This window comes from Adelges cooleyi, unplaced genomic scaffold, assembly GCF_023614345.1.
Source record: "Adelges cooleyi isolate 19-005CV unplaced genomic scaffold, UGA_ACOO_1.1 ACOO_flye_CR_arks_rails_tigmint_CR_PRNA_601, whole genome shotgun sequence".
NCBI lineage: Eukaryota > Metazoa > Arthropoda > Insecta > Hemiptera > Adelgidae > Adelges > Adelges cooleyi.
This window is the reverse complement of record NW_026096299.1, coordinates 1-106,324: the sequence shown is the minus strand read 5'-3', so window position 1 is coordinate 106,324 and position 106,324 is coordinate 1. Positions and strand designations below refer to the sequence as shown.

General features: G+C 29.3%; 5 protein-coding genes and 1 long non-coding RNA gene across 7 annotated transcripts; 3 read left to right on the top strand and 3 right to left on the bottom strand.

The window, feature by feature from the left end:
* The first annotated feature begins 22,603 nt into the window (after positions 1-22,603).
* On the top strand, positions 22,604-28,712 carry LOC126844048 (cytochrome P450 4C1-like). Its single transcript, XM_050581898.1, has 12 exons — positions 22,604-22,629; positions 22,740-23,029; positions 24,401-24,507; positions 24,576-24,666; positions 24,750-24,941; positions 25,488-25,557; positions 26,234-26,360; positions 26,440-26,500; positions 26,576-26,757; positions 27,912-28,080; positions 28,143-28,322; positions 28,415-28,712. The coding sequence occupies exons 2-12, from the start codon at positions 22,807-22,809 to the stop codon at positions 28,585-28,587; spliced, it is 1,575 nt and encodes a 524-aa protein (XP_050437855.1). The 5' UTR covers positions 22,604-22,629; positions 22,740-22,806; the 3' UTR covers positions 28,588-28,712.
* Positions 28,713-30,138: 1,426 nt separating this feature from the next.
* On the bottom strand, positions 30,139-36,253 carry LOC126844054 (major facilitator superfamily domain-containing protein 6-like). Its single transcript, XM_050581903.1, has 6 exons — positions 36,101-36,253; positions 33,152-33,514; positions 32,821-33,008; positions 32,523-32,659; positions 30,398-30,519; positions 30,139-30,320 (listed from the first exon to the last, which is right to left on the bottom strand). Exons 1-6 carry the CDS (start codon positions 36,168-36,170, stop codon positions 30,139-30,141), a joined length of 1,062 nt encoding a protein of 353 aa, XP_050437860.1. The 5' UTR covers positions 36,171-36,253.
* A 7,353-nt stretch (positions 36,254-43,606) lies between these two features.
* On the bottom strand, positions 43,607-52,888 carry LOC126844052 (piwi-like protein Siwi). Its single transcript, XM_050581901.1, has 17 exons — positions 52,697-52,888; positions 52,569-52,611; positions 52,381-52,494; positions 49,023-49,252; positions 48,767-48,952; positions 48,488-48,667; positions 47,392-47,547; positions 47,163-47,311; positions 46,177-46,285; positions 45,813-46,102; positions 45,594-45,745; positions 45,388-45,512; positions 45,158-45,329; positions 44,965-45,086; positions 44,731-44,882; positions 43,865-44,012; positions 43,607-43,787 (listed from the first exon to the last, which is right to left on the bottom strand). Exons 1-17 carry the CDS (start codon positions 52,886-52,888, stop codon positions 43,671-43,673), a joined length of 2,637 nt encoding a protein of 878 aa, XP_050437858.1. The 3' UTR covers positions 43,607-43,670.
* A 3,725-nt stretch (positions 52,889-56,613) lies between these two features.
* LOC126844051 (tenascin-like) lies at positions 56,614-66,141 on the top strand. Its single transcript, XM_050581900.1, has 23 exons — positions 56,614-56,783; positions 57,020-57,082; positions 57,262-57,318; positions 57,418-57,690; positions 58,007-58,017; positions 58,083-58,211; positions 59,241-59,373; positions 60,527-60,595; positions 60,834-60,962; positions 61,028-61,168; positions 61,230-61,367; positions 61,446-61,582; positions 62,416-62,605; positions 62,982-63,055; positions 63,196-63,418; positions 63,643-63,764; positions 64,055-64,241; positions 64,319-64,458; positions 64,541-64,706; positions 64,853-65,100; positions 65,162-65,234; positions 65,330-65,541; positions 65,736-66,141. Exons 1-23 carry the CDS (start codon positions 56,681-56,683, stop codon positions 65,871-65,873), a joined length of 3,156 nt encoding a protein of 1,051 aa, XP_050437857.1. The 5' UTR covers positions 56,614-56,680; the 3' UTR covers positions 65,874-66,141.
* A 6,007-nt stretch (positions 66,142-72,148) lies between these two features.
* On the top strand, positions 72,149-98,235 carry LOC126844049 (zinc finger protein 271-like). Its single transcript, XM_050581899.1, has 4 exons — positions 72,149-72,242; positions 72,320-72,897; positions 96,623-97,388; positions 98,225-98,235. The coding sequence occupies exons 1-4, from the start codon at positions 72,149-72,151 to the stop codon at positions 98,233-98,235; spliced, it is 1,449 nt and encodes a 482-aa protein (XP_050437856.1).
* A 2,174-nt stretch (positions 98,236-100,409) lies between these two features.
* On the bottom strand, positions 100,410-104,695 carry LOC126844050 (uncharacterized). 2 transcript variants are annotated; one of them, XR_007686527.1, is made up of 3 exons: positions 104,545-104,695; positions 102,351-102,472; positions 100,410-100,670 (listed from the first exon to the last, which is right to left on the bottom strand). It is a non-coding gene; the product is annotated as an uncharacterized LOC126844050 (long non-coding RNA). The 2 variants fall into 2 exon arrangements; XR_007686528.1 differs by having other exon boundaries at positions 100,410-100,561.
* Positions 104,696-106,324: the final 1,629 nt, after the last annotated feature.

The following is a 106,324-nucleotide window of genomic DNA, read 5'->3' as shown; positions in this document are numbered from 1 at the left end:
AAACGAATTTTTAGACATTTTAGTAAGCTTTCGATTGGTATAATCGAATTGAGGGAACCTCTTCCGGAACATTGTCAAAAAATGACATAACTGCCGCCGGTATCGGTCGGCGGTCGGCCGTTTTTTTATTGCTGGGTTGGGTTCGGTGGCTTCTGGTGGCCGCAAGACCCCCGGTGCCAACTTTTTTCATATAAACGAATTTTTAGACATTTTAGTAAGCTTTCGATTGGTATAATCAAATTGAGGGGACCTCTTCCGGAACATTGTAAAAAATTGACATAACTGCCGTCGGTTTAGGTCGGCAATCGGTCGGCGGTCGGCCGCTTTTTTATTGCTGGGTTGGGTTCGGCGGCCGCAAAACCCCAAGTGCCATTTTTTTAAGTTAAATAATATAGTCTTACTGTTTTGTCGATAATTATAATATATTTTAATTAATTAAGTCGATATCGTATAATAATAATCGTCGGTGTATGGGGTATATATGGACTGCCCCTTAGAATAATAAGTGTATTGGCAACACAACATACACCAACGCCATGACACTTTCTGTTATCAAATATTGCTGGCTCGTTTATGGCTAACTTCACACTCGTAAAATATCGTGAAATAATAATTAAAACTTTTTTCAGCGCACGAACAACTATTTAATATAAACAAATTGTTATTAAGACAATTTAATTTTATGGCAAGAAATAGGTTAGATTCGGTTGAACTAATTAACCAAATAACATGGAAATAATTTAACTGTACAACCGCAATAATCTTAGCTTAAACTTTGTGTACGATTATAATTTTTTTTCCGGCTTTACGAGCTGTCCAGACTCTTAGTCGCCAAAACTGTATTTTTCCTTCCCCCGCTTTCTATCATACGTCTGCTTACAGTCTGCTCCAATTTCTTCTATTTCTCCCTGACACCGTCCATCCATCTTCTTTGCGGTCTTCTTCTTGGTACCTTTCTCCAATATACTTCCATCGGCCAGCCATCCATGGTCTTCCTATAATAGAACAGGATTCTACCTTTGTCTCTCGATGAATTGGACAATACCTTTTCTTGTGTATAGCTGGTATAGTTGGGCGTTAGTTATTATTTCCCATTTCTGTTCCGTCTTGTTAATTACGATTATTATTTATAAATTAATTAAAATTACATTTACTCGACGGTTTCCGTAGACTCTCATAATTTTTTTGATATCAAGTTCAAGTTCAGGGTTATAATATCTAGTCACGTGGTCGTTGGTAACATAGTTTCTGCTCACTCATTTGGGGATAATTTCATTAAATATATTTTTCATTGCCTAAAAATGTTTATTGTTACAATATTTGCTATCTAGTGCACATTATAATATTGTAAGAAATTGTCCTATAACATCACCTCTTTGGACATCAATAAAAGAGTTTCTATAGCTAATTTTTTTTTATCAACCGTATAACATAATATCGTTCATTATACATAATTTACTTTACTTGTTTTAGATTTATTCGTTAATAAATGATATTAATATGTTTGCATATTGTGTGACTTTTTGGTTTATTTAGTAATAAAATATTATTGAAACCATTACCCAGCGTGTAGTTGTGACCGTATGTCTTCATTATTGTTTGGAGTTCTTTTCGGTCTTCGTAAAAATAATGTTTACAATGCTCTATTCCACGAGGGTTTGATTTTTGTAATACAAAAGTATTAGGGAATTATTATTTTTTAAATCCTGTTCTTTTCTAAAAGTGGCCATTTTGATGTGTAGCTTTTTTTAAATATTTTAACTGATCGATATTTAAGTTTTGGGTTATTGCAGTTTTAATAAATAGATGTAATAAGCAAAGCGGTGTGTTGCAGCCGAAAATATTTTTTATTGGTGCGTTTTTCTACACCCCGGCTTACCTTATGTGCAAATTAAACTTAAACATTACCCTAAAATAATTTATTACAAAATCGTTGTTGCCAACCAAAATGTTAAATATACTTCAAAAGTTATTAGCATGATATAAATTTCCAAAAGAAATTTCACAATGGTGTATATTTTTTAAATGTTTAGTTTACAAAATACAATAGTAGATTAGGGCACATATGGCTAACCCACAGTTATCTCATGAAAAAAAGAAGAAGCACCAATATGCGATACATGCAACACCACTGTATCAGTAAAGCACATCCTCACCGAATGCATGAAATATGAAAACATCCGAAAGGAATCCAACATCCCAGATCACCTCCATGCAGCACTTCACCCCAACCTTCAGGCTGAACGCAACATCATCCAATTTCTAAAAAAATCAAATCTACTCTCTCTTATCTAAACAATTGTATACTTAATTTATTTGTAATTCTCCCTATTATACTATAACATATGTATACCAAAATTGTACTCCAATGACCCTGCAGTCGAGACTTTTGAATAATTAAAAAAATAGTAGATTAATTTTTAATAATTACAAAATAACATCACTTTAATATTTATAATGATAATAATAAAAAAATGATTTGTAAAATATATAAAAGTTATAGTTAAAACAATTATAATTACCTTTTCATAAATAGAATTTAATATTGGAATATAGTATAATTTAAAGCATAGTAAAATCATTTTCTTTTTAACACGCTTATACTAGCTTCACTTGTATGTTTGTATGTAACTATGTAACTAATAAAAGAGATAGGCAACCGAACGTACATGCGTGTATTCATTGTTGTTTACCTGAAGTTTTCAAGTAATAGAGACACGTATGTACTAGAATTTAAAAAAAAACACGATTTTAAAGCACATCGAACTAAAAAGTGGAAAATAAAAAAAATATATATATTAAAAAAAACTAAAAAACACGCTTAAATAGTAAAATAAACTAAAAAGTAGAAAATAATTTTCAATATAGAAATCAATTAATAAAAAATAAATAGTATTATTGTGAAAAAAGTGTGGGGCGCTTTTCAAGAACTGATATATGTAGCACCCCACGCTTTTTTCAGAATAATACTATTTATTCACAATAATACTATTTATTTTTTATTAATTGATTTCTATATTGAAAATTATTTTCTACTTTTTAGTTTATTTTACTATTTAAGCGTGTTTTTTAAACTATAATTTTTATATTTATAGTACAATCGAATCCGATGAGCGAAACTCCTCTTCCCCTTCGACGAACTTAATAGTAGTTAAAAATAAGTTAAAGACCACGAGGGCCGACACTTATTGCAAGATAATAAGTGGGCTCGCCTGGTTTATGGAGTCAGCAAAGGCGAAAATGGTGTGGCCAAAATACAAAAACATTTTACTTAATTTTTTCAGTATAAATATAATTGTACCTCATAAAAAAAATCATGGTGGTACATACATATCCATGATTTCATATTTTTCCAGGGAGCGAAGAAAATATCACTACATTTTTTTAGTTATAAATTTAGCAGAATGGCGTCCTCTCAAGCACCAGTATGTGTCTTATAAAAAATACAAAAAATTATAACAAAACAAAAATTTGGTGAATTTGTATTTTTATTAAATAGGATGCAGTGTATAATTGACAATTAGAAGACTTATTACAACTATTTTAATTGTTTTATAATATAATGGCGAATAAACTATATTAGAACGGCTGGCCCGATTTGGCTTATTTTTGATAAATGTTCGTAATAAACCGAATAAGGTTTTAATGGAAAGAAAAATTAGAAATATACCCCGAAATGTAGAAAATTAAAAACGTTAGTGAATATTTATTACAGTAGATACGTGCACAAATATCACAGCTGACAAATGGACAGTTTGACAGCTGGCCATATTTATTCATAGCACAGAACAACCGTATAGCCCTCCCAACCTTGGGCCAAGCGGGGGCAGCAAAACTTCTTTTGAATAAAATTTGAATGGAAGATGACCTTCGAGTATGGCTTTTTTATATTGAAAACAATGTAATGTGAATACTTTCGCTGAAAAATACCAACGTAACATAAAAAAAATATAGAAATAATATACATAACATATCTCAATGATTAATAATAAATATCAAAGTGTTCAAAATAATATTTACCTTCTTCACTCCATTGCCCGTATCGATGTAAGGCACTTATGATTTTAGGTTGATAATACTTAAGTAAGTCTTTGTGCGTTATAAAAGGGTGTGCAGCATTTTCTGGGAGCATGTTATTAAATATTTCATGCAACTGCTAAACATTTTTTTTATTTATACAAAACTGATGTAAAAATGAACAGAAAAATGTATTACCGCTGAAAATGAACTATTATCCTCCCAAAATGAAACTAAAAGATGACCATTGTCTATGGCATTTTGAAAGTCATGGTAGTCTAGTACGTTTATTCCATCTGAAAATCACCAACATAATTTGTGTATAAGAATTTAGAATCAATGTTATATTTTTATACTTAAAATTTGTTTTTTAGGCAAATGGGAATTCTCGACTGGCATAGTTAACAGGCATGAAATATACTATTATATAATACTTGCTCACAATGATATAACACAATAATAAGCGTAATTACAGATGAACAAGTGATAGTCAGTACAATTATTTACATATTAAAACTTTGATGACCAGTATATTTTTTATGTTTTTTAGGGGTTTTTTGGCGTTAATACGAGACCAACAACAAAACAAAAAAAACAAACAAAAAGGCATTTTTAGTTTAGGCGTGACAAGTGGTGTAGCGTGGCCAAAGACATTGGATAAACGTATTGGCGCGAACAACTAGATTACTTACAAAGTATCCGATTTTTTTAAAAGTTAAATAAACAATGACTATTTTACTAATTTCAATTCTTTTATCACCCTCTACCGACAGTATAATATCGCGCAGCATATTATTATCTATAACAGTGAACTGTCTATAGTATGTATAATCAATGGTAATAATTAATACAACCACAATAAAAGCAAGCGTTTTCGTGGGCGTGATTTAAAGATATGTGTGATCAACTATTGTATCAAAACACCCATTGAATCAAATGATTTCGTTTCAAAGTAGTGATCAGAGTGTCGATGATGCCAACCAAAAATAATAATAATGTTTTCGTTTCTCACTTCTGGTACACCGTAAATGTAGTGAAACAAAACAAAAAACGAAATCAATTAAAACCCAAATCTCGTACTTAAGTACTCAAAACTTGTGTATGTAAAAGTTACAGTGTATATAGACACAAAAAAAGCTCACAACATTGTAAAACCAATAGCCTCTCAGCTCCGCATTAGAGCTATAAACGTATACATGTTGAGAGAGGTATTAATAAAGTATTCAACTACTTAAGGGGAACGAAAAGCGTCATTTTTTTTTTTTTACAAATAAAGACTAAAACGCGGAGTCGTTTTCCGCAGTGTCTACCGAACCGATTTTAATCATTTTTTTGTTTGTTTTATAGTTTAACATCTTATCAATGGGGTCTAAAAGGCCGATTTTTTATTTTTGTTTTCGAAAAATATTTCTAAACATTTTTATTTTTACTTTTTAATAGTTTTTCACATCTGTACATCTGTTTACTTTTTTAATCGCGTACACCGCAATAGTCGCGTCATTTGGTGTAACACCGGTTGTCGCGCACAGTATCTGTGAGATGCACGATTAATTTCACCGGCACACAAAAAAATAAGGTTGTTTGTGCATTTGACCAGACCCACCTACGGACATGTTTTTCGATCCGCTGAATCCGAACTTGAGGTCTGTTTGGCCCGGTCGCCCTCCAGATTTGAGTAAAATGCAAAAAACCCCAAAAATGCAAAAAATTGCGAAAAACTGCAATTACAGCGAAGAAAAATGTTTTGTGGACCCGGATCAAGTATGATTTATTATGTATTTCAATCCGCCAAATCTGAATCTGAAGGTTAATTAGCCGTCAAAATTTAAAAAATTTGCGAAAAACCGAAAAAATTGCAAAAAATCATGAAAAACCAAAGTTATGGAAGATGAAAAAAATTTGTGGATCCAGATCGAGTATAATTTTTATGTATCTTGTTCCACTGAATCTGAATTTAAAGTTTATTTGGTCCATTAAAATTTCAAAATTAAAAAAAAATCTCAACAAAATTGGGAAAATTGCAGTTATAAATATGAAAAAAAGACAATTATCGGAAAGACCATTTCGGATCCCTTTCCAATGTTAATCTGTTACGCTGTTACGCTTTTTTCGGTTATGTGCCAGATCGAAGACATGAAAATGTAAAAATCGGCCTTTTAGCACCCATTGAAAAAATAGTAGGCTTCGCGTAAAAATAGAAAAAAAAACTTTCGCCATAACTCGGAGAAAAATAACTTTAAAGTATTATAACTAGGAAATTGTAATATGAGTTCACCTTTAAATTAGTAAGTGTATGAAAAATGAGTATTAAATCAATTTTTGTCAAATATTGCTAATTTTACGATAATTAATAATTGTAGTTATTAAAAATCATATTTACTGTAATTTCTTCCGTAGTCAATCGTAATTTGTTTGAGTTGAGGTGCATAATACTTCATCAAGTCCCAGTGGTCGATCGTGTCATGCATTGGTCCCTTGTTTTTTATTTTTTCAAATGCAGTAAATATCGCCTAAAAATTTTAAGTAACTTATGCATAGTTTATTTATAATAAATTTTTATATAGAACATTTATTACCGCAAAAGATTCCTTTTCTTCCAACAGCGGTTTTGGAAGGACACCCATGTTTGTTACATATCTGAAGTGATAAAAGTAAAATACGTACTCGTTATCTGAAAACCAACATCATAAAATAAAAAAGGTTTTTTAAATTATTAAAAATTAATACATTAAAGTTTTGTTTACGTTATTGCCTAAACATCGAAGTATGTATTTAATTACAAACTATTTAATATAAATAATGTTAATAAGACAATTTTCCTTGTATTGCAAGGAATAGGTTAGATTAAGTGTTACTAATTCACCAAATTACATAGGAATACCTTAAACTACGTGTAAACCTAAGACGATTGTACGATTACTAAATGCAATTATTAGGAAATATTAGATTTACTCGAATTACTCCCGTGCTCTCTCATAATTTGTTCGATATCAAGTTCAAGTTCAGGATATCTGCTTTTATAGTATCTAGTCATGTCGTCATTGGTAACATAGTCTCTGCTTACTCCTTCGGGGATAATTTCATTAAATATCTTTTTCATTGCCTAAAAATGTTTTTAAAATATATTTGAAACATAGTTAAAGACTAACATTTATTAAGTATAAAACGTTTTAACCTAGTGTTTCTCATTAGTAGCTAGTTAATTTGTAATGACTTATGGTAAACTGGTTGTTAATTAATAAAGAATTAATAAATTAAAGACATTTTCACCCATTATTGTAATATTGTTACAATATTTGCTATCGAGTGCACATATAATATTGTAAAAAATTGTCCCATAACATCACCTTTTTGGACCATCTTTGTATGTGGCCATCTAATGCGGCCTTTCTAAAACTAGCAAATCTGTATTTGTAATACACCTTTCCTAGAAACAACCACACCATAACATAAATATTAAATAACATTTTTTTTATAAATTACTCATTGTTTTGTACTCATTTGTCTTATAATTATTTTAAATATCCATATTATTTCAAAATTTTTAGAATTTCTATGTCCATTGTTTTTTTTAACTATAATGAATATTCTTATTGTTCAATATATATAAATTACATAATTTTTTTTTTAGTTTTCTTCTCGTTTTTATGTGTTCCACTCTTAGTGAGTAGACGTATAATGCAACAACGACCTGCCTTATCTATACCATTAAGCTAATCGCCTACTGCACCGATCAAAGTAGGTAATAAACATAAAAAAAAATTGCCCGAACCATGAGTTCAGCCAGCTGGTCATCATTATCTCCCCGTACACAATCGATTAATTCAACGAACACAAAATATAACTCCAGCAAGACAGTAACTCCAATTAAAGTTATTGAAAATTCAACCAACGACGACTATAACTGGAAAACCGTTCCAATCAGTTCACCTAGTCATTCCCCAAAAGCAAAAATCTAAAAAACAAATTCCTTTTCAAGCCAAAACCATTATGCAGCTCTTACCATGACTACCAATTAGATGGAAATTTACAATTTATAAAGCTCAGTAACTGATTCTTTATCCCCCTATAAATACCCTAGTAAATCTAACAATATCCCAATAGTTCTAAAAGAAATGTTAGTAAAAAAAAAAAAATAGAGCTTGAGCTAGATGACAATCAACTCGACATCCTGATGACAAAATTGCACTAAACATAATTTTAAATAAATTAAAAAATAATTTTACAAAATAAACACGAAATGTTTCGAAAATAATATCTCCAAACTTCAAACAAATAACTGCTCCCTTTGGAGTAAAACAAAAAGTATATTAAAACATAAAAAATTAATTCCTTTTATAAAACTAAACAATAACCAACTAGCAATATCCGACATTGACAAGTCCAACTCATGAACTATGCAACTATCTAACTTATGAAAACTATATGTGGTGCAGTCGACCGTGATCGGTTCCCAGGAGTGAGTGGGACACTTTTTGCATTTTTTTACAACTTTTTTTTCAACTTTAGTGGTAATTTATATTGCAATAAGTCTAAAAACTCATAAAATATTTATATTTTATTACTACAGAACACATGTTTACCCTTGAAAGTACTTGATAACTGGCTGATAACTTGCATTGGCTCTTTATCTCTCTTCCTTTTACTCACTATCTACTGAGATGCTTGAAACAGTGACTCTCTGATAAATAAATTTATGAATATAGTTATTTATTGCATCAGTAATCAAAATTAAAGAGACTGGTGGATAGAGAGAATGAGAGCCTGGCACGTTAATGATTTTTTCTTATTTCTCACTTCAAATTCATTCTCACGTGTTACTGCTTACAAATGTCTTATTCTTTAATTAAAATTCTTTCACCCGTTTTACTTCAAGACGTTCGGAACTTAATAAGGAATATTATAATATATTTATATTTTTTTATAAAGAATAACATTTTCTTTTCGAAAAGTTTAATTTGTCTCTTAACAGTGATCCTATACAATCTACGACAAAATATGGTACAACCATTGATGCTGTTTTTCCAGATATTTGAACAAAATTGAGTCAAAAATATACGTATCGTATTTAAGTCATCATAAGTCAATAATTTCTATGATAGAATGCGAGATTTAGTAATATATAATAATATACATATGATAAAAAGATGTTATATCAATTACTTTTTATAAAATAATCGAAGCAACCATATGATATCTGAACTTCGGTTCTACCGAGGGTCCCGTGACCCACTCAGTTTTCTCCAAATAAAGGCAAAAATGCAATTAGCAAATTAAATAGCGGTAAAGCTCCTCGTTACGACCTCATAACTAATAATATATTAAAACAACTAACCAACAAATGTACTCTTAACATAGTCCATATCTTCACTTCAATGCAATGCTCAGGCTTTCCCACTTCCCCTCACTTTGGAAACTATCGACAATTAAAATAGTGCCAAAACCAGGCAAACTCAAAAATTCCTCAAAAAATCGCCCAAGCTTTTGATAAGGAATGGCACGAAGGGCTACTCCACAAACTAAAAAAAACTTCCCAACACCATATTACTTAATATTGAAATCCTACCTAGACCAACGTACTTTCCAAGTAAATATACACAATTTACTCTCTAACCATTTCAAGATTAACACCGGAGTTCCCCAAGGCAGTGACCTATCCCCTTTTTCTTTACCTAATCTACACAACAGATATACCTACATCTTCCTTCACTATTCTAAATACTTTTGCTGACGATACAAGTATACTAGTGTCTGACGCTTATCCCTTAATTACAAATTTTAAACTCCAACACAACCTTAATCTTTTAGAAAAATGGTTTACTAAATGGAAAATTCAAGTTAATACAAGCAAATCTAACCACATCGCCTTTTCTCTTCGGCCAAACTGCCCACTAATCGAATTCTACAACACTCTACTCCCCAAAACTAGGTGAAGTCAAATAATAAATCAAATACTTAGGTTTCATTTTTGACAAACGTTTAACTTAGAAATATTATATAACCGAAAAAAGAAAGCAATAAAGACCAGACTTTACCTACTTCGCACACTTTTACGCTCCATCCAACACCCAAAAAATCCAGTCATTTCAATCCATTTGCCAACGCACACTAACAAAATGCCCCTTAGTATATTCTGATCTTCAAATTAATTATGTAAACAAGATCGCCAAAGCTGCCTACCAAAAACTTCGTAAAAAAATCAATTCCCACCTTGACCCTAATATAACTGCCTCTCTTCTAATAAATTCGCAGATAATCTGCCAAGAATATTAAAAAGGAAATGGTGCAGAGACCTCCTATAAATAAAAAAAAGAATAAATAAATAAACTAACGCTCAAAAATCAAAGTAGGTAGTTCCATTGGGTGCCCCCTTACTTCATGTTGTACTCATGTTATGTTATTCACTTGTTACTGTTTACTAATTTGCTGTTCTGCATACTTGTATAGATGTAAATATTCAATATAATAAAGATGATACATTTAAGAAAATGAGATTTATTCTTTAATAGTTTACATATTATGTGACCTTTTCAGTTTATTTAGTTTCAGTTTACCTTCAAAAGTTTCTCTGTGACCGTAGTTCGATATTATTGCCATGAGTTCCTTTGGGTCTTCTTCACTATACATTTGAATGAGCCAATAATCATAAACATGTATTTGACGTTCTCCACCGTCTAACGACTTCCATAGTATATTTATTTCCTAAAAATATATATAAAGCGTTATAATAAATGTTTCACGCGTTTACACTAATGTAGTAATCATGTTATTACTTTTGTGTTAATGTTATAAACGAAGTGAATAGTGTGTCAATTTTACTTCGGTAAAATACAAAAGTAATATTAAAAAAAAAAGCGAAAATATTTTACGAGGCCCGCGAACATTTAATCTTGTGTATAATGTAATATAAAGAATTTGATATCTTTAAAATCTGTTTTCCCTAAAGCATTCAGGCTAATAATATGTTTTTTTGTTTTTTACAATAATTGGGCACTCGTTAGTTTTAAGAACTATTGGTGTTTTGTTATGTGGATAAAATATAACGGGAAGGTGTGGTGTAACTAAGTATATTGACAAAAAAAATCGTATATACTAGTATACAAAATTTGGGGTTGAAGGGGTGGAGGAATTTGACTTTAAATATGTGTATCCGAAACGTATTAGATGCACCTATATGATAAATAAAATCAATATGGCTGTCGACGACCAGGTCGTTCGGCTATTGCAGTTTATGGTCGAAAAGTCACCTAGATATGTGTGTGTGCCTTTCCTTGAATGCATATTATGTGGAGATAAGTGTGACATTAAAATTCTTAAAAATTTAAAGAATACCAAACTTCGACTTCATGGAAAATGTTCAATTTAGTGTAATAATTATAAATACTTGGAGTATGTACAATAAACTTAATTATAAGTTATTTTTTCAGGTGAACGTGTTGATTAAGAACAAAACTTATTGTAACAGTATCTTTTAACTCTTCTATATCATTAAATATTCACATCTCAATTCTCGGTCGAATACATCTTAATATTTAGCTAATTAATAAAATTATTATTAAATATATATACTTTTTATTAGTGTCTAAATTAGAAGTTTACAAAACGAGTATACCATTGTGTCCATATTATATTCATGTGTTCTTTATATCATTTATTAATTTTAAATTAAAAATGTACAGGCACGTGCCAACAATAAATCTAACTATGAGTAATAAAATAATTTACATTATTTACAACTGCTGTATATATATATATATATATATATATATATATATATATATATATATATATATATATAATTACAATAATCTCTCTGTATATTTTATTTATAGAGAATGGATAAACTATGACTCACTCAATATCTTTATTGAGTGAGTCATTGAGGTACCCATTAGGCTTTTTAAAATAATTTTTGTTGTACTATGTAGCATGTTGTTATGCTCCAGCATGCATGCTGGATACATATTATAATTAAAATGTCCAAGACAGAGAAATGAGATATTCATAGTCTAAAAAATTATATTGAATAATGTAAATACTTGTATAGGTATTTTGGGTTGAAAATAATAACATCAATTATTCATCAGTGTCAAAGACTTCATTTAAATCTAAAAGATAACTAGTGGGTTTATAGCAGGTATAAATAAATTACACGTTTTAAAAAGAAGATTATGTGAATATCTACAAAATACTACGTTAATAGTTTTTAACCAACTGTTTGTTTCGCATGTTGTTATGCTACAATTTCCCAAAACGCCCAATTGTGCTACATTCACTATACATTTCAAAAGTTGTTTTTATGATATAAATTGCTCTAGGATATTGTACAACGGTAAGATACCGCGTAAAAGTTTAATGTCAAGTTTAATAAATACTATGGTATATTATTAAGAAATAATAAAACAATTAATTTTCTATAATAATAGTAATAGGTAATTTGTTACTACACAATATACATAAGTGATTGTTGAAAAAATTATAATTACTTCTTCGTCGATTGAAGTGGCCGTGGGAATATAATACGTTAAACATAATAAAATTATATATTTTATATACATTATTGAATTTATGTTATATCGTACAGTTTAAGGCTTTTAATAACACACAATGCAAGACACGTATAGCAAAATGTGGAACAAGTCTTAAAAGTGTATACAATTTTGTTACTTTTGTCGATGCCAAAAAAATACTGATTTTAAATTACTGACGTGTGCATTTGCTCCCATGGGCAAATACATTGTTTACTGCAAAACCCACATTTCCATTTTAAAAAAAATACACTGTTTGTTTAACGTTACGTTAATGCGATATTCATTTTAAAAGAAAACCTCTTAGATGCGTTAAGTGACGTAGTTTGATTTACTTACAGGAGTCGTATTATGCGCCGATACAAAATTACCGTCTTATATAATGAAAAATAAAACCGTGATCGTATTTTTTTTTTTACATTAAAAATACAAATTGTAGGTACTGTTAAAAATCCGAATTTCGATAAATATATTATAATATTCAGGAACAGATTGTTGTCCGGTGAATATGCTTAGCAAGGTACAATCATAATCATTTTTTGAATACTTGTCATTAAAGCCATGATGCATTACGTTGTTTACAACCTTTTGAAAAAATGAAGATTTAAAAACAGCGTTTCTAATAAAATATATACAGCTTTAAAAGGACATCATTTTGGCATTTTATAATAGCCCCACGACACAATAATAATTTAAATCCTCAATATTCTTCATTACACCTACTCTGGAGATTTACTCAAAATCGACATGATTTCATTCGAACAAGGGAACGGCTCGCTTTTCGTTCGCAATCAGTTGAGCCCAACTTTTGTCTACATTTAAACCATAAAATGGGTACTCAATCAATTTGTTTGTTATGTTTTGACTTAGATAACTACTCGAAATTGTGAAATATTTTATTTGCTTACCAAATACAGTTCAAATCAAACCGCCTAATATGGAATTTCAAAAAATTATTTAGTATTTACAGTCAACTTATGACAGTGATCTGTGCAACGTACTAATTCTGTATTAATGTATTTATGTTTTATTATTTGAAAGACATCTAAACAGAACCCATACACAATAGTAAATCATTTAATTCATTTTACTCTCGCGGCATGATTACCGTTCCCTTTTTGTACTTTAATATGACTTAAAGATTGAAAATATCACCAAAAAAAGCAACCTATTTTGTAACCAATTAGTTATAATGTATTGATCAGTCATCAGTACATACCTAGTTATTAACTATTTTTGTAAGCGTTGCATAGGTATTTTAAGTTGTGTTGAAAATTTTGATTTTAAATTATAACTACCAATTCACAAATATTTGTACCTAACATTTCAAATTTTTCTTTTTCTTCAATAATCTATTTTTAAATAATTTATGATTTATGTTATTCACCATAATAATCTTACTACAACTGTATAATATATAATAATTACTAACTCTGTTCACAGTTTAATATATCAGTTTGAGGTTACCTATGTTGAACAGTTTGTACAGTTGATTGATTGAATAAGTTGTTAGTATTACAATAATAAATTTCTAATAACTTACTTTAAGTTTGACAATTTTTAGCTTTTTCTTGATTGTTTTAAGAGGTAATATTTAATTTAGTTTAACATGAATTGACCTTACCCGATATTATGATTTTATCATTAATGGCATATTTGGTCATGCAGTTTTAAATAAGTTAGATATTGTCTTTTAAACAGTTTAAGACAGTGTTTAAATTGTTTTAAACTATTAATATGTAATTTAAGTAAATAGGTACTTAATGTTCGACAAGGAAATCTCGAACAAAAACTTAGTCTCTATAATTATTATTGTACCTATTCTTGATTTTGATTAATGAAATCATGCTTTATGAGTTATTATGTTTGTGTTATTATTGTTTTTGTATTATATAGGATATACTAGTTTTATAAATGTTTAGGTAATATTTATACGACCTTTTTTACCTATAAATATTATTTTATTTTCAACATGTTTACATTATAAAAAAACTATTTATTAACCGAACTTAAGGCGTTGAACTTTATGCGTATCTACTAGAGTAAGTTTACTAATTCATTGTATATTTGCCATTAGACCTGTTTCATTGTAATATAACTTTTTTCGTTATTGCGACTACCGCACGTATAAACTATAAATTACACTTCAAATAGCTATACGTAGGAATTGGATACAATTTAGCCAGCATTAAGGAACAAGCTTGTTATTTTTGTCAGCGTTATTAAACAACATTTTTTTTTTTTTTTTATATTTAAGAGGCTTCAACATCTGAGGTTATTAGCCATTGTGTACATGTTTTGTGTAAGTTACATTAATAATTAAATATCAAAGGTTACAATATTTTTTAAATAAGAATAATGAAATACAAAAGTGTTGATTAGATATTGTTTACAATGTTAATTTTTGTAAGGAAATTTAAAATTTTTATGGTGTTGTCTTCATGGAGAGCTTCTTCTAAGTTGTTGGGTATTGATAAAGTACTTCGGATGTTTTGTAGGTCTGGGCAGTCTAGGATGATGTGTTGGATGGTTAGGTCTTCTTGGCATTTATTACATATGGGTAAACAACTCATAATTTATGTACTGCAACATATTATTAATGTCTACCTAATTATGTAACTTATTAATTAGTATATTGTAAAAACAAGATTATGTTGAAACAATTAGGAGCCCTTCACTTCAAAATTGGGAAAAGAACCAAAAACCGCCGACTAAAAGCCACGTCTCCCACAAGATATCTTACTACCTCCAGAATCGTCTTCGTCATCTTTATCATCGGTATCATCAGATTAATGACCTAATTAAAACAACTCATAATTTATGTACAATTTGCTAAATTAAAATAATTATAAATTATTTTATTACTCTATTATGCCTACCTACATATGGGTGGTGGATCTTTGCTGATTAAGAAAGTATGTGTCAAAGAGGAATGTCCGATTCTCACTCGGGTTAGAGTGACTTCTTGTCGTCTGTTTAAATTGTGAAGATAATGCCACTTTTTAGTGCATCTTTTGATTTTTTTTAATTTGTTGGAAGGCGGAACGGAATCCCAGTAACTTTGCCATGTCATATTAATTTTATTCCTAATAGATTTATTTATGTCTTTAGCCGGTATGTCAGTGATTGTTGGATGCAGGATGGTTTTAGTCGCTATGTCTGCTGACTTATCGGCCATCTCGTTGCCGGAAATTCCAATATGAGATGTTATCCACATAAATTCTACATTTTTTTTTGTAGAATATAGTTCTGTTTGTATATTCTGGGTTATTTCGTTTGTCGAGAAGGGGTTTTGGAGTGCTTGGAGAGCGCTAAATGAGTCGCTTACTATTAAAATATTATTATTTGAACTGGTCAGATTAGTAGATCTGATTGCTTCTAATATGGCGTAGTTTTCTGCAGTGAAAATACTGCTCTCCGGAGGAAGTTTGTGAAGGATTTTAGTTTCGTCTCTAATGATCGCAAAGCCAGTTCCATGTTGAAATTTAGATGCGTCGGTATAAATTTGTAAAAAAATTGAGTATTTATTTTGGATGATTTCTTTGAAGTGGCAAATGATAATTGTGGGATTTGTTTCATGCTTATTATACTGGGTTAATTCGGTATTGAGTTGGATTTTCCAAAGCCAATGTGAAAAACAACATTTTATAAACCTTTTTTGGTAGTTTTTTAGTTTTTTTCAAAAACTTAATTTTACACCAGCACTGATGTGCCACTAAAAACTCTATTAGCCATAGCTTTGATTAATTCTTTAAAATCTTTATTTCTAAAAATACTATTATCAATATTTTACCTATAACGTTGTGGTTTTCATTATTCATTTTTTTTTCAGTTTATTTTGCTAATTAATTTTCAAAAGATTGGTGAGGGGATTCTATTACTCGACGCTAATTTATTTCATAACTAGCGGAGATGGACTGATCAACTTAAAAGTAATTTAAATGATCAACCCAAAATGAAATATTTGAAACAGTCACTTAAAAATGAATTTAAAACACAGACAAACTTACAACAATTTATTTATAGAATCTTCGAAGCGAGAGTTTTCCGTTTAGGTTGACAGCCAAACGGTGAGTCTTAACTGCTCGGTGAAACTTGTTGTTAGTCCCTTCAACAAGGATCTTGCCGGAAATAACACAAATATATTCAACAAAATTTTACAAGTTCAAAATGAATTCATGGAACAGAGAAACGCAGACTGTGTGTACTGTAAGCTGATGGAATCATAATATCTGTCTAAAAGGTTGTCCAAATCCTGTATTTATGCCATTTTTACTTTGGCAAGGTGTGTTAACATAAATATTAAATTGAAATATTAAATTAAGAGTGATTTTTCTGAAAACCTCCACTGGCCGGTAACCAGTTTTGAATAATTATTGTTTAAGTTGTTTAAGTTTTAAAATTTAAGGCGGGAGGAGGAGCCCGGTTGAGAAATTCATGCAGATAAAAATAACTCCACACGTGATTCTTCGTCTCGTCATACATTTTTAACTCGAACAATTTTAATACTATTTATTTGGAACTGGTTATCGCAAGTCAACAATTTTTAAATATCATATTTTAGTTCATACAAACACATTAAAAAACGTTTGTGCTAAGTACGTATATTAAGTAAACAACATAATCATAAATGTGGGTTTAACGAATATAGGTTAAGTACTTATTAAGTACTTATGGTAACACAACCATAGACATACAGATCAAAGTAAATATTACAATATACTGATTCAAAGATTATAAATGACAATTACATTGTCAAAAATTTAAAAGTCTCTTTAAGATTTGACCGCATTAAATACATTAAATCATTAAAGGGCCACTTGGATAACAAAAAAAAAAAAAACATAGCCAATCTTTGTGCTGGTTTTATGCGATGATCGCTTAACGAAATCGGCAGTCTATACCAATACAATTTGAAAAAGAGAATTGCTACAATAATTAAGATATGTATTTCTATTAATTTAACAATTTTGGAAATATTTGGTTAGGTTTTGTTAAAAATCGTGTACAACTATAAAACAACGGATTATAAAAAAAGTTTTTTTTCGATACTCCGACGACACTAACACTGGTTGTTTAAATAAATACTAAAAGGTGCAAAACTATTATTGTTTATCCACAAAAACGTTATCTCGAAAACAACAGCACCACATAAATGATTCAAAGTTGTTGTTCAATCGCCGTGTTCACAAATCGCGAACGATACAAAGCTTACACAACCCGTGTTTCTGTTTTTATTATATTTTTTTTTTTACACAAAGTTACCTATGAAATGCATAATTTTACATTATTAATACTAATCGTTTTGTGTTTGGCGGTACCGATATGTCCGTCTGAACTGTCCGAGGAAACCGACTTAATCTCCGAAAACTCTTACACTGAGAAGGAGGATGTTGCCCGGCATAGGGTTTTGAAATGCCAATGTTTGCTTTACGGACTGAACCATATGCGGTTGTCGTCGTTGGCGTTTCCCATCCCATTTGTCCAACCGTATTTACTTGTGGCCGTAAGTATTTGGAACAACGGCAGGGAAACTATATCTTTGTTGTACAATTTGCCCGGTGTGAAAATTGGCTCGTTGTGGCCGTTACACTTGTACACAGGACTGTTGAGGGGTTACTTTATCTCAGATTTAATGCAGGAACACGAGTGTTTCAGGGTATACGACACTGGGAAAACACTTTTGACAACGCATAATTATATAACCGAAAAACTGCAGTTCGACTGGGACGCTACCGGTTGTCGCCGTTGTGAACTGAACGATTGGTACTCCCAGTGGCACGAACGAAATCCAAATCCCCGCTTGTCTATCATACAAGACGCGATAAGGAAGAATAACCACGAATTTCAAAGTTTTTCAAATGAAATAAAGAAATCGACGAACGAAAACCAGGACCAGATGTACCGGGCATTGATCGAGTCGTTGAAAATGAAAAATCTGTTCATGAAAGAATTCGGGCACAGTTCAAACGTCACCTATGTATTGGTAACTTGGTACAACACGGGCACGCCGATGAGTTGTACTAACGTGGAAAACATACTTAGAATGGCGTGGAAACGTGCGGCTAAAGTGACTTGGAACACCGATAACCTTGAAAATGTCAAATCGTTCTACACAACGCATTTTAATTTTTTGAAAATCATCTTTTTCCGTCTGACGTGGACACACCTTTTGTACGTTAAACTAATAGAATACGTTTCGCTCAAGTATTTGCATTACGCACGCCAATGGCATAAGTTGTTGGAAAAATTCGGACACATGTTACGCATCGAAAACGATCGGCACATTAAGCATTTGTTGGAAGCTTTCGACATGCTCGCCAATCGAAAGACAAGTGTAGCATATGTAATAAATTACTTAAAAATAATTCTGCAAAGTATCGCCCAGTCATTAGAGTGCAACGCGACTGAACCAGTCTTGAGCCAGGAAACAGTTGACAGTTATTTGCGAAACGTATTGAACACCAAGGATGAACTGGTGGAAATCAGTTCCGAGACTTCCGCAAATGCTTTCATAAGTCATCTGGAAGTTATATTCACTGGGGTCGACTTTGGCGTCATTCGGTCACTCATAGAATACATTGACGAAACCAACCCTGAGTAAAACTTGGTTTTGAAAATACATGCTAGTCGTCTTGGTATAACCGTTTTCTTTATATAATAATTTATCGCCACTGTTAAATTCCAAATAAACACTTTTTAAACCAGTTATTTTTCTGTTTATTATTCCTGTACCTTCTGGTGTCCCTAAAGTGGGTCATCTTTCCCTTCTTTTGTTTTAAAAATCTCTTATGAACATCTTGCATCTTGTTTAAAAAACAGCTCTGTAACATTAAAAATGTTATAAGTTATACATATATATTATTGTTCAGAACAAGTTAACAACCTCTCAACATTTTTAGTAGTAGTAGTAAATAGTTGTACTAATTAATAGTCGTAGTAAAAGTAGTAAGTGAGTATGTTATGGGGGTAGGTCCAGTGTTCACTTATAAAAATACAAAATATTAACGATAGAAGCTATGTACCTAATGATAATTATGTCCTTAAAAATTCATTTTTAGTATTGGAGTGTATACCATTAGGGTTGATCGTGTGTCAATACAAATGTATTGTCTACTTGACTACTGTCCAAGTGAAATTTTTTCCTGTTGTTTGGGTTTTATGTTATATGTTATACCCTTATTCTAAATCAACCTTAGGTCTAATTTTCAGACCTAAACACATAAATCTTCACCTATATTAGCGAAATAAAGTTTCTCGTTTAATAAAATAAAAAACCGTTATTTATTTACTTCAAAATTTGAAGTGTTTTAATATTATTATACTGTTACATATATATACATATATATATATATATATATATATATATATATATATATATATATATATACATATATGTACAGGGTGTTTCAGCATGAACACCATAGAACAACTGGAAGACTCCCAAATAAGCCCCCCGTTTTCATTTTTTCGATAAGTCAAATATTGAAGATTTCGACAGTTAAGTAAAAACATAATGACTTAAAAAAAAAAAAATTATGATCTGTTATTCAGTGCAAAAAGCTCACCTTAAAAGAGGAGTCACATAATTTTCAGTCACTTTCGGCCTCTAAATAAAAAAATGATAAGAGACCAGAAATAAATAATAAGTGATAAAAGATAAATGCTAAGACATAATTGATAAGAAATAAAAGAAAAGAGATAGTTGGTAAGAGATAAATTATAAGAGATTAGAGATAAATGATAAGAGATAAGTTAGGGACTGAAAATGATGTGACCCCTCTTTTAAGGTGAGCTTATTGCACTGAATAACAGGGCATAATTTTTTTTTTTAAGTCATTATTTTTTTACTTAACTGTCGAAACCTTCAATTTTTGACTTATCGAAAAAATGAAAACGGGGGGCTTATTCGGGGGTCCCCCAGATGTCCAATCACCTATTATTTACTTTTCATTCTGGAACACCCTGTATATATTTTAGTTTAATTTGTTTGTTAATTATGTCATACCAGTGCTGCGGAGAAGCCCTTTGTTTAACCAGGGCTCCAGTCCGGTCTTATGGTAAGTTGTTGAGTACTGGGCAATAATAGCTATAAGGCAATAAAATAATTATTCTAACATTAATAATAATTAGGAACGTTGAATTAAACCGCACACCTTTCACCAGTCACGTATTATAACATTGAAATATAACAATGGTAAACACAGCTTCAATAACAATCATTAGCTTGTTTACGACATAATATAGCAATAAACAACTAATCAGTGCATTGCACATGTTTTATTTTTAATTTTTGATAACGAAAACCAAAGTCAAACGGCATGGCTATTACTAATATTCTACGCAAAAAAGTATTTCTGGTAATTGATATGAACTTTAGTATGTTTTGTATTTATTATCATAATATTATGTACATTGTATAACAACATACGATTAGAATTTACATTTACAAATAAAAATATTAAAAAAACTATTTCAATAGGTAAGCATAACACGCTGTATCTATCTATCTATCTGTCTGTTATGATAATTCATTATTGATACTTGTAAAAACCTGTGGAAATTACTTATAAACAGTTATTTTTTGTAAAAGTATGAAACAGAATAATTTTTTGACCCAGAGAAAGTATTTTTTAGTCGACTTTAATGATTATATTGTCGTATTGTATTTATATCGTGGTTTGTTTTAAATGGCATAATGATTTGACAAAACAAAGAGTTAATCGAAATGTTTTTAATTAAATCCATTCATAGACTGCCAGTCTGAAATCTTAATAATTATCTTGGTTATTTATTTACTTGTTTGAAAAATATTGTTACGTTTCAGTAAAAGAATAGCGTACGTTTTTTTTTTACAAGTTATCTTTTTCGTCTCCTTGCCCAAGCTTAATTTAGATTCGAGGGTCACCCATCCGTCTTCCCTATTCTTTATGGCAATAATATTAACTGATTTGATTAGATAATAGTTAATACCAAGAAATCATTTTGATGTACCCGGACCCTTAGTATTTAAAATACAAACTTCTCCAAAACTCCCTTCCTAGTTTATGTCACCCTTAAGCATTTCGAACTTGAAGAATACTCAAAACTACACACATAACCCACAAGCGTTTGTGTTAAAGATGGGAAAAATTACCTCACGGTAACTGCTATTTATTGCCCGACCCAAAGAGGTGTAGATTAAATTAACTTTACTGATTTTTCCTGTACGCTAGGAGACGGGTGCTTTGCAGTCAGAATTCTTGATCACTAGGGATCAAAAATGATCGCTCCGAAATCATTTCTACCAAAGAACCAATTCGCTAGCTAACCAATTCGGAGAAAACCGCCGAACGACTTGACTTTTTCGTAATTAAAGGTATCTCCTCTTGTCACGTTGAAGTTAAAGGACTAATAGAGCTAACGGCTGACCACATTCTTGTGATATTATCGTTAAGAGCGGTGACAATCATGTTGCTCACACAAGGAAACCCAGCCTGAACAATCCACGAGTTAACAGAAATTATTGTATGGATTTACTAAAAAAAAAATAGGCAACCAACGATGGGGAATGAGTGTAATGACTGTGTGTATAGTTTAAAGTAAAATTGAAAATCTGACACGTCTTTTGGTTATGTAAAACATACTATGTAGGATACGTTTGTAGGTGTATTTTAAAAACAATGTAAATATATGTAACCTCAAGGGAAATAAAATCATAATTGAGCAACTCATAAAACCGTTTAAGATAATTGTTACAAAATATTTTAACAGTGCAAATATGTTTTAAATCATAAATTGTCAGGAAATTAAATACAAAGTACACAAAAGTTTTTAATAATAATTTCTACATTTTTAAATTGTATTACAATGTAAGAAAATTAATCTAAACATTTCAAAGGACCAGCGTTATAAATAATTCACTTCCCATATTTTTTTATTTAACAGATACGGTGTTGATTACAAAGGTTAATGAGTGTTTTAGTGAACACAACAGGTGCAGTTTTTTTTATAGATATTAGTGTGTTTCAGATGTTTTCCGATCCATTCCGTCGAGACATTATATCGTATACTTATAATTTATATATTATTGAATACTTAATCGGTAAAAAATAATTATTATTTTTATGACTTTTAACTTGATACTATTATATTTAAGCTAATGTGTTAACTATGCGTGTCTAATAAGTTATTTTTATTCCACAACAAATACAGTTGTAAATGCAGCAGTGCTTGATTGCATATCAGCGCCAACAGTTCTCTGGTCCAGAGTCATCTCACAATGAACTGGCTGGAAAAATTCTCTGAAGCTTTGGCTTTAAGTTTGAACATCTCTATATTATGGTTACCGCTTATCATGCTGCTAACTTTCCGGCTCTACAAATTGTTTCGGGATAAACGTGCGATCGAACGGCAAAAACAAATGTCACTACTACCGAGCTTAACAAAAACCTACTGGGAAGTTCTCAAGAACGCGTTTAGCGCCGCTAGATTGAGCCCTCAAGGTAATATTTTTGTGAAGTATTAAGCAATTTTCCATTATTAGTGGAAGCCTAAAAATTATCCAAAACTATTTTACGCTAATTATTTTAGCTTATGTTTGAAAATTAATTTACCGTAAAGGGGGAATAGCTGATCGAGTTAGGTAAGGTCTATATAGTTTTACACCTTAAAGTAATTGAAAAAAAATTGTTTTAGTTAGAAAAAGTATACTGTTAACAGTAAAATAAAAATTGAGAAGATTATTTCATTACTATAGTTATACAAAAATAACCAATCGAGTAGACAATTTGGATTTACTTAACATTTTAACCATTACTTCAACTTATTAATGAGTTAGTGTCTAGAAAACAAATAATGTAGGTATTAAATATGGCTTTTATGGAATTTAGTAATTTTTTAAATATTTCTTTCGAGAATTATATAACAAACACAGAAAGTGCTTCTAAACTAAAACTTTTTAACTTATAATTTATTCAATATATAATAATTAATTTAATAAGAGTATTTTTTTTTTGAATTTACTGTTTTTATACAATGTGATCTCAATTTTTCACACTACCTATTTGTGAGTTTAAAACTTATAATTATTTTAAAAATAGTTATCCAAAACTGATTATCGACTAGTCACAATATTTTCAGTACTGAATTATTCTTAATTGAAAAAGTTGATGAAATGTATGCGTTACGATTTACAATTCAAAAGTTGCTATCAAAAGAAGTAAGTTAGGAGTCAGTTAAAACTCTTTTCATATAGCCATTAAAAGTTTCTGTTTTTTTTTAACTTGTTCAACCTGAAATTATACATTCAGTGTACTTTATTAACTCTATACCAAAATTAAATAACCTTACAATAAAAACAGATAGCATAAATTATCTATCATAATTTATATGGTTTTGGAAATCGCCATATAAGTTTGTTTGATAAAAAGTTTCAAATTTTGGGCAGGAGAAAAGGTTGAATGTAGTATTGTTTTTATCTGTGTGCACTTAGTTTCCCTCCCATGTTAATTTTTAAACTATAACAACTCTAATAATAGTTGTTTAAAACTGGTTGTCATAATTATTAGTATATTATTCTCAATTTAAAAAGTTAATAAATTGTACGCGTTACGATTTAATTGTCAAAAGGGGCTATAAAAAAAAAGTCAGTTAATTGGGGGGTTGTGGAAACTAATGAAATTGTAAAAAAATTGAGGTGAAATTGTATAAAAAGAATATAATTAATTAATATAATTGAGTTTCGGTAAAATGCTCATCGAGTATAGTTGTCTTCATTGACGTACCGATTGTGAATCATTTAGTATAATTTAACAAAAAAAAAAAAATTATTGCGTTGCCGAAAATGTAATTACATGACCATCCGAAATTTTCAGCTGTGTTACCCTATTACTCCAGCATGCTTAAAATACTTGGACCATTAGTACGCATAAATGCTATAATACGTGACTACGTCATTATAAACGATCCCGACGACATAAAGGTATGCAAGTTAATAGTTACATTGTTTCTAATACTTAACATTAGAATAGATGTGTATTTGCCATAAAGATATTGTTGTCCAGTACTGAACACATCACCAAAGGACCGGATTACAGGATGCTCGAGCCCTGGTTGAACAAAGGGCTTCTGACCAGCACCGGTATGATCTGTCGCCCACTCGTGGCCTGTATCGAATATTAAACGGTCGTTTTATATTATTAAACACCTACTGTAATGTTTTAGATGAAAAATGGCAAGCGCGAAGAAAGTTACTGACCAACACGTTTCACTTTAAAATTTTAGAAACGTATCTACCATCTTTTAACAAGCATGCACACACTTTAGTGCAAAACCTTGGCAAAGCATCGAAAAACGATGAACTTATCGCGAACATAAGTTCTCACGTGACTCTATGCGCTTTAGATATTGTATGCGGTGAGCTGCTTTTTTTTTTTAATTTATAGATTAATAATAAATAATGTTACCCCTGTCTGGTGGGCAGTGCTTGAATTTGGAGCATAAATGGGGAGGGACGCTGGTATTAGTTTAAATTTCAGCGTTCCTCAGAACACAAATTAGTAGTCACCGTAGAAAAGGTTTTGATTTGAGGTGCATTTCTCACAATAACCAATAACGTTTTTTCAAAATATTATCTCCAAAAATTGTAGCTATTTTTTTTTTTTGTAATGTCGGGTTCAGTAAGTTTTATTTTTTTTTATATCTTACATAAATTTAACTATACAACTAAATTAAATATCGAATAAAAATGCACTGCCAATTTAGTTAGTCGGTATTGTGTAACACAAAAACCTTATATTTTGTCAAACATATTATATTAAATGCTTAGAGTTTGTCATCGACTACAGCCTTGAAGGAGAAAGATGGTTGAAGTAGTTAAAAAAAAAAATGCTATCATTATTAAAAATCGTATATTTGATGTTTGTTAAATTATATACACCGCATTTAATATTGATGTTATAGAAACAATACTGGGCGTGAGCTTAAGATCTCAAGAAGGACAATCCACAGATTACGTTAATGCAATAAAAACGTAAGTGTAATCAATTATAACAATAAATTAAACTTAAAAATTATTTAAAATAGAACTCGTACTTCATTAAAAAAATTGTCTTACGAAAAAAATTATTTTAGATTTGAAATCGGGAGAAAAAATGTTGTTGAATTGATATGTAACATGATTTTTTGCTATATGACCACACATACGTCCACAGGGTGGCCACCGAGTGAGTAGCCGGCATGTGACTAAAATCAACATAATATGGCATGCGACACAAAATTTAATGTAAAATAATTCTAAGGAATTAAAAATAAAATTCTAACTGATAATGATGTGTCTCTTGCCATATGTTGGTTTCGGTCACATGCCGGCCACTCAGTGGCCACTCGGTGGACGCAAATGTGGCCAGATTTAAAAAAAAACATGTTACATATCAATTCAACAAGATTTTTTCTTCCGATTTCAAATCTGAATATATTTTTTTAGTAAGACAATTTTATAATGAGATACGAGTTATATTTTAAATAATTTTATAATAAAAAAAAAATGAATACCATTTATTGCACCCATAGAGCATTCTGAATGTCTCATTTGAAGCTCGGTAGAACTTTACATTACACCCTGTATATATATATATATATTATAATTAAAACTGTTTAAGCTTTCCCAAGTGTAAACATAAGAATAATTGGATATATTGTTTTACTAGCGTGTGTCGTATAGCCGTCAAAAGAATATTAACAATTTGGCTTTGGAGCGACACGATTTTCAACGTCAGCACTGGCGGTAGAGACTTTTATAAATCGTTAAAAGTACTGCATACGTTTACTGAAAATGTAATTATAGCACTATATAATCGACAGTTGTACACAAATGAATATATTTGTACTATGTTTAACGAAAATCTAATTTAAGATTATTCAAGAAAGAAAACAAAAACTTATTTATTCCGAAAATTTAATTGCCGGCACCGAGGGTTTGAAATTCTGTTTGTTTGTAATCGATATTTATTTTTTACGCACTAAATTTGAAATGCCGATAATATTTACAGAAAGAAAAAGAGTACATTCATTCCTGGACCTATTAATCGGCATTTCCAAAGAACATCCTAACTCGATGACAGATGCTGACGTCCGAGAAGAAGTAGACACTTTTCTTTTCGAAGGACACGATACCAGTTCAATAGCTATGACAATGGCATTGATTCACATTGGCATGAATCAAAACATCCAGGTGCTTAGTTTATTACTATAAATTTTACTTATCTACAACGAAACGGTAATTTTTATCGCCGTTTTACAAACTATTTGTTAATAACTGATATTTTTATTTATTGATCAAAACGTTTCAGTTTAAAACCTTTTGAGACGGACTTTTAGGTGGTAAAGTAAATCAAACAGCAAAGTTAATAAAATTTGTTTAATACAATTTGATATTTAACTAAAAATGTTCAAGTCATATATAAACATAGAAAAAAAACATTCCTGATTGATATCAACAAATGTGTGTTTCAATTTTTACAACGCAATAATTGTTAAGCCAATTTTGTACAGATACACGTCTATGGCGTTAAGCTAAAAGGAAGATTCTTTTTTCTGGTATCTAAGCGGTTTTAATCTGAAAGTACGTTTGTACAAAAATTAGATATCGAGACACTATCGAGATTTTAACATAAGCGGTTTTTGATAGTTGTTAGAAACTGAGTATCGAACATTAAATTTTACATGTTTTTAAAGTTTTATAATTGGCCAAATCAGTTGAATAAAAAATTATCAGAGTGAAAATCTATATATGGTCTCGAGCTTTAGTTTTGTATAGACTTGATTTTACTCTAAATTTTCTCAGAAAAATACATCTCAAGTGGTATTTTTTAAATGAAAATCGAATGTGGTGTGGTGCCCTTTTAAGATGAATCGAATGTGGCGTGGGCCCTTTTAAATGTTTACGAAACACCCTAAAAAAGAATGTGAAGGTCGGACCTTCCATCATTATATTTACATCTTAACCTTTAATCATGTACCTAGGGATGATTTAACCAATCCCCCTCGATATAATATTGAAAAATTAATCTATTAAATTATTCATTTGTTGATATTGAAAAAACTTGTAGCAATGTTAGGACGGTGTTAAGAAATTTTCATATTTTCATAAAACAACTTAAACTACTACCGAGAGTTTAAAATAATGAAAACTCCCCACATTCCTGGCTGTGTAGATTTTTATCACATCCCATAAATCCATTTCAGATTGTATTGTTAAATCATAGCGTAGTTAGTGATATTATATGTGTGTCTATAATAAAGTCACACGGTTCTTTTGCAAAATATGTTGTCCAACAAAATACAACTATTATCACCTATTTTATTTTACTCCTTAATACTTCACAGGATGACATCCGAGAAGAGCTTCATGGAATATTTGGTGACAGTCGTCGAGATGCTACAGTGGAAGACCTTAAAGCAATGCCGATATTAGAAAGAGTAATAAAAGAAACCATGAGACTTTACCCTAGTGTTTCGGGTATTATGAGAAAAATAAATCAACCATTACGTCTTAGTATGATTAAAAACTGAATTCTTATACTCGGCTATACAATTATCAAAATATTAATATTTTAGAAAATCATATAATACCTGCAGAATCTATTGTAGTCATCATAATTCATTTATTACATCGTGATGAGTCGATGTATCCGGACCCAGAAATGTTTAATCCCGATCGATTTTTACCAGACCAGTGTATCGATCGACACCCATTTGGATACATACCGTTTAGCGCAGGACCAAGGAACTGTATCGGTATGACATAATTAATAAACAAACTTGTCTAACAAAATCTATTTTGATTGTCATTTTATAAGATAAAATAAATTTACTGTTTGATATTTTAGGTCAGAAATTTGCAATGTATCAAATGAAGACTGTAATATCAACGGTTGTTAGATACATGAAATTGGAAACACTAGGAACGCAAAAAGATATTGTTGTTATTCCACAGTTGGTATTAAAAGCTGAGTCTTTGCCTAGTTTAAAAATAACATCACTTTTCACAAATCATAAATAATGAGAATTAGGGTTGCTGTTGAGCACAAAAACATGCAAAAATAAAACTTCAGAACACAAGGTCCACTTAGATCCTACAAAGAATGTTATATTTGTAGATCATAGTAATAAGCAGTAGATAATAATAAAAGCAAATAATTTACTTAAATTAGTTAATATTATTTATTTAATATTTTTATTTTATTCATCTTATACTAAAATTTTGCCTGGTCGATTTCCAGTTGTGGATAACAAATTACTTTCAAAGTTGTTTATATTTCAAATTTAGGACGGTAGGTGGATTGCGGTAGAGTAATGTGCAAGGAAAAAATAAAACCACACACCACCCTTCCTCCCTTTCTGAATTTTAAACTCTTAAAGTAATCACGAAAACTTGTAATATATTTTCTGAAATCTTAAAATTGCGCCTAATAAATTTAAAAAAACTTTCAACCCAACCCTGAAGATGTAGCGTTCCAGTGATTTAAGATCTCAATTAATAGGGCACGGTGCAGATAGCTATTATCCAGTGTGTGCCTGCTGACCCTATCTATTGTATGGTATAATTAATGCTGACTAGGCTGGTTTATGGCGAGAAGCAACGTTCAAGTGAAACATGACCATTACACTTGTTAAGTTTTTTGATTTTTATTGTTGTTAAAAAAGTTTTATCACCAAAATTCGAAGTTCCAAATAAAAGAAAAAAGTTTTTCAGCTGTGTCTGTAACCACGAAAGAGCATTTTCATGTCTCGTTGAAGTACCGAATAAATTTAGATTAGTTTTCGATTATAATTTAAAAAAAAAAATTACATGGAGCTTCCAGTTATTGCATAAGCCAAGGAGATTAAAAAATTATGTACAATCAAGTTTCTGGCTAAAATTAACTATAACAAACCTATTACTTTTTTATATGGCTTATAACAATATCACTTTATCTGCCTTGAAAAACTTATAATATTATTTAAAATAAATTTACTAGAATGTAGTGAGAAGTGATATATTCGTTCTAATTCTCAGTTCTAAACACTTAAAATTAAACGTTACTATTATTATTAAGTTAGATTTTTATCGACCACATCGTTGGTAGTACAGTTGCATTTTTAAGTAAAATATATAAGGACGTTGACATTGAGGAACGCCTATATTTTACAATATTTACAAAACAAAGAGATATTACCAGTATATTCATTGTGATTTAATTATGACCATATAACAATAGGTACGTATCGAATGATCTTAACTAGTCTGGACAACATTATTTTCGGATTTGTACATCCGGTTTACAATGAGATTCGTTATTGATACAACGATACAAACCGTAAGCGAACCTATACTGAATATTCTAAAAGCATCGATGATTCCTAAATTCTTGATTATATAACCTCCAACAAAATTTCCCATCGGAATACCTAAAAGAATACAAAATAACTGTAAATTAAATCAATATAATAATCATACGCAAATCAACAAAGCGTTCATAAAGATGAATATAAGCTTAAAACACTTCAAACCTATGCCCTTCATTGCCATTCCATAAAATCCTTGCATCATCCCTTCTGCACCAACTGGAGCCTATTTAGCGGTATACGCGACTCCGGCAGAATACGGTAATGCAAAAGTGATTCCATGAAGTAATTCAACGCTCAAAGCAACCACCGGATTTTTAATAATCGAATAAAGACCAAATCTGATTGCAAAAAACACGAACCCCAATGAAAACACGTTCATATGACCCAACTTTTTGATTATATAACCTAGTAAATACAAGAAAACATTTATGCAATTCGCAATTATTATTTTGCCACGTCTACAAACAGGAATTATTACTTACTTGAAATAAAAAAGAACGGCACTTCCCCTAAAAAACATTGTATAGTCTGAGAAAACCCTTGAATAGTTTTTATATAGGGTTCATATTCAGGATGATATAAATCGGTTATGTCTTCAAAATACCTAAATGCAGAATAAAACAAATTATCCATTGTTAATTGAAATTTTACAAGTTTAAAAAAATTGTTAACGGTTATTATTTTTTCCAAAATTATGATTTGGAATCTATAACTATATCGATGACACGGTGTACAGATATATACAGGGTGGTCATTTTATCGTCAACCACGCAATATCTCATACGGTTGATAAGAAATTGATTTTTATTTTATATTGTTTTTATTATACAATGTGATTCCAATTTTTTTTTTGTTTTTACCTTCCTTCTAACTTAGTTTTTTTATGGCAAATTTTGAAACTTGAATGGTAACGCTTACATTTTATTAACATTATAAATTGAGAATAGTGGACTAAAATCAGTGCGCACTAACCATCCTAACCTCAAAACTTATAATTTTAAAAATAACTATCCAAAAATTGTTATCAACCAGTCAAAATGTTAAGTTAACTATTCTAAAAAAAAGTTAAGTTAAGTTTAAGTTTAAAAAACAAGTAAAAAATAATATGGAAAATTGAGATAACATTTTATAAAAAATAAAAACAATGATACATTGTTTTTTAATTGTACGATATTATATTGAGTGGTTCGCGATAAAATGATTACCCTGCAAAAGCGCAATTTTAATTTTGTTTTGTTATTAGGTGAGGTATAAGAAATAATACTTAAAAGTCCTCTATACAATTTTTGTACGAATATTGGAACACAAAGATTGATATTTTCACTGTTAGAGGACTTGAAATTATTTTTATACGGAGTGATTCATTTTGGGTAAGACACTCATTTTCTCAGAATATATTAGTATTTTGAATAATTTTTTTTTCAATATTTTTAGGTATACAATTTAATGGCATAACTCATTATCTTATATTTTTTTAAATATACACTTAAAAATATCAATTGATAACATTTTCTGTCGACTTTATTTTTGACGTTTGTATTAGGGCACAGCATTCATTTAATCGGTAAGTGTGTTGAAGTTTGACTAAATGTAATTTAATACAATACGAATTCAACTAGCGTTTTTAATTTAAGTTGAATAATTTTTCCGAAAACATTTCATCATTTTAAAATAAATGTTATCATGTCAGAATTATCTTAATGGTTTTGAGAATGAACAATAATATCAATTACTATGAAAATGATTTTTTAAATTGGATCCAAGACCTTACAATGATATAACAAGGTGTAACTTATAAAGTATTAAAGTATGTGTAAATATAAGGCATTCATTTCTAATGTGACATTATTCATGTGAATGTGTAATATCAATATTAATTAATTTTAATGAAAAGTGTGTTGTGTTATGATTAATTTCGAATAATAAATGATACCTGAATTTGTGTATGTGAGTTGGTAGTACCCAACACATATGTTTAAATTAATTTTGAAAATATGAGTAATTATAGTATGCATTAATTAGTAATCACTTCTTAATAATACCAATATTGTTATTAATTTTACTTAAAACCTATGTAAGCATATTATTTTTATTTGATTAATTTTATCTAGGGTAATATATAGTATCTTACCCAAAAGTTGTGTGTCTAACATACAGTACGGAAATTTGACCATAAAGTTTTAGCTATACTGACGGTGAGACTAGTCATTTATTAATATACAATTGTTATCTCTTTAAAACGCTGTAGGTAATGCTATTAATTTGTAGTTATTAAATTCAGTAAATCAAGTAAATAGTTTTTTTCAACTGTTTAAAAAAAAATTAATTAAAATCAGTATTGTAGAGGTTGAAACATTTTAAATTTATTATAATTATTATGGTTTTCGTTTCATTTTAATTATTTTCAAAATAGTAATGTATTTTGACCTAATGTGTACCTAAAAATATTTTGAGAAATAAATATTGTTCAAAATATTAATATATTCCGAGAAAATCTTACCCAAAATTAATCACCCTGTATATATTATACGACATCGTCCCTGTAAATAAAAAAATCAAACTTATGATACCTGTGCACTATACTATCGATGTGATATTGTATCTTACCAGAAGAGAAAATACTGAATAAAGGTATAAAAGAAACCGAACGAGATGGTTGCAATTATAAATACGATTACTCTAAAATCAGTTAAAACTCTTTTCATATCGCCATTAAAGTTTTCTGTTTTTTCAACTTGTTTAACCTAAAAATATACAGATTCATTAGCGTACTTTATTAAAAAGTATCCCTCTACCAAAATGATATCACCATACAACCATAACAGATGGTTTCGGAAATCGCCGTATTAATTTGTTCGATTGAACAAATTGAGCGAAACCAAAATTTATTCTTAGTACAGATTACCTTGATTTTAGCCGAAACGTAAATATCGAAGGCTACGCATATTATTGTTATCACGAATCCGGGTCTAAAGTCGTTATGAGCTCGTCCTTTGCTAAACCAGTCGACGACCACGCCAGAAACCATAGAACTTATACCAAAACCAATTGCTCCCCAAACTACTTGGTGTCCGTATTCGTGTACATTGTCTCCTGGAGAAGAAATGATGATAGTCTTAATAACGATTAATGTCATAACAAAAAAAAAATGGATTAAAATTTATTACATGCTGTCTGAGCGCGAAAACATTTATGGTTAGTGAAGAAATACTTATCGACTAGGTGCATTCATATACCGAGTAGACTGACGCAGATCGTGTCCTCCATCAGCGACCGCATTGTAGATCCGAGGTAAAAGAAAAACAGTAAAAAAAAGAACACCCAGTACAGCGAAGTCTCAAATACGATCTCATCAGCGATACTCTCTGGCGCCGTTGCACCAGGTATGAATATCAATCCGAGAACTGCTATTGCTAAAAGCACCTCTCCAATGAGAAATATTGATTTTCGGCATTGGTAGCGGTCCGTGACGATCCCTATCACAGGCCGTACAACAACACTGGGTATCTGCATACCAGTCAAAGTGATTCCCATCGCAAATGCGGAATAACCTCGTTGTTTTCCAATTGTGGTAAAAAACGGTACAACAGGTGCGTAGGCTAATGTTAAAAATATAGAAATAAAACGTTGATAATTAATAAAAAAATCGCTACTACTTTTCAATGCAACAAAAAAAAAAAAATAAAGAACTCAATCTTTCTAAGATGTTTCGAATTTTTTTTTATTCGAATAACTATTTTTTCGCAAATTAGTTTTTTTTTTAATTATCTCGACAATAAATTAATTAGCCTGAGAAAAATGAAATATTCGAAAAAAACTCGAAATTATTTGATCTCATTTTTTTTGTTTTTAGATTAAATTATAATTATTCGAATAAAAACATCATTCGTCGGTCATTTCAATAAATTTTCTTCTGCGGGTTTTCAAAGGCCATTAAGTCTCATTACCGCAACACAAACCTACCATACCTATCTATCACTATCCTGTGCTACTGTATCTCCTTCCTGAATTCCAATTTCCACTAGACTCTCTGCGACTTTGTCTGTCCACCTTTGTTTAAGTAAGGTCAGCTGGCATAATCTACTTTCTAATTTATCTACGAGTTTTAAAGTTTTAACTTTTACTGGCTATAACATTGAGAAAAAGGGTCGAATCGAGTTGAAATATATATGAAATATTTATTTGGTATGCCACTATACGCCAAAAGTCTCAAATTAAAAATTATACCCATTTCCCATCATCCCCTCTCTAAATAAGGATAAAAGTTTCTTGTATTTTTTAGCAGTAATTTTTGAACCCTTTGTTGAAAATTTGTCAGGATTTTATTTGTCGCCCGCTGTTTACTATTTTAAAATAAAATCATTGGATACAATAGGTTACCCAGACAAGATAGGTAACCCGTTTGGTCAAAGGCACAGTGGTAATTCCGTTTATAAGTGGATTGACCGAACGCATAGAACTAGTAGCAAGAAAATACAGTATAAGGACAGTTTTCTCAACAGTGAAGAAATTGGAAGAATTTTTCCGGAGTCCAAAAGATGAACTACCGAAACTACAAACACCGGGAGTCTACAAACTTCAGTGTACCTGTGGTCATTCATACATCGGTCAACCTATTGAAGTGCGTGCAAGAGAACACGAAACAAATTTGGACTACAAAACAACTGGAAAATGGACCGTAGCATAACACGTGGGTCAAGAAGGTCATAGCGTAAACTTCGAAGAAATCAAGGTCCTGTCTCGAGAATCCCATTACTCGAAAGCATGGTGAGGGAAGCCATAGAAATCGAAAAATGCACAACAAACTTCAACCGAGAAGATGGTTGGAAATTGAGCAACACGTGGAAACTTGTGATATATCAATTAAAAAGAGGACCAAAGGAAACCAGAGACCAAACGGGACGAAGAGAGCCGGAAATACAGCAAAAAACTATTGATAACAAAAACGAAAATCAGTAATGCGGTAGCCGGCCAAGGCGAAGGGGCGTGGCCGTAGAAAACAGCTGTCAGCGGCAAGAGGAAGCGGAGAATGCTGTGGGGGGTATGGTATATAACCTACGCCCACGGAAGCGAATCGGTCAGTCTGCAGCAGAGCGCGGTACGAGCAACATCGAACCACAGCCCTGGAGATGGGACGTGCAAGTGTTCCGAAACGTTGGCGACCTAGTCAAGACATCCAAGTGGGAGTAACTTCAAGTCATGTAAATAGTGTAAATATAATACCCCACTCTAGTTTCAATCATTTTTTAAAAGTTATTTTATTTGTCGAATCATTGCGGTTAGGTTAGGTAGGTTAGGTTGCAGATAACTCACTGCTATAGCAAAAATGCCATGCGATATTTTACTATCGGTAAAGAGCGATAAGGGAATTGAAATTTATAAAAATGTATTTTATTACTACGACGACGACGGGCGATAACAGATCGGGACGGGAGTTGTGCGAAAGAAACCAGTTTTCCATCACGATAAAAAATAGACCAATATTTAGTTGAATTATAACAAATTAAAAAAAACAGTATGCTCATTATTTTAACGTTTTGCTTTTTGAACAGAACCTTTCAACTTTCATCGTAAATTTTAATACAATTTTTACTAACAAATTATATAATTAATATAGTTAGTATAGTTCTATTGTATTATGTTTATTATTATTAAGATCATTCTTTTAATAAGTAAATTATATGGAATTAAATTTATACATTTAAGTGTAGTAAAATTATTAATTTTGATTAGGTTTCTGTGAAGTTATTTTTTTTGAGCTCAGAATTTATACAAGATCATTTACATTCTATACACATTTTAACAATAAAAAAGCCAGTAGAATGGGGTTGGAGCATAGTGGAGACTAGGACGTCACAGGTGTACAGGCATATTTTAAATAAAAACGATAAAATTACTTTTAATGAAACGCTTTGACGCTTATTTTTAAACACTACACATCACTTTAATAATTTCTTACTGTGCTTGGTTTTGACTGTACTGATTTGAACATAATAACCAATGATTCGCATCAAAGCGTTTATTTGTAAATGATTTTATTACTTTCAATTATAATAACTTTTGTAAGCCTGTGACCTCCTTGTCCCCAATATGATCTGTTCCCCACTATGCCCAACCCCACTGTATTAGCTTTTTCTATTGGTATCCATATTGGATAAATGGTAGTTATAATTTTTATATCTTACCGCCCCATGCGAAGAAATAGTTCATTTTCATAAAAAGTAAATCCATGTTGATTTTGCTGCCACATAGCATGATTAATTTTTCTCTACTTTCATAAAAATTTAATGGAAAACAATTTTAAATTAACAAATCGTGTTGTCAACTGAAATACTAAATACCTTATGATGTATTAACTAACTTGAGAGATAGCTTTCAATGATATGTGAATAATATGACATTTAATTGTTTGCTAAAATTGGCCTTCACGTGATTTATAAAAAATGTTTATCTTATGATCTAGTATATAACTTGAGAGATAGTTTTCGATGGTATGTCCATAATATAACATTAAATTATTTGACAATATAATCTGCATTAAAAACACTTATGAGACTCAAGTGTAGTTTACAGAAAAACAGTTGGAAATTGTCAGAAGAGTACAACTGCTGATAATATTGGTCATAATACTCATAAAGTAGCTTTAAATTATGGTTCTGAATGAATAAGACACAACGATCAGATATGGCAATACAGTCAAAAAGAACACGGGTTATCTCCCGCTTCTAACTATTCAGATACGCCCAGATACGTTTTACTGTGATGTGAGCTTTTTTTGTGTCTTTTGTCGTACACTTGAATGACGCTTGTATTTTATGTCTAACCTGAGTAATATTTATTTACTGACTTCAGAGTATAAATGGCCAGTGTTTCTAAACTCGTAGGGATTATACCATCGGTACACTTTGATCTAGAGCTAAGTATGAGAACTTAGTTGAGCCAGTGACTGCTCCGTATTTACTTTATTGAGTTAAGAGACCAATTTACAACAAAGAAACCTATCATAAATAAACTCAGTGACTATTGTTATATTTTACGCTTTCGTAATAATTAAGTTATTAAGGAAAAGGTAGTAGAAATAAATATAATTTTCGCTGTATAAACATATTAACTGTTTGCCATTTGGCCTAGATATATTGCTTAGTTTCATAATAACACTATTTTTCCTTGCTCCTACTACACTTTATACACTGTAACTTTTTTAATACTGGACCAATTTTTTTCAAGTGTTAACTCTGTAGATAACAAATTTCATGTACTACGAAAATAATAGGCCTGGATTATCGATGGCCGGATTACCGAGAGTCTACTGTATTTGGATTACATCATTACTAAAATATCGTACCTAGTTAATGTGATTAACCAGTTTTTTTTTTGTCTTAGCACACATAGATATTTAAATAGAGAGAGAGAACAACATTTATTAAAATATAAAGCGGAGTGCCTGTCTACCAGGTTGTTTATAGTGACACGGTATACCTAGTATACCATTATAACCACAAAAACATCATAAATATGGTCCAAGGTTAGAATTTCGTAGCGGCGCTGTAGGTTGATGACAGATCTACGGAGATTGTTTATATTCGTCAATTCTTCTTGAACGTCTTCGAGCAAGGGGTTTTGACTACCTCTAGGGGTCTGATTATTTTCCGTCGGTTTGTTTTCGTCTGTTTGATCTTCAGTGCTTCGTTCCATATTCAAAAAAATGGCTTGGCTTGAAGTTATTTTTCTAAGAAAGGTATTACATATTATATTTTAACAGCATACTACACTCCATCTTTCCTGGCTGTCAGTGTAAAGAAACGCAAAACATACAGAAAACACTATATGATGTGAACTACACTGGGCAGAGTATTCGTGGGTTTTATAATTCCCTGGAACACATATGTATTGCTCAACAAATGAATCTCTATTCGTATGTCGATGACGTGAAAACATAAAACACGAATTTTTCATGCATATTTTGGAATGACCCCAAGCCCAATAATATATCCATGTTAATATGCCATAACAATATAAAGAATTATTGACATTTTTATGTCTGCTTTGGCTCACAAACGGAAAAATCGACAGTTAATCATACACGGGGATGGAGATGTTAAATATTTTTAATTATGTTTTGTTTTCACAACGAACAAACTTGAATGAACGGATTGATTCAATATAATTAACCAAGTGAATGTTTCGCCTATTAATCGATTAATGCCAATTATTAAAAACTACTTAAAAACTTTTGGCCACAATAAAAAATTAATCATCACCTACCTTTCGAGTACCGTGGTTACCATTGTTACAAACCGAGTGTTTATTTTGGGTTAGCGACGAAAAATATTTCAAGTGGTATCAAGGCGTACGCAAGCCGGTAAAAATTAAAATATAATATGTAGTACCTATGTGAAAACATTTAATAGAGCCTTGCTAAAATTTCAAAAAAATACAAAGCATGTAAAGTAGGGTTGGTTGGATTTTTTTAAATCATTTAAGTTACATAGGTACTAGTACATAGCCGATCAATAAAAAAACCAGCTGTAAAAACGTGTATTGAATACATAGTTTTTTTTCAAGCAGTTTATTTGATTGAATATTCGTGAATTTTTTTTACATATGTAAAATTATTCTAATATTAAAAATATGGACAAAACTCTTAGAAGCTGGGTATTAAGATTTGTAGTTAAAACCAAAATAATTTATTTTATTGTGGAGGATCTACTGTATAAATAGGTAGTAGATATAGGAAGTTGAAATATGGATTATCGATAGCATAATTAAAAAATGTTGTCAGTACAAAATGTCGAGAGAAATTTTACAAGAGAGTATTCTAAAGTTTTTTGGTTCGCACTTCACAGTACTTAATACGAATATTACGGCTTCACTATATGTTTGTATAAAGAGATTGCTGTGTCAATGGTTTTATAACTGATATGGATTATTTTACGTCGTCAAATGGTTAATTGTGTTGTACATGTTTGAACAATTAATTTACTACAATGTGACTTATCTCTCAGTGGAGTATCTTTTCAGTATTACCGCCAGTTGAACGATTTTCTAAATATATTGAAATGTCTTTAATCTGTACAACAAAACTAGTTATAAAATATAACACACATGGTATAGTCAATTTTTTTTGTCAAATTAAATCGTATAATCTGAAATGGTCATACATTTTTTAGTCGAAAATCAAATGCCTACAAAAGTGTGTTCAGATAACTTCACTCTTATTTGCATAAACTAACGTTGCTTTATTAAATGAAATAAGTTGATACAAAACATTGTATATGGTTTCATATATTATTTCTAAATCTCTTTTTTTTAAATTCCATCTACAAAAACGCTTGTTTTTATTCTGGTTGTAACTTGTATTGCAGAGTAAAACGTTTGTGACGTAGTTTGATGATTACATTATCAATTTTTATTATTTAATAAAAACCAATTTGTCAACATAACATAATTAACTGAATATGGATTTTATTATGCCACAGTTGATATAAAGACGATTTGAACAGAACTCTACTTTTTGCGGATTGACCGAATTTAATTTATGTAACTATAAATTGGCAGCCATTTCGTGAGAAATGACAACATGAGTTGATTATAATATAGTTGTTCTAATTATCGATTTGTCAGACCGAATAATCTTAGATGATAACCATATTGTAAATTAGGTATGTAGATAATATTTTTTATGCGTATCTCTTTCCATATTAAAACTACACCTAACAAGACCTTTAACGTATAACAACTACCTAAATGTATTACAAGGTGATTGTTTTATCATGAACCTGTCAATATCTAACTGGGTTATAATTGGTAATTGAATTTTTTTTTATACGTTTTTATAAAACGTGATCTCAATTTTTCACAATTTGTTTTTGTTTTTACCCCCCTCCATAAACTAGTTTTTTTGATAGCAACTTTTGAAACTATGATAACGTCTATATGTACGAGTATTTTATTAAATTTTTAAATTGAGAATAATCTACTAAACATTTTGATTGGTCGATAACCAGTTTCGGACAAATATTTTTAAAACTATAAGAATTTAGAAGTTAGGATGGGAGAGGAGCTGCGGTTGGAAAATGCGCGCAGATAAAAATTAAAATATACTCCTTCTTTCTCCATGCCCTTAACTTGAAACTGCAAACATTTCAAAAACAGTTATCCGAAACTGGTTATCGACCAGTCAACATTTTTAGTACATTATTCTAAATTAAAAAGTTAATGAAATATATGCGTTACCATTTAAGTTTTAAAAGTTGCTATCAAAAAAAACTAAGTTGGGAAGGGGTAAAAACAAATGAAAATTGTGAAAAATTGAGATCACGTTTTATAAAACCGTTATAAAATAGTAAAATGCAATTATTAATAAAACCCAGTGAGATATTGACTGGATCATGATAAAAGAATCACCCTGTATGTAGAGCACAGCGTTAAACATTAATGCGTATGTAGGAATATGAACAGTACTGTCGCTTTTGTACTATTTCAATAGACTTGTTGTGCGTAAAAGTACAGTGTACTTATAACTACACTAGCGGGACATTTTGGACACCACTAATTTTTATTGTATATTATTTTATTAGCCTCAAAAATGGTTTTTATTTGAAAAATTTTCGCATGTCAACTAGGTATTACAATTGTCTATACCATCAATAGAATATATCTAAACAATTCGATTTTATCATCTTATAAAAATATTATCGATCATTTTTTCAGCGAGTGCCGAATTTTTCGGGCGTCGTTATACCTGTTTCGGTGACAGTGTGAGAAGAGGAAGAGGGAAGTGCATGCACGCACATGCACATGTGCATCACACTGGCCAAACCAATTATCCGATAAGTAAACTGAAAACATGTTTGAATTTGTCATGAAATTACATGAGATCGGCCCAGTGTACTTTTTTTATATTTTATTCCTACTACGTATAAAAACAAGTTTGAAGATTTTGTAAACTTTCAAATTTTAAAATCAAATTTGGAAAGGGTTAAAATTAAAAATTAAAAAAGTGCCCCAACCGAACTCAAGTAAACTTCGTGAAAAATTCAAATATGTTTTTGGATTGCTTATCTGATCACTAGTTCAGTCTGTGCGATGGACAAAAAATGTTGTGTTTTGACTGAAAAACGGTCAGTATCGTGAATTCTCATAGGTAAAGAATATTGGAAAATACACAATATTATAGCACAGGATCCTCTCGTATATGTTTATGGTCATGTGTAGTTTTCTTGCACAAAAAAAAAAATAGAAAAAAATTTCTTAAGAAAACTAACTTAAGCTGTACAAAACAATACATATATATTATTTTACTTTATTACACTTTTAGTAATATATCTGTCGTATGCTATATATTTTTCATGAGTGCGATTATATTACTCTCAAAATATAGTTCTGCTAAAATTATAGATAATGTTACTTTTGAACATATTATTATGGTTAACGATTACAAGTGTGATTTCGGCGATGCCGCCGAAAGATGTGGGGAAAAAAAGAATAAAGGACGACATGAACAAAGTCAAACGTCTTCATTTGGGTTCATATCTTATAAAAGAAAATACGAATCATGAAAAGATGGAAATTATGACAAAAAGAAGAATCGAGTATACTTACAAACAACTTCAGTGCAGCTATGCGTTATTCGCTATTCGATACGTGCAATTGATCGAAGAACTTTTGGCGGATCCGGCGAATTGTCTGAAGCAAGATGACTTTAAAAAATTGTTGTTCGATGAAGAAGCTGCGGTGATATTAGCCACCGCTATAAATATGCCCGATTTAAGAGGTCTTGAGCACACCGCATGGTCATTCTGGTTGTACGCGGATAGAGTGCACAGGTTTTTGGACTCGAGCACACTTTTAGATGAAATCGACAACCAGCAGCATTCAGCCATTCTGAATTTTGCTGAACTCAAGAACCTCGTTCAGCTGCTCGTGAACGTCATTAGGGAACGGACTGATGACACCATACACTTCATAATCGGTCGTATCGAATCGTGCACAATTTATAGTGATGCGGTATCAAGAAACGCTGGTGTCGAGGAGATAGAGAATAAAATAACATATTTCTTGCCAGAATTAAAAATTACAGCCCTAGCTTTATCCGAGTTTTTAATAAAAAACTACCACAAGAATACAGAAGACACTGAAGTGTTTCACGCATCGGTAGTTGAACAATTTCATTCGTTTGTCAAAATCGCTATACAAGCGTTGTCCGACGTTGACTTCACTATCGTCAACTCGTTTATTGCATACACATCTTCCGAAGTGTACCAACACATCGCCTCATCAGAAAATTGCAGTAATGCCTGAATAATTATAAATTAAAATTTGCTCTCGTATTTGTGTTGTTTTAATAAAAATTATGTTCTGAAAAAGTATATGTATAATATTTAATAACAGCTTTAAGCAAAGGGGTTTTCCGTTTAACAAAAATTGGATTCCATCACTGGGAGTGTACTTTAATAATTGAAGATCTTTTTGACTTGACGTTAATAGTCATACATAAAAAAGACTAGCACCTTCACGTAGAGGTAGTGTAGAATGTCTCCAATATACCGGTCTAATGTATCATTATTAATTTATTGACAATACAATACTTAACGGTTTGCAGTCATTTAGTCATATGTTGGCGGTTGAAAAAATACCTGGATTTTTCTTATCATTTATTTTGAAACCGAAACAAAAATAACAAATTTTCATTGCGTGATTCAAATAATGTAACACATTAACATTGATTGATTTCGCGATGCTACTTTGGAAAAATTTGTTCGGAAAATAAATAAATTATAATATCGTCTGGTCAATACACACTTAAATTATCAGCGATCGTGGCAGTTTTCTGTTTAGATTCTTCAGCTACAAAAGAGTATCGCAATTATTATTTTTTATATAGATTACAATTCATTAGTTTAACATACCATAATATATTACATATATATTATTATCATTTAACGTATTAAGATTCTCGTAAAGGCGCGAAATAGCGTGTATCACTAAAATATATATTAAACCATGTCGTCATTGTGATGTCAACCATATTTAATTCTGTCAACGATATTAATTAACTGTCTTTCATTATCTACTTACTTCACAAAATTCAGAAATAATTTTGTGGTTTTTTCAATCACAGTTTAATAAAAACAAATTTATAATAACATAATGAAATGTATTTTCAAAATCTTTTTTTTAGTTACTTGTCAAAAATAAAATATAATTTTTGTCGTCTTATTATATAATTTGTATTCCTAAACACAACATACCTACTATTTTTTATATATTTTTTTTATTTATTTCAATGTTGCTTAACATCATCATTCTTAATTTAAATTTGTACTTTCAGATATTTGTCCAGAATGTAGATCAATTTTTTTTTTCAAATTACGCATATATTTGAATAATATATATATACTATATTATATATTATGATAGCATTTATGTAATATTACAGATTATAATAATCCGGAATTAAAAAAAATAAACAGAAACTAAAATCATTGATATATATATGAGGTAGAGACAGTTTAATGTTTAATTTATTATTACAATAGAAAAACAAATTATAAAAAAAAGGAACTAAGTGTAATACAAATTTACATTTTATACATTCAATCATTAATATTTCAACTAAAAACAAATTTCAAAAAACTACAAAAGATACAATTTAGTACAAGCAAAATATATAGGTTTTATGGTCAAAAAACAACGAAAAAGAAAATTATATACCTATAGGGTACAATACAGGTAGTATAAAAATATGTAAGATTACAAAAAGTACGGGAGTCGATCCAAACCAGTGTTAGGTGGTCCTCCTAAAGTTTGACCAGCAAAATATGCCAATTTATGGGCTAATAAACACGGGGCTGGTACACGAATGGTGCCCTGAAATAAAAACAAACATGCTATAGCGTTTTAATAATTAAATATTTTTTAGTTCAAGTAAAACAATAGTTACTCACCGACCAATTAAAGTACATATGACACAACTTGAATGTAAGTTTTTGCATATGATCAGGTGGAAGATTTAAGGTATCTTCAATAATCTGGTAGTGTGTTGGCGACACTGTACCTTGTCTTGAATGTTGTGACACTAAGTAGAAATCGTATCTAAAATATGGTACAGATATTAAGAACATTACAATTCACAACATAATAATTATAAAACTAGTTAAGTTTATAACGTCTGCACTACACGTCTGTCATTTGATAATATATAATATTTTTAATTCGCTTTGTCAGTTAATTAATTACACAAACTAGGATTTGAAAATAAAATTAACTCATTATAAACTCTAAATACTACTTGTATGTATGTGGTACCATTTAAGTTACATTGTCCCCCCTAAATCAGGCTTCTGGCTAAAAAATGTTTAAATGATTATTATCATAAATATAAATTTTTATATACAAATTTTTTCTGTCCGTGTGTGAGTATGCAAACTCCTTCTATACTTATGAAATTTTGTGTGCACGATTAAGTTGATTCGAGAAAGGTTTAGATTCAAAATTTGATAATTTTTAATTAATTAAAATAACTAATAATGATTATCAATAGTATCGATAGTTATCAATACATCTCTATGGTTTTTCATACCAAAGGGATACAGTGATCCGATCAGCTAATTGTGTGTCTATTCTAATACACGGGCAACGCCGGGTCGGGACAGCTTGTATAATATATAATGTAATATAATTGTAAATCAAAAAGGTTTTACAGATATATTATGCAATGTATCATACCGCCAAAAAGCCTGTATGACCTGTATTTGCTTCTACACTAAGTTAGTACAATAAGATAAACAAAAAAATAATTATATCAGCTTACTTTGTGGGGTCGGTAACAACAGTATCCACAACTGTACCAGCTGGTGGATTACGTATGTTATGTTTGGTGAAAAACCTGGCGCTAATTCGTTTGGTAACTATGACAAACGTCATTGGAACTCCGGCGTCGCCGTAGAATTCTTTAATAGCGGCCTATAGTTAAAGGATATACATGTAAATTTTTTAAAATTATTCCAAGTCCATTTGAACAACAGCATAAAAAAACAGCTATTACTTTAAACAGTCTAATTTCGATTTTTTGAACATATTGAATCTGCCCTTCGCCCACCCCGTCTCTGAATACAACTATACATGATGGCAAACATCCATTTATTGACTTATACGTTAATAAGGCCTCTGGAAAAAATTGTAAAATTAAAAAACCTTGTTATTGACAAAATACAACGTAAATAAAATGATCTCCTAACTGCTTATAGTAGCTGCAAAATGATTGGACAACTCTTCGCCCACTTCGTGGGGCTCGACACAGCTAAATATATTAGTGTGGGTATCGCCCATTGTGGCAATCAAAGCTCCAAATGATATCTTTTTCTTTCCCTTTTGAGTATGGTAAACATCATACCCAACTATCATCATACCCTATATATTTCAACAGAATAAATTTTAATATTGTTTAAAATATTTCACTAATTGTTACTTTTTTGGGAATTTTGACGAGCCACGGAGCACCTCCTAATTTGCAGTTTAGTTGTATAGCAATTTTCGTAGCAACAGACAAATTATTTTTTTGTACATTTTTTAGAAGTACCACTTGAGATGGCACTAGACAAAAGTTTATACAACATATTAATCATCATTGTTTTAAATTTCATCCGATATCAGTATTATTCAACGACGATTTACCTGCCCGGTCAACACACAATTTTCGTTTAATGACAGCGTACAGCTGTCCTCTGGGTGGAATAACGCAAAGTATGATAAGTGGATTTCTTTGATTTATTACTTGTTCCAAACTACATATAATGGTATCTGGTCGAACATCTTGCAGAGGTACCCTGTAAAACAAAATTAATTGTTTCGTGTAACAGGACTTTAGTGTTGAATCAAATACTAGATACTCACATAACGGGCTGCGGTAAGGTAAAGTACATCTGCTTAGCCGCCCTTTCTAGACTTTTGACGAAATTGTTCACTTCTTGTATGTTTTGTACAGGAGCCACAACGACCCAACACTTAACCACTGCACACATGTACATGGGTAACATGCGTAAATGTTTCGTCCAATCGGCCTCCTCTCCGCCACTATAGTTCTTTGAATTACTATAAATCGGTTCGAAATTCAAAACGCGCCCGGTGACTTCAACAAGATTATTACTTAATTTCAAGTTCCATTTCTTGAACTCTTCAACAGACTGCGATCAAATAACACAATCATTCACTAAATTTTGGAAATTCACGTTTTACCGGCACAAATTTTTTCACTTACGTTATTTGATGACAAAACACGTTTAACGAAATTTTGAAGCCGCCTAACCCTTTCATCTGGGTTTATACGCGTGTATGAGGCCATTTCCTTCATAAGATTGAAATTATTTCTGTAACATAAATTAATTAATGTATAATGAAAAATTACTAATTGTCTATTGGAAATACATGTACACGATGATATGTACACGTTTTATAAATAGTAATGAAAAACAATAAAGTTGCTTTGATATAATATATTATTTATTCCATAGTATGGTGACAAGAAAATCACAGAATATATTCTATAGTCATAGAAAATATCCTGATTTTATGTATTATAATTTAAAGGTTTATCAGTTAATTAAGATTTGTTTTTTTTTTATCGAGTTTAAATCCCACATTTATTGTTATATATTAACAAAACGTTACGAACGTAAGTATTGAACGATTTGAAAAACTATATTCACTATTAACTTGGATTAAAAAGAAAGTCATTTTAAAAATAATTGTCCTTGTAAAACCGTATTTATTTATGTTTCCTAAACGGACTGTGTTAAACGTTTGCAAAGAATTTTGCAATTAACTGAAAAAAAATGTTTTATATAAATGTGAGTTAAACACACATTGAAATATCAAAACATATCACAATGCCTTCTCAACGAAGAGTTTTAAGGTCACAAATAATGTCTAAGCTAAAAAAACATTAGGTACCTATTTTATTTTTGGTTAAGTGCGTATTTGTAAAGCGACCTAGTGTCTAAGTACATCGAGTTTTACATGTAGATAATAATGGCCGTAAAACTAATAAAGTAAATAAAAAATCTTAGTAAAATCAGATTTACAAGTATACTATGTTATAAATTATCCGTTTAGCTTATAAATAGCGCAAGGGTCATATAGTAGATATTGTTCCACCCCTCTTGACAAATGTTCTCAGTGTAAAAAGGTACTGCTTTTTCTCACTCAAAACATACCAAATTAGATTATATAGTACATAAAAGTTACCTCATCTGAGTGGTTAATCCAGTCATGACACATAGTTCAGGAACCAAATACACCAAACATTCTTCTTCTCCAAATAGTCGTACAGATTTTTTTTTGTTTTTTGATACAAGCATGGGTTGCTTGCCACCGCGTATTTGTACATTCCATTTCTAATTTACATAATAGATTAACATGGGTAACTATTATAACTTACAAACGTTACAACAATCAGTGAAAATGTCGATGTAACCTCTTTGTAGTATTGGTAATATGACATTATTGTGCCATCTTTTCTGGGAAACGTCGATGATGGATCCGAAGTTTCATCAATATCATCAATAATATAACTCTCGTTGTTGTAAGCTGTCATGACAGTTGTTCCAATAACTCCGTTTTTAAAAGTGTTCTGTACAAAAGTAAATATTAAAAAAATGTAAAGCGTTAATAAAACCGTCTAACTGGCAGCGCAATAACAAAACAAATCCAATAACTAATGTAGTATTGTCTTTGAAATTGGATTAGTTGGTATTAGTAGTTTCGTTAGAACGTAAGAAAATGATAAAAAGAATGGGAAAACCCTGTAGGCTGTCTAATAGTTTTTTACAAAAATAATTAAACAGTATTGATATTAGAATATCTCAAATTTTTATAAAATAATATTATGTAGGTACCTAAATTGAAATTATTCTACTATTATTGATAACACTTATACAAACAAATTATATGAAGATATATTATAAAATTATATAGACATGTATCATATAACAATACCATATAACGATATAACATATATTATATAGTTACTTAGCATTACTTATGTTTTTCTTCAGTGTTTTGAACTGTAGAAATAACACTATAAAAAATTAATTATAAAATAATATTACCTTAAACTAGCAATATTTATTTGTAATGTGAAATATGAATTAAATTGTATGTCCATAAGTTATAAATATGTTGTGTTGTGGGAAACCTAGGAAGAAAATGAAACGGTATTGAAGAAAATATTTATGAACATTTGTTTTGTTCTTTCTGTACAAACATGTCTCGAGAGCTGCAAGATTCTAAAAAGTGTATACAATATTTTACTAACGAACAAAATAAAAGATAAATAGTTTGCTTACATCCTTATGTTTTTATCATTTTTATACTTTAGGGATCTAGACAGTGGGACTAGCAACAAAAACTCTAAAAAAGTTGTAATGTCAGGAAGGTGATGAAGAAGAAGAAGGGACCAAGTTAAAATTCTTGAGATAGGTAGGATAATATTATTTTCAAAATCCATCTGTCATCTTTAATTTTGTTCATATATAAGCGCTATAACCGCTCAGTTTTGTAGAATAGTTTACCATCCAATCTGGATCCTTATATCGTTCCGCGGCACAATGAAGAAAAAAGTCCAAGACTGTCTCTTGACGCATTACTTTGGTTGATATCTCCGCACACATTAATATGCTATCGTTCTCATACTTGGCAATGGATGTTTGATATCCAGGCCAAAGTTGGAGCTTATGTGCTGGAATGTCAATCTAGAATAGATCAAAAAAATTACAATTATAAATTTTAAATGTAATATAAGTACGCTCGTCAGTAATTATGTACATACATAATATATAATTAATACTGACCTTGGCTTCCGGGTCGTAAAAGTTTCTGGAGATAAGTTTTAAGCCAAGATGCCGGATGCAATTACGCAAAAGTAAGTTGAATATTTGCATGTAAGCATAATCACCAGATTTCAAGAGATTAGTGAATTTTACTTTTATTGTGACCATTTTATTGTCATTTCGGGTTTGCGATGTTAGTTCAAAGGACTGAAATAATAAAACAAGACATTATTCTGTGCACCTCATAAAACAAACCGTACTAATCATTTGTTCTTACTTCGGGGTTCAGCCTAGAGCTTGTAAACAACATAGTCCCATCGAACAAATAACCGCCAAAAATTTGTCGGTGTTGAGCCAATAAACTTCTTTTGACTGCAATGCGGTCTTCCTCAGGATCGAAATCGACTCGATATTGATATACTTCCCATTGCGTTAATCCTTTATTGGTTGCAATAGCCGTTAACGGGAAATAATTTGCTAACAACTTTAATTCAGTTCCGGAGAAACCTATAAATTATATTTAAGTCAAGCTCTTATAAACTGTTTTTGATACAACTTGACTACAAGGTAGTGCCGATACCCTAGATATTGTGATTGGATTATATTATTAAAATTTGTGGATTTTAAATGGCTATATCCGTGTACTTCATTTACCCAGTGTGAAAGTATTTTAAACGAGGCCCTGGACAACTTAAGAATTTACTTTTCGAGAAGAAGGCTCAAACCAACAACTCAAAAACTGTTTCTTCTCTATTTCATTTGAATAACAGAGAAGCTAACGTTGAAACGAAAACGAAGTCGGAATATCAAAGTATTAAGCATGAATTTATCCCTAAATACCTTGGAGTTACTCTAGATAGAACATTGACCTATAAGGGACATCTCGAAAACACAGCGAACAAAATTAGAACAAGAAATACCATAATCGCCAAGCTGCCGGGTATTAAATGGGGAACAAATACTCAGACTTTGCGAACCTTTGCTTTGGCATTGGTATATTCAGCGGCAGAGTGTTGTGCGCCTGTTTGGTTAAATTGTAAGAAACAAAATTGACAATCAGCTGAATCAATCAATGCGAATGATCTCTGGGTCCGTAAAATCAACTCCTTCAACCTGGGTCCCTGTTATGGCAATTATTCCCCCCCCCAGGCTTAAGACGAGAAGAGGCACTCAGTAAAGAATGGAAAAAATATCTAGAAAATCTCAGACTCACAACCCGTTCAACTATTGACTCCCTTCCATATATGCACAACTTAGCAGGCGGAGCTACAGAATGGTTGGTTAAGCTACCATTGGACTTATAACTCCATACAATATAAAAAAAGAAATTGCCGTAATTAATTATTTATTATTACCTATTATCAATGTTATCATTATTATTATTATTATTTATTACTATTACTTTATTCTATCTGTTTTGTCTTACATATATTTATTGTGTGATAATGATATAAATCTGTTTCAAGCCATACGCTAAATAAAAAATTTACCCAGAAGTAAACTAGGCAGTTATCGGCTTAGTGGTAGAGTTAAACATAAGGATTACGTAAGCACATAGCCAGCTATTTTGTTAGTGAACAAGTATTCCTTTATGGGACGGTTTTTTTTAATTTCTTGCAACTATATAGTCTGTAGAAGAATCCAAAAAGAAACCCATCAAACGTTTATCCGATCCAACAAATTTGATATAACTGAAAACACTAATTTATAGCAACGTGCTAAAAAGACTTGGAGCTTTTTCAGAAAGATCCATTTGGACGGTTACTTATTAAAGCTTTGAGTACAATCATATAAGAAATCTTATTTAAAATTAAAAAATATGTAAGTTCTGTTTAAAAAAAACTTGTTTTTATTAACACAATTTTATAAAAAATTATGCAGGATTATTAAAAATTCTTAATTTGCTCGTACTAAGATTTACAAATAAATACCTACGATCAACCTTTTTAATTAATATGTTGTATAACTTCCTCTTGAATTCAATTCCTGGTTTTAAGCCGTTAATCGAATACTATATATGTATTCAGTGTACGAACTAAAATAACCTTTTCTCAAAATCCTGTAATAGTATCCGAGTTTGTAGATTTCTTAATTCCGATATAAATTATTAAGTTACCAGAAATGAACGTATAAATATTTTGGCTGAATAAAACCCGTACCTAATTATTATTTAAACTGAAGAACACCTAAATTTAAAACTTGTTTTTTTATCACAATAAACCAAAACCAACAGTCCAAAAAGTAATAGCGGTGAAAAACTTTTTTATTGTGTTTTTTGACGGAATTACAATATAGCGGTGAGATTTAGTTTTTAAGCTATAGGTAAAAATCTAATTTTACTTTGTGTTTTTTATAAAAAAATATTAATAATAATTGAAAAAACAATTTATTGGCACGTTCGTTTGTTTTTAATCGTGGTTTAGTCATTGAACTCGATGATGTAGGTAGATTGAATAATATTAAGGCCTAAATGTTAACTTATATATTATATATATTAAGGCAGATTGGATATAATCTTACATAATGTTATAAGGAAATATTTAGTTTTTGTAAAGAAATTTGCTTATGTACGACTTAAAACTTGAAATTTATCAAAATTTTTTAATATCGAGTGTTTTGATTAAAATTAGAATTAGATGTTTGATTTTTAGCTTTGCAGGGTCACTACGGCTTTTACCAGTTACTTTTTTCCAATTTTAAGAATTAAATTATAATACAAATAAGGCTTTAAGATTAAGATTGTTAGTGGGGCGAGTGCGTTCCGTTTCAATTGTTTACTTTATTAAAAACCGGTATTGTACTAAAATGTTTACAATTATTTACAAAACACCGCTAGTATTTTTTTTAATAATATAATAGGAATGTTATTATAAAATGTAGAAGATGTCGATAAACACTTTGTTGAAGTCTTTTATGTCAACAATGCTAGAACATGCAACACTTAAGTCATTATTGGATTATTTAACTGAAAATTATATTAATTCTGAAAAAAAAAATTTTCTGTGTGTTCTTTATATTTGAGCAAAAAATAAAAGTAGTTCTTATTATAAGTTCAATAAATATAATATACACACCATAAAGATATTTTTAAAAATGTTAAAAAAGATTTATTTCGACACTAAAATAGCAATCCGAAAAGCCTTGTAGACACATGAAAACAAAAAGTAACTACAAGTCGAACAGTTGCATTCATTGAAAAAAAACACCAACAAATTTAAAGCTATGCAAATTAGCCTATTGAAAAAAAATTGTATTGTTTTTAAACACACAATAGTAAAAAATAAGTACATTACACTCATCTTAACTTGTTGGGTGTTTGCAAAAAAAAAGAAAACTTTTTGTGGCGTTCAACACTATACACCATGAGTAAGTGAACCAAAACGCATTCTGGCTATTTAAGAAAAACCATTAGTCCTTTTTGGGATGCTGTAAAAACGTTACCACCGTCATTTTGCGACACTCGAGATATCATCTTAAGATCAATGTATCTCGGCAACAAACATTGGCAGCAAATGTTAATTAATTTTCATTAAATATACAGTTGTGCACCAAGACACAACAGTACGACCGACGGCCCATGTTCAAAATACAACACACAGCCCTGCATACTTATACATAATCTAATTATTATTTACCTTTTTTTCCTGTCGGAGCCAAAGAAGATTCGGGGCGAGGTGCTTCGAAATTGTCCATTTCAGGAACTCTACGACCGCGTATACTTCCCCGACCAACAGGAATTGTAGTATCGTCTATACAAAAAAAAACCCAGTAAAATCGATTTTACTTTTACACATTATTCAAAAAAGTTATAATTAAAGTTTACCCGACGTGACCAAATTTTTCACATCTCGTGTAACCGGCTTGGCCTAAAAGAAAAACGTTTTGAATAATAATTGTCATTCTTAAATCATAATTTCTTAAGTCAGTTATTAATATTCGATTTTAGTTTACTTGTGGAGCAACAGATTCACAGACAGGTGGTCTGATTAGAACCGGTCTAGGAGTTTGGAACGACGTGGGACGCGGTGGATGCGGTGGACGGACACCGCATGGCTGTGGGTATCTCGGTGCAGAAATGATTGCAGAACGCATTCCGGTATCTAAGCGACGAGACTTTCCTCTTGTCGGTGCAGTACCGCTCATTTTAGTTTTAAACTAATAAAAAAACTGTGAAAACACGAAAAATAAATAAATATGTTTTCTATAAAAACATAAGAATAAGTATATTTTCTGTTATTAATGTAGTTGAAAGTTTGTTTTTATCATACACCGTCAAATGATAATATTTATATTTACTACTACCCCACCTATCTAAAATGTTTCTTATTCTTATAATAAAACACAGAAGGCACTAACAGAAAGCTGGGTAGATAGGAGCTACTTATTTTTTATACTCGATTAGTGAAAACAAAAAAGTAAATTTACAATAAATAATATTAAAAAATACATTATAGTCTTACTAAAAAATTTAATTTTTGTATAGTAACCGTACAGTAATACACTTGCGGTGAAATAATATGGTTTATCGTTAAATAACTTTTATTAGTAAAACGTCTCTTATATTTATTAGCAATTTAAGTTAAAATAGATATTCGATCGTTGATAAGTTGATATGTTAGTGGTACAGCATAGAAATATCTAGTTACCTGTCAAAAGAAATGCAATGACACGCTGAGATCCGAAAAATGTTCTTAATGTAATGACACTAAATATTTGACTTCGGACAATCGACAATGAAATAAAAATGAACACTCAAACAAAATGGTTGATGATCGCGAGACGTTGCCATGGATTGTTTAAAATACACTTTGGAAATTACCACCTCCATATTATTTCAAAGACATCCGATATTTGCTTTTTATGTTTGTACAAGCAAAGAGATTAGTAGTAGATTGGTTTGTCTCTCTACCAGGGACTACTGTTTCCCAATTAATATGATTAAAATTGTATAAAACATTTATAGGACATATTTTTAGTTCCCCCTATCCTTGTTTGCCATCAGTTTTAGTTGAACATGATAAAATAAGTTTTATTATTTTCAAAATGAATTTTAAAATTTGCCTATTCAACTGTTAAATGGCAAAATACTTTTTCAACGCTATGTATAAACGACCATGGTGGAAAAGCTTTCATATTCATAATGAACAACATATTCATATATCTTACATTTATATTTATAATGAAAAAATTCGTGCCAAATCAATTACACGTGACTACATCAAAACCGACTTGATTACGTTTAACTAATTTCCCAGAGTAACGTGGCAAAAGTTTCCATAGAAATTAAAATCCAAAATTTAATAACCTAATCTAGGCAACTAAGCAAACTAGTAGCAATTTAGGGGAAAATACAAATCCGCATAGACACTATCGATAGACAAATGAGTTGTACAGGCGAAAGAAAACACCAATATGCCCCGACTCCGTATTAGCTTTTGTTACTGTATTTCTAGCTATAAAATAAATATGTATAAATTCACATTATGTCATACTACTCACTCACTATCCAAAATGTCAACACCAAGCACTTCGGGTGTATGGGCTAACTGTTGGTTAAGTGATAGTTCGAATAATGCCGTTATATTTACCATGTAAAAGCACCAGTAACTCATTGACTCATAAGTTAAATCAAAAACAATGTTATAAACATGCGTTTTGTGTGTACAATTACTTATCACGAATATATAGACTCGGACGGTGCTAAAAGTTAGATCATAGATCTACAAGCCCAACCAAATTTGAGGTATACATTTGAAATTTAAATTCTTCCATTTTAATAGAAATATACTCACGCCATTGTTTTCATTGAACGGTTAAAAATTAAAGGTAATGTGAAGTGAATGTAAGAGCATTATTCAAAGTAATTTTTAACTATGTTTTTGTAGTTATCTACTAAACTATTGTGCAATGTTTTTAGCACCTATAAAGATAAAATATTATGGACTATCGCGAATTAACTTTTATTACTAAAACATGATTTATTAGTAAATTAAGTTTAAGACTAGCTATTTTATCGTTGATATGTCAGTGGCACAGCATTATAAGTGTTTATCTTCTTACCTGTTAATAGAAATACGATAACACGCAGAGATTCGAGAAAACGTATTTAATGTAATGACACTTGGCTATACAAATATTTGACTTCGGAAAATGAAATAAAAATGAATAGTCAAACAAAATGGTTGATGATCACGGTGAGGCGTTGCCACAGATTGTTTGAAATATGCTTTGATATTACAACGACCATACTTCAAAGACATCCGATATTTTTTTTTGGGGTTTAAACCAACAAAGATAGTATTATTGGATTGGCTAGTCCATCTTTCAATGTTTTCAAATACTCCAAATAATAGGTTTAATATGGTATAAGACATTTTAGTTCCCCCTATACTCCTTTACTGTGAAATGTAGTTGAGCAATATAAAATAATTTTTCTTTTCCGTTTAATAATGTTTTTAAAAGATAAATTATTTTTATTAAATAATTTAGTGACAACATTATTTAGGGAATAATACAAATCCGCACTGAACAATAATATCGTTTTTTTCAATAAAAAAAAATTGGTATTTTCGGATTAGGCTAAAAAAAACTGTTAATGCTACGAATTAAACAATTATGACAATGTTATTTATAAAAGCTACTAAAAAAATATAATACGAGTGAATTTTGATAGTGAAGTTATAAGATGTATTTTAAAATTTTTAAATATTTTTTTTATATAATGTGTTAAAAACATTAGAAATTAAAACCCATTATTACATGTGTCTCATTATTATGTTTTATTATCTATACATTTTAAACTTAAAATACTTATTTTATGTACAATTTTTCAATTTTTTTTTTCTGTTCTCATTTCTTTTTCGGTTGCTTTAGATATTCTATCATTTTCTGTATTTAAAGGGCTTGTCCCGTAAAATGTTAATAAATTTAATTAAATTCAAATAAAATACATATTTTTTTCAATTATTCTGAAAAAATATTTCTGTGAAGCTGCATATTATTGAGTTTAATAATCATTTCTTTTCTGTCGTAGATTACAATGAGTCTTTTGAACAATTTAGAAACCTTAAGTAATACAAAAATATAAAAAGAACATCATTTTACTATGCTTTACATTATATTCCAACGACAAATTCTATTGATAATAAGGTGATTATAATTTTTTTAGCTGTGACTTAGCTTGTATAATTACAAATAATTTAATTATTATTACAATAAATATTAAAGTGAAGTTATTTTTTAATTATTAATAAATAATACACCACTGTGTTTAGTATACTAAATATTGAACATATACACACCATTGTGAAATTTCTTTGAGATATTGGTATCGGTACAATAACATTTTAAGTGATATTTTAAAATTTTGATTGGCGATAACATTTTTAATAAATACTTTTAGGGTAATATTAAAGTGTGATTTTCATATAAGGTAGGACAGGGTGTAGAAGAACCCGAAAATATTTTCGGTTGCATCACACCCGCTTGCTTACTTCATCTATTTATTAAAACTGCAATAACCCGAAACCTGATTATAGGTATTGAGTTGCTACTCGATGGAATTGGCCCAGTATTAAAAAAGTTATAGTTTATACAGACACAAAAAAAAACTCACATCATTGTAAAACCGTGATGCTCCGCGTCGAAGCTAAAAGTCATAGTTTAAAATAATTATCAGGAAACGATCAAAGAACGAAAACATCACGTTATGCTTACTATTATTTCACCGAAGCAAAATCATCATTAAAAAATAACCTTATAACTATGACCTATGTAATCAAATATGATTGTGTTAATCACTATTTAGTGTACAATATTGAAATCAACGAAAACTCCGCGTACAATGGCTTGTTATTATTGTATTATTATTCTAGACAACATTCTAACCACACCAGTGGTTAACAAGTTTTGTACTAGTTCAAATACTGTAGTAAAATGGAAATAAAATTTAATGAAATTTTCGTATATGCCGTCATCACAACTTTCGGTTTTTCTTCTGCGGATATTTTGAGTAGCGAACTAAAATCCCATACCACAGGTATCTTTTAAATCATAAAAATGTATTGTGTTTTATCGTACTTGAATTGTATTTTAATTATTAATATATAAATAAAATGTCGTTAATTAAGTGGTTCAGATTTTTAAATTTTATTCCACATTTATTCGAAGCTTATAAACATTTAGTATACAATAATAATTAAAAATAGTTGACAATTTTTTAAAAACGTTATTTTAGTAAAAAATATTATAACAACGTACATGCTGTGTTTTTAGATAATAATTATGATATTACTGCAATTTACAAGTCAACGAAAAACGCTAAACCGGAAAATTGCTGTAAGTAATTAATTGTTGATTAATGAACTATTATAACAGTATTAATTTTTTTAAATTGCAGCTTAATATATTATACTAAAAATGCTTGAATTTATTGCTACTGTAAAGTTACATACATGCCCTTGTAGAAAGGCAATAAAATTAATTTCTTATAATATAATAATATATTATTTGTTTAGATGGTCCAAGTATTAGAAATCAATTGGACGTTAACTTTTGGCCCAATGAAAATAGAAGTATGATTGTTATAAAAAAAATATATATATAAAACACTTGCTTAATAACAAATAGTATATAAATAAAATATTTGATTATAAGTTTTCATACTATTTAAGGTTATTGGAACGATGAATTTATGAACTATACTGCGAATACCAATTGTTACAAAGTTGAAATTCATTTAAGAACGAACGCTATTGGCTTACCAATAACGTATGATGGAAAATTGTTGAGTTTTGGTAACAAAGATTTCGAGGTTATTGCAGATTCGACATTTGGAAATATATTCAATTATATAGACTATGACGAAAGAAAGAATTGGGATTTGGTCAGTCGCGGAATAAATGATAATATCTATGTCTATGATAACAAGCGACGTACAGCTTCAAGTAATGGCTATAATTTAATGTTAGAAAATAAGTTATCTTTAGCTTCAATGTGAAGCTGAAAAAAAATGCATTTTAGTTGTATGTGTTTTTTTTACATTTTACCGTTTTTTTATTATTAGATTCATCTTTTGGGTTAAAATATTTCATACTGATAATAACTAATATAATACAACTTCATAACTCGGCGTGAAATTCTAAACTAAATACTATAGGGGTTACTTTATGTTTAGTGTAAGATAATAATTATGTCAACCTACTTTTATTTTAAGTGAGAGTTTTATCAAAACATACAATTAGGCTAGACGTATATTTTCAGAAAATCCTGATGTCAGTACTGAATACGAATATTTGACAAATTTAAGGAGTAATGATCAATTAAATATAAAATGGAGATCAAGCCGTACAATTCAAGCATGTATATCGGTATCTTACTACTCATATTGAATTCTAGATCTTCAATGGAAATATTTAAAAAAAATCATCCAAATGCCATTTTATCTCATAGTTTTGAGCGAACAGACGTAAGTTCAACGGTTTTTTGTATTATTCTTTATTTTTCATTCACAAAGAAGCCAACTTCTTTAGCAACTATTTATAACTATTTTGGGATTTTGCACAGATATTATTAATGTTAACATATATAAAAAATATACATATTTTACAATGTTTTAATATATTACTTTTATTGTGTATCAGTGATTTTAGTAAGATTAAGCACTCATAAAATTGTTAGGAGCTTGTGGATGTTTGAGTACGAATATTTGCTATATTTCATTTATTTTTGGCTATTGAAAAATCAAAACATCAAAAATTTTTAAAAAAATAAGTCACGTTTTTAGTACTGTAGTTAAGTTGTAAGGAATTCAATTGCATATTTTTTGTTTGTGCCCAGTCATAACAAATACAATAATAATTAAATTGTCAGCAAATATTAGTACACAATACAAATCTATGACCCCCTCCTGGGGTGCTGCAATCACTCCACCAGTTATTCAGATATTTATAATGTTTCTATATCACTTTAAGTATAAATTAATTCATATAAGACTATTTAAATACTATACGTAGTATAAACGTAGTACGTTAAATTATTATTCCACAAATGTTGAGCTTTGACGCTAAAGTCAACTCCTAAGTTGTATAGTTTATTTCAATTCCTTGGTTTTTGTGTGTTAGTACTATTTTTTTTTCAAATACAATAAACACTTTAAACATAAAAAAAACACTGATAATAATTAAAATTTGGCATAAATAATGTTTTTTGGTTTGATTAACTTATAATAGTAAAAAAACTTATCAGTTATATCAAAAACGACTACTAACTCTTGCTAAAACATATTAAATGTAACTATATTTAAGCTCACACATTATAAAACAAAACGAAAGTCCTTCTACATCAATTAACAATACACACAGTAAGCGTGTGTATGGATAAAACTTCTACTGTACTAAAATTAATAAACCATTTTTTACTTAAATAAAAATTACAACAATTCATCTGGCTTTTACTGCTAAGACAATTTCATATTATAAACAAAATGTATTTGCAGTACACCATAAAAACGTTAGTATTACGTACAAATGAGATATTTTGGGAAAATGAAGAGTACGAATTGCGACTTAAGTTCGACTCCCAATCTGATTTTGGAATAAAGAGAATAGTTCAATGTCCGGGATTAAATGGTAAATACTTTAAATATTAAATTAACAGCCCTTTTAGAATGTAATTGGAAAGTAGGTATATCATTTTTAAATAATTGTTTTGCGTAAACAATTTTTTTTTGTAGGAAACGTGTAACTCTAATTTTTCTTCTTCTTTGCAATAATCTTCCCCGTACAAATCAGGTTAGCCAGACCAATTATCTATCTTCAAAAACCTTGATAAAGTCACAAAAGTACCAAATAAGACGTAATAATCAATATACTTGATCGAATTGAATTCAAGAAGTACTACAAAAATAAGCTAAGCTTCGATGCGTAGCTGATATTGTTTTTACAATGACGCGTTTTAATTTGTATCTACACCCATAATATCTTCTTAACTGCCGAACTGATTCCTTTAAGTAGCAAAGCTATTGGTAGTCGTACCTAAAAGTTACTTTATTGAACCAACATTTCAAAAACTCGCCAATACCCCAATATGGAGAAATACGCCAAAAAATTGTACATATTTTTCAACATAAATTTCCGGTGTTTAAAATGAATAACTTTAAAATCTAGAAGGGGTGGAAACTTTTTCTGTATATAAATAATTTGAGCGTTGGTTTTTTAATTCAATATATGCCAATTGTACTGAAAGTAGATCTAGAGTAAGGCTATAATATACAGCAGAGTGATCATTTTATCGTGAACCACCCAATATCTTGTACGGTTTAAGAGTGAATTAAATTTTTTTTTTTCATAGTGTTTTAATATAATATAATCTCATTTTTTCACAAATGTTTATGTTCCTACCCCCTCCCAAACTAATTATTTTTATATCAATTTTCGAAACTTAAATGGTAAGGCATACATTTCATTAACTTTTTAAATTGAGAACAATGTACTAAAATTGTTCACTGGTTTTTTGAACTATTTTTGAAGTTATTAAAGTTTCAAGTAAGGGCAGGAGAAAAGGTGGATTGGAGTATTATTTTCATCTGTGCGCACTTCCCCTTCCTGCCCTAACTTTTAAACTCTTATAACTTAAAAATAATTGTCCAAAACTAGTTATTTACAAGTCAAAATTATTAATAAAAATTTCTTAATTTGAAAAGTTAATAAAATATATAATTATGTTACCACTTAAGTTAATATATATGTTGGTATAATATGTTCTTAATGTTTTAATTTGTAGAATTTGAAGAAGTTTACACTAGTCTACCTATGCAAAAGTATCCATCTAAAGTCGGAATTTATCCATTTGGTAATGACATGAAAATTACTTTAAAATATAAATTAATGAATTGTTTGTATTTAAAATTTAACTCTGTTAGAATTACTTCAATGAATAATTTTATTATGGTTTATTTCTCGAGTTTTTAATCAAACACAATTCTTAACTTAATCTACGAAAAAAAAAACATTATTTTTAAGAACAAATATCGGGAAGTATCAACGAACTATATAGAATTTTTAGTTATATTAATTTGTTGTATTAATAGGAAATCCAAGTAAAAACAATTTCGGGTTTTGGCCAACTCCAAAAGACAAGCCATGTTATAACGGAGGGATATATGTAAATAAGAAATGCGTCTGTCCACCAGGGTTTAAAGGAGATAACTGTGCATTTGGTAAATAAAGTAGACATTTCTCAGACGAATAATTTTAATGACATATTAAATTCTTGTACATTTAGCATGTGGGCCAAATAAATTCGGTTTTGACTGTACCGGCATTTGTTCAATGGAGGAAGATAACTGCAAAGGAGCGATAATTTGTACGAACATTTTCTCATGCCAGTGCACTACTGGATACACTGGCAAGTTCTGTGAAGATGGTAATTTTACTGACCAATTTCATTTTAAAACAACGTCAAAACAATGATGCCATTATTTTAGAATGTCCTCGGGGATATTATGGATTCGGTTGTAACCAAAAGTGTTCAGAAAATTGTCTTTCTGATGAATGTAATATATTCTCCGGTGCATGTACTAAAGGATGCAAGAATGGTTATATAATGCCAAATTGTATAGAAAGTAATTAACATTACGAATAGCAAAACACACTCGAATCCTAGCGTTATAGGTCATAAAATGATCATTATTTGCTTTTAGAGTACCCTTGGCTAATAATTGCGCCTAAATTAGTATCATCTAATATGCAATCGATGACTTTGAATTTCGACTTGTCTTTTGACAATATTGGTGGTAGTCGACAGAAAAAACCCACGTATTACCATATAATGTATAAGGTATTTTTTAATGTTTATAATATTACTACCTTGTTTACGCTATTTTAAGTATGACTGTAATAAAACGCATGGAAAGAAAGCAATATAACACAAGTTAGAGAAATATAGAAATTATTTATGGTATACAATTTACTAGTAAGTAAATAAGTTTAAATTCATGATATTTTGAAGTAAAAGATTTAAAACTCGGTACTGGTTGAAAGTATATTTGATACAAATTATATTGATTACATTTGTGGATTGTAATATTTAAAGTGGCCGTAAGTAAGCTGCTTGACAAAAATTTGCCATTAAGTTATAGAAAAACTAAATACCATTGCCGACAGTGAAATATTTTACTTAAAACTCATAATCAGTTATAATAAGAACTTTGGAAAAAATCTATGAATCGTGTAAATCTAAATGAATGGAATCATTCAGGATCTGATCATGTACGTAAGAGGTATAATTAATATGGGAAATAACACACAATATTAATTAAGCTTAGTTGGAAAAGATTAAACGTTATTCGACTTTATATATGTACACACACAAAATAGGAAAACGAAGAAGAGGGGTGTATATAGTTTAATGTTTTTTGGTTAAGTATAGTCTATAGATAGGATATGAGCGATCAAAATTACTTTGTATTACTGTTATAAGTGAAAAGAGGCTCGTTTACCAGAGTATAAAGTTAATTTAACTTATTTTTCAGACTTTTATTTTGTAAAAGTTACTAGCAATTAACGATGCACCATAATGCTTGGAAACTACACTTCATATATTAATATTATTACATTTTACTTAATACATTATAATGTTGCCTTATAAATACACCTATTTTTCCATTTAAGCCAGTTTCGAGTGAAGGAAATGTTCAATACACGAATATAAAATACATCCAACCGCGTATTAGTAATATAACAGAAACCATCGATGGGTTAGCATTTGATACGTTGTACAGAGTCGGCGTTGTATTATTATCAGAAGACGGGAATTTCAACGAAGATGTAAAAACCGCTCAGTATACGACCACTTGTTATGGTATTTATATATTTATCTTATTAGTTCAAAGCAGAGACTATAATAACACATATAGTAGATAGGTATTTCTAATGTTTACCGACACCTGTTACGCTTTGAGATCTATTACTAAAAATTTGTGTGGTACAGTCTATTGTATGTATTACATACGTGAATGCGTTTTTATAATATACAATATTTGTTGTCTCTATTTTTGGTGTATTTCGTTAGTTTGGAATTAGTTTGAAAAAATCACTTTCCACCATGCTAATAATTGGAAATTATACTTTCATCAGACATTACTTTCAAATATTTTAACCACTCAATAAATATTATTTGTGTTACATTTTGTATTGGATATACTTTGAAAGACTAAATTTGTTTTTTTGCAATTTAGAACCTGTTGACGTTATTTATAACTTAATGCTACATAGCAAAGATCCAAAGTCAATAACCGCTACTTGGAAAAAGGTAATCATAATTATTGAAATTTAGTAATTGATATATTTCTATATAACTTAAATGCTGTTATACAGGTTAGAGAAAATAAATTATTATGTTCATTAGTTTAATTAATTAATTTAATTTCATTAATTTTTTTTATCCAATAGCACACTCGACGAAGTGAGAACGAATGCAAAATATACTATCATTTAACACTTAAGTTTAACCATACTACAGTGTCTGAAAATCAAATAAGTGAAGTTCCGTACGTGGTTAACTTTACAAATTTATTGTCTAGTTATCTATACACTGTCGAAATTCGAGCGCATACAGCTTTAGGATTAATAAACCGGACAGAAGTAGCTCATACAAGCACTAAGCCAACTAAAGGTAATAACAATTAGAAATTAGTAACTAGATAAGTTTGATATTTAAAAAACAAAAACTATTAATTATAAAGTGTTTTAAAGTTGAAAAAGAATTAAATTAAATTATACTCCATCAAATGTGACACCCACACAAAAAATTATGTATCACACTTCTCCAACTTTCCAGATTTGGTTGTTGTTATTTGTTAAACGATATCAAAATAATGTTTAAATTTTAAATTACAGGTAATATTATATTAAGAAACATTAAAGGTAACGCTGATGCTTTTAACCATAGCATTCGTTTGACATGGGAACTTGCCGATTCATTAATAGGAGACTCAATAAATTACACCATTAAATATAAGGTAGGTACTTCATAAATGTCCATAAAAATAGATTCAGCCCGTATAACTCTGTCTTTGAACAAATTTTATTCCACTACCATACCTTTGTTCACTTTGCACGCATTCATATTTTTATTTATGATATCCATCTCTGATAGCTCGATATTATTATAAACGTATATAGCTTCTGATTTGTTGTTTTATTATATATATATCTATTTATAATCTTGTTTATTTCAATAGAAAGTTGGTTTTTTTATCTAGAAAGTATTTTTTTTAAGGTTAAATACAATTTATCTAAAATATTATAGGTACACAGATATTTTAGTTGTTCTCATCATCCAGTTGAAAGCAATTGGACAACCGATAATATTTATGGCCGATTGATGTATGAAATCTTGAACTCAACACCGAACACACAATATATAATAAACGTTGAACCTAGTATTAATTCAGAGTCATTGGAGAATACAGTTTTTGTTAAAACACCAACTTCGAGTAAAATTGGATTTCATAAAATCTAGTATTATGTTCTCGTGTCTTAAGAAGAATTAATCAATCATACGATTTTACAGCACCAAATTTAGCTCCTGCTGTCGACAAAAACCAATCGTTATATATAACTAATCAGTCTGTCACTGTCAAGTGGATTTTCGATCAAAATCAATGCACCAAGCTTAATGGATTTTTTTCAGGATACCATTTAATACTGAAGGCATGTGTACACATTTTTCTACTAAAAACCAATAAACTATTCAATCGTACTTGTAATCATTTTAAGTATTAATGTTTTGTAGAATTTAGAAAATTATACAGAAACGGTAGATGACACTAAAATTAATACCAAGGAGTATGTTAACCTTAATCCAAACACAAAATACGAGATACAAATTTACATAAAAAATAATGATGGATATAATCCCAATTATATGCTAGCAATACCGTTTAAGACAAAATCTCAGTGTAAGACATTTAGAATGAATTATATTAATATATCAATATTTTTGAAGTAAAACTTATTATTAGTCAAAAGACACATTTATTAAAAATTATTTATAAGTAAATTCCATTCGATTATTTACTGTAAACACTACATAACTCATTTTCAGTTCTATCGCCTGTTGAAGATTTAACCGTCTATAAAAAAGATTCTAAACAAAGGGCAATATCTCTTCGCTGGAGATACCCAGAGGATGAAGATATTGAAGTCTTAAATTTTATAATCACAATGACTAAAGACAACGCTTTAACTAATTTCAAGGAAATCCGCGCAAATAAAGATAAATGCACAGGTTGGCCCAATTATTACTGTGCAACCATTTCAAATTTAACGCCTAAAGATGAATACACTTTTAAGGTATTATATTAGCGATTTTTAGTTGAATAAATGCTATTTTGTATGATCGTTTCATAAAAAGGTGAAAGCTGTGTCACAAGATTACGCTGAAGGAGGTCTACCCGCATCAGTCAGTTGTAACTTCATAGACGGGTGTAAGTATTGTTACCAAATATCTTCAAAGTATTTCGATGGAAGTTCTAAAACTTGCAATAGATAACTGATAATTTGTATCTTGAACTCTTTGCAGTTTCAGACGAGCCTGGTAATTTAAGAGCTACACTTATCGGCTCGAATAATATCACATTGCAATGGGACATTCCGTGGATTTTGAATGGCCTTTTAAAATCGTTTATTGTAACCACTGAAGAAGTTACAGCTTTAGACATGGAAACTTGCTGTGCAAGTCTTCCCGATGTTGAGATAAACGTTTCAAAAGAAGTTCCAACTTATAACTGCACGGTAAATACATGCGTTTTTATCGTTATTAATGAAATTTTGAAAATTTTAACCGTTACCAGTTTAAGAACTCAGAAATAGTTATGGATTACATAAAAGCCAAACCTCTATCCAATATTAGATATTCTTTGTATTCAGATTTTTGCTATACATTACAGTTGATGTTTAAGTTTACCAACTCTAATAATGTTTTTCAGTTGACTAATCTAAAACCAGGTTCTACGTACTCGATTGGGGTATTGTCGAAAACATCATGGTATGGACTAGCAAAACGAATTTTCGTGACTACGTTGTCAACTGCCACATCACAAACAGAGACCAAAATATTAGTCTAATAAAAAATGTTACATGTTTTTCACAATTATTCTTGAGCTAATAATTATAAGTATCGTCATAATAAAAATTGTATTTTACTATTGATAAAAAAAGCCAAAAGCGAAGGTGATTTTGAACCAGAATTACAAATTAAACTTACTAAGAATAATTGTAAGTTTTTTTTTTTAATTAAAAACTAAATATAACATGTAATCTAGTTTATTACTTTAGCTTTAAATTAAAAATTTAAATACAAAATTATGCACAATATAATATTGTGTCCGTATATCTTACTGTTATTTTATAAATTTAATCTTAAGTCTCATAAATTTGTAATTGCCTTGTTCCTCCTTCCTTTTTATTATGGAATCGCATGTATTATACAGTATACTAAATCAAATTTTAGCTTAATTTTCGAGTGTACATCTTGGTCTTTAACGTCGTGAAACTAACTTCTTACTGCTGGACTAAAAAGAATAATATTGTAGTTTTATGTAAAAGTTTTAATTACATGTTGACTGTTGATTCGCTCACACGTAGCAACCTAGGTTGCTACCTAGAAATTGACTACGGTCAGTGTGTAATTATCCCCTTTTTTGGGAGAGGGGGTTTTCTTAATAAAAACAAATTAAACAAAACATTTTTGAAAAAATCGTTTATGTTATAAATAGTCCCATTTTAGATTTATAATCGGTAAAATATTCAAACCTCAATTCTTAAAATTTAGCTTGAAAAAGTAAAATAAATAAAAAATATCTATCCCTTCTAGGGAAAATGGTTTATGCTATTTTTTTTGGGTTGACAATGTATATCAGTAGTACTATGCTTACAAAATATTCCATACAAATTTGTAATTAATTAGACTTTCTTCAAAAAAAATTATGAAGCGTCGTAATTTTATGTTGAAAAAAATGTAAATTTTGTTGGCGTTTTTTCACGATTTTAAAGGGGAGGGTTACTTTTCAAAATTGTTGTTTTAAAAACTAAATGTTTTATAGAGGAACACTGGGTTAAATGATAATTAATAAAACAGATTTATTAGATAACGTGAACGATATGTATAATATTGTATCTAGGAATTTACTTGTATATCATTGTTAATAAATGTACCTTTTGGCTAATAATAAGTATTATTTTAACAATTTTAAATAATTAATAATTCGTTCCAAATGTCTTTCAATGTGCTTTCATCTTAAATGGTATCGCTAGCATGTAATCGGGATTATATCCATTATTATTTTTTATGTAAATTTGTATCTCGTATTTTGTGTTTGGATTAAGGTTAACATACTCCTTGGTATTAATTTCTGTGTCATCTACCGTTTGGGTATCATTTTCTAAATTCTACAAAAATTAATATATAAAATGATTAGAAGTACGATTGAATAGTTTATTGGTTTTCAGTATAAAAATGTGTACACATGCCTTCAGTATTAAATGGTATCCTGAAAAAAATCCGTTGAGCTTGGTGCATTGATTTTGATCGAAAATCCACTTGACAGTGACAGACTGATTAGTTATGTATAACGATTGGTTTTTGTCGACAACAGGAGCTAATTTTGGTGCTGTAAAATCGTATGATTGGTTAATTCTTCTTAAAGCACAATAACATAATACCAGATTTTATGAAATCCAATTTTACTCGAAGTTGGTGTTTTAACAAAAACTGTATTCTCCAATGACTCTGAATTAATACTAGGTTCAACGTTTATTATATATTGTGTGTTCGGTGTTAAGTCCAAGATTTCATACATCAATCGGCCATAAATATTAACTGTTGTCCAATTGCTTTCAACTGGATGATGAGAACAACTAAAATATCTGTGTACCTATAATATTTTAGATAAATTGTATTTAACCTTAAAAAAAATACTTTCTAGATAAAAAACCAACTTTCTATTGAAATAAACAAGATTATAAATAGATCAAATATTGAAAACAACAAATTAGAAGCTATATAAGTTATAATAAAATATATCAAGCTATCCAAAAAAGGACTGATATAAGGATAGAGATAAGGATTAAAAGAGTACAGGAATTTAAAAGACAGTGTAATACCAAAGCAGAGGTGAATATTATAAATACAAATATGAATGTGTGCAAAGTGAATAAAGGAATGGTTGTGGAATAAAATTTTTTCAAAGAGAGAGTTTTACGGGCTGAATTTTTATGGATATTTATGAAGTACCTTATATTTAATGGTGTAATTTATTGAGTCTCCTATTAATGAATTTGCAAGTTCCCATGTCAAACGAACGCTTTGGTTAAAAGCATCAGCTTTACCCATGATGTTTCTTATAATAATATTACCTGTAATTTAAAATTCAAACATTTTTTTAATTTCGTTTAACAAACAACAACAACAAAATCTGGAAAGTTGGAAAAGTGTGATACGTCAGGTTTTGCGGGGATGTCACATGATATGATAGAGTATAATTTTATTTTATTCATTATACATATTTAAAACACTAATAGAAATTAAAAATTAACAGTTTTTTTTTTTTTTTATATAAAACTTAACTAGTTATTAATTTTTAATTGTTTTGAAAATCCAATAAATTACCTTTGTTTGGTTCAGTGCTTGTATGAGCTACTTCTGTCAGGTTTATTGCTCCTAATGCTGTATGCGCTCGAATTTCAACAGTGTAAAGATAACCAGGCAATACATTTGTAAAGTTAACCATATTCGGAACTTCACTAATTTGGTTTTCAGACACTATGGTATGGTTAAACTTAAGTGTTAAATGATAGTATATTTTGCATTCGGTCTCATTTCGTCGAGTGTGCTATACAATAAAAAAAAAAATGAATAAATTAACGTAACACTTTATTTTCTCTAACCTGTATAATATCATATAAATATTATAGAAATACATCAACTACTGAATTCCAATAAATATGATTACCTTTTTCCAAGTTGCGGTTATTGTCTTTGGATCATTGCTATGTAGCATCAAGTCATAAATAACGTCAACCGGTTCTAAATTGCAATAAAACAAATTTAGTCTTTCAAAATATATCCAATACAAAATGTATTGGACACAAATAATATGTATTGAGTGGTTAAGATATTCGAAAGTAACGTCTGATGAAAGTATAATTTCCAATTATTAGCATGGTGGGAAGTGATTTTTTCAAACTAATTTTAAACTAACGGAATAAACCAAAATTAGAGATAACAAACATTGATTATTATAAAAACGCATTTACTTATGTAAAACATACAATAGACTACACCACACAAATTTTTAGTAATAGAGCTTTTTTTTTTTTATTTTTTATTTTAACATAACATTTACAATCTGTACATACAAAATATAGAATAAGAAAATATGCTAACAATGTAAGGAATGACTTGTAGACTATGAGTAGGGGAGCTATCCAGTGATATGACCCTATAAGTAATAGATCTACAAACGTAACAGGCCCATAAATATAAAATATTTACTATATTTGTTATTATAGTCTATGCTTTAAACTAATAAGAAAAACTATATAGATACCATAACAAGTGGTCATATACTGAGCTGTTTTTATTTCTTCGTTAAAATTCCCGTCTTCTGATAATAATACAACGCCGACTCTGTACAACGTATCAAATGCTAGCCCATTAATGGTGTCTGTTATATTACTAATATTCTGTTGGATGTATTTTATATTCGTATATTGAACATTTCCTTCACTCGAAACTGGCTTTAATGGAAAAATATGTGTATTTAAAAAGCAACATAATAATGTAATACATGAAGTGCAGTTTCCAAACAACAACGTGCATATTTACAAAATAAAAATTTGAAAAGTATTTTATATTAAAACGTATACTCGACCCTGATAAAAGAGCCTCTTTTCACTTATAACAGTAACAAAAATAATTTTGATCAATCATCTCCTATCTATGCTTAATTGTACTCTGTTCAAAATAAGAAGCGACCTCGGCGGCTACCTGTAAACCTTTTTTTACGTGGCTTTCAGATAGCCGCTGAGATCGCTTCTTATTTTGAACCGAGTATAAATAATTTTAACCTACTTATTTTACAACACCGCTTTCTTCTTTTTTCCTATTTTGTGTCTTTACATAATTTATAGTCGAATAACAATTAATTTTTTCCAACTAAGCTTAATTAATATTGTGTGTTATTTCACATATTATTTATACCTCTTACGTACATGATCAGATCCTGAATGATTCTATTCATTTAGATTTACACGATTCATAGATTTTTTCCAAAGTTCTTATTATATCTGATTGTGAGTTTTATCTAAAATATTTCATTGTCGGCCATGGTATTTAGTTTTTCTATAACTTAATGGCAGATTTTTGTCACGCAGCTTACTTACAGCTACTTTAAATATTATAATCCACAAATCTAATCAATATAATTTGTATCAAATCTACATTCAACCAGTTCCGAGTTTTAACTCATCCTTCAAAATATTATGAATTTAAACTTATTTTCTTACTAGTGTACTGTATACCGCGAATACTTTCTAAATTTCTCTAACTTGTATTATACTGCCTTCTTTCCATGCATTTTATTACAGTCATACTTAAAATAGCGTAAACAAGGTAGTAATGTTATGAACATTAAAAAAATACCTTATACATTATATGGTAATACGTGGGTTTTTTCTGTCGACTACCACCAATATTGTCAAAAGACAAGTCGAAATTCAAAGTCATCGATTGCATATTAGATGATACTAATTTAGGCGCAATTATTAGCCAAGGGTACTCTAAAAGCAAATAATGACTATTTAATGACCTATAATACTAGTATTTGTGTGTGTTCACTATTCGTTATAAAAACAATAGTAAGTTATTACTTTCTATACAATTTGGCATTATATAACCATTCTTGCATCCTTTAGTACATGCACCGGAGAATATATTACATTCATCAGAAAGACAATTTTCTGAACACTTTTGGTTACAACCGAATCCATAATATCCCCGAGGACATTCTAAAATAATGGCATCATTGTATTAACGTTGTTTTAAAATGAAATCTGGTCAGTAAAATTACCATCTTCACAGAACTCGCCAGTGTATCCAGTAGTGCACTGGCATGAGAAAATGTTTGTACAAATCATTGTTCCTTTGCAATATTCATCCTCCATTGAACAAACGCCGGTGCAGTCAAAACCGAATAGATTTGGTCCACATGCTAAATGTACAAGAATTAAATATGTCGTTAAAATTATTCATCTGAGAAATGTCTACTTTATTTACCAAATGCACAGTTATCTCCTTTAAACCCTGGTGGACAGACGCATTTCTTATTTACATATATCCCTCCGTTATTACACGGCTTGTCTTTTGGAGTTGGCCAATACCCATAATTGTTTTTAATTGGATTTTCTATGAAAACAACAAATTAATATTCCCTACACGTTATTTGTATTTTAAAATAATGTTTTTTTTTTGTACATTAAGTTATGCATTGTGTGTAATTAAAACTTACAATAGTAATTTTAACTTGAAAATACTTTTTACATGATGTGTTAAAAAACACATTTTGAATATATTCGCCTTACAAACTAAGTTTTTTTTTAAATTTGTAATTTTTAAATTACACTATATATTAGATGTAATTATAGTTCTTGTATTAGAAAAATGCGCAACAAACCGAAAAATAAAAGTCGAGGTAGATATTATTGATGGATGGAGGGTCGAGTCTGTAGTTGGAGAAAATTGACCTCTTGACATGCCGACTTCTCCAATTGATGAAGGAAATCAACATAGGTAAGAATGTATGTTTTAATAGATACAATAATACTCATACATAAAGTAACAAACAATATACTTTATAAACTACATACTAAATATAATCTTTATAATACTAACTATAAACAACATACTTGTCAATAAGAAGTAACCGGTTTTTTTGTATCTGACTTTAACGTATTGTTGTATTATTAATACATGTTATTACAATTTGTAAAAATTTACGTTTATAAAATTAAGGAATAATTTTTTATAGTTTATATAATGAAAATTTAATATCATATTCATAACTAACACATTTGTTTATGAAATAAAATATATATTTTGCTTATACTTGTATTATATGACGTTTAACAGTTTTCTTTTTTCATAAATTACTTTAGTACTTTATTTCTTTTTACAAATAATATATTTTTTCATCAAAATCTTTTTTTGAGAACAATAACAAATTATATAATTCATGTTAAATCGCCATTTTGTCACCGTCAATAAATTAATTATTTTATCTGTGCTTGAACTTTGTTTCGATTTTGTTAACTTTGACTCTAAAGAAGCACAAAAGGACACATAATGGCGAGAGGTCTTTTCAATGTGAGATATGCAAGAAGATATTTTCACGAAATGGAACTTTTCAAATTCATAAAAGAACACACACAGGTGAGAGGTCTTTTCAATGTGACATATGCAAGAAGATATTTTCACGAAATAGAACTTTTCAAATTCATAAAAGAACACACACAGGTGAGAGACCTTTTCAATGTGAGATATCTAAAAAGACATTTTCACTATTACAACATCTTAAAAATCGCATAATGGCACACATAGGCGAGAAACCTTTTCAATGTGAGATATGTAAGAAGGCATTTTCACGAAATGGAACTTTACAAATTCATAAAAGAACACACACAGGTGAGAGGCCTCTTCAATGTGAGATATGTAAAAAGAGATTTTCACAATCTGGAACTCTAATTATGCACAAAAGGACACATACTGGTGAAGGGCCTTTTCAATGTGATGTATGCAAGAAGAAATTTTCGAAAGCTGGAGATTTAAATAAGCACAAAAGGACACATACTGGTGAGAGGCCTTTTCAATGTGAGATATGTAAGAAGGTATTTTCGAAATCTGGAGATCTAAATAGCCACAAAATAACACATACAGGTAAAAGGCCTTTTCAATGTGATATATGTAAGAAGACATTTTCACAATCTGGAAATCTAAATCAGCACACAAAGACACATACGGGTGAAAGGTCTTTTCAATGTAATGTATGTAAGAAGACATTTTTACAATCCGGGACTCTTAAAAAACATATAATGATACACTCAGATAAAAGTTAAATCATGCCTAAACATGTTCGGAAATCTTAATTTTAAAATAGGGAAACTGACTATCAATATTTATAAAAACTAGAATTTAATTATTTTTTAAGAATTAAGTACTAAAAATATGATATGATGTCATCAGTTGGACCTTTTGTAGAATCTAATTTTTGATATTTTTGAAGGCAACTCATAGTTTTAATGTAAGCAAAAATAAGAATTTAGAAGTTTAGTTCTATTTAAATTTTTTATTTTATCAACCATTATAGTGCAATGTGTTGTTCAAAAATAATAACTACAAAGTTATCTAGTATAGGAAGTTTTCTTTTTATTATAATTTGTAGTAGTAATAAGTTTATGTTTGTTTATCCAACTTTACATAATTAGAATTCTAAGATATTATATATAATATATTATATTAAATTTATAAATTCTAACTTATGTCTTTTATACGGTATTGAACGATTAGGCAATTTTAAAATGTTTTTAATCAAGACATTTTTTTTCTTAAAATTTAGCTGCAGTTGTTGAAAAAATTACTTTAAAATATTTTGTGATGTTTTTTTATTTTTACGAATAATATAAATAGTTTAACCATTAAGGTAAAGTTATGTGTATTTTAAATTTTTATACTATATTTTTTTAATGAAATCTATGACTATAGTTAAATTTCTGTTACACATAACCCTTGAAAGCAGGAATTAAAAACTCTACTTATACGGCCTTATGTTATTTCTGAAAAGTTTCAGTGTAAGTGTTCTTTATTATTGTACTGTTCTTTTTTACTATACAGAGCGATCATTCTACCGTGAACCATTCAATATCTTATAGGGTTTAATAAGAAATTTAATTTTTTCGATGAATGACCTTGTATTATGTTTGCTGGAAATCAATATGCATAACTAAACTTGGAGTATTGGATGGAAAAATTTGTCTTTATTTCATTGTTAATTAATGTACAGTTTTGAAACTTATAGTTTGAAAATTGTTGCACTGACAATTTTCTCATAAATCTGTAGTCAACATTGAAATAAAGAAAACTCAATAAAAAGAAAAAACCGAGCTAACGGGTACTTGAAAAATATTTTCATTATAATAATATTGTTGATGACGGTATTTATATCCTGTAACTATGATTGTATGAAAGAACTAATACTGTTTTTTTTTTTACAAAGAACTATTTTAACAAATCGTTACAGACATAAATATTAATAATATTCAATTCAATCCAAAATAAATATTAAAAAATAAAGTTATAAATAATATAGAAAATACATTTTAAAACGATATTAAGTTAGGTTAGACGATGATAATAATTTGCAAATTTAATTCGTCAATTATAGCTAAATAATAATTGAAACAAATAAACCGGAAAAACACAAAAAAATTTACAAAATTAAGATTCTCAAGAGCAAAATAGTAACATGAAGTCTATGACGTATTATTTATGTAATCTTGCACGATGCGCTATAAGGGAACATTTTTGTTTTTAAAGGATTTTTTACATACATCGCATTTATAGGGCTTTTCGCCTGTGTGAACACACTCGTGTATTTTCCAACCGGAAAATTAGTATAAAACTTTTTCGCAAACGCTACATTTGTATAATGCCTTTCCGGTGTGAATACATATGTTGCAAAAACTACATTTAAAAGGCTTTTGTCTTGCACGCACAAGTTCATGTCTCTTGAGGGTAACGTTTTTGGCAAATGAAATTTTACAGAACCTACAATTAAAAGATATTTCTCCTGTATGCACAAGTTCATGTCACTCGAGTTTACCGTTAAAAGCAAAAGATTTCTTACATACATCGGGACTTATTTAAAATTGTCTTTGTTATTTTAATCGTTTTGTTCTTAGTCTTCATTTTATAGCACTTCGTATCGTCTCTACTCCATGTGTTGACCTCGTTGCTGCAACGGCCCAGAGTTTGATCACTTAAAATGTGAATTATAGTAATTCAAAATCATTATTACTCCCCGAAAATTCATGCATATTTCTACAAAGAATCGTTTTTTATATAAATTTTAAATTGATAAAATTTTGTAAAATGTTAGACAAAATACAAAAATTATTATCCATAAAATATTATCCATCAATTTCTAAAAACTAATGGACAAAGTTAACAAAATCGAAACAAAGTTCAAGCACAGATAAAATAATTAAATTAGTGACGGTGACAAAATGGCGATTTAACATGAATTATATAATTTGTTATTGTTCTCAAAAATACATTTTGATGAAAATATATATTATTTGTAAAACGAAATAACTGACTTACAAAGACATTTTAGTAACATATATTTAGTACTAAAGTAATTTATGAAAAAAGAAAACTGTTAAACGTCATATAATACAAGTATAAGTAAAACACATATTTTATTTCATAAACAAAATTGTTAGTTATGATATTAAATTTTAATTATATAAATTATAAAAAATTATTCCTTAATTTTATAAACGTACATTTTTATAAATTGTAATAACATGTATTAATAATACAACAATACGTTAAAGTCAGATATAAAAAAACCGGTTACTTCTTATTGACAAGTATGTTGTTTATAGTTAGTATTATAAAGATTATATTTAGTATGTAGTTTATAAAGTATATTGTTTGTTACTTTATGTATGAGTATTATTGTATCTATTAAAACATACATTCTTACCAATGTTGATTTCCTTCATCAATTGGAGAAGTCGGCATGTCAAGAGGTCAATTTTCTCCAACTACAGACTCGACCCTCCATCCATCAATAATATCTACCTCGACTTTTATTTTTCGGTTTGTTGCGCATTTTTCTAATACAAGAACTATAATTACATCTAATATATAGTGTAATTTAAAAATTACAAATTTAAAAAAAAACTTAGTTTGTAAGGCGAATATATTCAAAATGTGTTTTTTAACACATCATGTAAAAAGTATTTTCAAGTTAAAATCTTCCATAACATTTTTTTTCATAAAAATGCTGAAAAAGTAAGCTATGTGGCATGGTGTTCATTTTTTGACGTCTCTATCAAATACCAATCATATCAACGTGTTTCTTTTTTGTAGTAGCTATTTTTAAATAATATTGGCTTAACACTTTAATATACACATTTATGCATGAATATTCGTTGACGAGTAACAACTATATTGTAACACAGAATTGAAGTATAAGTTAGATAACTCTATTTTATTTGTATGGTATGGAATTACACATAACGACCTACAGTTTTTATTGTGATAATAATAACACAATACGACGACGTTCTGATTAGGCAAATCTGATACACGCATTGCTAATAAATTATTATCTGTTTGGTTTTTTTAACCTAATTTGAATATACCAAATATTTTATTGAAAGAAAATGTTTTTTTTATTTTATTAATTATTTTATTGATTACATACTTAATAAATTACAATACTTAACTAAAAATACGGGAAATGTAAAATTGATTTTTATAATTTTTCCTACAAAACAAATAATAAAATAACCAACAGATTATAATAATTTTTAAAGTAAACAACATTTTTTTATTATTAAATACTTAATACCATTGAACATGATATGCCCAATGCTAAAACCTAAATAAACGATTTATAATGTTAACAAAATATAGTTTTCTGTATGTTTTAATATATGGTTGACGCAGTAATCTTACCCTTTTTAATGGCCCTTCTACTAGAATAATGGTTGTTTTAAATTGATAGGATTTTTCTTTGAATTTGTTATTTTATTTGCGATAAAATTTAACCACCATACTAATTTATTCATAAAATAAGTAAATTAATCAAAAAACGTACACAACAAGTAATTTAAAAATCAAAAGTAAAAAAAAAACTTTAAAAAGGGTAAGAATGGTTCTTTATATTATTTTTAGTAATTTTTTAAATAAAGAATCTAAAGTGTGGCTTATGAGATTTATAGTTATTGTAAAGATTTTATTAATTAACTTTTTATTAATGAAATGTAAAATATAAACACAGGTCAAAGACCTGTTAGTAATTATTTCTTTAAGAATCTTACAAAAAATCAAATAACAGTTAACGCTGAACACATAAATTTTTTTCAGTTTAAACTTAATAAAACTTTTAAATCATTAACTGTGACGAACACAAAATAAATATAATCAAATAGTACATCCTACATTAATAAAGTATTTTTACTTAATACAGGAATGTAATCAGATACCGCACTAGTAAGTACCATCATACTGAATGTCCGATACCATTAAGTATTGTATGCCTCGTTTATAGAAGTTATTTAATACTTTTTAGGTGGTACACTGATTTATTTAGAACATATATTGTAATTTGTGTTACAGAATCTATTAAAAATATGAAAAACCATTAAGAAGCCACAAATGACAAAACAGCAGATTCTATAAAAATATATTTGTCTGGTGCCCCATATCGGCTTGTGGAAAAAAATAAAAAAACTTAAGTAAAATATAATATTATATTTATTTAAAAAAATTTTAATGTTTAAAAATTATTTTTTTGCCTACTCTGGGCAATTATTCATTCTGGAGGTGTGTTGTTGCTTTACATATGTCATTCCTGAAACAAACAGACTATTAGAGTGAATACTAAACGTTAACAGATTATTTGTAAATAACTCATTTTTTTCGACCTTGGTTAATTTTTGAAATCAATTGCATGTAATAAATGCAATAATATTATATATAATAATAGCGTAGTACATAGAGTGATTAATTAAGGATAAGACACTAATTTTCTCGAAATATATTAATATTTTGAACAATATTTTTTTCCAATCCTTGAAGGCCAAAAAAGGTGATTTTAGTTAGTTTTTTAATGGCACCATATAATGTTTTTAATTACATACATTTGTAGACAAAAAATAAACAATTTTTTAGCGTTTGAATTTTCATTTATTTGTTCATTAGCTATGACTTTATTAAGATACTAAATTTTCTCTTAATAATTATTATTTTAAAATTGGCTGGTGCAAATGCCCGTAAGCCCCCCCCCCCACACACTATTCATGTTTTAATAATAAGTATATTAAATATAAATAATAATAACAAATAAAATATCATTAAATCTAAAATTAGTGTAAATTAAAAAATAATAATAACAAACTTACCGGAGATCATTCTTTTTGATATCGATATTTGCCGCAATGAAATTAATGCATTATTAATCAGTGACTAATTACTGAGAACTATCTTTATTGTCTTGTCGTCATTTACGATTATCTATAAATGCACAACACCGACTTAAATTAGTAATTATTAATTAGTATTACTTTAACGTCAAGTGAATATATATTGTATTATAATATAATGTATGATTGATATGCAAATGGAACCGATTATGGTCGGAATTATAATCGCCGCTCGGCGTGATCTTATTATTAATAAATTAGTAAATCACATATTACAACTCTGTCTTTTCTCAAAGAGTCACATACGAAAAAGAACAGCTATCTCCCGGTGGGAAATTCTAATTGCACGTTTTAATTAGGTGTTTCACTCTCGAAAATTGATGACAATAAACGATAAAAATGTTAATTTGTTTTATTTTGTTATCATTGACATTATATAGCAACAATAATACCACTGTTTGTGATATTGTCCAGCAATATAATATAATATAACACTACGAAAGTAACTGAAACAGAAATATATCAAATCAATTCAAAATTTTTCCTTCGTCTAATATTAAGTTATGGATACATTTGAGTTCTAAAACCTGACAAGTTTTCGATTTATAGAGTTGCCACTCGAAGGATTTGGTCCAGTATGAATAAATTTCCAGCGTAGTTAAATAGTATTTCTTTTTCTTCATATTTATACAAAATCATGTTTTCTTTATAAAATGAATTGAAAACCGCACTAGAAATGTATTCCAATATACTTGAATATGATTAAAAGTTATTCGAATCATTTTCATTAGAATCATTTTTTACCTAGATGATAATTTAGATAACTTTTTATGTTCGAATAATGCACAGCTCTGCTTGCTATTTAGTATTTTAATTTAATGCCTTATTTTATACTTTAATAAAAATTGCTCATTAGACATTTGGATTTCTTAAATATTATTGTTAATACTGTCAATCTATTAAAAAATAATTTTATTCGAAGGACCGAAGTTGCTTAGTAGATTATTCCTTACATTTATTAAAATATGTATAAATGCAAAAAAAAACGAATTTCCCTTCATCAAGTTTGGAAAACACAACGGTAGTTTCAATGGATCTTATAATAAAAACATATAAGGGTTGAGTACAGTATTTTTAGAGATGTCATAAGACATGCTGTCTTGCGTGCGCATTTTCCTGTAAATAAAATTGTATTATTAAATTAAGAATTTGTTAATTGTTAAAAAAACTTGAGAAAGTATGGAGGATAATTGTGAATTACAGGAATTAACCATCATTATTAAGGCTCGAAAATTCATATTTTAACAAAGAATGTTTTATTGTTTGAATTTTATAAAAGGATAGAAAAAAAAAAAAATTATGAAACTGTATATTGTTAAACTGAAGGACTTAGATTACATTAAATAATGTTAAATATTATTAGATCCGATGCGATAGCTGAGAAGGTATTGTACTTAAAGTGATGTGTTTTTATTTTGCTTTTTTATATTTCTGTCACCCACGATATCATTTAAGCCACTGCGCCGATTTCTTCGTATGAAGCTCTTGAGATCAGAAATCGTACCTGTAAGGTACTTTACAAGACTATAAATATAGTTATTTATATCTTTCCCTTTAAAATCGAAAAAAACACCCGAAAATTTTTTTTTCAACTTAAAATTCGCTCCATATCTTATTTTATAAAAGTCCACTTGTTTCCACATTTGTATGGAAATTCTTAAGATATAGTACTACCGATAAACATAACAATTTTAGGCAAACTAACCGGTTCGAACCTTTAACCACAAATAATATCTACCTCGACTTTTATGTTGGGTTTGTTGCACATTTCCCTAATACAAGGACAATAAATACATTCAAGATATAGTGTTATAAAAAAAAATGTATCTTAAATAAATCATATTACCTTATCGTGTTTCCATCGATTGTGTTTTCGTTGTAGCCCATCGAAATACTACTATATGTTTCTTTAGAATCACATGGTTTCATATTTTTCAATGATTTTTCGCTGTTCTGTGCAATATTATTATCGTTTTGTTTATTTGTTGTCACCCAATTAAATGGTTTATCCCCCGAATGATCTGATAATTGAAATTCAGTTACTGTTTCTTTTAACTAACCTTACTAATCAGACGCCGGCCAACAGAAAGTTGTCGAATAACTAAAATCCACAGAGTAACGCCAGCATCTTACTGACAGGTAATCTCCTCGGAGTAACTATATTTACAACATCCTTGAACGCGTCCACCAAACCCTTTCAAAATAAATCTAAACATGTTTTTATTATTTCGAATAAAGATTTTTTTCGTAAAATAATTTATAAATGTTATTGAAAACATGTCAATCTATGTATGGTTCATATATGGCGAAAATATTCGAAATGTGTTTTTTAACACATCATGTAAAAAGTATTTTCAAGTTAAAATCTTCCATAAAAAAGTTTTTCATAAAAATGCTGGAAAATCAAGTTATAGCATAGTGTACTTTTTTTGACGTCTCTATCAAAAACCACTCATATCAATGTTTCTTTTTTGTAGTAGCTATTTTAAATAACTATGGCTTAACACTTTAATGTACACATTTTTGCATGAATATTCGTTGACGACTAACAATTATATTATAACAAAGAATTGAAGAATAAGTATAAGTTTGTTAATTATATTTTATTTGTATTGTTTGTGATTACATATAACGACATACAGCTTTCATTGTGATAATAATAACACAATAGGACGGCGTTCTGATTAGGCAAGCCTGATACACGCATTGCTAATAAATTATTATCTGTTTTGTTTTGTTGAAATATTTTATTAAAAGAAACTATAGTTTTTTTTATTGACTATTGAAATGTTGTGATATTACAAATTTAAAACTCTTTTATTTTGCGCAAATCTATTTTATTATGAAAACTACAATTTACAATGAAAAAAGTCATTAACACTTAACTATTTAGATAATTCCATAAATTAAAGCGTTTTGATTAAAATAATTTGAAACGTTATTACTCAATTAATAATATTGATATAGTTATTAAAAAAAAATGTTCACTCTACACCTACTTTGTCCTTCAATGACCGTTACGTAAATATAGAAAATAAGCCAACCCGAGTTACGGATACCTTTAGGTCTAACTTGACTATTTAAAAAAAAAATATATTGTGTGTAGTTTTAAATAAATTGCACAAACACCTTTTATTGCGTTTTTATAGATTTTTAAGGAGAATAGGTAAACTTTTTAAATGTTTAGTCTAATAAAGTACCTTTCAAGTACGATTTTTATTGTACAAATATAATTATTAGAACTAATAGAACTTAGAATTCTAATTATGTAAACATGGCCAAAGATACATACACTTGTTACTACTACTAGTTATGATTAAAAACCAAACTCTATAAACGCCCTATACCAGATAGTTTGTAGTTATTCTATTTGAACATTAGGGGTTGATTAAATAAATAATTTAACATGAAACTAAATTATTAAGTTCTCATTTATATTTACGTTACAAATGTGAGTTGCATGCAAAAATATCACAAATTAAGTTCTGCACAAGATCGAATCAAATATATCGAATCATATCATACTGTTGGCAATTTATTTTTAAATAAATTAGTTTAAATTAGTAAATTCTAGTTTTTATTAAGATTTATAACTAAAATACAATTCAGAAAATATATACAAGTTGATGGCAATTAAATACAACAATATATAAAGAATAGAATGAAAGAAAACAAATAGAATATTAAAATGTATTTACTAAAAAATGTACGGGTTACCCCAGACAGTTTTAATTATTTTATAACTGGTTAGATTTCCAAACATATTTGGGCATGATTGACACTGAAAACCTTTCACCCGAATGTATCATTATATGCTTATTAAGACATCCGAATTGTGAAAATGTCTTTTTACATATCTAACATTGAAAAGACCTCTTACCAGTATGTGAGTTTTTGTGTATATTTAGATTTCTAGAATGATAAAATGTCTTCTTACAAATCTCACATTGATAAGGTTTTTAGCATGTATGTGTCTTTATGTGGTAATTTAGTTGTCCAAATTGTGAAAATGCCTTCTTACATGTCTCACATTGAAAAGGTTTTTCGCCTATATGCGTCCTATTGTGCTTATTTAGATTTCCAGAATGTGAAAATGTCTTCTTACACGTGTCACATTGAAAGGGTTTTTCACCTGTGTGCGTTTTTTTATGCATTTTCAGATTTTCAGATCGTGAAAATGATTTCTTGCATACATCACATGAACAATTTATTACATCTAAAGTAATGACAAACAATAAAATTGCGATAATTCACTGAAAAGAATGTATGTAGAAATAAATCAAATACTCCTAATCTACAAAACAACAAATTTCTCTTTTCCACACACGATTATTAGAAAAAATTGGACATTTAAATGATTCAAATTTAAGACAATCAGCTCATTATTAAAATTGCGATGGAAATTAGACTTACCCAGTGGAAAGAGGTTCCATATGTTTATCCATAATGACTGGTAAATCTAGATTTCTATCTTGCCTTCGAAATATTAGTTTTAAATTACTTCAAATTAATCTTCGTCACGCTGTTTGAATTGCTAATAACAAAAATGTAAATACTGAGGTTATGTTTGGTACATAAGAACACATTTATATACTTTTAAAATTATAGTGATAAGTGTGTAAAAGGATATAATGAATGATTAAATAAACTTAAACAGTAGAAAGCTGCTCTAGATTTTATAATATTAACTGCTTCTGAGTTTAGTTTCTTCATACTTATTATTAGTTATATCGTTTTAAACAAAAACAAAAAGCAAGTTAAATTATACAAGGATTTATTTATTGAGAAGTACGTGGAAAATAATTAGAATCTATCAATGTAATAATGTAGTCTATAATATATGATGTAACCCTATTTTTTTTACTGGTTATAAGAGTTACACAAATTGTTTTTAAATTTAAAACACTTTTTTTACACTATATTCTCATAAAAAATAATAAATAATCATAATGTTCTAGCATAATTTCATAGTTATCTACTTTTTTTGTATCTAAATGTATGTAAAACAACTAATATATAACACAAAACCATGTTAAAACCCGTAAATAAGAACCGTACTTTAAGAGTATTAAAGTTATATTTTCGAAAGTTATTCGAATAATTTATACTTTAATAATTTACAGTCTAGATGACTATTTGGTAAGTTTTAATTAGAATAATGAACTACTCTGCTTGTTACTTAGAATTGAATATATTAATTCAATGTTTTACTTTATAATAAGTATGGTAAATCTGTTTATTAGTCATTTGAATTTCTTAATTGAAAATCATTTTTCGAAAGGGCCGATTTTAAATTTAATGTTTTTCATTGTTAACATAAGGATAAGAAAAATAATTTATTTAAAATCAAAATGTCTAATTAAAAGTTTGGAATAAAACAAAGTAACATAATTTGCATACAACATAATTATCAGATCGTGTGCATTTGTACTTGCGGAACTAAATAGCCATACTTAATCCAACGATAATTAAACCTAGATAAGAACAGCTACCCATAATAACACTCTTTCCTCTGCAAACGAATAAAAAATACTTAATCAAATTATATAAAATATGATGGAAATGTCCAATAACAGCTTAAGTGATCCCAATTCGAGCAGTTTATCATAATTAGGTGATTTTTATTCAGCACAAATATTTAATAATCGTATAGCGATGCGCACAATATTAAAAATCAAATTGCCGTTTATTTGTATTAAGTCTGCGCAGGACTTACTATCAATATTAAAATATAATAAAGTACTTACGTTTAGCAGCTCATTCGATAGTTCAACATAGTAAATACTAAACACGAGAAATAATACATAACAAAATATTATTTTGTGAGTAAAATATACGGGCTTACATCAGCTATTATGTGATGGAAAAATAAAAATGTGCAAAAGAGCTGACGAATGCAGTTTTTCTGACAACTGAAAATTTATGATAAAAACCAGCATTAAAGATAATATGGCTGCCCAACGGGCAACGACCAATATCGTTCATGGCAGAAAAATGGCCACTAAAGTACTCATAGTAAATCAGACAATCATGTGGCACTATCTGGTAGTTTAATTTTGCAACTATCAAATCATTTAAACGTATTAGCGCGTGAATTTCAAATTTTGATCATGTAATAATATTTTCAAATGAATTATTTTTAAATTATATTTTGACATTTTATATTATAATAATTATCGAAAGTTATATTTTGATATTAAATTGTTCTACTGTAATATTATATATAGTACTATATTTAGAATACCTATTATTGAATTTTCATTATTAAAATGATAAAATGCCACTTTTATTCTTTTATTTATATGCAAAATCAAGATACAAATTGTGTTAACTGGTTTTGACTTGATGTAAACATGCATATTTAAAATAGTAATTGCAACTAATAAATAATGTACTTATAGATTATAAGTAATTAAAAATTATGCTTACCATAATTTTGAATTTTTATTATTTCATACTGACTAAAATAAATCCGGGAAGTAAAATTATTTCCATTATTTCCGTTAAAATAACATGCAATAACAATACAATTAACCCAATTTAATTAGCTGTCATCATCATATTTAAGAAAAACTCCATTGCTCTCTTTGTCATATTTATATGCTACAATTCAATGTTGAAAAATTATAAATTTAAAAATATTTTCTGCTCGGATGATTAAATTAGACCTTTTACTATAAGATAAGACATTAGATGATATAAAATAAATTGTATTATTTATAAACTTAGTTTTCGAACATTAAATTTGTGTCTAATCAAACTAATATTCTTTTTTGTTTAACTTACCTTATAAGTTGTGGACAGCAAATCGTGTTACAGGCATACATATTAATAATATTCCATTCAATCCATAATAATTAATAAATATAAAGTTATAAAAACCATAACTAATATAGAAAATACATTTTAAAACAATATCAAGTTAGGTTGGACGATGATGATTTGCAAAATTAATTCGTCAATTATAGCTTAAAAATAACTAAAACAAATACACGAGAAAAACAAAAAAAAAAATTATAAAAATCAAGATTCTTAAGTGCAAAATAGTAACATGAAGTCTAGGCAAATGTTATAGGCAAATGATTTATCGCAGACAGTACATTTGTGTGGTCTCTCACCGGTATAAACAAATACATGGTTCTTAACATGTTAGGTTTTTTGCGCATTAATAAAATAACAATCAACACATCCAAGATATAGTGTAATATAAACACTCAAAATTAAAAAAAAAAACTTACAAACCAAAAGAATCGTTCTTTATTTTATTTTAAATAATTTTTGAAATAGAGGATCTGAAAAAAAATCAAATAACAGCTAAAGCCGAACCGTTAATTTTTTTTAAATTAAAAGTAATAATACTTTAAAAGGTTTTTTTGAAAATAGTAATCCTTGTTTAAGAAAAAAAATAACATTTTTATTTTAGTGTGATTTGTAGACAAATTATTATGTTTTATTAATTTAACTGAAAAAAAATATTTGCAATGTTTTTTATCAAATAAATTAGAGGCCTCATTGTATAATGTTAATAATTCAGTTGGAATTTCATTGAAAAAAAAATTTAGTAACGTAACTTGTTAAGCCATCATATTTTTTAATAAAGGCTATTAAAAAAAAAAAAAAATGTAACTTGTTTGCAGTTGGAATTTCATTGAAAACAAATAGTTAGTAACGTATATTGGTTGCAATTTCTTAACTCTTATGTAACCGGGTCAAACTATACTAAATTTTAAATCAAATTTGGGTAATTTTTAAAATACATTTTAAAATGGCCACACAAAAGTGATTAAAAGCAGTTTTTTATTAAACCTTATGTTTAATTTTACCACGCATGTAGCAATGTAAATAAGTAATAACATATATCTGTAGGATATTCTACAAACAATATAATATTATATCGTAAGAAGAATATTTTTTGCAGTTTTGCACTGTGAAAAATTATGATAAATGAGTTTATGCAAAAGACCATACTTAATGCGTCATGCATACTTAAAATAGTACAACAAACAAAAGATGTTCGAAAAATCAAAGTTTCACTTGATTTTCATCAAGTTACAAGCTGTCTGGACCCGGCGAGATTTAGTCTGCCGGGGCTGAGTAAAATCATTCCCAATCCCACATTCCCTTCCCCATCCCTAATCTCTAATTTCTTATCTCTTATCAGATAACAACGGCGTGACATCGTTTTTGTGACACTTTTTACAGTTATTATGTCCTCCTCTTACCCGAGGGTCCCAGTCTCAGTCTCAAATCCCGTTTCAACAGTTAAAATCATCCCCAGAATCGTGGCACATAGAATCGGCCTGTTCCTTCGATCATCACCTATCATTTGCTCGAGTAACCGTGGTTACCATGGTTACAAGCCAAGTGTTTATTTTGGGTTACCGTGGTTACAAACAAAATATTTCGCATTTAAAGTACAAAGTTCGTGTTTGAGGCCATACGGTGGCATTTTCGAAAAGTAAGAATTCATTTATATATATATATATATATATAGATAAGCTTCCATGTAAGGTAACCTAATAGATAAACTAATAGGTAATATATACCTTTGTAGTTTTGAACTTAAATGCTTATACAATACAGCGTGATCCATTTGATGTAGGTCACTCGTTTTCTTGGAAACTATAGATATTTTGAAAACAATTTGTTTCCCATACTTGTAGAAAGATTTTTTTCAATATTTAAAGAAAGTTTACATTCTTCCCTTATTAATAAAAAATGTTTGGATTTAGTTTTTTTTCCAAATAGGGTCATGTTTTTTTTAATTCCATAATACCTAAACAAATTTTAAATAATGGTAGCATTAGATTTTTTATACTTTGTCAATCAATTCGTTTGCATGACTTTGCGAAGATTTAAATTTAATACCAATATTTTTCGGTTTTTGCCACAGTAGCACAGCAATTTCCCATTAAAAAAAATAATGACCCCAATTGATAACCTTGTCATCGTTACCGTATTTGAACCGCTAATTTATCATAGCTAGTCTTTGGGTTAGAAATATAATAGTACAAAATAATACAAAATAACAGTTATGACTTAAATGATTAAATTTAAGCTTGGACAAACAATGTAAATCCCTTATAGTTGGCAAAATAAAAATTTGTAAACTGTAATACAACAACGGTAAATCTTTTTATCATTATGAGAAAAACGGTGAATACCTATAAAATATAAATTTATATATTTTATAATTTCTTAGCGATGAAATATCATAGAAAAAAACATAAAAATCGAACGTCTTGCTGCCGGTGGGTTGGTTAAGCCCGTCGAGTATTGTAAGTATGTGTCAACTAGGTATAAAATAAAAAGAAACCAGCATGTAAACAAAATCGCACAGACAAGCCTGCTAAGTACACCTAGATTTTGTGCCGTGACGATTTGTACGGTAACACTAATATGTTAAAAGAAAAATTGTATGTCCCACGACAGAGAATTGTATAAAATGTATATAATTTATTTTTTTCAAAATATTCATATTATACACAAATAACTTGCACAACCGATGCTTCGGTATAGCGTCATTCGTGCTACGATTTCTGTATTCTTTGGGCTAATATAATCAAATTGTTTACAACAATTGTGTAGAGACTTTTTGCTTAAAAAAACTGACAGTTCTGTGTCTTCAACTAGCAAAAACTAGTTATGAACATTTTTGTAGCTTATAGCATTAAAACGTTATAGATTGTGGAACACTTTTATACGCAAAAAATGATACCTACACCGAGTGTTTCGAAATCGAGAGAAACCACCAAAAAAAGTACATATTTTTCCACTGATTTCTGAATTGCTTGTTATATATACAATCAATTAGAGAGAATCAACAGTCAACCGAGAATTGAATAATTATGACGACAAATTGATATAGACAAACGAACAACCCTAATCGTATTCACCCTGACAATAATAATTTATGTTAAAAAACATTATTATTTTTAGGTTCGATATATGCATTGACATCTGTACTTCTACCATTACAGTTAGAATATCAAAGAGTTCATTTCAAAAGTGATGTTATCACTTACAGTGGTGAAAATTATTATAGATCTATGACCCTATAATATGCTTCGTGCCTTAATCCCACTTTACTTTTGCACTTTATTTTTATATCATTGCCCTCAAATATTATTTTTTACATCACTGTTGACAGTATTCTCGCATTAAACATTCCTACTTTTTTTAGAATTTGTACACAAAGATATTTTAATATATTTTTTTTCGTTTGTCGTTTTCAATATTTATTAAAGTTATTAAAATATTGTAATTTTAAAACTTTTAGGTTGAAAATTTGACAGTAGTTGGAACTTAAACGTATCCATAACATATTAAACGGGTGAAAAATTCGGCACTACAGTTTTTTTTTTAATTGCCGGAAAACTGTGTTTTCGCAGATTGCGTATATTTTAACAAAAACACCTAAAATCTTTAAAAAAAATGTATCAAATCATTAAACCAATTTTATGTACATCTATGCAGAATGATACTATTAAGTTTTGTGCTCAAGTACCACTTTTGACTTTAAGTTTACACAAATTCAATTTTTTTTTTTTTTTAACTAAAAACCCGGTGTACCAGATGTGAAAAACGAACAGACACTAAAAATTATCAGTTTGTAACGTCTATCCGTGTTAGGTTAGGTTAGGGCCTTTTGGTCGTTATCATAATATTTTGTTTATTACATGATATCACAGGCGACTAAATCGTGTAACTGATTATAGTAGACACTCGATTTATTGGGAAAAAAACCTATCCGTGTACTTATTAAGACACTTAATGATTCTGATACAACCAAACCACTGTCGTTATCTCGTTATTTTATCGCCTGCGTTATATTACCTTACCGAAGGTCAACTATGAGTATATAAGGGTCAACTACCTGCAAATTATGAAGAGGACTGTTGTTTTTTGGATTCAGATTAAGTGTTGGTTTTTATGCAGTATACCGCCCCAAAATGTATTTTTTATTACACAATTTTTTTAAAGGAAAACTATTGTTTTGCATATGGTTATACTGTTATTCATTTAAAGAGATTCACGCTTGATTGTTTAAATTATCTTATATGAGATATGTAGTCTGCTTCGTGCTAGTTTTAATTTTTTAGTTTATAATTTTGTAGCTCTAATTTTGTATAAAATATTTCATTATTTTATTACAGTGTTCAAGTTAAGATATATTTTAATAGTATTTAAAAGTCATGAATGATAGTACTTTATTTTATGACTAGATCAAATATCGTGAACATCATGATACTGCTCCTATACTATTATTAAAATCTCCATGAAAGGTTATTGTTAAATAACAGGCAACAGCCGACCGCTGTTAGAAGGTTAAAAGTTGTATAAAAGTTAGAAAGTTTTAAATGAAGGTTCTGTATTTACAAATGAGCATCAAAGCGTTTATTTGAAAGCGATTTTATTCAATTTTATCACTTTTATTTATAATAATTCTTGTAGACCTGTGACCTCTCCGTTTCCTCATTGCTTTGATTACATTATGCCAATACTCTACTGTACTAGTCCTCTCGGATAAAATCACTCTCAAATTAACGCTTTGATGCTGTAACGGTCACATTTAGCCGCCCGTTACCACTCGCCTCCAAATATGCATTATTAGCAGTTTACCCCGATTAGCATGTAAGCCATTATAGGTAGGGGAGACAACAGACACACGGGACAATGCCAGGGGCTCCGATGCCCAGTTAGTTGACATACTACCATCTTTGGACCGCGACCTAATTATTCTAAAGCCATTACCTATATTTCACGTTACATTACTATTTTATATTTCTTTTAACTTTACCCGTACTCGTGTGTCCGTTCAACTCCGCCATTACCTGGACTAACTACAGAGAACGCTTTAGGATCCAGGTAGAGGTGTAATATATATGTACATAGCTTTACTTATTTAATAAACCTGTTTTCGTTTCGTTGCACACTTGAGAGTTAAGTTATTTAGAGGTACGATCGCCTGTTAAGCTCCTCAGGCGATATAGCAAATATACAAAGGAGACTTTAGGGATATTTAAGTGTAGATACGGCCTAGCCATCCGTCTTCGGGTCCACTAATTTAACCCTATCGACTGTCGTTTCAGCCTAGCCTAGCCAACTAGCCAATCAGACACGTTACAATGCTCATTTGTAAATACAGAACCTTAATTTAAAACTTTCTAACTTGCTGGTTTATACTGTGCTTGGTTTGGACTGTACTGGCTTGAAAATACTAACTACCGATTTGCATCGAAGCGTTTTTTCGAAAGTGATTTTATCATTTTCAGATTTAAAAATTCCTGTAAACCTGTGACCTCCCCGTCCCAACTATGCTCCGTCCCCACTGTACTGGTTTTTTTTACTATAAAACATTAACTTGTACTCAAGAGCAATAACTATGTCACAATATAACATATTTTCAAATGTTATTGACTTTTGGTTAGGCGCATGTAAGTGTTGCGTTTAGTGTCGTTTTGACTATACACTTGTGAATTGCAAAAATTGCGTCGAAAATATTGTGCAATAATAATACATGCAATTTTTGTTTACATAAATGGTATTTTCTTGAACGTGTTCTCATTTCGAATGTGCTTGCTACGCGAACAAAAAACTATGTTTTTTTTTCTTCTAACCAATAGAAAGCTAACACGATAAAATATAGTTTTCAACTGAGGACAGACCATTTCAATTGAAAACATAATAAAAAAAAGTGTTTTACAACGAACAGAAGTTTTAAATTTTAGTGTGCAAAAATGGAAGCGGTACGTTTTTTGGTAATTTACTCTAACGTGTTATTATTATTAAGTACTATTTCGTCGGCGAATCGCGTTTACCAGATCAATCAACTACTAGTAAACTCTGGATGGTTGGATCCGGAATATTGTGTGAACATTATTGAGCGACGTTGTTTGATTTCAAAACAGGTCGCCGCAAACGAAGTGATTGCAAAAGGTCCGAATGCACAGATAGTAACCGACGGAAATGCCGATACTAAATTTCGACAAGTTCACCAATTGTTGAGTTGTCGGTATGTTAAACTGATAAAGGAATTCAGCGACTACCAGAGGGGAATAGGACCTATGTGCAGAGGGATAAACGAACCTTTCCAATCTTTGGAGTGTTTAGGAAAATTAATCAACGTAATCAAGGAGAACGATACCATCCTATTGCCTATGCAAGCTTCACTTTTATGGTTTGTTCATACGTCACCAAAAACTCGGTTCAAAAAAGATGTATCCAAAATTATTGACGACTTCAAGAGTTTTTACGACCACAAGACTGTCGGCAGTAGCTCGTTGGGAGGAAATGAAACTGCCGAAACTATTTTATCAAACGTCAATTCCGAATGCAAAGCCATCGAAGAATACATGTCAAAAATGGTGCAAGGCTTGAGTACATTTTTCACTAATAATTGTTGGCCAACTCCGTACCACGAAGTACAACACGGCATTTCGAGTGCTACGGCTGAAGTTCAGAAATTAATTGGCAAACCGGCCAATTATGCGTCAAATATAATGATTGCCGAAGCAAAAAAAGTAATTAATACATTCTTAGCAGCAGAACTTGAGGATTTCGGCTTTGAGTATGATAGGCCGTCAAACCTAGTGCACATAATAATTTCTGACCCAGATCAGATGCGACGCGTCGAACAGATGAACAAGATTTTAAATAATAACGGATGGAGAGAGATCGATACGATAGATTCGATATATATTTTAAAGAAATCAACGAATCACGATTACACGTCTGTGCTGGGTCTGGTCGAGAACTGTCCCAACAGAATGAAGAAAGTTACCAAACACAATGCAAATATTAAAATTGATCTAGCCTATCAATTTTTATGCTGCAAGTACGCAAAAGTGTTGAAGGATATTTGCGATGACATCTTTGAACTATTGAATCAGGGTTTCACTTCAGAAATTTTCAAAGATTTTCTTGGAGTAGTAGGGAATTTAAAGTATTTGTTGGTGCGATTGCATGGTGCGGTATCGTATTTTTACCAAATGTACCCAGACATTGAATACAACATAAAAATGTCTGAGATACTAGTAGACTTTATGAGTTTCTGCGACAGAGTAAGTTTTGAAGAATACTCAAACGGTGAAATTGCTATTATCAAAAAAAATATTACCGATATTGAAGAAAATGTGAAAAGCTATTTTCGTCAATCTTGCCATTCGTATAAATACCATATGGAACATAAAAAATCATCTCTTAGAAATGCGAACGACGGGGAGAATATATTCCTAACCTTTAACATGAAAATATACCAAATTGAAGAACTAGCCTTTAAAGGCTTCGGGTTCGCGTACGACTATGTTAATAATGCCGTCAGGTTAATTTAGAATTTTAATAAACTACTAAATACCTAAACTCAACCAATAATGTATAATTTCATTAAATTTATGTTTTAACATGATATTGGTTTCTTTAATTCATACGTTTGTATTAAATCCTTATAAACTACGCAATAAACAATATATATATATATATATATATATATATATATATATATATATATATATAAGTAAAGTTACTATAACATTCTTTAATTTATAGTCTATAATTTTACTGTTCATGTGAAATACTAGTAACAGTTGATATACAGGTGTTTTTTAAAACTACTATTCTTATCAGAGCTGTAGAAATCCAACTATCTGCCAAGTTATAATTATAGTACAATCGTATTACACAAACATTTCAACAAGTTTTAATATTATTTCAAAAGAAATATGATAAAAAGAATATGCGTGGGCCAATAGTTGCATGTTTTCTTAATAACTTATTATTATTATTATTATTATTATTATTATTATATTTAGCCAATAATAGAGGATATACGGTAAAATGTTTTATAAATCAAATTAATCGCCGGCAAGTGCTGCCCATGCCCATTTACCGAATAACTATTACAACGATACTCCGATACTACGATACTACAATTGTCGTTAATCAGATATAGGTAATTGGTTATTTATTTAGTTATTTATTTAAATTTAATAATTATTCAAATACTTAAAAAAAAATATTTCTGAGCGTAATATCACAGATTAGGTATTTAATAATCAAAATAAAATTATAAATTCGTAACCAAATTATTATACCTAACAAAACGGTTATACAGTAACATTGTACGAAATATGATTGAAACTAAAATCAATATAAGGCTATTGCGATAAAGAAATATCAATGGCAAATATGTAAACGGCATTGTTGGAATATTTTCGAATCTTGTACTCAGTTTAGAAATGTATATCGATATTCGAATATATTTTCAGTGTTTTAAAAAAAAAAATTTTAAATAATTTTCAAGAAAAATGATTAAATACCTGTCAGAACTAATAATAATAATTACTTTATACATTTTATAAATGTGATAATCACAACAATTGCATCGAATAGTGCAACTTGTCATCGTAAGAGTTTTCATTCATTTTTAAATAAAAGTATAAAATTTTGGCAACTGATTCGTCCAAAGACGCGGTAAAGCAGTCCAGTCCGACACCAAGGAGATATCTGACGGCCAGATGTTAGCGTTACTCTATGGATTTTAATAATTAGACGACAATTTATCCGACAACGTCCGATTTGTTGAGAAAGTGAAACTAAAAGTAATTAAAATCGAAAGTATTTGATTTATTTCTACATATTTTCTATTCAGTGAATTATCGCAATTGTATTGTGTGTCCTTACTTTAGGTATAATAATTTGTTTATACTGTTTTTATTTTAGTTTTGTTGATCATATTACGATACGACAATTATTAAAGTTAAAAAAAATAAAGTCGACAATAAAAGAAATTATATTAATTTTTTAGTATTTTTTTTCGATTTTTTTGGCCGTCGTATAAAGTATTTTTAGATTTTATCATGACAGCCTTTTTTATTGTTTGTTTGTATTAGTAACTTCCGCATTAAAAAGAAAAAAGTTAAATATCAGTTTCTCATTTAAGATTAACTCGGCTTTCTGAAAAAAATACTTGTTTAAAATAGTCAAGATTTAGCTGTTGTAAAAGACGAATACGTGCACACACTTTCTATTAGGTAAGTCCAGTTTTTTGATCGTCATTTATATAATCATAAAATAATAAACCCGGCTTCAGTTTCCTTTGCGGAATATTTACCTTAGATAAATGGTTCTTAATAATGTAATATAATATAATAATAAATGCTGGGTTATAATAATAATATTTAGTAGTTTATGCCCAAAATAACTTGGCATGTAATGATAAAATAATAAGGATATACTTTAACCCAAACTTCAAAAATACATTTTGGGAGATACAAAAATATAAACTTATTACTCTGAAAAAGGTTGTTTTTTTATTGATAGCACACCAAACACCATGTCTGTAAATAAATGGAAGGTCGATGAAATCAATAATGATTGTTATTTCAAATCTACGATACAAATTGAAGAAAATCAAGATATACCACTTATCAAGGACGAATTTGTGAATACTCTTTCAACTGCGTAAGAACATTTTATTTTCATCATTTTGATATATGAGTAAAAAATAATACGAACCATTATTTGGACCAAATTCCTCTGATTATTTTGGAAATCACACACCATGCCTGTTACGATGAAAGAAATCTTCTTAATTTTTTTGATATTTTTTTTCGATTACTTTGACCACGATCGTATTTTGAGTTTTTATCTTGACACCCTTTTTTACTGTTTGTTTATATCTCACCATTAAAAAAAAAAAAGTTAAAACTAGTTTCTTATTTAAAATTAACTCAGGTTTCTGAAAAATATACTAATTTTTCTTTTCTTTTAACAAAAAAATCATTAAAATTTAATTTATGGTCTAAAAAAGTTGGTTTTTTTTGCTCAAAATTTGAGAATTTTTTTTATATTGTTTTCATAAAGCGAAAAAAATTTTACTTAAAATGTGTAACTCATTACGAAATCTCCATAAAAACTCTTAGAAACAAAAAAAAAGAGCTTAAGATACATATAACGGTCTTAAAACGACCAAAGTAATCAAAATAGTTGTAAAGAATTACATGTCAAAAGACGATTTTTTTCCCGGTTTTTTTTCGATTTTTCGATTTTGGGCATATTCATTAAGCTTTTATTACAAGTTAATAATGTTGTTATTTAACTCCTGTGAATATTGTTTAACTTTTACATAATTTCTCAAATATACTTCTTAGATAATACATTTTGCTTAATGACTTTCTGTTTATAATTGGTATTTTGGCACCTAATTATAAATTTTAGCATGGATAACTGGGTTGAGTAGCACAAAACTGTTATTTTAAGTAGAAACATCCGTATAAAATTTTTAGAAAAATGTTGCTTCAAAGTCAACAAACTAAAAAATCAATCGTATAGAAAAGGTTAACATCTTTATACATATTACCTTCATATCCATACAATCAATAGAAATTGCGATATTTGCGAATTTACTATTTTTGCGGCTATGTCACAAGTACAACATATCAATTATCAGTAGGAATTTTAAGGATTTGAATAATATTAAAGTAAATATTTTTTATTTTATCGTATATATCTGCTACCCTCATTACTATTGTAATAATTGCTAGACGATAATTAATAATGGGTAGCGGGTATATAAACCCCCTATTATTAATATCGGGTATATATATATATATATATAGATATATATATATATATATATATATATATATATATATATATATATACATACTAAGCCAAGCCGAGCGTTACGTTAAGGGGTTAACTTCGTAAATTTACAATTTTCCGGGCAACTTATCCAATATTTCCGTAAAAATTTCTTCGGAATGTTCGAACATTAACAAAAAAATGAGCTAAATCAGTCCAGCCGTTCACAAGTGATGCGTTCACCAACGAGTGTTACGGTTTTTTTTCGTTGACCCCCAGCGCCAAGGCGTCCCATAAGAAGCATAGCTTCAAAAATGTATTGAAAATTAATCCGAACTTGACAATTTTTTTCAGATATAGCCTTGGGCTAATAGTATCTGATAAATTATTAGCTATGTACAACTTTTGCCTAATTGGATAGTTAATTGGGTCTTTCAAAGTGTATTGGTATTAAAAGAAGTTTTTTGTTCTTTACATTAGAAAAATCGGACTTTTTTATAAATTCATCTCAATGAATAACTACTAATCTTAATATTTGTTTGTCATAACCTTCTAAAAATGTTAAGAATATTGTTAAATAATTTATTTTACTGTTTTTTGAAGTTGTGTTGGATCAGACTTCGATACAACAAGTACTATAAATAAAGAAACAACTGTTAGAAAACCAAACACCGTGGCTGAAATTAAACAGGAGGTCGATAAAATCGATATTGATTGTTTTGTAGTATCTGTGATAGAAATTGAAAAAACCCAGGATTTGACAGTCATCAAAGATGTGCCACCTCTTTACACCGAGTAAGAATTGTATAAACATGCAAAAGATTTTATTAAAGATTCACAATTAAGTTATTAACATAATATTTTTATAACTATTCTTTTTAGTAATACACTCATCAGTAATATGAAATATAATCAAATTCAAACTGCAGAATTTCTATCCAGTTCAATTAAAAAATGTATTACGACACACACAGCTGAGAAACCATTTCATTGTGAATTAGGACTGAAAACATTATCATCTGTGGATCTAAATAAGCACAAAAAGCCACACATAGGCGAGAGGATTTTTCAATGTAAGTTATGCAAGAAGTCGTTTTCACAATCTGAAACTCTAAAGAAGCACAAAAGGACACATAATGGCGAGAGGTCTTTTCAATGTGAGATATGCAAGAAGATATTTTCACGAAATGGAACTTTTCAAATTCATAAAGGAACACACACAGGTGAGAGGTCTTTTCAATGTGAGATATGCAAGAAGATATTTTCACGAAATGGAACTTTTCAAATTCATAAAAGAACACACACAGGTGAGAGGCCTTTTCAATGTGAGATATGTAAAAAGACATTTTCACTATTACAACATCTTAAAAATCGCATAATGGCACACATAGGCGAGAAACCTTTTCAATGTGAGATATGTATGGAGGCATTTTCACGAAATGGAACTTTACAAATTCATAAAAGAACACACACAGGTGAGAGGCCTCTTCAATGTGAGATATGTAAAAAGAGATTTTCACAATCTGGAACTCTAATTATGCACAAAAGGACACATACTGGTGAAAGGCCTTTTCAATGTGATGTATGCAAGAAGAAATTTTCGAAAGCTGGAGATTTAAATAAGCACAAAAGGACACATACTGGTGAGAGGCCTTTTCAATGTGAGATATGTAAGAAGGTATTTTCGAAATCTGGAGATCTAAATAGGCACAAAATAACACATACAGGTAAAAGGCCTTTTCAATGTAATGTATGTAAGAAGACATTTTCACAATCCGGGACTCTTAAAAAACATATAATGATACACTCAGATAAAAGTTAAATCATGCCTAAACATGTTCGGAAATCTTAATTTTAAAATAGGGAAACTGACTATCAATATTTATAAAAACTAGAATTTAATTATTTTTTAAGAATTAAGTACTAAAAATATGTTATGATGTCATCAGTTGGACCTTTTGTAGAATCTAATTTTTGATATTTTTGAAGGCAACTCATAGTTTTATGAATGTAAATTTTTTATTTTATCAACCATTATAGTGCAATGTATTGTTCAAAAATAATAACTACAAAGTTATCTAGTATAGGAAGTTTTCTTTTTATTATAATTTGTAGTAGTAATAAGTTTATGTTTGTTTAGCCAACTTTACATAATTAGAATTCTAAGATATTATATATAATATATTATATTAAATTTATAAATTCTAACTTATGTCTTTTATACGCCATTGAACGATTAGGCAATTTTAAAATGTTTTTAATCAAGACATTTTATTTCTTAAAATTTAGCTGCAATTGTTGAAAAAATTACTTTAAAATATTTTGTGATGTTTTTTTATTTTTACGAATAATATAAATAGTTTAACCATTAAGGTAAAGATATGTGTATTTAAATTTTTATACTATATTTTTTTAATGAAATCTATGACTATAGTTAAATTTCTGTTACACATAACCCTTGAAAGCAGGAATTAAAAACTCTACTTATACGGCCTTATGTTATTTCTGAAAAGTTTCAGTGTAAGTGTTCTTTATTATTGTACTGTTCTTTTTTACTATACAGAGCTACCGTGAACCATTCAATATCTTATAGGGTTTAATAAGAAATTTAATTTTTTCGATGAATGACCTTGTATTATGTTTGCTGGAAATCAATATGCATAACTAAACTTGGAGTATTGGATGGAAAAATTTGTCTTTATTTTATTGTTTATTAATGTACAGTTTTGAAACTTATAGTTTGAATTGTTGCACTGACAATTTTCTCATAAATCTGTAGTCAACATTGAAATAAAGGAAACTCAATAGAAAGAAAAAACCGAGCTAACGGGTACTTGTAGTTAGTACTTGAAAAATATTTTCAAGTACTAACTATTTTTAACTAATACTGTTTTTTTTTTACAAAGAACTGTTTAACAAATCGTTACAGACATAAATATTAATAATATTTAATTCAATCTATAATAATTAAACAAATAAACGAGAAAAACACAAAAAAATTATTAAAATTAAGATTCTTATGAGCAAAATAGTAACATGAAGTCTATGACGTATTATTTATGTAATCTTGCACGATGCGCTATAAGAGAATATTTTTTTTTAAAGGATTTCTGACATACATCGCATTTGTAGGATTTTTCGCTGATGTGAACACGCTCGTGTATTTTCCAACCGAAAAATTGGTAAAAAAAAAACGTTTTCGCAAACTCTACATTTGTATAATGCCTTTCCGGTGTGAATGGACACGTGTGCCTGGAGAGTAGACATTTGGCTACATTTCTTGCAGAAACTACATTTAAAAGGCTATTGTCTTTTATGCACAAGTTCATGTCTCTTGAGGGTAACGTTATTGGCAAATGAATTTGTACAGAAACTACAATTAAAAGGCTTTTATCCTGTATGGACAAGTTCATGTCTCCCGAGGTTACCGTTAAAAGCAAAAGATTCCTTAAATACGTCGCATTCATTTGATGTGTTGACCTCGTTGCTGCAACGGGCCAGAGTTTGATCACTTAAACAAATGTGAATTCTAGTTATTAAAAATCTCTCCGAAAATTCATGCATATTTCTACAAAGAATCGTTTTTTATATACATTTGAAATAGACGTCATTTTGTAAAATGTTCGACAAAATACAAAAATTATAAGACTAAACTATCATGGAAAAAAATAGAAAAATATTATCAATTCGTTTTTTAAAAATAAATGGACAAAGTTAACAAAATTAAAACAAAGTTCAAGCACAGATAAAAGACTTACATTGTTGACGGTGACGAAATGGCGATTTAACATTAATTATATAGTTAGTTTTGGTTCTCAAAAATAGATTTTGATGAAAAAATATATTATTTGTCAAAAGAATCTTAGGTTTGTTGCGCATTTCTCTAGTACAAGAACAATAATCTCATCCAATATTTAGTGTAATTATAAACTTCAAAATATAAAAAAAAACTTAACGGTAAGAGTAGTTCTTTATATTGTCTTAAGTAATTTTTGAAATAGAGGATCTAACGAGTTGGGCTTACGAGATTTATAATTATTGTAAAGATTTTATTAATTCACCTTTTATTAATGAAATGTAAAATATAATAAAATAAAACTAAATATAGGTCAAAGATCTGTTAGTAGTTATTTCTTTAAAAATCTTACAAAAAATCAAATAACAGCTAACGGCGAACACGTTAATTTTTTTCAGATTAAACGTAATAAAACTTTAAAAGGTTTGTTTGAAACTAGTAATCGTTGTTTAAGAAAAAAAATAATATTTTTATTTTAGTGTGATTTGTAGACAAATTATTATGTTTTATTAATTTAACTGAAAAAAAATAATTGCAATGTTTTTTATCAAATAAATTAGAGGCCTCGTTGTATGGTATTAATAATTCACTTGGAATTTCATTGAAAACAAATATTTAGTAACGTAACTTGGTTGCAATTTCTTAACTCTAATCTAACTGGGTCAAACTATACTAAATTTTAAATCATATTTGGGTAATTTTTAAAATAATATTTTCCAATTAAATTGAATATTTTTGAATTGTATTATAAAATGTAAACAATCATGTTGTCGGTTGAACGGGATGAAACCAAATCAATAACTGTGACGAACATAATAAATATAACCAATTAGTTGTTTAATACTTTTTAGGTACACTGATTTATTTAAAACAAGTATTACATTCTGTGTTACAGAATCTATTAAAAAAAATAAAAAAACCATAAGGAAGCGACAAATGACAAAATAGCAGATTCTATAAAAACATATAACTATAAAAAAAATTTAAAAACTTAAGCATAAAATTACATTTATTTAACATTTATAAAATATATAAAAATTATTTTTTCTCCTTCTCTGGGCAATTATTCTGGAGATGTGTTGTTGCTTTACATATATGCCATTCCTGAACAAACAGACTATTAGAGTGAACACTAAACTATTTGTAAATAATTCATTTTTTTCGACCCGACATTCAGCAAAGCGGTGGTTTTCAGCGCATCGGAAACACTTGTCTTAAAAAAAAAAAGTATACTTGGTCGAAATTTTAAATGGTACATGTAATAAATCTATAAACAGTGAACATAAAAATTAAGAAAAAAATTTTCGAGTTATGGCATTGTTGCTTACAAAGGCAGTACATATATATATATTCTATATACATTTAAAACAAATATTTTTAAATAAATAATTTATTTTAAAACAATACACAACATTTGATTTCAGCAATTCTAAAAATAAATATCAAGTAAGTTACTCACCAGGGTTATCCGCTGTGGCCGTCGGGGCAGCCCATTTATTCCGGCCATAATGAACATAGAAATGCAATTATTATTAATTAATAACTAAAGCACGGTTATGCTAATGGCTTTGCATATTTTTATAGTGAAATCAGATTTACGCCTAAAAATAGGGTATAAATTCGATTCACAAAGACTATATTATTTCAAACCAGTAAACGTACATTGCATATATTTTCATATTTTGACTTATTAGAGGTTTACGCGTATGATCTTAAAAAGTTTAAAACGAAAATTCTAGTCATAAAATATTGTCCAAAATGTCTAAAATAATCATCATTGTTCTCTTATATTATTTGAAGTCACCATCAAAATAAATAATTGTAATTCAATGTCATCCTAATACACATAATACCTTTTTGCAATAATCAACCGGGGTAAAATGTTATATTTAATTTGTGACAAGTCAGCTAACATTTTAAGCTGATTTCAATTATTTTATATAATTGCGTATTTTGATATTTTAAAATGTATATTATTATTATACATTTGTGGTCAATTTTGTGTAAATTTTTAATTGAATTTTAAAAAATCGATTTTTTTTTTTTATGATAAATAAATAGTCAATTGCTTTGAAAAGATTATAAAGCAGTAAGTGACTTTTTTACTACTCAGTCTCCTGATACTACACAATATATAGTATCAATATTAACATAGACGCAATTTCAATAAAAAAAATTGAGGGTGCTAAGCATCTGCATTTGCTATTGATATTAAATTAACGAGGTTAATGTTTTATTGAGCAACGATGTTGTTTATTAATTTAACAGTTAACACTAGTTTATTTGCATTTTTATTTTATAACAAAAAATAATAAAAATGTATGCAATATTGGAAATTATTTACAGGTATTTTACACAAGAGTTATAACGCTTTGGTTGTTCTGCAAATGTGTCAATAACTTTGTTCGTGTCAATTAAACGTGTGTCATATTTTTTTCTATTTAAAATATTGTCAAATCTGCAAGTCTATCCTGTCTCGTTGAAACCCTAAGCCGAATCTTTATTCTTCCTAAAGCTGCGAAACTAGCGTTCACAAGATGCAGACACCTAATGGAGGTGAGTGATAGCCACATGAAATTGATAAATCATACTGAACAACAAGTACTGTTATCGACTCTGCAAAAAGCTTTTGTATTTTTTTATATTAAACATTTTCACAAGTAGAGGTTCTAGTACATAAACAGGAAAAATATTAGAGGGAGCTTATTTTAAAATTGCCGGATGCGAATGCCCCTAAGCCGGGGGGGGGACTAGTATAGAATATGGATAATGGGGGGGGGGGGCACTATCCATATTCTAATAATATGTATATTAAATATAAATAATAATAATAAATAAAGTATCATTAAATCTGAAAATAGTGTAAATTAAAAAACAATAATAATAAACTTACTGGAAGTCGTTCTTTTTTTGATATCGATATTTGCCCCAATGAAATTAAAGCATTATTAATTAGTGACTAATTACCGAGTACTTCCTTTATTGCCTTGTCGTCCTTTAATGTTTTATTTTATACTAAAAAAAAAAAAAAAATTGTTCATTAGACATTTGGATTTCTTAATAATTATTACTGTTAATACTGTCAATCTATTAATAAAATAATTGTATTCAAAGGACCGGAAGTTGCTTAGTAGATATTATTACTAACAGTTATTAAAACAAATGTATAAATGGAAAATAAAAAATTAATTTTCCTTCATCGAGTTTGGAAAACACAACGGTAGTTTCAATGAATCTTATAAAAAAAAAATTAAAAAAACATAAAAGGGTTGAGTACAGTATTTTTAGAGATGCCATAAGACATGCTGCTATGCATGCCACATTTTACCGTGTAAATAAAATAAAAATAAATAAAATTTGATTATTAAATTTTGAATTTGTTTAGTGTTAAAAAAAGTGTGGAGAACAAAGCCTCCACTGGCTTCAGTTTATCTATCGGTGCGGCCTTATTGTATATCGACAAGATTATGTCAAAAAAAGACATGTAAAAAAAATTTGTAATTTTTTGAAAAGTCTTAAAATTTGATCGTAGTATAGGTATTTAAAGTTTTATTTTAGGACTATTTAAAGAATATGTCTTCATATAAATCCTAAATGGGAATCGTCTACAAGACAACATCCAAGCGCAAACATAAATAATTGTATAAGTTATATTATGCAATAATATGTAGTCTCATACAGTGCACATATTTTTTCAATTGTTATTATCGATTTGGCCAAAAAACAATAAAAATGTAAACATATTATAAAGCTGGCCATTTTCCAACAACTAACTAACTAAAAAAAACCAACTATAATATGTAAGTTTTCACATAACGTAATGGAAACAAACCGTACGGTGAATCATTATTAAGATAATGCCAGTACAAAAGTACACAAGCGGCGTAGGCCGTTGTGGCTCGATACAGGCGACGCCTACAACATCGTTAATTTTCTTCCAACATTTACACACTATTACACACAACCTATATATTTTAAATACAATTACTATACGAGCGCTTGGATAAATCTAGAAACGGTTTATTAAATTTGGATTGGACAAATTCAGAAATGAATTTCTATTAATGAAGAGCACAACGTTTGCTCCCAGCTCCGTGAGAACTCAATCGTACGTCGTTACGTCTTAAAAAAAAAAAGTACAACAGTTTAGTAATGTTTTATCTTTAAATGTCGTTGTTTTTGTGATATTAGCAAGCGTAGCAATAGGAAAGTTGCTATTCAGGCATTAGTTTAACATTAAAAACGCACACATTCACGTTAATTGTCATCTATTTTACACAGATTGCGTACACACGATGCTCGTCTACACACGAGTTAACGACTATTTTACAATTTGAGTTGCGCAGGATTTTTGCAAAATTAAATTGCCGGCTATTAACAAACACGACCTGAGGCCTAGCCTAACCATCGACCACCAGTATCAACATAAACCGTTGTGTATAATTATTTAAAATTATTATACAATTATATTTGTGTGTACTTATGTTAGATCTCAGCTTGTGTCATCCAAACAAAAATTTAGAAAGAAAGAAGAAAAAACAATTCAAGTAGACTTAGACCCATACTTTAGTATTGATTGTGTATAAAAAAACAATCGTTAGGTACAATCGAAAAGAACAAAATGAGTGGAAAACATTTTAATACAGAGCGATAATAGTTCAAAATAAAATTTTGATTTTTTTCAAAAAGTTTACATTCAAATATAGGTGAATACTTTGTATGTACATACCTACCTATATGTGAATTGGATTGAAAATAAAATAAAACACATCCATACAAACGTGAGCATTCACGTTTGTTATGACTTATGGGTTATTCTACACACGAGCATAATATATCTTATTATTATATCTACTAGAAAATAGTGTAAAATACTCATACCTATCCACACGGTTTCGGATGAAACAAATTGACATTGCTTGTATATTTTACAGTAATAATTGTCGACCATTTTACACTCGATATTAGTATTGTTGTAGAGAATATAACAAAAACAATTTCACTCGTCGTTAAAAATGAATTTCCGACACGACACCGTGTGGGGCTACTATGAATCTTTTACTGTCGAGTAGAATATTATTATGTACTTTTATTTGTAGTTCCAAAGTGTGTGTAATTGCCACACAATTGCACCGGCATTGCCACCGAGACGTGGTTTCGCTTATCATCATTCGTTCAAACCACAACCAGACAGTACTATAGACCCGTAGAGCGTCCGGATCCGAATCAACAGTGGCGGAGAGGTCGTACAACGGTAACACGTTAAATAAACGTTCACGAGGCCTGCAAAACGGTTTTTGGACAAAATTTAACACCAACATTTTCAACAGCCTAGTAGGTCAAATATGCGAAAAACAATTACACGTAAAAGGTCGAACAGGACTTACCGCATTGAACAATAATATCATTTTTCGATTTTAAATTACTACGACGTCGGTGTTTATCTTCGATGTGTATTATTGACGGGAAGCGATTTTCAAGTACATATACATTTATTTTGTTTTAGCTACATTTTTTGTGCAAAAACTGGTAAACAGCCAGTAGAGCAAGTCGCTGGCGTTATCTACTCGGTGTAACTGTGTGAAAATAATAATTGAACACTAATATTTTGTAACGAAAAAACCGATATAGGTCAGGTTAGGTTATACATAATTATAATAATATGAAAACAAAACAACTTTCTTAACAAATATCTTAAATGTAATAATCGTGCGTCCGACAATACGGATGTCGGAAAAACTATGATAAGTGATAACAATGATGATATGATAATAATATTATGACAGTTCTTAATTATTATTATAACCAACAACAACAATATGGGTATTTATCGAAAACAACAGCTCGAGTCCGTAGCCGTTTTTAGTCCAATATGGCGGTCACCGGCGGTGCCGTCGATCGGCCGACCCGTGTACTCTATGGTTTGTACCAAACGTCACGCCGGCGGCCGCCATATTGGACAAAAGCAACACGCTTTTCCGCGCATGGGCAAGTTACCTGACCTGTTTATGGAATCGTGATGGGCGTCGGCCAGTTATCAGATGACCGTTATTGTTTTCTTTTTTTTTTACTTATTAAAAATTCGATTATGGAATCGAGTTTTGATTTTTAAAAACCAAACACTTTTCACGTTACACGAGGACAGTAAGTAAAGTACAGGCAGTTTTTCACAAAATCAATTAATTTAGAGTAAACCATTTAGTGTACACGTCTTATTAATACAGTAGTAACGAGGATACTTTATCGATTGCCGTTTTTTTTTTATTAGACTCGAGACTTTTCTATAGGATAAATTATTACAATTTGTTTTGCAACACTAATGAATCATTTGAATTTATTATTTTTTACAAAGCCCTTGATTATTATTTTCACTTACCCGTCTAACAACAAGGGTGAGCTAAAAATATTTTTAAAAAACATATTATTATGAAAATAATGACAAACAATTTTGTTATTTGGCGCTCAAAACGATTTTTATTTGAAATTTTTGAGGTTTATGTTTATTGTTCCGAGTAAATAACAGCTATTTTATTATTATTTATAATTAAATTCAAATAGACATTTTTACATTATTTAAACTTTAAAAACATATTTTTTTTGTGAAATTCGTTATTTACATTGGTTAAAATTTTAAAAAATGATTTCCTTTTTGAAATTTTAATTAAAATCAATGCCCAGCCGTTTGCCTAAGATTAAATTTCTTGGAGAAATAGAGAAGGGGAGTGCAGTGGCGTATTTAGGGGGATGTCCTGGGGGTTAAACCCCCCCCAATTTTTTTCTAGTTCTATTCTCATTACTAAAGTGTCGCAAAATATCGTTGACAAATGACGAACAATTTTTTTAAAACTGCTTTGAAAATTGAACAAT

Excerpts from the sequence above, each read along its gene's own strand:
- LOC126844048 (XM_050581898.1), top strand. The coding sequence starts at position 22,807 with ATGAACTGGCTGGAAAAATTCTCTGAAGCTTTGGCTTTAAGTTTGAAC. Across the intron at positions 24,508-24,575 it reads ACGATCCCGACGACATAAAG|ATATTGTTGTCCAGTACTGA; the intron begins GTATGCAAGTTA and ends TTTGCCATAAAG. Across the intron at positions 24,667-24,749 it reads AGGGCTTCTGACCAGCACCG|ATGAAAAATGGCAAGCGCGA; the intron begins GTATGATCTGTC and ends GTAATGTTTTAG.
- LOC126844054 (XM_050581903.1), bottom strand. The coding sequence starts at position 36,170 with ATGCTATGTGGCAGCAAAATCAACATGGATTTACTTTTTATGAAAATG. Across the intron at positions 32,660-32,820 it reads ACGTTTCGGCTAAAATCAAG|GTTAAACAAGTTGAAAAAAC; the intron begins GTAATCTGTACT and ends GTATATTTTTAG. Across the intron at positions 30,321-30,397 it reads GCCGTTCTTTTTTATTTCAA|GTTATATAATCAAAAAGTTG; the intron begins GTAAGTAATAAT and ends TGTATTTACTAG.
- LOC126844052 (XM_050581901.1), bottom strand. The coding sequence starts at position 52,888 with ATGAGCGGTACTGCACCGACAAGAGGAAAGTCTCGTCGCTTAGATACC. Across the intron at positions 46,103-46,176 it reads GTGTTTTGTCATCAAATAAC|TCTGTTGAAGAGTTCAAGAA; the intron begins GTAAGTGAAAAA and ends ATTTGATCGCAG. Across the intron at positions 45,330-45,387 it reads TCGTCAAAATTCCCAAAAAA|GGTATGATGATAGTTGGGTA; the intron begins GTAACAATTAGT and ends TGAAATATATAG.
- LOC126844051 (XM_050581900.1), top strand. The coding sequence starts at position 56,681 with ATGGAAATAAAATTTAATGAAATTTTCGTATATGCCGTCATCACAACT. Across the intron at positions 57,319-57,417 it reads TTGGCCCAATGAAAATAGAA|GTTATTGGAACGATGAATTT; the intron begins GTATGATTGTTA and ends ATACTATTTAAG. Across the intron at positions 61,368-61,445 it reads AATGCCAAATTGTATAGAAA|AGTACCCTTGGCTAATAATT; the intron begins GTAATTAACATT and ends ATTTGCTTTTAG.
- LOC126844049 (XM_050581899.1), top strand. The coding sequence starts at position 72,149 with ATGGCGAGAGGTCTTTTCAATGTGAGATATGCAAGAAGATATTTTCAC. Across the intron at positions 72,243-72,319 it reads AGAACACACACAGGTGAGAG|GTGAGAGACCTTTTCAATGT; the intron begins GTCTTTTCAATG and ends GAACACACACAG. Across the intron at positions 72,898-96,622 it reads CTCTTAAAAAACATATAATG|ACGACACACACAGCTGAGAA; the intron begins ATACACTCAGAT and ends AAAAAATGTATT.